This window comes from Miniopterus natalensis, chromosome 7, assembly GCF_054644295.1.
Source record: "Miniopterus natalensis isolate mMinNat1 chromosome 7, mMinNat1.hap1, whole genome shotgun sequence".
NCBI lineage: Eukaryota > Metazoa > Chordata > Mammalia > Chiroptera > Miniopteridae > Miniopterus > Miniopterus natalensis.
In genome coordinates, this window is record NC_142087.1 from 37,201,919 (window position 1) to 37,346,097 (window position 144,179).

General features: G+C 36.4%; 2 protein-coding genes across 5 annotated transcripts; both read right to left on the reverse strand.

The window, feature by feature from the left end:
• Positions 1–5,096: 5,096 nt before the first annotated feature.
• Positions 5,097–95,828, reverse strand: ANKRD12 (ankyrin repeat domain 12). Of its 3 annotated transcripts, XM_016208914.2 has the most exons (13): positions 95,632–95,828; positions 78,873–79,007; positions 68,491–68,638; positions 60,647–60,715; positions 56,137–56,283; positions 52,891–53,091; positions 49,905–50,047; positions 38,320–38,467; positions 14,611–19,298; positions 11,745–11,843; positions 8,755–8,898; positions 7,153–7,248; positions 5,097–6,350 (listed from the first exon to the last, which is right to left on the reverse strand). In XM_016208914.2, exons 2-13 carry the CDS (start codon positions 78,957–78,959, stop codon positions 6,165–6,167), a joined length of 6,156 nt encoding a protein of 2,051 aa, XP_016064400.2. In that variant the 5' UTR covers positions 78,960–79,007; positions 95,632–95,828; the 3' UTR covers positions 5,097–6,164. The 3 variants fall into 3 exon arrangements, with proteins under 3 accessions (XP_016064400.2, XP_016064401.2, XP_016064402.2); XM_016208915.2 differs by lacking the exon at positions 60,647–60,715; XM_016208916.2 differs by lacking the exons at positions 49,905–50,047; positions 52,891–53,091; positions 56,137–56,283; ... (2 more) ...; positions 78,873–79,007; positions 95,632–95,828 and adding an exon at positions 31,059–31,138 and having other exon boundaries at positions 38,320–38,405.
• A 2,409-nt stretch (positions 95,829–98,237) lies between these two features.
• NDUFV2 (NADH:ubiquinone oxidoreductase core subunit V2) lies at positions 98,238–120,671 on the reverse strand. 2 transcript variants are annotated; one of them, XM_087818945.1, is made up of 8 exons: positions 120,593–120,671; positions 112,295–112,360; positions 110,778–110,840; positions 110,573–110,689; positions 108,939–109,107; positions 107,604–107,713; positions 103,526–103,602; positions 98,238–100,458 (listed from the first exon to the last, which is right to left on the reverse strand). In XM_087818945.1, exons 1-8 carry the CDS (start codon positions 120,644–120,646, stop codon positions 100,365–100,367), a joined length of 750 nt encoding a protein of 249 aa, XP_087675071.1. In that variant the 5' UTR covers positions 120,647–120,671; the 3' UTR covers positions 98,238–100,364. The 2 variants fall into 2 exon arrangements, with proteins under 2 accessions (XP_087675071.1, XP_087675072.1); XM_087818946.1 differs by lacking the exon at positions 110,778–110,840 and having other exon boundaries at positions 120,593–120,669.
• Positions 120,672–144,179: the final 23,508 nt, after the last annotated feature.

Sequence of the window (144,179 nt, forward strand, 5' to 3'; positions counted from 1 at the left end):
TTTTTATTGTCGTTGCTTTTTCTTTAATTGATTTTAGAGAGAGGAAGGCAGGGAGAAACATCAATGTGAGAGAGAAACACCGATAGGTTGCCTCCCATACATGTCCGGACCAGGGATCGAATCCGCAACCTGGGTATGTGCCCTGACTGGGAACTGAACTCACCACCTTTCAGTGTACTCCAACCAACCAAGCCACACAGGCCAGGGCTCCAGGGAGGCTTTTGTCCAGGAACCAGACAGGCAAGTGCTGGGGTGTATGGCTACACTGTATATGTGCGGTGGCAAATCCAATTTCCCCTGGAAGTTCAGCTCATACTACCCTGGGGAGGGGAAGAAGTGCCTGCCTCCCTGCTTCAGCCTTGTGGGCACCACCCCTAATGGGTGACTGTTTGAATCAACCCTGCCAAGTCCCAGATACACCACCCCACTGGGCTCAGTTCTTTGAGGGGAAGGGTGAGTAGCCCAGAGTTGGGACATTCAAAGTGTGAGACCCTCAGAGGATATTGTGTAGGACCAGAAGGAAGTGCTTAGCTCTCTTCTGCAGGCTGGGCCAGCATCACCCCCAACAGGAGACTCTTTTACTCTATCCCCCCCTCGCTTGCTCTTTAGAAGGGATGGAGGGTTGCACTCAATATGAACCTGCAGTAAGCCCCTCTAGGGGGAACAAGAGTTGGAGACTCTGGCAGAGACTGAGTAGCTAGGCTTTGGAGCAGGGGCCACTTTCCCCTCATTGAGTGCTTGAGTGTGTGATCCCCAAGTAGCCCTGTCCTCCTGACCCTCGTTGCTTTGCCCTACTGAGCTCACAACCTGTGGAAGAGGCTGTGGATCATGGCTAGCCTGGGCTCGTCATGTAGTTTTTCTTCAGAAGGCTCTGGAGAAATATCAGGTAACCCGAAGGGTAGGTGGAGTAACTGACAGGTGGAGGTGAACCTCAGGGAACTTTTGCAGATCTGCCCCCAGCTCTAAGCTGGAGGAAGCTGACCCTTATACACAGACTTGCCTCTCCCATGCACACCCAGGTCCAGTAGATGCAGACACAGAGAAGAGTATGGTAGCTTCAGATAGGTAGCCCAAGGCCGGTTACACACAATGTCTGACATCAACCAGTACCTGAATCCCACCTGAGTGGACACAGAACCAACACAACCAGTGGTGGGCTTCAGACTACACCAGAGCTCGACCCAACTAACCGCACAAGCAGCACACCCAAAGGGGGATTCTGGCAGGCACTTATCCCTGCTGGGAGCAACTCTGCCTCGGGGGGCAGCCTCTGCACAGCGTCTCATACACGGTGATTGAGGTGTACCTTTATAGTCAGCCAGGCTGAAGGATTAACCACTCAAGAAAGGGCCAAAAGCATTCAAGACTCGACTACAAAAGGAGGGTGCACATAACTCACAAGAAACATTCCTGGAGCATGGAGCTCAGGTGATCTGGAAGATTGTGCCACTGAGCCAACAAGACACCTTCACCATAAAGCCATCATAACAAGTTTTGGAGTCAGCAGATCTACCTAACACAGAGAGGCAAAATAGGAAGGCAAAGAAATAGGCTCCAAATGAAAGAACAAGAGAAATCCCCAGAACAAGAATGAAAGGAAATGGTAGGAACCAAAATACAAGATAGAGAGATTAAAACAACGGTTATAAGTATGCTCAAGAACCTTAGAAGAAGAATGGATGATCTCAGTGAGAACTTAAACAAAGAGACACTAAACATTGAAAAGGACACAGAAGCCATAAAAAAGAACCAGTAAGAAATGAAGAATACAGTATCTGAAATGAAGGATACACTGGAAGGAATTAAAAGCAGGTTAGATGAAGCAGAGGATCAAATCAGTTGTTTAGAAGACAAGATTACAGTAAACACCCACACAGAAAAGAGAATTAAAAAATAGTAATAAGGAAAGTCTAAGGCACCTCTGGGACAACATCAAGCGTAAGGATATCCACATCAAGAGTCCCAGAAGGAGAAAAGAATGAGCAAGGGATAGAGAATCTGTTTGAAAAAATAATGGTTGAAAACTCCTCTAACCTGGTGAAGGAAAAAGTCACATAAGTTCAGGAAGCACGCAGTCCCTATCAAGATGAACACAAAGATACCCATACCAATACACATAATTAAAATGGCAAATATTAACGACAAAGAAATCTTTTTTTCTTTTTAAGTATGTCTTTATTGACTTCAGAGAGGAGAGGGAGAGAAAGAGAGGGAAACATCAATGATGTCTTTGATTGGCTGCCTCCTGCACGCCCCCTACTGGGGCATGTGTCCTGACTGGGAATTGAGCCTGGACCCCCTGGATCATGGGTTGATGCTCAACTGCTGAGCCACGCCAGCCAAGCTATCAACTATGTTTTTAAGCAATCTTTTCTCCCACTGTGTGGCTTACATTTTCATTTTAACAGTGTCTTTTGAGGAACAAGTTTTAAATTTTAATGAAGTCCTGTTTATCAAGTTTTTTCTTTTTTTTTATGGTTTGTACTTTCTCTATCCTAATTAAGGAATTGTTGCTTAACTGAATGTCACTGAGACATGAATATGTTCAAGAGGAATGTTAGTTTGTAGTTTTCTTGTAATGTTTTTTTCTTCTTTTTGATAACTACTTCTGTGAAGGTTTTGTATTTCCATTTTAGTTACAAGGAAAACTATGGTCCCAAGAAGCCACTAAGAAAATGAATTACAAGATATTTTAACCAACTTACCTTTACACAAGCTTTTCCAAAGATTAGCATCTGTTCTAACAATCTTTTTGCCTTGCATGTTCAAAAGGGATTTTTTTCCCTAATCCTCACCCAAGGATATTTTTTCCTTACCTTTCAGAGAGGAAGGGAGAAACATCGATGTGAGACACATCGATTGGTTGCTTCCTGCACTTTCCCCGACCAGGACTGGGGAGCGAGCCTGCAACTGAGGTACCTACGTGCCCTTGGCCAGAATTGAACCGGGACCCTTCAGCTCGCCGGCTGACCCTCTAACCACTGAGCAAAACCAGATAGGGCTCAAAGGATTTAAAAAAATATATGAAAATGCTTTCTTTAAAATACAAGATAAAACTATCTCATGAGTTTCAAATAGGCAATTTCCTCTATATAAAATTTTGGGATTTTATGTTTCAGGATATCAGAGAGAATAAAAAATACTGCTCACATGTTGGATAACTAAGAAAAATAGATATTTAGCACTGCATCCAATTTGTATTCTAGAATAACTGTATAATTCTTAAGTCCACTAAAATGAGCTTCATGGGGTCTTTGCATGAGATTTTTGCAGTTCCGAAGTTTGCAGCATGTCTAACATTTAAAATTCATTTTTGAGACCTCATTACTAAATAGACTTGAACTTGAAGGACTAATTCTTCAGACACTGTTTGTTTCCCCAAAGTGAGTATTTCTGCAATTTTGCTAGCTGCCCAAGTATTAGTGTTTGGCATAGAGTTGTATGGGAGTGGAAAATTAAAAAAAAAAAAAAAAAAAATTAGCACACATTTCACTCTTATTTTTTCTATAAAAATATAACTCTTTATTAAATAACATGCACAAATATCAACTAGTCATTTATTAAACAGATATGATTTAGAACAAGATTTAAAGAAATACAAATCCTTAGGTACAATTTAGTATCTTGTTCATGATATTTGAATAGATAAGAAAAAAATCACTGATTAAACTAACCATCCTTTATTTCTCTTTCAGAATCCTAAATCTTTTTAGGCATATACTCCATTCCAAGTTGTTTCTAGCATTTCAGAGCTTCAGAGTATCTTTAATATCAAAAGCCCTTAACTACTTACTTAAGTATAAGTTTCCACCGAAGAGGCATTCATTTTTCTTTTAAGCTATCCTGATTAGCTTTGAGTCATTTTACAAAGGAAATCTGCAGAAGCAGAATCATGGCAGAGAGGTTCTGGCAACTTGAGGTACCATTAAAGAGGGTGAGAACTGTGGTTAATACTAAAAAGCTGGGATGACTAAAATATGCCAGATTACTGCTTGCTGGCTTTTTCTCTTCTGCAGCTTGTTATGTTTGGCCAAACTGATCTCCCTCACCCCCCCTTCTCAGGTTGGACGATCAGCACAAAAAGCTGTATAAACTTACCCCTCTCATATTTTCTATGACTTCAATGCTCAAAAATCTTTTTTTTTTTAAATGTTTAGGCAAAAGTATAAACAAAATTTGCATTAAGTTTTTCATATTAAAAAGTATTGCTTTTATAAATTAGCTTTTAATGTTCCCAGCCTTAATAAACTTAACTTCAACAAAACCAGTGCTTCAAAATCTACCCTGCCTTTCTTGGCCCCATTTATCTAATAAAAAAGGCCAAAATCTCTCATCTAAATTTCTAAACACTACTACATCCAACCTTTATATTAAAGTCCTTGCACTGTGTATTTTTTACACGTGCTTCTTTATTGCGCATGCCAAGTACAATATGAATTTAAATATAAATTGATGTAAAAATTCAAAAATCCCTAAGCTTAATATGGACCTTTGCACTCAGTAACTTCAATTTTTCCATTCTCTCCTATCAGCTGGAATTTCCAATGTGCAAGCTGAATTTTAAATACTTTATTTCTTATATATTCTTTTTACTTTTCTCTATCAGAATAAAAATCATCCAGTATTATTTTATAATTCAAGAAATTATTATGGAAAGTTCTGTAAATTTTATCTCATATACTTATAATCAATTTTACATATAACCTAACTTTCCTTTCAAAAATGTTTAATAAGTTTAGCAGCAGGTTTCAGATCAGAAATATTCTTGAATATTTAATCTGTATCATGTTATAGGAGAAACTGGACTTTTTCTAAGTATATTGCTAATTATTTTGTTAAAAGCTGCATACCAAATCTTAATTATAAAATTCTGAAAATTATGTTTGGTATATCTTGATACAAGGAAAAAAAATACAGTATATTAATGAATTTTTCATAAACATTGTAGAGATCAATTGGAATATGCCTGTTTCTTTTACTTATTTGGACTACCAAATATCTTTTTTCATTGGAGTACTCAGTTTTTATTTTAAAAGTGCAAAGGTTATTAAGCTTAAAACATTATGCTTTAGCAATGTAAAAAAGTTTTACAATGATTTAACATGACCAATAAAATTTATTAAACATATTTTACATATATTCACAGATTCATCATACTTGAGTATTAAAATAGACATTTACAGTTTCAGAATTTTCATTCAAAGGCATTTAGGGGGTGAAAGGAGAAAATAGGCTCTACTATGAGATGAAAAAAAGAGCTGTTTCTTTGTATGACTAATTCTAAATAATACATCCAACATAGTAAGTCATAGGTACTATACCAGGAGAATAGCATGAAACACATTACACTATTTTAGGCATCACTGATGGAGAGAGTTAAATTATAGGAAGAAGCATGCAATACAACTAAGTCACAACCTTTATAGTTATGGTGATGAAAACAAGCTAACTCAAATACATGCATGCCTTATTTAAAAGTTTTGCTACCTGACTACACTACTGCTATACTCCATAGAAACTACAACTTTGGTCCAATAAAACATTAGACAAAACAGGTTTACAATTATTTCTTTGTACATGTTTTGACTACCAATCCCTTTGTATACATTTTGACCATTAATTACAAGATTTACATCTGCACAATATGTATAAAATAAGTTATTAAAAAGAAAGACAATATTAAACTTTTGAAAAGAAAACTGTACAATTAATTTACAGAGATAATAAACTGAAGAAATTTTGTGCCAAGTTTTTCTTCCACATTAGAAACTATTTGGTAGGAATTGAACCTTTTAGTTTACTGATATATTTTAATAAAACTTGAAAAAGATTTGCATACTAGTGGTTATCTTGTTACTTACAGTGCTAACAACTTCCAGCGCTATTAGCAGATTCTCAACTTTTTAAATATCTACCACAGCCTGCCAAATGTAATCACCTTTCGCCAATATAAATAATAGTTTTCAATTAGAAACTGTTTGGACCTAAGATCCAAAATATGTCTTTTCATTTTTTATAAAATGACAGTGTTTACTACATAACCAACTTTAGTTGAACTTTACCAACAATTGCAAAGACATAATATCAGTATTTTTGTCAAAAGGCAGTATTCCACAGTATAAGCCTCCATCGGTTTAAGATGACACACCAGGAAGTAACGGCTGCTATATAGGAGTCAATTCAAAGTCATCATTAACATCAACAAGGGGAACATAAAACTCCTGGATTTCATAAATGCTGATAGACTTATAGGTGGCAGGATCAAGTTCCTGGAGTTTGAGCTGCCATTCTAATCTCTGAACGGCATTTAAAGCTGCAGCTTCATGTTGTTGCCTCATTAAAAGACAGGTCTATTTAAAAGAAGAGAAAAGTTAATCAATTATTGTATTAAATTTGCTTTGTTTAAAAATTAATTTCATCCATAGTTTCTTTAGGGATATATTAGGGGTATAAAAAGTTTTTGAGTTACACATGCATGTTTTACCCTGTCTGTATCCAACTGCCAACTATTTCTGGATTTGCAACTTCACGCTCATCTTAATATTTAAAACTATTGTTTCAAATAATGAGACTTCAAATTAACAAAAGAATTGAGAAAATCTGAGAAGTGATTTGTATTGAAAATCTAAAACCAAATAATTTTCTTTACTTGCAAAATAAATTTCTTCTCTTATTGTTTTCCCTTTCTTTCATATGCTAGAATTATAACCAGACTTGTATATTGGACAATAAACATGAAGATCCCCATAAGAAACTTCTTTTTCTACATTGGCCCTGAAGAATAAGACTTGTGGTTTTTATTTTCCTTTTATCTTCCAATTGTGGCCTAGTGTGAGGATTTGTGACTGACTAATATTTCCTTTCCTAATCATTACTCTCTAACATAGCTGCAGTATCTCTTTGTGAAAGGGAAGCAGCCCTGGCCGGTACCTCAGCTGGTTAGGGGGTCGGCCAGACATGTCAACGTTGTGGGTTTGATCCCTGGTCAGGGCACATACAAGAATCAACCAATGAATGCACAAATAAGTGGAACAACAAAATGATATTTCTCTCTCTCTCTCTAAAATCAAATAAATAAAAATTTTTAAAAAATTTAAAATAAAAAAAAAAGGGGGAAGCATCCATTTGAATAGAACTTCTCAATATACATACCTTTAATTTGTCAAATTTATCATCCACATCTTGTAACCAAGACATGAACTGTCTTGCATTAAAGCGATCCCTCACAGAAGTTTTACTGTCATCAGACTGAAAGAGAATATTAAAAATAGTTGAATAAACAGGTGTGTTTACTCAAACATTCGGAGCTAGAGATCTTCAAGAGACTTTCCTTATAGCTTGATTTATATTGTTCTAAAATTGATTCATTACTCTATAATTGCATGAAACTTAAAAAGATATCAAGATATCACATGATCTAGTCCAGCCTTTAGCAAGAGGGTTAAATTGTTCATTTATTAAAAACCATTCATTCTTCCCTTTAAAATTTTTAAAGTTGGAAATTATGTAAAGTCCTTTCCAGTGTCTATTTCCTAAAAGTCAAATAGTTCTTTCCTAAGATCAATTCAATTATTCATTTTAATAACTGTTTCTGTTATCTCTGAATGCTCTCATTTGAATAAAACAGTTGGTGGCTTCGGAAAGTTTGAAATCTGCTCCAGGTTAATCTTCTTTTTAACACACGAGAAAAATAAAACCCAGAGAGAACTCAGTAACTTTCTCTGTAATATACTTTATAACCCTTGTGTTTCTAGTTTGTCTAATTTAAAAAAGCATTTCCTAGTCTTTTTTTTAAATAATCCTTTATTGTCCAAGTTTACACTTATTTTATCATTATATTCTCTTATGATCAATGAATTTCATTCTGATTTATGAAACAAAAAAATTCTGACTGACATGTCTAATTCGGAATTCATGTCATTATATGTGGTAGTAAACTTTGTTCAAGATACAACTACAGTGTTTCAATTACAGTAGGTCCTTGAGTAACATTTTGTTCTACGTTGTTTGTTTCATTATAACCCTGATGAGATGCCATATGAACTTAACTCTTGCTTCTATCAATGAGCCTATGGTAACACTAGTTTTGTTATATGTTGTTTTGCTTAAAATTGCAGAACCTATCCACTATGTTAAATGAGGACTTACTTTGTATTAATTTATTCCAACAACACCCAAGATTAAAACAAAAGCCTGGCCCTATTGTAGCACTGTCACAACCTAGAGGTTCAATCTACCTATACGGTTTTCCAGCTTACAGTAGCTTTCCAGGTGCTTGAAGGCCAGAACTGAATGTATAAATATGCACTTTAGAAAAAAATTACAAATTATCTATAGGAACACTATCTTAAGCACATACCTGTTTTGTAATTATCTACTTTTATGATATAAAGGTTTATATTTTTATATGGGATAGGCAAAAGTAGGTTTACAGTTGTGAGTACATGAAACAGTTTACTCTTCTATTATATATTTTTTCCATATGAACAACTATAAACTTACTTTTGTTCACCCCTAAATATATTATATAATATAAACCTTTATATTATAAACATTATTATTAGACATGGTATTGTATAAGAGGACTTCAGAAAACAGAGGACCAGATGACTTGGGAACACTTTGATCTGAAAGAGTTGTTTTTCTCATTTCAGCTTTAGTGACTGTTGAATTCAAGTTTCTTCAATGGAAATAGATGACAAAAAGCCCAAGTTGTATTAAGGACATTCTAACTGTATCAGGGAGGCACTGTACCTGAGCATCCAGTGGCACACTGTAGACTTCTGCGTCCAGTAAAACAGTGCATGCACTAAACGGCAGTGTTTGATTTGCCAGTGTTCTTGCAGCTCTGTAATGAACTCGTAGAACTTCCTGTTCATTGGATACAATGAGTTTTTCCTAGTTGAACAAAGAATTAAAAAAAAATTTAATTCAACTACTTGTTTTCAAATAAAATATAAAACAAAGTATGCTAAAAATCTTGAATCTCAGAGCAGTTTTTCTTCATAGTAAGCTTGAGAAATTTGAGGAACTCGTAGTGTTCTAAAAGTGTTAAGTAAATTTTCTCTTTCCAAAACTGCCAGTCTCTTTTAAAAAATTAACTTTTACAGTGTATAATGGTGACTTTTAGTATATTCACCAAGATGTTCAATCACCACCACTATACTATTCCAGACCATTTTCATCACTCCAAAAAGAAGCCAAATATTCATCAGTAGAGCCATTCCCCATTTACCCTTTTCCCCTAGCAACTACACTCTATTTTTTTGTTTCTATGAATTTTACCTATTCTGAACATTTCTAAATGGAATCACATAATACGTGGTCTTTTGTGACTAGCTTCTTTCATGTCACGTTTTCAAGGTTCACCTGTGTTGTAGCATGTATTAGTATATTATTCCTTTTTATGGCTGAATAACATCCCATTGTTATGAGTATACCACATTTTATTTATCCATTCATCAGTTGTCGGTCTTTTGAGTAGTTTCCAACTTTGAACTATCATGAATAATGCTGCTATGAACATTCGATGCTCAAGTTTTTGTTTCAACGTGTGCTTTTATTTCTCTTGGGTAAATAACTAGAACTGCTAGGTCACATGTTAAGTCTATGTTTAACTTATTGAGGAACCACCAAATTGTCTTAAATAGCAGTTTTATCATTTTATATTCCTACCAGCAATGTATGAGGGTTCCAATTTTTTTCACATCCTTGCCAACACTTATTATCTCTTTTTAAATTATAGCCATTCTGGCCCTGGCTGGTGTGGTTCAGTGGTGTCAGGCCACACACCAAAGGGTAGTGGGTTCAATTCCTGGTGAAGGGCACGTATCTGGGTTCCAGATTCGATCTCTAGAGTTAGGGCATGTGCCAGAGGCAACCAATCGATGTCTCTCTTACATCAGTGTTTCTCTCTCTCTCTCCCTCACCCTCCGCCTCACGCGCCCCCTTCCACTCTCTCTAAAAATCAATGGAAAAAATATCCTCAGGTGAGGATTAACAAAAAAAACTCGAAACAACAAAACAAAACAAAATCACAAATATTTTCAATTCATATTATAGTTGTTAAAGATATCGCCCCCATATTTTTTATACTAATTTCTTATTTAAAATTCTAATAGTTATTAGACCTGCTCCTTCATGAAACGTAACAATAGTTTTCTGTGTAAATTATGCAACATAGCTGGCCAACTATCAAGCCAATTCTGCAGTTAGTAGTTTATTCAACCAACAAATGATAAATTTGTTTTCACATTGGTCAGACATTTAAATTGCTTTGTAATATTCTGCCATTTTAAATTGTTGATCAATATGAAGGAGGATTAGTCATTTTTGCTATTTATTAAAGTTCTGCAAATTGCGCAGTTCAAATGACAATTCTTAACTGTCTATAAGACAGCATGGCTTCTGTACATGCTTGATGGTTAAAACAGCTATTGATATGTTGTATGACCTAACTTACTGCTCAGTGACATGGGCCATAAGTTCTGTATTAGTGCTTCTTTTTTTCTTCTATATGTTGTTCTTGTTGTAATGCTATTAATTTATTTTATTCATTTAAAAACATTATTCTGAAACCCCCTCCCCCCAAAAAAACCACAACATTATTCTAAGGAAAGGTTTTATATTTACCAGATTATTACAGGGGTTCCATGGCACAAAAAAGATTAAGAAGCTCTCCCTAAGGAATCAATCATGTATGAATCAAAGAAATTGAAGCATGGTTTTGTTTGTATATGAATATGTTATATCACATTTTCAGAAGTCCATGACCCTCCCAAAAGATTAAGAAGGTGTTATATTTTTGTCAATCCAAGTGAAATAATTTTTATGATTTTAATTTTCTTTTAGTTTTTGTGTTTTTTTTTAAATTGATTTTAGAGAGGGAGACTGGAAGAGAGTGAAAGAGAGAAATATCGATGTGAGAGAGACATCAATTGGCTGCTTCTCCCTCCCCCCCAACACTGACCCCCCAACTGGGAATCGAACCTATGACCTTCTAGTGCATGGGATGATGCTCCAACCAACTGAACTACACTGACCAGCACCTTTTATGATTTTTATAAATAATCAAGTTTTTTTCTCCTGTCATTTCATGCCAAGACTAACCACTGGAAACTGAAATACTAAGGTAAGGACCAGTAAGCAAGCACAGCCTTTTAAAGTATTTTGTACTAAAATAGCCGGTACCAACCAACAATTCTAAAATGTGGAAATACGAATGTCCAATTAGGAATTTACTGTTATAGTTCTGCAAATTCAACAAATGATAAGAAATTATTAGAGTTTTATAAATCAAAAATATACTGAATGTAAGTTGTAATATGAGAGCAACTATGCTAAAACAGGCTTAAAAATTCTCCATCTAATCACATAAGCACTAGGTAACAAACCATATCCCAAAATGGTTTTAAGTAAAAAAATTCACTAATAAAAACTGTAGGCCACTGTAATCTATTGTTAAAAATTACTTTTTTTGCCCGGTCGGGTGTGGCTCAGCGGCTGAGCATTGACCTAGGATCCAGGCGATCGGGGTTTGATTCCCTGTCAGGGCACATGCCCGGGATGTGGGCTCAATCAATGACTCTCTCATCATTGATGTTTCTACCTCTCTCTCCCTCTCCTTTCCTCTCTCTGAGATCAATAAAGATATATTAAAAGAAAAAAAATATATAATAAAAAAAATATATAAATAAATAAGTTACTTTTTTGGGGGCATAAATGTAAATGTAAACATTTCTTACCCTTTCAATGCTGTGTTGCAAACGTAGCTTCATCCTTACAACTTCCTGTTGCCGAAACAGCTCTTTGAGTGGATCAGACAGTGAAGGTGGTGGCGTAATCTAATTTAAAAAATATATATAGTTAAAAGCATTAGATTTTATTTATAACTGGGCTACACTTATAAAATGAAATCCTTTTAGTAGATAACTTAAAATGAAGATATATAAATTCGGATGTTCTCTGAATTAAATAATACAGTAACACTTATACAATTGTTACTTTTTATTCAATTTCAACTGTTTGAAACCCTGAATATTCTCCCTGTAGCCCTTGGAGTACTTATATTTCCCCCCCCTCTCATTCTACCTTATAATTATTACCAGCATTATTAGGATAAAGTAAGATAGCTCAGTATGTCTGGCACAGTATAATAACTTAGTTGACTCTTTTGACTCTTCTGAAGGTAGGAGAAACAATGTGCTTCATGATGTTGTGCAACGGGAATTATACAACACCATATATGAAAAGCTCTTGCCAAAGAATAAAACCTGGATCTAATCAAGGCTATATTTATAATGAGTAAACAGTTTATAGGAATTATGGAAGATTAAAAAACATGTTAAATAACACCATAAGGATTCAAATAGTTGAATCAATGTAGAAAGTACAAGACAAATTAACTTATTGGAGCTGATCAGTTTTCAATGAGCTGGCCTCTAATTGCAATGATACATTTGTCTGATTTCTGTGTCCTATAAACTTCTTTAAATTTAACAAGAGGAGAAAGTGTGGAGTTTGGTGGTGCTACTGCTGTACAGTTTGTAAGTCAACAAGAGGAGAAAGTGTGGAGTTTGGTGCTACTGCTGTACAGTTTGTAAGTCATAAAGGCCTCCTTCAAGCAGCACAGAGGAAGAGTATATATTCTTTGAGGCGGGGGTGTCAGAGAAAGCTTCTTCCAGAGGGTAATGCCTGAGCCTTAACGTAAAGGAAGAGTTAAGAGAAATGAGTTGTGGGGAAAAAGGAAAGGGAAAGAAAGGAGGGAGATAATTCCCAAAAAAGAGGATGGTATTACCAAATGCATGAAAAAGACTGTATGGTGCCTGGAGGCAATTACAAGCATTTGAGGGAAAGAATGATGGAGTATAAAAATGGAGAGATCAGCAGGGGCAAAGTGAAAAAGGATGTAGTCTGTTCTGAAAACCAGCTTTTCTTATTAGCATGTTCCACTGAACAATGGGTCCCATAAAGACAATTTACAGGAAATAGTTCCAAGAACAAGTAAGTTTGAGAAACACTGCATATATGTAGTACTCATTTAGGTGTCTCTCAATTGAGAAATCTTAATAATTCTGAGAAGTCATGCAGTGAAGAAACCCATTTATTTTTAGATTAATGATGTTTCCCAAACCTATTTGACCATGAAAGCCCAGACCCGCCTGTCCCCAAAGGTATTTAATTAATATGCAGTAGGAGATATTATGCATAACACATAGGGTAAATTTTGTATGCAATGGAGAACCAACTACCCACTCTTGGAATCCCTCTATAGGGATCCTGTGTGTTGGTGCCAGAGATCACAGTAGATACCAGGTAGTGGCAAGTCTTTTTTTTCCTTTTTTTTAATATCCTCTTATTCATTTGATTTTTGGGAACCTGACCTGCAGTTTATCTCCCCCCACCCCTTATTTCTTCTGGAAAATGGCATCATTCTGGTTAAATTATAGGAAAATATTTGATAGAAGAATAAACAAACCGACTTAGGAGACATTTCACCACATTTCTAATGGGTTCTATAACCAGATCACACAAATGTGAATAGATTAGTTTGATAAAATGGTAATCAGCTGCCTGTGAAGCAACTATATTTGATTCTGGAGATCAACAAGATGATATATAGCTAGATAAGAATTTTTTGGGACACATGAAAATCATAGCAATAGACAAGGCCACACTGACAAAAAGCTAACAAAATAGTTCATTCCTGGAGAACTCTGTTTAAAAGGAATTGGAAAACAGTGCCATCATGAAAGACCAGGGTAGGAGTGGGGAAAGAGAGAATTTTATGAAGACCAAGATGGTCACAATGTTAAATGTAACTGAGATCAAATGGAGAGAAAGAAGCCAATGAATCTGGCCATTACAAGCTCATTGGTGACCACTGTGAAAGTGTAACAGTCAAGGGATGAATAGGAAGTGATACAGAGGAAACATGAGGCACAGGCTAATCTCCAAGAGTGCGGCAGTGAAGGCAAGAGAGCAGGCTTGATGAACTGGCATAGTCAAGGGGTAACTTTTTTTCCCCAGGATGAAGAAGACCCAAATATGTTTGAAGTGGGGGGAAAAAGGCCAATGGAGAGAGAAAACTGAAAAATATACTAGCTAGAAGTATTTTAATATAGAAAGGTTCCAGAGAAGAATGGACTGACTGGGATCAAAAGCATATATAAAGGAATTACTCTTAAAAAAAATAAAAACATACCTCCTTTAGTACAAAAGGAAAAGCAGGTAAGGAAAACCAAAATACTGTAGATCAGTGTTGTTCAATAAGGCAGCCACTAACCACATATGCCTGCTCAGCACTTACTCAAATGTAGCTAGTTTAAATAGAGATGTACTGTAAGCACACAGCACATCAGATTTCAAATACTTAATTAAAAAAAAAAAAAGAATATAAATGGTCTCAATAATAATTTTTCTATACGGATAGTTTGAAATAGTATTATCGATATATTCAGTTAAATAAAACATTAAAATTAATTTATTAATTTAACTGTTTCTTTTACTTTTTAAAATGAGGCTACTAGAAAATTTAAAACTCCGTATGTGACTTGCATTACTATTTCTATTGAACAGCATTGCAGATGTATATCAAGTGATATTACTTACTGTGGGAATACAAATCTTGCTTAAGGGGTTTCCATCCAAGAGATAAGATCCATTAAATGTCACGTATTCATCATAATACTGAGGTGCTTGAGGAATAACACTACATAACAATTTGCGCTTTTCTTCAATTTTTTTTCTTATGTGCAAGTATTCAAAATATGGATTTGCTCTCTCTGAACTATATGGCTGAATCTCATCTAGTTTCAGAGAATCTACAATGGCTGCCAGAGACTGCTGAGTTTTCTCTTTTGCTTGCAGTAAAGAGGGATTCACTTGCACAGGCTGAGGTACACGTGACACTTTCCTTTTCCGTGGGTGGTGAATTTGTGGGTCATCTTCTTCAGTCAGTCTTATTCTGCCTCTAGGAGATGAAGATTCACTGTCTTTTTCTTGTAATAGTGTGCAACTAGCAAGCATTTGTTTGTTTTGATTTGCCACTGTATTTGCTTTGTTTCTAGTCATCCTCTGAGGGATTTGGTTTTCAGTTTTATCATCTTCAGCATTTTCTTCTAACTCTACTTTAACTAATTGACCATATTTATGCATTTCTGGTTGAGCTGGTTGTTGCGAATGGTTTTCCAGACATGACAAAGTGCTTTGTTGTGATTCTTCATCTTCGATGGAAAGCAAACACTTTTCACTTTCAGGACAAAGTTTTGGATTATCTTGTTCATTTAGGTTTCCTTTTGTCATTCCTGCATTCATTTCACATAAATCAGAATCACACTTATCATTCAAATGAGTTAAAACCAAACTCTCCAGTTTGCTTTCTTTTTCTGGTGAAACCACCTGAATATCAGAAGCGCTATTTTCAACCTCATGGCTATTGGAAGACTTATATATTAGTTTGCAAAATGCATAATGCATGTTAAGCTGGGAAGAGGAATCACTTCCATTAAAGTCCTTTTCTAATGGTAATACAGGCAAAGCATTAGCCTTCTCAAAATTTGGTGATGCTTCTTGAACGGTGTTTTCAGAGTATACTGGAACAAAGGTGTCTGTCTTTTGAACATCTGTTAGGGCAAAAGTATTCCCCATATCTTTTGTAGATTCATTATCAGTATCTAAAACAGAACTGGTAATTTTAACTGCATTTTTCTGTTGTAAAATACCTGGTTCCTGATTGGCAACATATGACAAAGACGTATGTTTAGAAATAGATTCAGTATCTGAAAGTGATTGGCTGTGGAAAGAGCTAGGTTGCTGTGAAGGTAGAAGGGATGCAGCATCTTGAGCACTGGAGTTTACTGGCAGTTCAGTCTGGTGCAGGGATAAAAAATCAGTATTCTGTTCTTTCAATAGTTTGTTTTCGGAATTACAAAACACCTGAACAGAAGAATCTTGATCAGGTGTATTAGACTTTGGGCCGATCAAGTCACCGGTGCTTAGTGATTCCAGTCTATCAACAGGTATTTCCCATGATTTATTTTGGATCACACCAACCTGATTAGATGACTCTAAATGAAGAGGACTGTTCATTAAAGTGCCCACTGGAGCAGAACTCTTGATAACATTTGTATCAGCAGAAATATATTTGCTGTTTACACATCTAGTTGGAGAGGCTGCAAAACTGGAATGTATGTTAGACACATTTGGAAGTTCTCTTTCAGGCACATTTGAGGATACCTCAGCTTTGAGAGGACAAGTATCTCTTGGCACAGGTAAGCCACCTTGATTGCTTTCTTCTGATGTTTGGAATTTTGTATGTTCACAGATCACAGATGGCATGCTATATCTTCGAACTTCTACAGTTGGTCTCCCCTCATTTATAACAAGTTTAACATCTTCTACAGAAGATGATCGGATATGGGATGCTGGAAGTCTGCTTGTATATGGTGGTTTAATCCGCTCTGGCAGTTCAGCCAGGCTATCAATGTCCTTTTCATGACGTGCAGGAGATTTGGCAACTGGCAAAAAAGGTGACTGGGAAAAGGACATTTGGGAATCTGAACCTTCTAACAAAAAGTCAGAGTCATACTCAACTGGAGGTCTTGGGGTAGTCACTGTAGTATGACAGGAATCTTCTGAGCTAGCAACAGAAATCATGGATACAGATCTGGAGCTGAGACCTGGCTTTTCACTTTCTGACCTAGGAGATCTGTTTAAGCTATTATCTGAGACAAAAGATGACTTCCCTAAATTCATTATATTTTTGGTGTCAACAGATTGTGACCTGTTACTTACAGCATCTTTAGAGTGTTTCTCCTTGGTATAAGCATCAGTCAACTCTGAACTCTTTGACCTAGTAAGTGCTTTATTTTTGGACTCAGCTACTGCATGTTTTGTTTTTTCTTTATCTTTTACTTTAAGTTCTAAACAATTACGGTTTCTCAACCGTTCCTTTTCTTTTTGCTTTATTTTTTCCTTATGTTTTTTGTGCCACTGCTCTATTTCTAGGTCTTTAAGGCTTAGCATTCGTTCAAAACTTGTCTGCATTAAATCATCATTCACTAACCTCTTTTCTTTAGGTCGAGTGTCTTTTGATGCTGGTGATAACTTCGGTTTTGGCTTATCTGCTTCAGATTTTAGTCTGAATAAACTATTTAGTTGCATTTTATCCTTATATTTGTCTCGTTCTTTGTATCTGTCTATGTCTTTATCCTTTTTATCTTTTTCTTTTCCATCAGGAGTTTTTAAAGGTTCATCTTTTGTTTTTTCTTTAAAGGATAAAGTTTTTTCATGTTGTGCTTTACTACTATCTGCTATACTTGGCTTCTTCTCCTCCTGGAAGTGCTTGGAGTTAGTTATATTTACACTTTCTTTATCTCTGGATTTTTCCTTTTTATCTACCTCCCTATCTTTATTTTTGCCTTTTTCTGATTTAGTGTAGTCACTATTATCTGACTGTTTTTTTTTCTCCATCAAGTACTTTTCTTTGCTTTCTGCTAGATGCCTCTCTCTTTCAGGTTTGTCTTTGTCATGTTTTCTGTCCATCTTTTCTCTACTTTTCTCTCTGTCATCAGTTTTTTTAATAGAAATATTTTTTATTCTCTCACCTTCTTTATGACATTTCTCTGTATGATGTGAATATAGCTTGTCTCTTTCTTTTATTCTGTCAACACATTCACTAAGATCTAATTTGTCTTTCTCTGACTTATGTTCATGTTTTATCTTTTTGTCTTTTTCAGAATTTTTTCTTTCAACTTTCTCAACATCCTTTTCTTTACCTTGAAATCGTTTCTCAGATTTTTCCTTACTTTCTTTTATATGCTTTTCTTGTTTTTCAATTTCTGTTTCCTTTTCCATTGAATGTAACCCTATAGATTCCTCACTGGCACTTATACCTAAAGAACTAAATTCTGTTTCTTTATCTATAGGTACATTCTCTCTTTCTTCTTTTAAATCTTTTTTTTCCTCCCTAAAGGATTTCTCACTTTCCTTTTTAATCTTTTCTCCTTCTTTAAAGTTCCTCTCTTTTGAGACATACTTTTCCTTGGTTGATTTATCATCTTTTATGTTTTTTTCCAACTTTGATTTTTTTTCTGTTAGGGAGTCATGTTCCACATTACAAAATGTATCTTCGGTTTCATCGCTTTTAAAAAAATTTTCTTTCCAAAATTCTCTATCAAACTCTACACTCCGCTGCAGCTCTTTAGCACCATCCCTGTTTTTGTATTTTTCCTTTTCACCTTCAATTTCCTTTTTATGCTTTTCTTTTTCCCTTTCTTTATGTTTCAATTTATGCTTTTTTAATGTTTTACCTTCTTTATCCATTTTCTTCAGTGAGCAATCTGAATTTTCAAACGAACTATGATCTTCATCTTTTATTTTAGCATTTGACTTTTCACCAAACTCTAAGTGGAAATCTTTCTGATGTTTGATTTTTTCCTTATGCTTACAAGATTTTACACTTGAACTTTCTGGCAAGAATTCTGATTCTGTATTATCATATCGAACAAGATCAGGCTGTAATGACATTTCAGAACTTCCTGGTGATAAACATGTTTTGGTGTGTTCTTGTTTTAGTGGTGTTGACTGCTTTTCACTTAGTCCACAAGAATGTTTGGGAGATTTACCACTGGAAATATGAAATAAATGTAATGAAGCATCATCTTTAGGGCTAAAAGATTTCCTAAAATTCCCCTCCTCTCTGGTCTTTTCTGAACAATCTGCTGTAGTATTAACTGTCAAGTTTGTTACTCTGGTATTTTCTTTCCCCTCTTTTTCTTGCTTTAGCTCTTGGTTCTCTTTATTTTTGTTCTGGTTCTTTAATTTTCTTTTAACTTTGCCTTTCTGTTTGTGTTCATTTGAAACTCCATATTCCTTTTTGGTTTGTGTATCAGAATTTGATGTTTCCGGTACAGAGCATGGAGTAGAAACCTTTTTGTTCTGAAGAATTTCTTCATCTGAACTTTCAGAACTTGAATACAAAACCCTAGATGGCTTTTGTTTTTTACTTTTAAATGATTTAGGATAGAAAGCTTTATCTTGTTTTGCAAATAAACTATTCTTTTCTACTTCAGGTTCATTCTCTTTCCGTAGCTCTTTCCTAAGAATATGCCTATCATCAATCATTTTATTTATTTCTTCATCATCATCATCTTTGAATTCATACTCATCAAGGGCAGACGGAAGAGGTGCTTTGGGAATTACTTGTTTACTTTCACAGATGATAGAATCTTTCTCTGTCTCGGAGTCAATATTTTCATCAACACTGGAAGGATTTACAGATCGAGCCTCTTCAGAATCTAGAATAAGAGAAAAAAAAAAATCAAAAAAGTCTATGGTTGGTTGAAAGACAATTGTCAAAAAAATAAGACTGAAAAAAACACACAACTAAAAACAGGGCTTATACAGTACCTATTTCAAACAATTCTGAAAAAAAGTTCCAGAATTATATGTGACTAATGCAATAGAAATATGTAAGAACTCTGCAACAGTATCATGGAAAAACTTTATAGAGAATCTGCTTCAGGATGGGATGCCTTGATCCTTTAAAAGCATACAATATACTGAATTTACAACACATATATCAGAAATACATAAAGCAGAAGTTCATAACCCAGGGGAGTGGATTTCAGGAGAAATACTGGCTACTAATGTTATATAAAATTTTACATATATGTACTTTTTCCCTGGAGAGGATATTTAAGATTCTTTGATGCAAAAAAGATTAAGAACCATGAATTTAAAAGGATTAGTTGTGTAAATATCACAGATTGTTTTATGTTTCAGAATTTTTATTAATAAAACCATAAGGGCCCGGCCGGGTGTGGCTCAGCGGTTGAGCGTCGACCTAGGATCCAGGAGATCGAGGTTCGATTCCCAGTCAGGGCACATGCCCAGGCTGTGGGCTCGATCCCCAGTCGGGGGCTTGCAGGAGGCAGCCGATCAATGACTCTCATCATTGATGTTTCTCTCTCTCTCTCTCTCGATCCCCAGTCGGGGGCTTGCAGGAGGCAGCTGATCAATGACTCTCATCATTGATGTTTCTCTCTCTCTCTCCTTTCCTCTCTTTGAAATCAATAAAGATATATTTAAATAAATAAATAAAACCATAAGGGATCAAGCAATTCCCATAGAAGACAGTAACTTAAGTAAAAGTGAATGGTTTGTACAAGAAATGACTACCTAGCCCTAGCTGGTTTGGCTCAGTGGTTAGAGTGTTGGCCCTCCGAATAAAGGGTCCCAGGTCCAACTCCTGCCATGGACACACCTACCTCGGTTTCAGGCTTGATCCCAGGCCCTCTGCAGGAGGAGACCAATCTATGTCTCTCTCTCACATCAATGTTTCTCTCTCTCTCTTCCACCTTCTCTAATAAGCAATGGAAAAAAATATCCTCAGGAGAGGATTAAAAAAAGAAAAAAAAGAAAAAAGACTATATAGGTAAAAAAAAAAAAAAAAATCAGAAAAATCCAAATAACTATACCCCCCTAATTATAATCAAGATTATAACAGACGAATAGATACGCAATCTGAAAAAAGATACTCTATTCTTAATTTTCTTATCTATAGTAGTGTAGACTTGATACTAATATATATTTAAGTACAATAAAGGAAATAGTAGGCTCAACACCTATATGTTCTTAAGTACATAAAAATCTATATTAAGTACATGAAAATTTAATTGCATCCAAACTTTTGCATAAATATAGCCAAAGCACTGCAAGGTTCTATTTCATATCTTTTTTTTGTTGCTGTTAATCTTCATCTGAGGATATTTTTTCCATTGATTTTTAGAGAGTGGAAGACAGGGAGGAGGGGGGAGGGAAGGAGACACTGATGTGAGAGAGACACGTCGACTGACTGCCTCTTGCACACTCCCTGACTGGAGCCGGGGATCGAATCTGCAACCTAGGTAGGTACCCTTGACTGGGAACTGAACCTGAGACCCTTTGGTGTGTGGGCTGATGTTCTATAACTACTGAGCCAAACTGGCTAGGGCAATACTATATTTAGTTTTAAATATAATTTGCTTAATTTTCTAAACAAAATCAGGTAAAATATAAACACATTTTCAGGATTACATTATATATGAACATATATCCTTTCATCAAAGATTTTAAATTAATTGTAGGCTCTACAGCAAAAAACAGAACAAAAAAAACCCCCAGCTACTTTCATTTTTAGAGCCGTTTTGCCCACAGAAGGTGCTATGCTCAAGTATAATGAAGACAGTAGTCTCAGCACACATCATAACAGATATCATTAAGTCAAATAAACATACTCTAAATTAATATTGCAGTTATATGCTGACACTAGGATAATCTGACTCTGGACATCTACAAGTCCTGCCATTAACCCTAGGTTCAACTCTTTGCTCTGCCACTTAATAGGTGACTAATCTGTTATGAGGGATTAACTCATGGGGCTGTTGTGAGGAGTAAATGAACTAATAATGTAATGTGCCTAGCACATCCTGACACACAACATGAATATGATATTAACTGCCTAGAAAAATAGAAAAATGTTATTAAATTTAAATAAATGTATGTTTAACATCAAATACAGCCATATTCAATAAAGCACACATTAATTTAAAAAGGCCAAAGCTGAATTCCAGAAATGTTCATATTTGCTTATCTTTGTACCAGAAGATTAAAGTCAAAAAGATTCAAGCTAACTCCAGGCACTTCACTTATTACAGGGTTACAATGGAGGTAGGTGGTCCTTTAGAATGAGGGCACTGAAAAACGTGTCTTTCAAGTAAAAAAAGAACATATGCATATATGGACTTTTCATGGAGGAGAGGGGGAGGGCACTGACGGGAGAGAAAAAACAGAATGACTCAAGAAACAATTTTCTTATATTAGTGTCTGGTGGAATTTATATTTTTATAAATAAAAGCACTAATCATAATTGACAACCACTTGCATAAAATATTTTTTAGTATTCCTCAAAGAAGGGAGACGAAAAATGCCAGTAGGTAGAGTGAAGGGGGGACACAATTACAAAAATTCTATTTCATTTGCTAACTTTGATTTAATGCCATTATGTAATGATTTAAAAAAGAGTTTCTATAACTTATGTGGAAGAAAATTATCCATGGCAAAAGCTTAAAACGAATACAACATTTATGCAAGTCTGTAAGTTGTCTTATTCATCTTTGTATCTACCTTATACGTCCAGAATATGACTATGTAATAATGTTAATACCAAAAATTCGTCTGTGATGAAACAATTAGTAAGTGGCAGAGTGAGGTCTTCAAATTCAAGTTTTTGTGACTCTAAAACTGGTACTCACAATCATCATGCTATATTACTTCTGAGTACATAAAAGGTACCAAGTATAGTCAAGATGAACTACACAAACACCCAGTAAAATAAAGCCATAATTTGTGATCACTCGGTAAGCATTCAATACCTTCCACTTCTATTTATGTCATGATTGAGTATATTGAGAAAACAACTGTGCCATAAAAATCTAGGATCTAAAATAGAGTATGATATTAAATGAGGTTTACTGTTAATTTACATATCAAAATGCTTTGAATAAAAAAGAAAAAACAGTAACATAATGCTTTAAACATACCCACCTGAGGTTACAGTTGCATTTCAAATATAAACTTGCTATTTGTCTATTCTTTTTTTTTTTTTTTTTTTTAATATACCTTTCTTGATTTCAGAGAGAAAGGTAGAGGGAGAGAGAGAGATAGAAACAGCAATGATGAGCGAGTCCTCATTGATCGGCTGCCTCCTGCATGCCCCCGACTAGGCATCGAGCCCGCAACCTGATCCTAGGTTGATGCTCAACCACTGAGCCATGCTGGGTGTCTATTCTTTGCTTGATCTTGAAATAGTCACATCTTAGATATACAACACCTTGATTCATATCTTTCATAAGTACACGAAATAAGATAGAGTAAAAACACCTCATTAATAACTATTAAGCAATGCAATTTATAAAAAATAAAAAAAGTCAGGAAGGGTAAAATAAGTAAAGGTGGTCAAAGGGTACAAATTTCCAGTGATAAGATGAAAAATTTCTGAGGATGTAATGTACAGCATGGTGACTGTAATTAACAATACTATATTGTATATTTGAAAGTTGCTAACAGAAGATTTTAACTGTTTTTTTAAATCCTCACCCAAGGATATGTTTATTGATTTTTAAAGAGAGAGGAGGAGGAGAGAGAAACATTTATGTGAGAAACATCAATCAGCTGCCTCCTGTATGTGCCCAGATGGAGCATGGAACCCTCAACCTAGGTATGTTGCCTGACTGGGAATTGAACTAGCAAACTTTCTAGTGAATGAGACGATGGTCCAACCAACTGAGCCATCTGGGGCACTAAGAGATTTTAAAAGTGATTACCTCACACACACAAAACTGTCACTGTGTGAGGTGACAGATGTGTCAACTAACCTTACTGTGGTAATCATTTTGCAATACACATATAAACTAAATCATTATATTGTACACTTTAAACTTACACATAATTGTATGTCAATTATGTCTGAAGGCTAGAAAAAAGGGGGAAAAAAAAAGTAATGCTTTGACTACTTAAGTGACTATAAACCACTGAACTCGATTAGATTTTGCAACTTGATAATGGTAAATATGACTTTCTTTTTAAAAACATGTCTTCACTGATTTTAGAGAGAGGAAGGGAAAGGGAGAGAGAGATAGAAACATCAGTGATGAGAGAGTCATTGATCGGCTGCCTCCTGCACGCCCCCCCACTGGGGATTGAGCCCACAACCCGGGCATGTGCCCTGACTGGGAATGGAACCTCGATTGATGCTCAACTGCTGAGCCATACCAGCCCGGCCAAATGACATTTTTTAAATTTAAAGATCATTAGGCTACAGTGTCACATAAAGTATGGCTCTGAATATTTTATCTTAAATAATTAGACATGTCTAATGTGAAAACCTTATTTCAGATTTTCACTAGTTTTTGAAAAATATGCTTTTTTACTGAGAGAGAAAAAGGGAGAGGGAAAGAGAGAAAAACATCTATATGAGAGAGGAACATCGATTGGTTACCCAGGTATGTGCGCTAACTGGAAATTGAACCTGAGACCTTTTGGTGCACAGAATGACACTCAACCAACTGAGCCATACCAGCCAGGGCAGATTTTCATTATTTTAAAATCTAATATTTACCAAGTGCTTATTCTATGCCAGCCAATATTCTACGTGCATTCATGTATCAACTCATTTATCTTTTAATTAATACACCTCCGTGAGGTTATGTACTGTAATCCCTGTTTTAAAGATGTGGAACCTGAGCACATAATAAGGTTAACTAATTTACGCATGATTAGAAATCCAGGGGCCAATCCTAGATAGTATAGGAGTACTAAAATATGAGCTCTTATGATTAAGATAGCCATTCCAAAGACAGGAGTGGAAAAAATGATTTACGATTTGACTTCCATTGTCAAATATCTACAATGTTGAAATCCTTTTTACGTGTGTGTGTGTGTAATGTACTTGAAGTTTAAGTATTCTTTTGACACTAGGAATACTACTTATAAAAAACTTTACATTTGGAATATTTACCTGTCATTGTTATTCAGAGACAGGCTAGTGTATAAAAAAGTTCTAAACTAAGCTATACTTCCTTAGTGATCTTTATTAATATTTGCTTAGTTTTATTTGTTTTCAAATAGCATTTATTGTTTTTTTTTAAATTATAGAACAGTTCATGTTAGAAAAACAGAAAATATAGAGATGGGTAAAGAAAAAAAGCCACTCATAAAATAATTTTGCTACCTAAGTGAATCATTATTCATAACTTTTTTAAAGTATTACTTTTGATTTTATTTAAATTTAACTAATTTAGAGATAACAAAGTGAACAGAATTATTGAACCACAGGTCTACTCTCTTGGCTCTTCCAGGGGAGTCTTACTATGGTCATTTCAGAAAGTATGCTTATACTCCATGAGCAGCCCCAAATCATGTCGTATTTTAGCTTGCTTTATACAGGGTGGGGCAAAAGTTGGTTTACAGTTGTGAATACGCAAAACACAGAGTTTATTTTTGCATTATTATCTATCATTTACTGTTGTTATTTTCCATACAAACTATAAACCTACTTTTGCCCCACCACGTATATATGGTGCCCCAAGAAAATGTATACACATTTTGAATGATTATAAAGTGAGTGTTTATTAACAGTTTATTTTCAAAATTTAAAAGAATCTACAGAAATGAATTTTTTTGTTGGTGTTAATGCCTGTTCAAACTGATGACTGTTTCGGTCCAGGCACTGCTGATAAAGTGAAGCAATGGAATCGCAACCATCAAGAATCATTTTGTTTGGTACCTGTGAGCCCACAATTAGTCAACTGTTGCTGGTTTTGTACTGTAAGCTTTTATCTTTTATGTATCCCCATTAAAAAGTCTAGTGGATAAATTTTCTTTGTTTAAAGCCTAGTCTGGCTTTACCCATTATTTCAAATCAGTTAAACCTGAAAAGAAGTGAAAATTAAGTGAGTTATCAGCTGTTAAAGTGTGTATACATTTATTGGGGACACAGAGCCCCCAACTTTGAGTAATTATAAAGGCAACTTTGAGTAATTATAATGGTAATTATAAAGGCAGTATCAACTGCGTTTTCAAACTTCCAGTAGCATTTTAAGATTAATTTTCTTTGTTCAAAGCTTAGTCTCCTGAAAAGAAACATTAGCTGTGAAAATGTGTATATATGTTTTTGGGACACCTTGTATTTAGCCCATATATTTGTTCATATAGTTTATTTTCACTGGAGTTTTTGCCTTTCTTCCTCTTCTTTTTTAAAAAATTATGTCTTTATTGATTTCAGAGAGAGGAAGGGAGAGGAAGAGAGAGAGATAGAAACATCAATGATGAGAGAGTCCTCATTGATTAGCTGCCTCCTGCACGCCCCCGACTGGGGATCGAGCCCACAACCCGGGCATGTGCCCTGACCTAGAATCAAACTGTGATCTTGGGGATCATAGGTCGAGGTTCAACCGCTGAGCCACGCCCGACTGCATTTTGCTTTCTTCTTATTCACCAGATTAGACAATATGCCTTCATATAATCAATACCATGACACAGTGAACTCTCAAAATCTAATTCATATATGTCTATTGTCATCTACTTTTTTCTTGATAACATTTTTTACAAAACTCCCTGATATTTTGTTCTAAAATATGCCATGTGCTCATTGCTGTTACTCTGAAATTTTTCATCAAAATCCTGAGTTAATCCTCGTATCTTCCTTGTAGACATTTTGTGTCACGAAAAATTGAATAATTTTTTCAAAAAGAGAATAGAAAGAATGTCCAAGATGTCCAAGGATGTTTTTGTTTAGCCCTTACACTTGCGTAATGGTTGGAAATGGAATTCCAGGTTCAAAATAATTTTTCATAAAATGTTGTAACTATAGCTCCACCTGTCTTCTAACAACATATTTAATAATGAGAAATCTGATGTCAATCTCTTCCCTCTGTAGGTAACATGTTTACTTCTGGTTCTGGGAGCTTGTAGGATTTAAAAAAAATTTTATCCTTAAAGTTGTGATTTACCTAAATGTGAGGTCCGCCCACCCTTTCCTTTTTTTTTAAACATTCCCCTTTGACCTATAAACACAAGTCTTTCTTCAATTAAAGGGCACTTTCTTCAATTAAAAAATATTTTCTCCCCAACATTTACTAATTTTTGTAAGATGAATACTATATATCCTGGGTATGGTTTTATGTTTTTTAAAAAAATAATTTCCAATGTGTTTTTAAAAATGTTTTATATTTTGCCCTTCTCTTAGACCTCTCAGATCTTCGGCAATGCCCAGTCTATTCTTTAGTCCTGTATAGAATATTTACTTTCAGTAGTGATAAATACTATTAATTCCAAGGACTTTCCTGGTCTAATTTTTCACAGTATCCTTTTGTTGTTACGGTTAGTGGATCGATTGCCTGCTAAGAGTCTCCAAGAATACTGAGAATATTTTACCCTTCTGCTTCCTATATTATTTACATTCTCCAGAATCAATGGTTCTGTTTGTTCATCTTGGCCCTTCTTGTCTTTCATTCAGTTGGTTTTCCTCAAATCTCTGGATTTCTTTTCATATTGATAAAGGGAAAAACTAGTTTCTTTAGCATTTTGTGGAGAATCTTTACAACAGGATTCACCCTTGAGTTAGAGGCCTGTTCATAGTGATCTGTGGTTCTCTATAATCTCAGACTTTTGCTAAGACTGTTCCCTGAATAAGGTGACTCTTACTTTCAGAGTCTCTGGGGTTTCATTGGGATGAATGTTTCACAACTATTGCAGGTCTCTCTTATGTCTATCTTGGGTTGTTCCTTTGCTCTGCAATAACTCATTAACCACAACTCTAATATATTTAAGAATTATATAAAAATAACTTATTTATGTTACCTAGCCAAAGAAGCAACATTAGAAAAAGACACTTGCATTTTAGGAAGCAAATCTTTACAGCTTTCATATTCCTAAATTGATTGAGAAATGTAACTTACAGATAGGGAAATATAATATTAGGTAAGTTTACAGTCCTATCTAAATCTCCATTTCTATACCTCAATTTTCCTAAGTAAAGGTTAGGTATTTTAATTCTACTTTGTAAGAGAAGAGTAGTTATACATCTGTTTGGAAATAAGTTTGCCATATGAGAACATATTTTCATTGTATTTCTATAGTACTAAATACAGGTAAGAGAATTATAGTTAATTTAGGGGTGAGCTGGGGAGGGAAGAGAATATAATGAGTTGAAAATACTAAATCTAAAAGCAAAATTTTCATGAGAATTAAAATCAAGTACTACAGCACTCCATATACTCCTTCAATTAGTTATTACATTGCCTTTCTACTAAAATGTCAGTAACATAGACAATGATTCTATGAAGTATAAATTAATCAAGGTATTTCCCCCCTCTGAAAATTTTGGTATCACTACAAAAATTTTGATGTCACTAAAGGAAACTGACAAAAATCACCCAGTCTTAGCTATTCCATCATAAACATATATATTACATGGAGGTCCTTTTAACCATGACTAAAAATTTTTCTGCAGGCAGGATGATATAGCTAAGGCCGAACTCATTTAAATGTATGCATATATAATTAATATTTTAAATTCAGAGGTCTTTATTTAAGGGTTCTGCCCAAATGTACCCTTTATAGAATTTTAGTTTTAAATATTCAGCAATATCTCAACTACTATAATTATGTGACAGACTCACTTTAAGTTGTTAGGCACCAGTAGAAATTCAGTTTTTAAGGAAAACCATCAAGCTAACATATTTAAACAAACAACCTAATAGTTTTGGTATTTGCAATAAACAATTTTACATATTTTGGGCAAATACACTTGAAACTTATTGACTACTATTTTTACATGACTTTCAAAGAGAGATATTTAGCAGACTACTATTTTATGTAACATAAAATGTAAAGACTTATATATTAATTTGCAGACATCCAAAGAACATCTAGCTGCAACCACAATTTCCCATTTATATTTCTGATATATAAGCAAGTAAAAAATATAGAACTATGTAATTTTTTATAGATACTGCTAAAGGGTGAATATATATGGTAATTTATAGGGTAATACAATATATGGTAATTTAGGTATTCATAACTTCTTGCCCTTTTTGTTCACTTAGCAAAATTTGACATAGATGTTTTTCTTTAAAAAAACACTCCACCTAGAATTAAAAATTCTTAAGCTTTGGAATTAGGTTGATATAATTAACATGATAAAATCTGATTTTAAAGTACTGACTTTCAAATAAGTTAACTGTAGAGGTTTTGTTTGTTTAAGATTCAGGTTAAAGTAGCTGGTGATATTCAGAAAAAAGTTTGAAAATATAAAATTTAGAACTGTGTGTGTAAAGTACACCATATGTCACAAAGCAGAGGAGAAAAAGCAGAGCATGCAAAACACTATAATGGAATTTCTTTTAACTGATCATTAAGTAAAAGAATATCTCATTGCCTATCCATGCTGTATCCTCAGCTCTCCATATATAACGGATACCTAAGTACCTTTTCATTTCTTCTAAGTACTAATACCACAGGGATATGTGAAAAATAAAAGTGCTAAACACCAAACATGGTGCTTGCTGCTACTCAACAAGTTCAGAAATAGATGTACTCAAATAGGTTGCTAATAGCCCTGGTTAAATAAAATAAGGTTCCTGGGTTATAAATGGATTACAATTTTTTATACTAGGTCTAATCTGTTACCTAACATATATACTGGAATTGATTTAAAAATGCCATTTGGAAAGCAAGAAGATAAAACGTTCTTTACATGTTAAATAGAGTTATCTCTAATTTTCGGTATACATTAATATGCAAACTCCTTTCCCTATAAAACGCTCTATCAAGTCTAAATTTCTAATGATCAAATATGATATAGATTTTAACACTCTAAAACACCCTACGTAACTTCTTCCTGTAGTTTTTATACTTCTAAGGTTAAATGATTTGCTCTAAAGCTTTTAAAGGTGATGATGCTTCTTCTTCCTTATGGTTAAATTGTTAACATCACAATCCACTTAATAAAAATTTCTGGTATGTTTTGGTTTAAATAATTGTTTTTTGGAACTCTTGCATTATTAACTGTTATAATTCCACATATGCATGCATTAACAGTTGTATTTCATAACTCCTGAAATATAAAACTGAGGAAATGAATTTCACAAATTATAACAATATATGTAGAATAGTTACAATTTACTGTTTTAACATTAAGAAAATAAGCTTCAAAATACTGGTCATTTTGTGTACTTTATGACACAGAAATACACTCAGTAAACACCAGTTTCCTAATCTTTTTTATGGTAGACTCTAAAAGTAGCTTGTCTATTTATTATGATGGAGCATATGAGCATTTCCTAAGTTAAGTTTAAGTATGCAAGTAAGGAAAGTTTATAGCAGCTGCTTAATAAGCAAGGTCAGATTATCAGCAGTCAAAGTAAGATAAGAAAAAGGTTAAAAATTCTAACAATGACTGGCATTTTCAACTTTGTCCAATGGGAACTCTAAGTAATAAAATCAGTGTCCGTAAACTTGTAACAGAATCTCTACTCTGGCAATTAATGAGTGTTCGAAAGTATGGGGGGGGGGCCACTATGTGACATAAAGTTACCCTCATCTCTATTACCATAATTATGCTTTATGAGCATGATCTCTGAATAGCTAAGTTCTCAGCAGAATAGCAAGAAGCAATTATTTCTAGCAAACACTATTATTAGCTGGAATTCCTGTATAGGAAGGTAATGTGAAATAAAACCATGGGAAAAGGTGCAGACGTTAAGGGGGAAAAAGACTAAAGAATTATGCAAATTTAAAAGTGTCACACTCTTATATACATACATATAAGCTGTATTAACCAGGACATGTATTCCTGCAACAATACTGTAAATGTCTGATATGCATGACATAAAGCTGCTACGCAGTGTGTTTCATGAACTGAAGCCAGTCTGCAAATTGTTTATTACTAATCTGTGATGAAATAAGGAGCTTGTACCAGAAATGGGAATCAATCATGTCACTAGCACACTGAGTTCAGCTGACATTTTTTTCATAGCATTTTTACCTTTTTGATAACAGTACATTTACATTCTGGCACAAGCTCTTTATTTTGAGAACCAGCAATAATTTGTGGAACAGCTACTCTGAGTAGCACTGTCATAAAGCACAGCACAGTGACTAATGGAATAAACTACACTTAACTACTACATATATAAGTGTCTTTTATTTACTCCAAATTTATTAAGTTCTGAAACTCATAGTCTTGATTATATTCTCTAACTTTGCAACACTTAAAGTGTATCTGTCACATGGATGACATGAAATACCAGATGGATAACAATGCTATCAGGCTTTATACATAAAAATATCTGTGGGCAGTTAATTCTCTATTAAATATTTACATGTTCTGAATTTAGATTGGATGGTGTTTGATAAAGTTAAGTCTAACAAGGACCTCATGTAAATTAAGCAATAAATTTGGGTATTTTCATCAGTCTTTTTCAGCAACTCCAAAATCTTTGTATGATACTTACTGATGATTTTTGCATCATCCCTTGAAGGACTTTGATCAAGCAATAATTCGGGCACTTTCACCATGTGGAAAATAAATATTCTGAAAAATCAATACATAGCTAATGAACACATGAAACAATAAAAAATCAATGAAAATCAAAAAAGGTTCTAAAAGATTGTGTTCCACTCTAATTAAACATGAAAGTTCAAATAAGACACCTTTTTTCTTCCATGGGAAAAATCTGTTGCAGCACTTCTTTTTAAAAAAAAGTTTTATAACAAAGCTGCTTTTCCATAGTTACTGTTTTCTAAAGAGACCAGAATGACAATAAATGTGAAAATTAACATACCATATAAAATTTGTTTTTCAAATCTTATTTTCTTGCTTTCTTATGGAAGCTAATGTAATTTCAGCTATTATAATCCTCATTTCACACAGCACAAAGATGTTCAAATGACTTTTAGTATGTAACTGGTAGATGGATTTGTAAGTACTTTGAAAGTAGAAATGACAGGGATTAGTAGGTGTGTTAGTATCTACATTTTCTTAATAGGCTGTATCCCCGGTGCATAAACAATGCCCAACACATAATGGGTACTCAAAAATAGCTACTAAATAATTGAGCTGAAGGAAAAGAGTTGTTTAGGATGATTACCAAGTATATGACATACTTACAGCTGATTTATGTTACCGTTAAATGAGAGGGGAAAAAAACAGGAGTGTAAATGGAGAACAAAGTTCCATTCAGGCACATTGATTTCTGTTGAAATTCTAAGTGGTGACAGCCAGAGGGCAGCTAAATAGATAGGTTTGAAGCTTAAGAGAAATGAATGAAATAAAGAGATTGGGAAGGCTTCACCGTATGGATGGTAGAACTGTAAATGTGGGTGGACTTGACTTGGGAGAATATGTGGTATGAGAAGAGGGTCCAGAAAGTAAAATCTTTGGAAAAACCAACACAGGGGAGTATAGGAAGGGAATGAGCAGAAAATGAAGATGAGAGTCTAGAAGGAAACTGAGAAGAAACAGTCTGGAAAGCTTAATGAAAGCCAGGGAATTACATCCCAGAAACCAAGACAGAAAAATTTGAGGAAAAACGTGCTCAACACTGTCAAATTCTACAGAGACTGAGAAGACAGTTAAGGGATCTGGCAGTTAGATGTTAGTAAACATAGACTCAATAGAGTGCACTTCAAGTGCACTACAATGCACTTTAAGAAGGTTAGTTGTGAAGGGAAGGGCATAAGGGGTTAAACAAACAGGGATGCAGGGAAAGGGAAGATTCTGCTGAGTCTGGTATATTTCTGTGTATAAAAATATTATCAAATAATTGTTCCCAGCTCCCTTCCCTCCACCCAAATCATCCCCTTCTCTGCCACTCTCTCACCCCCGCACATGCCTTATTAGCAGCCTGGTATACATGCTTCTGGATTTTCTCCATGCTTATAAAAATTTGCACAAATATATGTACATAAATGAAGATACACATTAGCTTTCAAAACGTTCATTTTACAAAAGTGAGATATTATGATTATTCTTCTAACTCAACAATATCTTATGAAAGTCCTTCCAAGTAACTGGTACAGCATTAAGATACATTTTTTTCATAGTTGTACAATAGCCGATGGCGTGGCAATATACATCAATTTATGCAACCAATGCCGTGTATGACTATATATTTATGATTTTACCACTCAAAACAATGCTATAATAGACACTGAATATTCCCAGAAGTGATTGCTAGTTCAAGGCACATAAGTATCTTTAAAAACGTTTTTATAATAAACTTGTAACTTATATTCTAGACAGAATGTTATACTGAACCCCCATGTACCCATTACTCAGCTCCATTAGCCATCAATCTCTGGCCAATCCATATCCCTCTATTCATCCTACTGCTGTATCACTTTGAAGCACATTTCATTCAAATAATTTTATCTAGAAATATTTCAGTATATATCTCCAAAAGAAAAGAGCTCTTGTATTTCACCAGCTGTTGTCAAACTGGTTTTCAAAAAGACTAACAATTCACACACCTCCCTTTATACTTTTCTCTTATTAGATAACCATGTTTATAAGTTGTTGGTTTTATTTTTCCATTCTTTTTTTTAAATTTTATTTTTTAATTACAGTTTACATTCAATATTATTTTGTATTATTTTCAGGTGTAAAGCATAATGGTCAGACAATTATACACTTTACAAAGTGTTCCCCTCAATATTTCCAGTATCCACCTGGTACCACATATAGTTATTAAAATATTATTGACTATATTCCCTATTAGAAATAAAGGAACTATCACCATTGCTGGACCCTTCTCAAAACTATTAAAAAACCTATCAGACCCCGGCCTGGTGGCTCAGTTGGTTGGAGTGTTGTCCTGTACACCAAAAAGGTTTCAGGTTCAATCCCTGGTTGGCACCCATACAGGAGGCAACAGATCAATGTTTCTCTCTCTCCATTCCTCTAAAATCAATAAACATATTCTTGAGTCAGGATTAAAAAAAACAACGTATCAAGTTTTCCTTTTAACATAAGAATTTCTTAGTGTTAAAAAAAATATTCTTGCATGTGTCATTTATCTTTTTTCTTGGATAATCCTCACCCAAGGATATTTTTTCCATTGATTTTTAGAGTGGAAAGGAGGGGGAGAGAAACATCGATGTGAGAGAGACACATCAATTGGTTGCCTCCCACACACACTCCAACTAGGGTCCAGGATTGAAACCTCAACCCAGGCATGTGCCCTTGACCAGAAATCAAACCTGTGACCCTTCGGTGCTTGGGCCAACGCTCTAACCACTGAACCACACAGGCCAGGGCTGTGCCATTTATCTTAACCAAATTTTGTACAAACTTCCCCCAGAGAAGCATACACCACCTATTAAATACATAATTTTTTTAGTCTTGCCTATTTTTTCAACCTTGATGTGCCTTTTAAGACATTTATATTTTTTTCTACAGGTTCTTCTTTTTCATTTACACACAACTTATCTTTTGGAAACCAAAGCAATTTGGGTTTCTCACAGTCTAGATTTTGCTTGGTGCAGTTCAGCATGTTCCTCTGACTTTGGTATTTCCTGAAAATGGAAGCTGGATCCTGAGGACTGAAGAATGGTAGTGTAGTATATTCTTTCATCAGAGAGCATGCAATGCTTTTTTTGGTCTCTTAAAAAAATTTAATGTTAGCAACTGTTCATGCTCAGTGCTTACATATATTAACTAACTGGAGGTGCAAAATGGTCCATTTTTTAAAAAAATTATATCTTTATTGATTTCAGAGAGAGGAAGGGAGAGGGAGAGAGAGAAATAGAAACATCAGTGATGAGAGAATCATTGATGGAGCCCACAACCCGGGCATGTGCCCTGACCGAGAATTGAACTGTGATCTGGATCCTAGGTTGATGCTCAAACACTGAGCCACGCCCGGCAGGGCCATTTTTTTTTTAAACCCACATTAATCTCATTAATAAACACTTCTTACCTATAATGAGGTTAATCAGTGATAGAGTTCACGTAAGAAAAATATTATTTTGCCTAATTTTTAAGATAAAGTGGTTTACTGATGAATTAATTAAAATAATTATGACTATGGATTTAAACATATTTAATAGGTTTCAAATCTTTGTTATTAACAGCCTTATTGAAGCTCAAACTATCCAATCTTTGGCCAGTGGGAAACTGGCCTAAGTTGTCTCCTAAGGCCTCTTGATAAGACCTTATAGTAGTCTTTGATAGCTTCCTTAAAATTGGCAATGACAAGATGTTTGAAGCTCATCTTATATATTTCCTGTCCCAGACTTAGAATCATCCATTTTTTTTGTAAGAAGAAGCCTTGTTGTTGTTTTTTTAGTAGAAAACATTTCAAGATTATAATTTGGGCAGTAGAAATGATTATTGCTACTGTCTTAGTAATTGCCTTTAAATTTTTTCGATGGACAAAGCAAGGCAATTTTATGTATTTGTATTTATTTGACATTTTATTTGGAAAAAATTTCAAACTCACAAAAATAAAAAAATAAAAAGTACTAAAAATTATATATCCTTTTTCCAGATTTGCCTAATGTTAATGTTTTAGTCTCTTGCTTTATACTTTGCTTTCACTATATATATACATGTGTATATATATTTTTTCCTGAGCTATATGAGGGTAAATTGCATACATCATGGCTCTTTACCCCTATATACTTCAGTGAGTAACTCCTAAGAAATAAGTATTTCCTAAGACATTAAGGATATTCTCTTGTCACCACAGTAGTTAACTTCAAAATTTACAATGATACAACACTAATCTACTGTCCATATTCTTTGTTAAATGATCTAATAATGTTATTTATAATCATTTCCCCCCTCCAGTACAGGATCCAGTATGGAAACAGGTATTGCCTTCAATTTACTATCTCTTTAGATAGTCTGGAACATTTCTATTGCCTTTATTGGTTTTTCATGACATTGCCATTTCTTAATCTTTCACCATTTTTAAAAAGAAAAACAAAAAACAAAACAAACCCAGAACATTCCTCATGATTATGCATTCTCAGCCAGAATGCTATGAAAGTGATGCTGTATCTTTTTTCACAATATCTTATCTAGAGATGTGTGATGTGTATTTTTCTATTCTTTGATGATGTTAATTTTTTGTTTGTCAATCTTCACCCAAGGATATTTTTCTCATTGTTTTGTTTTTTTTTTTTTTTTTTCTAGAGAGTGGAAGAGGGGAAGGGAGAGGGGAAGGGGAAAGGGGAAGGGAGGGAGAGAGAGAGATACATCGATGTGGTAGAGAGACATCGATTGGCTGCCTCCCCCATGCACCCCAACCAGGGCCAAAATCGAACGTGCAACCCAGGTATGTGCACTTGACCAGGAATCAAACCCACAACGCTTGGGTCCACATGCCAATGCTCTAACTACTGAGAAAACCACCCAGCGCTGATGATGTTAATTTTGATCACAGTTCAGGTGCTGCTGAATTTCTCTACTATATAACCAGTAGTGTTTATCCTTTCCTCTCTTGTATGTAAGTATCCTGTTCTTTGTCAAAAAACCCCCCTTAGACTTATCTGCTATTAGTGAGTCCTGCCTAATAATCTTTATTTACTATAAAGGGTGTACATGATCAGGTAGGGGCAGGGACTGACTAAAAGGGGGAGCATAAGAAACTTTCTGGAGTGATATAGTCTGTATCTTGATAAGGTTGAATTATATAGGTCTATGAATTTCTCAAAACTCAAAGAATGTTTTATTAAACAATTACTAATTTCACACATATAAATATTACCTTAAAAGGTCATACACAGAAATCGAATCTAGTTAATGAATGAAAATGCATGCTTCAGTATTTAGAAAGGTCTGTAACTTTCTCTGAACTTTGCAGTATGTTTGACCATTTTCATAATAAAACATAGGGATTTTACCTTCTGCATAACAAAGGACATCATCAACAATTAAAAGGCAATCGACTGAATGGGAGAAAATATTTGCAAATCATATATATGATAAGGGGCTAATATCCAAAATATATAAAGAACTCATTCAACTCAACAGCAAGCAAACAATTCAACTGAAAAATGGGGAGAGGATTTCAACGACTGAGAAATGGGCAGAAGATCTCAACAAACATTTTTCAAAAGAAGACATACATATGGCCAACAGGTACATGAAAAGATGTTCTACATCATTAATCATCAGGGAAATGCAAATCAAATCTACAATCAGGTATCTCATACCTGTGAGAATGGCTATTATAAAAAATACAAAAAATAACAAGTGGTAGTAAGAATGTGGAAAAAAAGAAAACTTGTGCACTGTTGGTCGAAATTTAAACTGGTACAGCCATTATGGAAAACAGCAATTCTAATTTTGGTTATTTATCCGAAAACAAAAGCTAATTAAAAAAGATATATGCACCCCCATGTTCAGTAACAGCATTATTAACAATAGCCAAGACATGGAAACAACCTAAGTATCCATAGATGAATGAATGGATAAGAAGATGTGGTATATATACACAATGGAAAGTTGCCATTTGCAACAGCATGAATGATCTAGAGGGTATACACTATGTGCAATAAATCAGACAAAGACAAATACTACACAATCTCACTTATATGTGAAACCTAAAAACAAAAACCAAGCTCACAGGTACAGAGAACAGACTGGTGGTTGCTAGAGTCGAGAGTGGTGGGAGTGAGCAAAACAGGTTAAAGGCATCAAAGGTATAAACTTAAATATAAAATAAATAATTTATGGAGAAGTAATCTACCGTATGGTGACTAGTTAATACAGTACTATATTGTATATTTGAAGGTTGCTAAGAGAATAGATCTTAAAGTCTTCATCACAAGGAAAAAGAAAAACACTGTAACTATGTATAATGATGGGTGTCAACTAGACTGATTGTGATGATCATTTCACAAGGTATACAAATACAGAATCATTATGTTGTATACCAGAAACTTATATAATGTTCAATTGTACCTCAATTAAGAAAAGAAAGTATAGATGTTCTATACTATAGACCTTTTTAGCTTCAAAAGTATAGATGTTGTTCTATTGCCTTCGGGCAGTGACTGAGATTAAATGAGCATGGTTTGATTTTTATTCCCTTACATATAACAATATTATGGTACTATTACTTGTTTCTAGGAATTCTTTAAGATTTTTTGGCCATATGTGGTCAGTTATGAAACTTATTACATTCTTTTTCATGGATTTTTACCTGAAATATGGTGAACCCTTCTAGTCTATACATAAAAGCTTTTCCTCAACACAGGAAGTTTTTTTCTGTTTTATGTTTTTTAAAAAAATTCTTAGTGTACCAAAAGTTTTCTGAAATGTTCTTTTGGCTCTTTCCTTTTTAAAAATTGTTTGTAAAATTGTGCCCCTACCTTAAAATAATGACCAGAGTTCAACCACCTAAATGGCAAAAATAAAAATGCAAAGATGATTAATTAATGCCAGGGGAAACCAGAAAGGGTTTGGTTAGCTCTCTAATTTATAAAAGAATGAAAAGAAATCAGAATAGCAGTGGTGGTAGCTATTAATGGGGAAAGGTTCTAATGGGCTTGAATGTAATACCAGCAATTTATGAAAATAGGGCAATGGCATCATAACTCCATTTACAGAAGAGGTGTAGCAAATAACTAGGCTCCTGAATTCACCATGCTTACCAGCTGGCTAGCATTATTCTAAAGTATGTAACATTTTATTTATTATAAAGTAGTAGAATGTTCTCCTAGATATCATATCAAACAGTTGAATACAGATTATCTGAAACAAACCTGTGTAACTTTCATCATCATCAGATAAAGGCACCTCTCTTTTTAGCAGCAATTCCAACTCCTCTGTTTCTGCAACATCCACTGGACGCTCTCCATGTTTATTAGCTTGAAATGGATTTCCACCATGACGAAGTAACAGTTTCACTATCTGCAACATTAAACAGTAGGAAGATTTAGTCCCTTCATAGACTATATCATTTCAACCATTCTCTTGATAATACTCATAACATCCTTCTGCCTCATCTACTCTGCCTCCATTCCCTACAGTATGTCTTCTTTTAAAAACATGTTTTTATGGGTTTCAGGGAGAGGGAGAGGGAGAGGGAGAGGGAGAGAGAAACATCAATGGTAAGAGAGAGTCGTTGATCGGCTGCCTCCTGCATGACCCCTACTGGGAAATCAAGCCGGAAACCCAGAGATGTGCCCTGACCGAGAATCGAATCTAACTGTGACCTCCAGGTTCCTAAGTTGCTGTTCAACCGCTGAACCATGCCAGCCAGGCTACAGTGTCCCCTTTGAATCATGATTACTCTCTTCAAGTTCTATATTCACTGCCTTCTGCCATCTGATGATCTTACCTACTACAAAGAAATTTCCTCCTTAAAATTTAAGCTGGGCTATTTTAGCACTACATCTCAGTTTCTTCCCTTTTCATGACACATTCAACAAATTACTTAATGAGAACCTATTAACAAGCACTGCTCCAAGTTCTGAAGATAAATCAAAAAACAAGAATGTGGTACTTACATCCTCCCACAACCTTATCAAAATTACTACTAAACTACTCAATAGGCAAAAACTCCAAGTGTTCCCCTTAAGATCAGGAACAAGACAGGGATGTCTACTTTCACCACTCTTATTCAACTTAGTATTGGAAGTTCTAGCCACAGCCATCAGATAAGAAGAAATACAGGCATCCAAATTGGAAAGGAGGAAGTAAAACTGTCATTATTTGCAGATAACATGATATTGTATATAGAGAACCCTAAACCAAAAAACTAAACTGATAAATGAACTCAGTAAAGTAGCAGGATACAAAATAAATATCCAGAAATCAGTTGCATTTTTATACACTAGTAATGAACTATCAGAAAGAGAACCTAAGATAACAATCCTCTTCAAAACTGCTTCAAGAAGAATAAAATACCTATGAATAAATTGAACCAAGGGTGTAAAAGACCTGTATTCAAAAAATTATTAAGACACTGAAGAAGCAAACGGAAGAAGATACAAATAAGTGGAAGCAGATAACATGTTCATGGACAGGAAGAATTAACATCATTAAAATGTCCACACTACCCAACATAATCCATAGATTTAACACAACTCCTATCAATTCCTTTCTGTTTAAGGTTAATAGCACTATCAATGCTCTTAATCTTCCTCTTTCCCCCATCTCCTAGGAATTTAAACTATCATAAAACTGACATGGATATTTAAAACTAATGAAACTTAAACTTCAGGGCTCCTCACTTTTATGGTCACCTTACAAGGCCCTATATCTAACTTTGTATTCATTACTCTGAAATTGTTCTTAAAGGTGTTCTCTCCCCTCCCACCCAATTACGTAAGCTTTGGGCTCCATAAAACCAGGATCTGCCTGGTTGGTCATCATTTCTTCTCTTTTGTTTGCTACTTGTTATCTTCTTCTTTTCTGTATTTTTAACCTCTTTTTGATTGGTCCCTTCTAGAAGCCGATTTACCAGTTCATGTTTTTTTCGCCTTAAAAAAAAATAATGGCAATAAAAAAATGAAACACTGATAAAACGAGAAACTGTTCAAACCTATATTCCCCTCTTTATTTCCTTTACAGTCAAACTCTTTGATAACCTCATTGTCTGTTAGAATGTGATGACAATTACACAATCCACTCATTTTCATGCTCTTGCCTGCTCTCTCAATCCTTTCTTGAGCTTCAAACCCAAATACCCAAATGTTCATTAGATATATTCCACTAAATATATTTGTATTTCAATACAATAGCTGAAACCGATAGATGCTAGAGTTCATTAAACTTGCACCCTTATCTTATATCTCTTTCCATTCTCAGTGACTGACATGAATAAATGAAGCCAGAAAGCTGAGAGTCATCATTGCCTCTTAGTTTTCACTCATACTCTACATCATACAGGCAGTGAAGTATTATCATTTCTGCTTCCTTACCAACGCTTCTTGTTTTGTGCTTCTATTGCCTTTGACATTAGTGTGTTCTATCATATGTAAGTTTATACTATAATTTATTAACATACTTATCACCTTATTCTAGGCCATAAACTTCATGTAGGATCAAGTCTTTGTATTCCCAACACATAACTGTGTACTTAGAAAATACAGGTATACCTTGTTTTATTGCATGTTGCTTTATTGTGCTTTGCAGACACTGTGATTTTTACAAATTGAAGGACTGTGGAAACCCTGACTTGAGCAAGTCTATCAGTGCTATTTTTCCAATAGTATTTGCTCACTTTGTGTCTCTGTGTCACATTTTGGTAATTCTCACAGTATTTCAAACTTTTTCATTATTACTATATTTGTTACAGTGATCTGTGACCAGTGCTTTTTTTAAAACTAATTTTGATTTTTTTTTTTTTTTAGAGAGAGAGGAAGGGAGAGAGAAAGAAACATTGATGTGAGAGCAAAACATCGATTGGCTGCCTCCTGCACGCCTCCAACTGGGGACTGAGCCCGCAACCCGGCATGTGCCCTGAGTGGGAATCGAACTGGCAACCTTTAGGTGTGAAGGATGACGCCCAACCAACTAAGCCACATTGGCCAGGGCTGTGACCAGTGATTTTTGATGTTACTATTGTAATTGTTTGGGGCACCGTGAACCATGCGCCATAGATAGTAAACTTAATTGATAAATGTTGCTGTGTTCTAACTGCTCCACTGACTAGCAGTTCCCTGTCTCTCTCCCTCTCCTCAGACCTCCTACTTCCTTGAGACACAACAATATTGAAATTAGGCTATTTAACAATCCTTCAATGGTCTCTAAGTAAAAGGAAGAGTTGCACATCTTTCACTTTAAATAAATGATTAAAGCTTAGTGAGAAAGACATGTTGAAAGCCCAGAAAGACTGAAAGCTAGGCCTCTTGGGCCAAAACAGTTAGCCAAGTTGTTAATGCAAAGAAAAAGTTCTTGAAGGAAATTAAAAATGATACTCTGGTGAGCACACAAATGATAAAAAAGTGCCAAAAGCCTTACTTCTAATATGGGTAAAATTTTAATGGTCTGAATAGAGGATCAAATTAGTCACTACATTCCCTTAAGTCAAAGCCTAATCCAGAGTAAGGCCCTAATTCTATTCAATTCTATGAAGGCTGAGAGGTGAGGAAGTTGCAGAAGAAAAGTTTGAAGCTAAAAGAGGTTGATTCCTGAGGTTTAAGAAAAGAAGCTGTCTCCATAACATAAAAGTGCAAGGCAAAGCAGTAAGTGCAGCAGCTGCAGCAAGTTACCCAGCTAAGATAATTAATGAAAGTAGCTAAATAACAGATTTTTCAATGTAGACATAATAGCCTTATATTGGAAGATGCCATCTACGACTTTCATAGAATAGACTTTCAGAGAAGTCAATGCCTGGTTTCCAAACTTCAAGGACAGGCTGACTCTCTTCTTAGGGGCTAATGCAGCTGGTGACATTACGTTGAAGCCAATGCTCATTTACCATGCTAAAAATCTTAGAGCCTTAAGAATTATGCTAAACCTACTCTGCCTATGCTCTCTAAATGAAACCACAAAGCCTGAATGACAGTATATTTGTTTATAACATGGTTTACTGAGTATTTTGAAGCCACTGTTGAGGTCTACTTTTCAGAAAAAAGGTTTCTTTCAAAATATTACTGCTCACTGATAATGTACCTGGTCACCCAGGAGCTCTGAAGGACATGTACAATGAGATTAACATTTTCATGCCTGCTAACACAACAGGCATCCTGCAGCCCAAGATCAAGGAGTAATTTTGACTTATAAGTCTTATTATTTAAAAAATACATTTCAAAAGGCTATTTATTGCTGCCATAGATAGTGATTCCTCTGATAGATCTGAGTAAAGTAAGTTAAAAACCTTTAGGAAAGCATTCACCAGTCTAGATGCCATTAAGAACATTTATGAGTCGGGAAGAGGTCAAAATATCAACATTAACAGGAGTTTGGAAGAAGCTGATTCCAACTCTCATGAAGAACTCTGAGGGGTTTGAGACTTCAGTGGAGGAAATGCAGATGTGGCTGAACCGCTGCAATCTTATAATGAAACTTTAATGTATAAGGAGTTGCTTCTTATGAGCAAAGAAAATGGTTTCTTGAGATGGAATTTACTGATGAAGATGCTGTGAAGATTGTTGAAATGACAAAGAATTTATGATATTTTATAATCCTAGTTCATAAAGCAGCAGCAATGTTTGAGAGGATTAACTCCAATTTTTCAAGAAGTTCTACTGTGGGTAAAATGTTACCAAACCACATTGCATGCTAAAGGGAAAATGCTCATGAAAGGAAGAGTCAATGGATGGGGCAAACTTCATTGTCTTACTTTAAGAAATTGCCACAGCTACCCCAACCTTCAGCAACCACCACCCTAATCAGTCAGTGGCCATCAACATCGAGGCAAGACCTTCCACCAGCAAAAAGATTATGACACTGAAGGTTCAGATGATGGTAGCACCTTTTTTAAACAATAAAGTATTTTTAATTAAGGTATGTACATTTTTTTAAGATATAATGAATGTTATCGCACAATTAATAGATTACACTATAGAGTAGATATAACTTTTATATGCATTGGAAAACCAAAAAAGTTTGTGTGACTTGCTTCATTACATTATTCACTTTATTGCAGTAGTCTGGAAGTGAACTCGCAGTATCTCTGAGATATGCCTGTATCATGTCTTTTGAAAGAAATAAGATGCTGTATATTAGGAATTTCTAACTAAATGAGATATTTAAGAATAATGAAGATTCACAGTGAATTTAATAAATTTTTCTCTAGACTATAAGAGAATAAATTATTAATGCAGCAAATGTGAAATGTAAGAATGTATGCCAGAAAACGTACTCATAATCCCAACTGGTTAATGTTAATTAATATTTGATAAAGGAGGCAAGAACATACAATGGAGTAAAGACAGTCTTTTCAATAAATGGTGTTGGGAAAATTGGACAGATACATGCAAAAAAATGAAACTAGACCACCAACTTATACCATACACAAAAGTAAATTCAAAATGGGTAAAAGGCTTAAATGTCAGATATGAAACCATAAAAATACTAGAGGAAAACATAGAAAGCAAAATCTCAGACATCTCTTGTAGCAATATGTTTGCTGATACATCTCCTAGGGCAAGAGAAACTAAGGAGAAAATAAACAAATGAGACTGCATCAAAATAAAAAGCTTCTGCATAGCAAAAGAAGCCATCAACAAAACGAAAAGGGAGCCCACTGTATGGGAGAACATATTTGTCAACAACATATTGGATAAAGGGCGAATATCCAAAATATATAAGGAACTCATACAACTTAACAAAACAAAGACCAACAATCCAATTAAAAAATGGGCAAAGGACCTAAATAGACACTTCTCCAAAGAGGACATACAAATGGCTAAGGGACATATGAAAAAATGCTCAGTGTCACTAATCATCAGAGAAATGCAAATTAAAACCACAATGAAGTATCACTTCACACCTGTCAGAATGGCTACCATCAACAAATCAACAAACTACAAGTGTTGGCGAGGATGTGGAGAAAAGGGCACTCTAGTAGTACACTGCTGATGGGAATGCAGACTGGTGCAGCCACTATGGAAAGCAGTATGGAGTTTCCTCAAAAGATTAAAAATTGACCTGCCATTTGACTCAGTGATCCTGCTTCTAGGAATATATCCTAAGGAACCCGAAACACCAATCACAAAGAACTTATGCACCCCTATGTTCATAGCAGCGCAGTTTATAATAGCTAAGATCTGGAAACAGCCCAAGTAGCCATCAGTAGATGAGTGGGAAAAAAAGCTGTGGCATATTTACATCATGGAATACTATGCAGCTGTAAAAATGAAGGATTTTTTATTCTTTGGCACAGCATGGAGGGAACTAGAAAGTATTATGCTAAGTGAAATAAGCCAGTCAGACAAAGACAAATACCACATGATCTCATTTATATGTGGAATATAATAAACAAAATAAACTGATGAACAAAGTGGATCCAGAGACATAGAAGCATAGAACAGAATGAGGGATCTCAGAGGGAAGGCGGGGAGGGGGGTGTGGGTGGGAAGAGATTAATCAAAGAACTTATATGTTTATAAGCATAACCCACGGACAGACACATTGGTATGGGGAAAGCCTGGGGGTGGGATGGATGTGGGGTGGAGGGGATCAGTGGGGATAAAAAGGGGAAAAAGGAAAAAATAAATTGAGGGGGGAAAAAAAGCATAATGAAGACTCACAGTGAATAAAATAGTTTTTTCCCTAGACTATGAAAGAATAAACTATTAATGCAGAAAAATTTAAATATAAGAATGTATGCCAGAAAGCATACTCATAATCCCAACTGTTAATGTTTTAGTCTCCTTTTTGTTTACTAATTTTATTAAATTACACATGCTTATGACTTGGAAAGATCAACCAGCTTTTCAAGGCTGCTGGATGAAGAACAATTATCCCTGATACTTAACTCCTACTGAAAGGTTTGCACGTATGGGTAGAACTTGCTGAAAGCTCGGTTTCATGTCAGTGTGCTACGACTGGTCCATTTCATCAGATTCCTACCTGCTCCCTCTTGTCTAGTTCAATTTCCTGTGGAGAAATCTTTCAACTCATGCCTAAAACAATAAGCTTTACTGTCAGCATTCTGGTTGCTGAAAGAAGGCTGGGTCTTAACCTAAAATTAATTTATACTTAATCCTTACTCTCAACTGTTGTGGCACGTCAGTTCAGAATATATGGTTTATACTTGCCAGGAAATCATCTGCCAGGGTGGGAGAGGTGCAATCATCTCACTGTGTAGGGTTAGGAAGAGGATTAAGAGGGTCAAGAAGACTTTGATCCTTTTGTTTTCAGTCCTATCTTAACAAACACTTCCAGAAGTACACAGTGATATCAATTCCAGAGCTTTAGTTTTTCTGCGATTTTGTGTTGGGGTAGCTTTGGTTTCAATTTTCTTGGGTTTTCTAAATCAGGAGTTGGCAAATTTATTTATAGGCCAAATCTGGCCTGTCAACTAAAAGTAGTTTTTATATTCTTTTAAAATACTTTAAAAAGGATTGATAAAGGAGAAGTACAGAAGAGGAGAGAGGAAGAGGAAAGAGAAGCTGGAGGAGGAGGGAGTGAAGGTGGCATGTGGCCTGCAAAGCCTAAATTATTTACTATCTGGCCCTTTACAGAAAAGGCTTGCTAAGCCCAGTTCTAGGTCAGTAACCACTCATTTCTCTCATTTCCACCTCCCAAAATATTGGTTTCCTTGTTTCTTCTGCTCTTTGTCCTTGTGGGTCTATGTCCTTTAAAATCTCCTGTCATTTTATGCCCGGCTGGGCATGGCTCAGCAGTTGAGCGTCAACCTAGGATCCAGGTGATCAGGGTTCGATTCCCGGTCAGGGCACATGCCCAGGTGGCGGGCTGCAGCCGATCAATGACTCTCATCATTGACATTTCTGTCTGTCTCCCTCTCCTTTCCTCTCTCTGAAATCAATAAAGATATATTTAAAAAAAATAAAATCTCCTGTCATTTTAGGGATTTGAGAAGGCAACCGAAGTAAAATAAAAATTAGTTATTATAAATAATACTGTAGTATACATCTTCATATGCTGCAAAAGTTTCCATTTAGGCTATTTCCTTAGGCTAGAGCTCTAGAATGAGAAAAAAGAATAAAGGATCTTAATACTGTTGAAAGCCTTCTATACTCATCAGGAAATGATCAATAAATATTTATTACATGCCTATGATCAGTCAGGGACAGTTGGTTCATTCCAATAGGTTATAAAAACCCTAACCTAAATAATCAATACTTTATAGATCATTCTATGCAAATAATTACTTATTCTAAAGATAATTTAAAATAACAGAGTTGCTCAAAACATAGCAGGCAACAAACTTAGAAGTAGATAAAAATGATGAGACAAGAAAAAAATAAAGACAGCAATCTAAAATAGAACTAGGAATAAAGCTATTATAAAAATGTTTATCATGAAGCACTCTGCACTTGCAAAAGCTGGGCCAAAGATTAGGTTCTTAGTAAGATATGTTAATTCTTTCTTACTCTAAATAATTTATAAAAGGATACAGAATTGCTATCTTTCTGCTTCTACCACCTTAGAAATACTTTATGGATGGTTGAAGTTTTCATGAGTATTCTAAGTGAAAGAAATCCAATTCCTTTGGTAAAGACACATAATTTACGGTATAGATAAATACAAATGAGAGTTTTGGTGGCTCTCATTTTTCTCCTCCTTAGGCACAAGGACTCCTACTCTTCTAGGCATGTTGGTAGGAGGAAAAGCAAAGGTCTCTTGAAAACAGCATGCCAGTTTCCCTCTGAAAAGAGACTGGAAATAGTGTTTGAGTCCCTGTAAGTATATGGCCCCACTGGGCATGGCTCAGTGGTTGAGCATCGACCTAGGATCCAGGAGATCTCAGTTCGATTCCCAGTCAGGGCACATGCTCAGGTTGCAGGCTTGATGTCCAGTCAGGGGCGTACAGGAGGCAGCCAATCACTGACAACTCTCTCAACATCAATGTTTCTCTCTCTCTCCCTTCCCCTTCCTCTCTCTGAAATCAATAAAGATATATGAGCTCAAAGGTCAGCTTCTGGAAATATTCTGCATATTTGAAAACTTATATTCATAGAAACATATCCTACTTACAAGGCAGAATTCTTATTTATTTATTTTTAAAAACATATCTTTATTGATTTCAGAGAGAGGAAAGGAAGGGGAGAGAGAGAGAGATAGAAACATCAATGATGAGAGAGTCATTGATCGGCTGCCTAGCCCGCAACCCGGGCATGTGTCCTGACCGGGAATCGAACCCCGATCTCCTGGATCCTAGGTCTATGCTCAACCACTGAGCCACGCCTGGCCGAGCACAAGGCAGAATTCTTTAACATCACATTTAGAAATCAGGAAATCTTTATATATCACATATAAAAGAAAACTATTCATCTTTATGATAAACTATCAATAATGATGTAAAAAAACAGGGAAGATGTACCATATTTAAAATATCACAGCCAGAAAATATATCAGCTTTTGATAAATTCAGTGGAAAGGGAAATGTGTCCTTCATATTGTTAGGCCTTGTGGATTAAGTCTTTGATATTCTGTCTATTCTCAGTCAGTTATTCATCCATCCATCCATGTACCTACACACACATTCATGTAGAATTTACTAAGTGCTTCTTATGTGATAAGCGGATCCAGGGGTCACTAACACAGAACAATACAAAAAGCCTGTATGCGTGGTACTCACAGTGTAGTGCAGGAAACAGACAGGTACCTCAGTAAAAAATAATGTAGTAAGTGCTATCATACAGATATGTACAAAGTGCCAAGGGAGCAGAAAAGAGTGGTCCAATAGTAAGCAAGAACCAGTTTAGGAAAATAACTTTTATAGGCTACATTTTTCTTCAAAATTAGAATTTTGAGATTCATGAAAAATAACACAGAAAAATATAAATAATAAAATAGCATTTTTAGTTTCCAAATTTTAGTTTCTAAAATATTTAAGTATATTTGAAAAATAGCAACCTAAAGGTAGCCTTATAATCTTTTACCTCTGACAATTCTACTAAGATTTTAGATTTCTAGGAGTTTACATGCACAGTATCTTTTTTCCCATCTTCAAAATATCCCCTTTAGATAGGTCTGATTTATTACATGAATTAAAAAGGAAATAAAAGTTCAAAGGAGAAAATATTTTGTTCAAGACCACACAGCTAGTAAACTGGCCAGGCCAGAATTGAATTCCTATCTATCTTCACTCTAGATTCCATTTTTCCCCCCAATAAGGCAGAGAATGTTTGCTGCTAAAGACAGCAGAAAAAGGGGATTGTCCAGACACACTACAGAGAAGCCCACCAGTCAAAATGGTCAACGGATCTTGTCAATCGGGTTTTTACAGCTTCATTCAAATATGAATACACAAAATTTAGCAGAATATGTCTAATTTGAAAAAACCCCCAAAATAGAACAGTAATATGAAGGATCTTGAAGAAATACATCGCCATGCAGGAAGTAGGACAAATCATTTAATTAATATCTGGGAGAGTCAAGATGGGTACCAGGAAACTGGTAATCTCATGGAGAGACTGAGAATTCCACAGGAGACTAATGGTAAAGAGATATCCCAGGACAGCATCTATCCTACAGATCTAGAGAGCAACTAGCCCCTATTAGAGCAGGATACAAGATTCTTGTATACAAGGATATAAGCAATCTTAAAGGTATTTCTCAAAAATAGTAAACTGATCAATGTGTTTTATTTTATTGAGAGATATTTTAGAGTTACGTCAGAGAAGATAGTAAGGAAGAACAAAAATAGATGCATAGGAAACTTAAAAAAAAAAAAAAAAAAAAAGGTAATAAAGATCCCCCAAAAGAAATACACTTATGGTATACTCTATGTCTCCAAGCAGCACTATTTAATAAAATCCCCTGCAGGTGGTCAATAAATTATGACTAAAAATTAAAAAGCAAAATAGCCTGCATGCTGTTAGAAATACACAGATAACTACTAGAAGAAACACTCATTAGTTGCTTTTGGCTAAAGGTACTGGGAAGTGGGAAGGCATGGAAGGGAGCCTTGCAGTTAACCTTTATAAGCTGGGTAGTACTTTTCTACTTTCTAAACTATGTGCAAGTATTCTTCACTAAAAGTAAAAATTTAGTACAAGAGAAAACTTACTTATTCGAAAAACAAAATCTTGATTTCAATCATTGCTAATAGTGTTCCAGGTTGATTTGCTCTGGCTGTAAGCAGGTTACAGCAGTGAAATTAAGCATTAAACACACTTAAAACATGAGCTTCATTGTAACTAAGAATGGTTTAGCTTTGATATCAACATGCCTGAGATTAAAAATGTAAATGGAATTAAAAACCCAGCATGGTTCATAATATTACAGCAAAACTAATAAACATGTTTAGAGATACCATTAATTTGTAACCATATATAATCATGTTTGATTATAATAAGTTTTTATTATTACACAAATAAACCATCTGAATATATTAAGTAAGTAATGTCAGCTAAAATTCAGGAATAAATGTTAGGTATACAGGAATCATTAAATATTAAGAAGTCTAAAAAAGATATAGGCAGCATGACACTATATCTAGCTATGTGACAGAGTGGCCTACAAATAAAAATTTAACTATCAAATTAAATAAATTTTATGTAAACATAACACTAAATGTGACTACGATAGGAATTAGTAGTTCAAAGGCAGGTAAGAGGAAAAATAAAATACAGATGAGCCGATCAGGCAATGAGTAAAATAAATATGACAGGCGTTCGTGTGACTAAGAAGTGAACTAAACTATTCTGGGTTGAATTTATACTTTGAAAATGAGTATAATTGATTTTTCTATCATACTTACATCTCTATGTCCACTACTAGCAGAATCATGGAGTGGAGTGTCATCATCTAATCCTTGTGTGTTAACATCTGCTCCAGCTGCTATAAGTATCTTAGCAACATCATAATATCCAACATTGCAAGCTTCATGCAGTGGTGTCCAACCTGAAGTTAGAATACTAATTTAACCATATGGTTCACTAAAATGCAGGAATAAATGTTATGTTTAGAGGGATCATTAAATATTAATAAGTCTAGAAAAAGATAGGCAACATGATGCTGTACAATTTTTATTGTAAGTAAAGTCTACTTTAACTACTACCTCTAGTTATTTGACAGAATGGCCTGGAAAGAAAATATATTTATATTTTAGTTACTTTTGTAATGAAAATAATTCAAAACATATATATGCTTTTCCTATACATAACCTCACGTGACATATTGATTCTAAATGCACATTATATAGAAAGAAAAAGGAGTGACGAACAAGAAATAAATACCTAGAAACACCATTAATCTTACAGAAGGTTCACTCACAATATTATTATTTCCATTGAAGCTAAATTATTTGACAAAGTATTAAACACTTAAGCTTATCCAATAAATATAAACTTGCTAAAATTTATAATCACCTGAACTCTGGAAAAAATAGAAAAAGGAGGTAAAATATTAATAAGCTTGTAAGGGTCTTTCAAAATTCAGTCAACAAAAACCCCTTTGTTTTAAGAGCTTTCGTCTGTTAAGTCAATATAATCTTTTCTGAACTTAATATTTATTTTAACTGGAATAAATTTATCATTTTAGTTATACTTTCATAATAAAAGCAAGTTATATATGTTCATGAAAGAAAAATCAGAAAACAAAAAATACAAAGCACAAAATAAGCATTACCCATAATTCTAACACCCAGATAATAATAATTTAAATAATTTTACAAAAATCCTACTAGATTCACTCCCTCTCATATCTATAATTTTAAAACAAAACTGGGAAAGTTGTTTAAGTTGCTTCTTTTACTTACTACAATGAAAACAATCACTAACTGAATATATACCATAATTATTTAAACAAACTCCTATTGCTGGACATTTATTTCTAATTTTTAAATATTAGAAACAGTGCTGCAACAAATATCCATACAACTAAATCTTTATGCACATTCATGACTAAACATTTAAGATAAATGCTTAGAAATGAATTGTTAGACGAAAGGAAAAGTAAAAATTTTTGATTTCTGATAGATAATATCAAGTTTAAGTTCATTCTTTAATGTCGATCCCATATATCACCTGTCACCTAATTCATACCCAATAGATAAATAAATTTCAGGTGTATTCTGTAGGTATATGTGTAAAAGCAAACCAAAAATAAAATTTGGAAAAAAGAAAGTATAGGGGCATGGTTTTATGATATAGGGGCAAAAAAGGCAGCCTTAAATAAAATACCAAAGAACCCATACATAAAAACATCTGATATGATTACATTAAAAACTTTAGTACAATAACATTGTGATAAAAATTCAAAAATGGCCACAGAAAGTAAAAATGTTTACATATTTGATAATTAAAATCTACACTAAAATGAAGAGCTCTTACATATTAATAATACTACCAAGCCTTAAGAAAAATGGGCAAAGAACTGGATATCCCAGTTCACAGAATACATATAAATTTATAATATGTACAAGAAATATTCACTGTCACTACTGATTAAGAAAATCCAAATTAAAGATCTTTTTCTCGATTGTCAGCTTACTAATAGTTAAAATGGTAATATCCAGTTTTAGTGAAGATTTGAGAAAAAGAGCTCTTTCATATAGTACTCTTAATGGTAGGGTATATTGATAAAATATTTTTCTGGAGGGTCATTTGCCTGTATTTCAAAACTTTTAAAATATGCATTCCCTTTGCTTTAGCAGTTTGTCTTCTAACTGAAATACTGACATACTTCCATAACTATACACAAAGATATTTCTACTTCTACAAGTGTTCACTATTGTCCATAGAATCTATACTATACAATCTATACAGCTGTTGAAATGAATAAAGTAAAACTATCTGTATGTACCGACAGAAATATCTGTAAGACATTAAGTAAAAAAAGGCAGGTTGTAGAACTAAAGGCTGATATAGGTGGAGTGATTTGATATTTTTTTTAAAAAAAATCTATGTATAAATAAATGCTCATTTTATACATAAATATGTGATAATGAAAATGCATGAAAAGAATAACCTCTAAATTATTAACAATAAGTCTGTAGAAAGAAACTGAGGGGAGGGAATGCAGAGTATACTAGTATGTGAAACAAAAGGGAATTTCTATATTGTTCTCTGCATACTTTTACTGTTTGAATTACTTACTAAGAATGTAATGGTATGATATTTGAGTAATTAAAATAAAACACTACCACGCTGGCCAGTGAGGCTAAGTTTGTTGGAGCATCATCCTGAACACCTAAAGGTCGGGGTTTGATTTCCGGTCAGGGCACATACCCAGGTTCTGGGTGTGATCCCCAGTTGGGGTACATACAGGAGGCAACTAACAGATGTTTCTCTCTTTCTCTCTCTCTTTCTAAAATCAATAAAAACCTATCTTGAGTGAGGAATAAAAAATAAAAATAAAATAAAACAAAACACTACCACCACCCCTTTATAGTCCTTCATGTTCAAGTTAATAAATGTTCTTGAAAGACTTATGAATGAATTAACTACTTGGAAAACATTATATAACTCTAATTCACATAGAATAAAACCTAAATGAGATAAAAAAATTATAATCTGTCAACTAAAATATAAATTTAACACTTAAAAATCTAATTTTTGACATGGAATTGTAGCAGAGATCAGTGTTTCATGTACGCAATCCAAAATAGTTTTGTAATAAAGTATAATTTTAGAACTCCTTTGTTTCAACAAGCATAAAAAGTGTAATTAAATTGTAATGAAAATCTGTTCAGATAAATTTTACATTTTAGTTCCTGAGTATTAGTATTTAATTACTAGTCTTACCTGCAAAATCTTTCACATTCACATTTGCCCCTAAACTTATTAATTCTTTGACCTGTTTCACATCCCCTCGAATAGCTGCCGTGTGTAAAGGAGTTTCACCACGTTCATTTCGTTTATTAACTTTATCTTTTTGTCGAGATGAGGAACTAGGAGTTTTCTTTTGGGCTGGTGTTGTTTGTGATGGATGATTTGGTGTGGAATCTATAAGAAAGAAGAAAGTTAACAAAAGTTCTAAGCTAAATATTTTGTATATTCATTTAAAGGCTTTTATAGGTAATGTGCTATTTCTTGGAATCGGAGAAATATCTTCTTACCCTCCAATCCAAAACTTGACTTGGATAATACATTAATTTGACCCAAATACATGGAGTAGATCTTCCTTTAGGGTTATCAAATATTGCATGAGCCAATTTAGAAAAAAATGTTTTATTCTGTCTATTCATAAAATTGGCTTAAAATGAATAATGAGTATCAGATATGCATACTAAAAGTGTTTGCTCAATAATTTGATAAACTATTATTCTAAAACCTTGATGAAATGACACTGAAGACTACAGCCACACCTCTGACTCAGACAAAATATTGGAGTTGTACTCTGATATTAAGTGCAAATTAAGGTTGTGAATGATTTTAGTGTGAAAATGAAATTTAAGAACTTTAAGAAATAAGGAGAGTCTGGGAGAAGGCGTTTAAAAAGTGGGTGATAGCCCCAGTCCATTTGGCTCAGTAGTTAGAGTGCTGGCCCATGGACTGAAGGGTCCTTGGGTTCGATTGTGACCAAGGGGATGTACCTCAGTTGCCGGCTTGATCCTGGCCCTGGTCGGGGCTCATGCAGGAGGCAACCAATCGATGTGTCTCTCTCACATCGATGTTTCTCTCTCTCTGAAAAGCAGTGGAAAAAATATCCTCGGGTGAGGATTAAAAATAATAAACAAATAAATAAATAAATGAAAGTGGGTGATAAGAGAAAGTACGTGCTTTGCTATATTCCCATCTTTTGATTTTTGTTTCAGTTTCTGTATCAAAAACAAGAATGGTAAACTAGATGATGTCCAACATCCTCTCCTCCCCATTTCGTAACTACTGGGGGAAAACAAAACAAAAACTGGTTTCTTAATCAGTTAAGGATTTAAGACATATGTACAGTGCTAATAATTAATTCTGAAATTTATAACTATTTAAAAGAACTGCTCTAAGAGAAAAGTCCATGGAAAATAATTTTCTAGTGTAATTAGAGCACTAAGAAGTAATATTATCCTTTCCTCAATAAGAAAAAAGGTTAAGGTTTACCTTTTGAATTTTAAAGTATATTCTGTAATTATCAGTTTCCTGTGTGTATCTATAATGTACACTCCATAAGAGCAAGGACCTTGTCTATCTTATTCAGTATTATATCTTGACGCCTAAGATGACCCCTTGGTACCTAGTGGTACTCAAGCAATATTTGTTGAATGAGTAAATGAATTTTAGTATAGTTTTTATAGTCAAATTAATTGTTAAGAAATTGCTGAACTTCTTAAAAACAAAACAACATACTTTTTAATTCATACAACCTGCAAGTAATTCATACAAAATATTGTCAGTCATACCAAAATAGTATTGACACACACAAGCAGTACTATCCATAATGGCAAGCAGGTTAAACATAATAAAAACAAGGAAAATTAATTATGAAACTGATAAAACAATGAACCCTAAACTCCAAGTATATCGATATGCTGGCAAACAGGTTTGATATTTCAAAAGCTTTCCACTCTAATCCTATATATATTAATAAAGTTGACTAAGATGTACCCTTGAATAAAAAGAACCAACTGTAGAACAGTATTATAGTGTAATCTTATTTATATTTAAAAACAAACTGTAATAAAAGATGAATATATTTACTTGTTTTTGGTTAGTAAATTTCTAGAAGAAACTTAGTAGTTGTTACCTCTCAAGGTGGGAGGTTATTAAGATAAGGGAGGACTTTAACTTTTTGCCTTATTGTAGTATCTCTTTAATTTATTTTAAGGATAGAGGTTCATGGTATAAAAAAAAAAAAGTTTTAAAAATTAAGTCTTGCCATCTATTATATCTGATTCAAAGTAAATATTTTACAGAAACATTTGAAGTTTTAACACTGTAAAGTATCTTTAACTTGTCTACATTCTTTAGAAAGGTGAGGGTGGAAAGGTGGGAAAATAACTAAAACAACATGTTCTACTTAAAAAAGCAGAAAGTCCTAACATTTTTTTAATTAGTGAAAGATATCAGAGACACTTATGCTTTAGTGGAAACTATGATATGTACAAACTCTAGAAATTTTACCATGCTGTCCCAGTTTTTAAAAAAGAGTCAACACTGGAAAAGTTCACTGGAAAAACTGTGCCGTTTTCAATGCACTGCAACAAGGCCTGTTATGTGACCTAAAGTCTTATGCAAAGATGCTTTGAATTTAGAGCTAAAATAATTTTTTTCTATAGATGAGAGTGATGTACTTTCTTGTATCACTCAATGAGAATTATACAACTCAAAATTTTCCTTCTGTGTTGTTAGTTGCCAGAATGCACAGCAAAATTCAATGCTCAATAGTAATAACTATGTCAGCCCAGCTGTCTGGGCTCCTTTTCCTAAATTAGCAGGTTGGTTGGTTTGTTCCCTTTTTGTTCCCTGCCAGCAAGCCATCCTCAATTATTTTTGGAGGGCAGAGTACATGAACAAACACACACACACTTCCTTAATTGGAAGTGTGAGATGAAATATGAGGTAAATTTACATAACATATTGCAGATATTTTTCCTTTTCTAATAATCTAGATCTTAAACAAAAAAACAATAAAATAACAAAACATTAAACTCTTGCTTTTAAAAGTAATAATAACATAAGATTATCAGCTTATCAGCAGGGTGCTAGTGAACTCAAAAGTAAACTATAAATTTAAAAGCCACTTTATAAAAACTGGGTTCGGCAACAGATTTCTGAAGTTGACTGACCAATTTCTAAATTGCTCATTTTAATTGACAAGTATTTACTGAATGTCCACTCAACGATCCCTGCTCTCTTGTAGTTTCTCATCTAGTGGAGGATACAGACAATAAACAATTGTCACACAAATAAATGTAAAGTTATAAATGTATGTTAGAAGAAATTCTGACTAAATCTAGGAAAAACAAAAATTTAAAGTAATTAAAAATAGCTGTTAAGACAAGGCTGGAGTCTGAAGAAAACTAAGAGTAAACATGAACTCAGTGTGGTAAATATCACCTGGACTGTTGTCTCTTGCTGTCATCTGCATAAGAAGTGCCATCTGCTTTCGTTCTGAGAGTGGATAACCAAAAAGAATGCTAACTGGTGTGGACTTCTTATTTCCAGCTTCCTTTTTTGTCTTCTTCTTTTCTGGACCTTCTTTCTCTGGAATTATTAATAAATATGTTAAGAATTTGAAACAATGGAAGCACTCAAAAGCAAAACATAAGAGATGACTTTAAAAAAAATAGATGTTATACATGTATATGAGAAACAGGTGTATGAACCAGCAATAGGCAGACAAAAGAGGACTACACTTTTATTTATATTATACAATTAATTTTCTCCCTGAATGCTTTTAAAAATATATTATTAATGCTATTGTTTTGAGAGAACCAATGACATTTGGAAATTTACTCCCAGTAAAATTTTTTATTTTAATCATTTGTTCTATTAAAATTTAACTTCTTCAATAACATTTCAAACATTCCTTAGTGTTATCTTTGAAACTTCTCCTTCATTCATTATAATTTTATTTTTTAATTAATGCTAAGCCTATACAGCAATGTTCCTTCAAATTACTTCCTAATGATTTATGCAATCTTCTAAGAAGATAAGTATATAAGGCAAGTCTCAACACACAGAGCAATTATTGACAAAAACGCACCGCATCACTTTATTAGTCATAGAAAAGTTGAACAAGAAATATTAAAGCTAAAAATGAACAAATTAAAGATTCTGAATGTGTACGTGTGTGTGTGTGTATATATGTGTGTTTAACAGAGATCTTGCAAAAACTCAAAAATGTCTAAAGATTTTTCAAAAGATGTGATCTACCGTAAGTCAGCTCTCAGACTTAGCTATCTGGGAAATCCTTTGGCAATGGAAGTCAGCATTCCCCATAAGTGGGAGAAAATTAAGATGGAACTGGATTCCACAGGTCAAAGAGATAGAGATGTCTGTTCTTTTTTTAGGACTTCTCTGGGAGTTAATTCAGGTGGCGCTATTAGAGCTAATGCAGAAGGTCAGACTATTAACTATCTAGGCATCTCTTTCTTGGGAAACTCTATACAAATATCTGAGATTTACTGATCCAGATTTGAGGGTCCTGCAAAGAGGGGCTACAAAAACAAACAAACAAACAAACAAACAAGTAAAATTTAAAAACAAATGTAAAACAGCAAAAATGAATGGAGGAAGAAAAGGCTTGTGGTGTTTTCAGGCAAATGTGGCCAGCACCTAGCCTACTCTAAGAGACAAGCGTTTACTAATCTAACAAGTTTCAAGAAACCAATAAGTTTGATATTATTTAAACATTATTAAGTATTATCATTTGCAGCATAGAAGTTAAAGTAATAATTCTTGCAGTGTACCACTTAATTAGAATATAATGGCATCCTAATGGTCTAGAAAAATTAGAGTTCCTAATATTTAAACTCTCCTGCTGACAAATCACTCAAAATTCAATAGCTCCTAAATTGCTTCCTTTGTTGATATTTGATTTTATATAACAAAAAATTTCAAGATTTAAGTCAGTCTTTATTAAGAGTTCTAATGTATTACTATTTTCATTTTCCTCGTTTCATTATCATTAATGATCCAATTTAGTACAAATCCAGTTTCAGTATGGTTTCACCTTACCAAATTTCTTGTAAAGCCCTAAAGAGGTCTTTTAGAGAACCTATATTTTTCTGAAACATATACTTTCTCCTAATGTTCTGTTCACTTTGGTTCTCTTGTATTTAATGAGGAACCAAAACTGGTGTTGCTTTAATGATTTTCCATCTGATTAACAAATCTTTAAATATAATGAATGTACTTTTCACCTAAAAATAAAATATTTAACTGTGAAATTTTATAGAAAGTAGAAAAGTTGTATTAAGGAAAATAAGTAAAATCTAGTAATTAGAGGAAACAAATTAAATAATTTCTAAAATTTTGGGGGAAAATCTGTCTTTTATTTTCTCATTTGCAAGACAATTGATTTTTTTTTGTTTTTTATTGCATTTTAATAGAATGTTTTAAAAAGAATATGCTTTCAAGGGATATATATACTCAGTTTACAGAAAATGTGAGACACTTATAATGAATTTATTAGAATTCCACACTGCCAAGTGATCAAAGATATAATCATTACATTTGAAAAAGAATAAACAAATTGGATATACCCCAAATTTGAGTTAGCTACTAGCATTCAATCCAAATTCTATTTTTTGTTTGAGTGACTTTAGTCATTTGTCCGAGTTCATGTTTTACATGAGCTAGGAAAAGAAGGTAAGTAAATAGTAGTGGGTGTAAGATAGTTAGGTTAGAGGTAACTATATACCATTCTTCAAAATTGTGTTAGATTAACATGTCCCAAAGTGTGCTTTTTCAAGTTGAACGAAGTTTTGGCTATTTCAGATCTATCCTGTGAAGAACTTGTTTCCTGTGACCTGTCTTCTCAGGTTTTAGTAACTAAAATATGTATTTATATGTCCAAATAACCAGTCAGCATTTTAAAATTTAAACACAGAAATACTGACACATGTACTTATTTAAAGCACAGCCTATTACAGACTTGAAATTGCACTCAGCCACCCTATAGATTTAAAAAAATAATAATTCAAATAATTCACTTATGACTAAAGAAATTGACTTTTAAATAATCCAACGTTCTTTATTTCAAGGTTCAGAGGATCTTTAGAAATATAGAGAAGTCTCAGTCTTATAATTTCAAAACTGATGCTTTTTTTTTTCAGGTCTTGTCAGAATAAACAGAAAGCTCAACACTGTCACATCCCAATTAAGTATAGAGTATATTAAGGAGAAGAAACAAAACTGTTTTTCTTGGACCCTGGCCAGGTGGCTCAGTTAGATGGAGCGTGGTCCTGTACACCAAAAAGGCTATGGGGTTTGATTTCCGGTGGGGGTGCATATGAGGCAACTGAATGATGTTTCTCTCTCTCCCCACCTTCCTCTTTCTCTAAAATCAACAAAACATATCCTCGGGTGTTTTACTTGGGAAATTGGTTGATAAATTTATTATTGTCTCAAAAAATAAAGAATATGACATTTTCCCACAAAGCAGTCATTGTGTAATGCAACAACTCAAATACAGCTGAACATAATTAAATGAACAGGTCTGGAATCTGAAAATTTTCTAAAATATTTGTTTTTAAAAAAATACTGCATAATTGAAGGGTCACATGACGTTGTCTATCAAAATCCACTTGGTATATATACCTTGGTGAAGGGTATACAGCAAGAGAGACTATACACCCTGGGTATCTTCCCATAGGGGTTGTTAAAACGGGTTGACTTTTCACACTATTTTCTAGAAAATAATGTTGAGAAAAAAATGTTGCCATTACTCTGGTTCTAAATATTGACACAAATCTCTAACAGTGTAACAGTTAGGTGCCTGTATCTTTTGATTTCCAGCAAAGGTACTCAGATCATGAATGGTTTCATCACATATAGTTCTTTCAGGTGGACCCTGGCACTCAGGAGTCCCATTTTAGAAAAGTACACCTAACTCCACAGTAAGTGTAGGTCTTTTAAATTTAATGCTGATTATAAACATGACCCTACCCCCAAGTTTTGATAACCAAGTACAACTGACTTATCAGCTCAATGAACAGTTTTTGGGATAATTTTAAGAATAATTAGTTAGTTCTACACCACTTCTACAAATTTATTAAATAAAGTATATCAGAAACAGAAGGTTTACTTCAGATTTTATAGCTAAATATCATATGTTGAAAAGTGGACACTTAGATACCTAGGGACTAAATAATATTTTACATTAAGAAACATTAAAGATAAGAATGCAAGTCCATTAAAAAAAGACAACACACGTAACTAATTAGTTGTCACAGTCTAGAAAATATTTATTTTTTATTTTAAAATAACACTGTTTACATATTCTCTTGTATTCTTCTATCTGGAGCAATTATGAAGCATGATACCTAGTGCCATCCGAACAGAGAAGTTACAACACAGTTAATGGTAATGGCATTTCTCCAGGAGATATGCTGTTCTAACCCACTTTTAATTTCAACATAGGCAGCAAAGTCAATAGAGTTCAACTTAAAAATTTTCTAAAATATTTGTTTTTAAAAAATATTTCATAATTGAAGGGTCACATGACATTGTCTATCAAAATCCACTTGGTATATATACCTTGGTAAAGGGTATACAGCAAGAGAGACTATATACCCTGGGTATCTTCCCACAGGGGTTGTTAAAACGGGTTGACTTTTCACACTATTTTCTATGGGAACAGTGCCCCATGTTGCACTGTACAACACCTGAGTGGCGGTTATACAGTAGTCCTGCTTATAATATGTTCATACATAGCATGTGTTGATGTGATGCACTGATATCTCAAACAAAAGCTGGAAAATCTGGTGTCATGATGTAGTTCACTTATTCAACCAAAGATATTTATATGTTGGTTTGAAAAGAAGTTATTTATAGTACAATAATTAATTGTAAATGTGACAGAGACCACTGGCTAAACAAGAGTCCCTGATAATCTAATTACCTGAGTATGTCCTGTAAGAAGATATAAGTCTCTCCCCCCAATTTTCACTTGTATGTCCTGGATCTGAATCTACAGAATGAGAAGAGACAGGAGAAAAGAAAAAAGCACACGAAGGGAAATGCAGAATTCAACAAGCCAACATTTTTCAAAAGATCACTAGTTAGTTAAGTCAGTGATAATGTAATGTTTTTCCAAAAGGTTACTTTTAGGGTAAAGCCAAAAATACATATAAGTAAAACTCAGGTTTGGCCCACACCTAAGATTTCAGTTTCTTCAACTAGAATATTAAAGTTAAGAAAGTCAACTATGCAGTTTTCAATAGATATTACTGATGCTGTTTATTACAACATATGGCCTTTGAAGTTACATATATATTTTCAATTTGTGAATAATTATAAAAGATGCAGTACTCTATCACTGTTTTTCTGTTTCGAATCTGTCTTTAGAAAACTTGAACGGACTTTAATCACCTTTTTTAAGAGGGTCAAAACTACTCAGAAGACAAAAGAACACTTAGTATCATTCTAGACCACAGAACTTTCTATAAATTATACACATTTCCAATGGTATGAAATACACTGACCACTACTAAAGTCTTCTTAGAAAGAGTAGCCTCAATCAAAATAAGGTTATTAGCTAAGATAAGAATATGGAATTCTGCCTAACAATTCATGACAGACAAATACAATATGAAGGATTGACTTTTTTGGTAGAGCAGATATTTCTACTTATAAATAAACAATATGTCATTTTAACTCACAATGACATAATTCTGAGATTCATATTCTCAACCTACTGAGACATACTTTTCTTTCCAGTATCATTATTATGGACATTATATAAGAGTTCAGTTAAGTATAAGAAAACAAAAGTTTTAAAAAACATTTAGAGATCAAGTAACCCCAAAACATAGCATTTGAAAAAAATTTTTATATTTTTTTATTGATTTCAAACAGAAAAGGAGAGGGAGATAGAAACATGAATGATGAGAGAGAATCATCGATCGGCTGCCTCCTGCACACCCCCCACTGGGGATCAAGCCCGCAACCCAGGCATGTGTCCTGACCCAGAATCGAACCGTGACGTCCAGGTTCACTGGTCAGTGCTTAACCACTGAGACACACCAGCCAGGTGCATTTGAAAATTGTAAGGATAATCCTAAAAGTTTAGTGATGAGAAGGCTCACTCAATTGAAAGTGAAGTCATTAATAAAATAACATTTAGACCAATTCTAAAGCAAGTGGGTAAATGACAAGCCTTTCAATGGACACTTATATTTCAAAAGTGAGCACATTAAATTAGCAACTAGAAGAATTCCATGAAGAATATTTAAAATTTCACTTAAGGACAAGGAAAAATTCAAAACGGCCACTGTAGATTATATAGGAAAGAAAAAGTGACAAGGAATAAGTTGTGCCAACAAACAGAATTAAAGGGATTATTGAAAATAGATCATATTATTTTGACAGATTAAAGCATAGTGGATAAACTGAACTTTCAACTACATTCATTAGATAACAGAGTAGTATAACAGTTTATCCAAATCTTCCTTTGGAAGAAATCAAACCATCCTCACTCCACATACCCCTTGGATTTTACTCAAAAAAGTATGTTCATATTTGGGGCATCTGAATGTGTATTCTATGAAAACTTAATTGAGAAATGGAAAATTTTAAGCTTCTATATCCTTTACTCAAGCCATTTCTTCCTTCTATGCTATACTGCGTCTAGACTGTAATGAGACTATTGCTACCTACTGAGGTTTCTATAAAACTCAAGTGCTAAGCAGAGCAATTATCTCTCTCTGATATTTTCTTCATAGCAAGATAAGACAAGCAATACTTGTATTTTAAAAAGCCATCTTTAAAGTTAATATGCTGTTCTGGGTTGCAAGAGAATAAGAAAAAAATACCAAGAATGACTTAAAAGGTTTGCACTGTATGTTTGAAAATTTTATAATAAAAAGGGCGGGAGTAAATCTGTAATAAATAATCTCCACGAAAATCACCAAAAGGTGATTGAGAAGCACTGATTTTACTTGCTACTTTAACACAGTTACCAGAAAAATTATACTGGTTGTCTTATTTAAAATTTTTTTCATTGATTTTTTTTTTTAATAAGAGAAAAAAGGGAGATAGGAAGGGAAGCGGGGAGAGATATATCAATTTATTGTTTCACTTATTTATGCATTCTGTGCCCTGACTGGGAATTGAATCCACAACCTTGGCATATTGGGACGACGTTCCTACTAGCTGAGATACTGTATCTGGCTAGGCTCTGCCCTGTCTTCTTTTTTTTTAATCCTCACCTGAGGGTATTTTTCCAATGATTTTTAGAGAGAGTGGAAGGGAGAGAGGGAGGAGATGGAGGGAGGGAGGGAAGGAGGGGGAGGGAGGAGATATCAATGTGAGAAAGACACATCAACTAGTTGCGCCTTGTACACGCCCTGAAGCCCGGGCTGGGGATCAAACCTGCAACCCAGGTACGTGCCCATGACTGAGAATTGAACCTGAGACCCTTCAGTACACAGGCTGATGCTCTAACCACTGAGAACACCAGCCAGGGTAGGTCTTGTTTTCTTATTTTAAAAAGTTCCTGTCTCCAAATCTGCTTAAGTCATATTAAATAGAGTAAATCCTTCAACGGCATCTATAGCTTAAGGAAAATAAAATTTCTGAGGCTAGCTGGCAGAGATGATTTAGTTCAAAACATTTGAACATGCTTTACAACTGTCACCTTGAACTTTGGGCACAAATACTGTGCGCCTCTTTGGATTTTCTTATACCACATTATCTACATATGCCAAAAGAAAAAAATGAGTAAGCAAATAATGCCTTCTAAGAGAAAACAAGTATTTTAAAAGTGAAGGATGTTGTATCTTTCACTTCTTTAAACATACAAACTAAAATGATGAAGTACTACTTCTTTACCTTTATAGAACATAGATCTATCAAAACCTAAAGAAAAACATGTATCCCAATGTTTTTTGAGATTAAAGAATATTCATATTCTGCTGGAGGCTTAGTAACTAAGTATAATTATTTTGGAGAAATATCATAGAAATGTTTAATCCTTTAACCCTGAAACCCTTCTCCTAGGAATAAAAAGGAATAGCCCTGGTTGGGTGGATCAGTTGTTAGGAGCGTCGACCCGTGAACCAAAAAGGTCGTGGGTTTGATTTCCGGTGAGGGCATATAACTAGGTTGCGGGTTTGATCCCCAATGTGGGGTGCATATGGGAGGCAGCCGACTGATGTTCCTCTCTCTTTCTCAAATAGATAAAAAACATATCCTCAGGTGAGGATTAAAAAAAGGGGGAGAGAAATAATTCAGTGTATAATAAAAATACAATGTGCAAAAATGCTTTTTATGGCATTACTCGAAATAAAATAATTGCAGATTTAGTTTGGAGGTCAAAAAGAGATTCTCTCATGTGTACTCTCAAGACAGCTGTTCAGTACTTTCATGTGAAGGGATTGTGGCTTTCCCTTGGATGCCATTAGACTAAGAAAGAAAAAAGAAGTATGATTTTTATGACTGATTGTACAGGAATAAAGTTTGCTTAGGGAGAAATATCAGTTATTAATTACTGTGCTAAAAACTTTATACTATACAGTGGCCACATTGTAAGGCGTCTACCCAGTATTCACTTTCTCCTTCTTACCAGAAATACTCCAATTCTGATTAGGGTGACAATCTGCCCAGGTAAAAGTATCCGACTTTTCAAACTCCCCAGCAACTAGGGTAGTATAACCAAATGAGATGCAGGCAGAAATTCCTAGGAAAGTTGTTTCTTTAGTAAAAAAGGCAAAGTCTCACTGGGAGAAAAATACCTTTGCCCTTGGGCCTTCCTCCTATTTTCTGCCCAGGAGGAAGCACATGATTTCTTGTGATTATAAGGCAAAATGCTAAGGAAAAAGCCCATGTATGAGCTACGGGTGGCAGAGCAGAAAGTTAAAAAGAGCCCGGTCCCTGATGGCATTACTGAACTGCATAGGCATAGCAGTTCACTACTAGAGTATCTCAAAATGAAGACTAAGAATGACATCCTGCTGATGGCATTATTGCTGATTTTGGGACCACTGAGCCTTCCTTGGACAATATGAATATCTTTTTAAAAAACAGTTAATGACTGTGTCTCTTTAAAGTATGTTCATTATTTTAAAAATTCAAGCCACACAAAAACATACAAAGAAAGAGAGAAATCACCCCAAATCCTGGAAATAAAATGTTAACATCTGGTGAGCATTATTCCAAGTACCCCTTTAAATATAGGTAAAGTCAAAGGAGGTAGGAGAGAGACAAAGAAAGAGAGAGAGAAAGAAATTTATGTAAGAACTGGAAAATATCATATACATGCACTATTTTAAACATAAAAAGAAAAAAAACCCAAAGAAATTACTTCTCTATATACTAAAATATAACACACACACAAATTTCTGAATAAAGAAAGATTAAAAGTTTTAAGCAATTGTTTAAAAAAACTATGTATTTCAGTTTTAGACAGTATCAGTGAATCCTGTGGTATAAGACCAACAATACACTAAGTTTAGGCTTAGTTCTACCATGAAAGTCTTTTAAACAATCTTCTTTCCATACGTGTTAGTATCTGTTCTGAATGAACATACACATAAATATACAGAACGTGATCTTTAATACAACCAGACAGTACGTATTATTTCATAACCTATTTTTCAGTTTATATACTATGAACAACTTTCCATACTGCACATTCTTCTACAATATTATTTTTAAGGATAAAATCATATTTCTTTATTGGCTTTACTACAATTTAACAAATCCTATATTGACAGTATTTTCCTGGTTTTTGTTTTTGCTATTATAAACAATGCTGACACAAACACACTTAGAGATAATTTTTACTCTCATCAATATTTACAGACTAAATGGCAAAGAATAAACCAAATGTTAACAAATGTTTAGTTTTAGATATATGTTGTCATATATACTCCAATAATGTACTTCTATAATTTAAATAAGTTCCTATTTCCAACCAGGGACCACTTGGTATGATTTAATTCAACAATAATTTTGTCAATCATTATAAATTGCACTTCCCTGATTCCTACTGATTTTTTTTACATATTTCTTTGCCAACTGTAATTTTGTTGTTCTAAACTACTTGCTTGTACCTTTTGTCCATTTTCCCATTTTTGTGTTTTTTTCTTCACATTTAAGAGTTTTTAAAATACTAATATATTAAGACAAGGGTTGTTATATATATGAAAAATCTCACCCTGGCCGATGTGGCTCAGTGGGTTGGGCACCAAAAAGTCGCTTGTTTGATTTCGTCAGGGCTCATGCCTGGGTTGCAGGCTCAATCCCTGGTAGGGGGCGTGCAGAAGGTAGCCAATTGATGTTTTGCTCTTACATTAATGTTTCTCTCTCTCTCTTTCTACCACTTCCTCTCTAAAAAAATCAATTAAAAAAATCTTAAAATAAAAATATTTTCTGTATTTCTTTATAATTTCAGCTAATAATTTACAATATAGTACACTGTATGAAAAAGATCAATGTCAAATGTGAGATTTGATGTTATAATTATCTTTTATATGAAAATTATCACTTAATGATATTTTGCATTCTATTTTTAAAAAATATTTTTATTGATTTTGAGAGAGAGAGGAAGGGAGAGGGACAAAGAGAAACATTTATGTGAGAGTGCAATATTGATCGGCTACCTCCTGCATGCTAACTGGGGATGGAGCCCACAACCTGGGCATGTATCCTGACTGGGAATAGAACCAGCAACCTTTTGGTGCATAGGATGATACTAAACCAACTGAGCCACACCAGCCAGGGCTATTTTATTTTTTTAAATAATAAAAATAAGACAGCTGATTTGTAAATAAGACATTTTGCTTTGGGCCAGGAGAAATTCTTCTTAATGTTGTGTGTGTGTGCGCACTCATGTGGGTGGGCAAAACTAAAGCTTTCATCTATTATTTTCTAAAATTTATAAATTCAGCCTATTAAAAATATAAATATATATGTTTAAATACATTAAAATCTTGTTTAGCATTAGTATGTAACCTTTTCAAAGAAAAATAAGAGTTTGTTATGAAATAGTCTTAAAAAAAGAAAGCTACAACATCCCACTAAAATTCAGTAAGTAGAAAAACTGTAGCAGGGGTAAAGTATATAAACCAATTAATAAAGTATGAATTAGGTTATGTTTATTCTATGCCTAAAGTTGATGTTTTCCTAAATAACATACTCTTATTTTGTTGTAAATAAAAGACAAATAATCCACCTGATCTAATAATAAAGGTTCTCATGGGAAGTTTATTATTTTGAAACCTTGCTTATTTCTAAAAATATGTTAAACTGAATGCATCTAAATTCCTTCTTCAAACTACTAGTAGAAATATTACTGTCACTAGAAAACAAAACCTGGTTAACATAAGTAAGTACTTTAAAAATGACTAGCAAAAGGACCTCCAGGGAGAAAATATGAGATAATTTAAATCTTATAAATCTAAAAGTACATAAACACCTTCTTCTGGGCTAAGTGACTTAGTAATAGGTTGAGAACACTGCTTAAGGATAAGGAGAATCACGTCTCAAAAAAAAAAAAGATTTTGAATCTCTAGAAAAAAGCCGGGGTAACTTTCAATGAACAAAGCACACAAGTTCTTAATTACTGCAAAAAAGGGTAGTTTTCAAGATTTAAAAATATCATGAGTGTTTAAGAACAATTTCTAGCTCAAGTTAAGAGACCTATCTACTACTTACCTACTTCTTAAAGTGTACACAAAAATCAAATATTTTCTGAAGCTATGTTAGCATAGGGCATTTCAAAAGTCATTAGGGTATTTTCGCTGATTTCAGAATCAAAATCATTTCCATATTGATGATTAAGATGTCTACAAAGCTATAAATAGGATATAATTTCTGTACATAAACTCAGAATGGAACACTAACTTTCTGTGAATGAAGCTAAAACAGTCTTAAGAATAGTTCATTAATATTTAATGCAAGAAATAGAACAATTATGATAAATACATAAACATTCATGATTTTATCAGTTTCAAGAAATGATTAGTTCAGGGCTAAAACACAATCTAGTAATTTATTTATTTTAAAATATATCTTTATTGATTTCAGAGAGAGGAAAGGAGAGGGAGAGAGAGAGAGAGACAGAAACATCAATGATGAGAGAGTCATTGATCGGCTGCAGCCCGCAACCCGGGCATGTGCCCTGACCGGGAATCGAACCCTGATCTCCTGGATCCTAGGTCGATGCTTAACCGCTGAGCCACGCCCGGCCGGCCCAATCTAGTAATTTATTAGTGGTAGTAAGGTTCTAATCTATTACGAATAACTGAGATTTGATTGATGTCAAGAATCATCTCAAAGAGTTTTGAGAAAAAGAGTACTATGAATTAGGCAGTTAGCCTCAATAATTTTTCCCTCCTTTTTTGGGTGGGGGGTATGTATTTCTGAATCTAAAATGCCTAAACTTTTTTATTTGGTGGGTTCAATAATGTCCATAAAAACTCAACATCTTTTTCTCAAATGTATGTTATCCTATGCTCCCTTATTAAGAAATTTCACCATTAAATGCTTCCCTAAAAATTAAGTCTGAAAGTGGTAAGAGATTTGTAATAAACACTGAGAATAAGGAAAAAAGAAAATTGTTTTTTTTTAAATCTCTGATTAGAAACCATGTTTGGTGAGAACTATATAAATTTCTGCCCACAAAAGATAAATTTGAAATACTAAAATCCAAAAATTTCTCTATTGGGGTGAAAGAGGAATGATATGAGGAAAACCATAGTAAAAGATGATTAACCTTTTACAGAAAACAACAAATTATTCTACCTGTGTCTGAATCTCGTTCTTCATTTCTTGATGGGCTAATGGTAAAAGGAAGTTTACGTTTCATGGACGATTTCTCTTTCATCTCCTTGCCCACATCACTTCGATCAATTTTTGGAGTTCTGCTATAGGATGCAATCTTGTCTTTACTCTATTAAAAAAAATCAAATATGAATAAACTATAACAACATTAACTAAGCGATACAGTATTAAAAAACACTATGAAGGAACTTTTCAAACACACAAAAAAGTAGAGGGTATTATAAACCATCATTGTCCTCAATGCACTCAAGACCAGTTTCCACAATTACAACTTTTTCTAATTTGTTTCATATTCCCCTACTTTTACTTAATAATAGAATTTTAAAATAACAATAAAACAAAATACCTTGACTATAACAGAACTCTGTGTAAGTGTAATAGAGACATTGCCAATGAATAAATATAAATCTGAAAAAGTGAATTAAACAGTGTGTTTATTAATATCATGTGCCCACTCATTCAGGTGAAGTATACTATCCTCATGATCTACAGTTATTATCAAGGTCACTCTCATGATCCAACATCCGAATTGGTACAGCACAACTAAACTGGGCTACGATGATGACTCTTTTGTGAAAAATATGCTAGTTACTGAGAACTAAGTGGCATCACCTTAGGAGGAAGAGTTTAAAACAACAGTCTTCAAACAATAATAAATAGGCATCATAAATTGTAGAGATTCTCAGAAGCAAATTAGAAGTAGACTCAGGCTGCAGAAGACACTAGCTTTCAACTCAAGACAGAAATAAACTAAAGGAAGAACGAGGTGGGGGAAGGGCATAAAAAATAAAAATACTGGATTTTTTTAAAAAGCAGAATTTATCAATAAAACCAAAAGGTGATTCTAAGAGCAATAGAACAAAACTTTTAGTAAGTCTAATCATAAAAACGAGAGAGAAGAAAAACAAACATGAGATTAAGACCTAAATACAACTCCAGAGGAGATGTTATAAAGATACAGAAAAATACTGTATTCATTTTTCTATCACTAAAAATTTAAGACCTGAAAAACTGGATTTTCTTAGAAAACATGCATTTCTAAAAATTAGTTTATGAAAGAAAAATCCAAGGAACATATTTTCCATTTCATATAAATAATGCTATAGCATAAAAGATGAGAAGCTACCCAATTCATTTTTAAGTCTAAAATAAAACTGATACCTAAGAAGAGCCCAAAATAGAAATTATAGACTAAATCGCTTATGAAATAAATGCAAACATAAACTGCCCTAAATAAACTATGAAATCAAATTTAGTGTCTTAGAAAGATAACAGAGTGAAATCTTGATATAATGAACTAATTTGGGCCAGGGTGGTGTCTGTAAATCCAGAAGTCCGTTATATAATAAAAGTAGGTTTTCTGAATGTGTATGTTAAAAAATTGACATATTAGTTTACCTATTTTTATTTACATAGACACATTTGTGTAATTAAAATTAAGTATGAAAAGTTTAATTTCACAGAAATTTTCTTTATGTATTACAGTAATTTTAACCTTATACTGAACAGTCTAATAAATGCAGGCATTCAAGAGTCATCATAAGTAAACAAATGTACACAGTTGGGGGCATGGTTTAGCACATGGGTTAAAACTGCTGCAAAAGTCATGCCACGTGATAACAGAACCAATTATTGTGTGCACTATGTGGTGTGATCATGTGCTAATCATCTGCGGAACACTGTTTATGAACGGTGACTCTTGGATTTAAATATGCAGACTATAGTTGTAGATAAGTAATATTTATGTAGGCAAAATTACTACAGTGTTTTTTTCCAACATATGGCCTATTCACTAAAATTTGTTAACAATAACAGTGAATTAATAACAAAAAAATAACCTGTTAATTTAATTATAAGCAAATCTTGGTTAAAAAGCATTTTAAAATTAGCAGGGTGTTAATTTTCACATATGACACACAAACCAAAAATTTTGTCAGTTAACTCCAAAGTCCGTTAAATTGAGGTCTGCAAAATTGAGGATTTACTGTATATCATAGTCAAGCAGGATTCATAGAATGTAAGAATAATTCACTATTAGGAAACCTTACAAAAATTCACTGTACCAAAGTATTAAAGAAAGCCCTGGCTGGTGTAGCTCAGTTAGTTAGGCATTCTCCCATGCACCAAAAGGTTGCTGATTCAATTCCAGGTCAGGGCACATGCCTGGGTTTCAGGCTCGATCCCCGGTAGGGGACATGCAGGAGGTGGCCCACTGATGTTTTGCATTCACATGGACGTTTCTCTCTCTCTCCCCGGAGTTTCCTCTGTCTCTAAAAATCAATAAAAAAATCTTTTTAAAAATGTTAAAGAAAAACCAGGGACAGGTGACAATATTATCTGAATAGACTACATTAATTCTTGATAAGTCTTAGCAAATTAGGAAGAGAATGTGACTCCCTTATATCTTAAGTGGTAAAGACTGTTGAAGAATAAAAGCCTCATTTACTCCCCAGTTTTAAGTAAAATTCTCTTAACCTGCTTTTTTCACTTCTGCCAATGAAATGGAGCTTCACAGGCATGCATTTTGTTCATAAGGTTTCTTTAAAATGTAGGTTTAATTATTCTTCAGGTATGATGAGGCCAGATCAGGAGACTACTGCCACTGAAAGGCAGTTTGCTCCTCATAGTTCCCGGGGGGGGGGGGGGGGGGGGGGGGGCATGCTATATCACGCAGCGACACATGGGGGAGCACCAATGTGGGTCAGAAAGCAAAGGAAGAGGAGGGAAATGTGGGCAAAAATGTTTATTTTGGTTTCAGCAGGCTATGAAGGTATAGGTATTGTTTCTCTAGTTATCTGGTACCCGGTTCTAGGGTGATTATGGCAGGGGGATAGTGGCCCAGAGTGTGAGAGCCAAATAAAGTTAGTGGTTGGGGATGGACTCTGGATTGGTTGGGTTTCCAACTTCTCTCCATCCGCACAGCTACTACCCATACTGCGTTTTGCTTATATATTTTTAATAACGCTCTAACTGGTCTCTACTATGGCCCTTCCCTCTGGCTCACTGGCTACAGAATTCCAAGATCCTTAGCAAGGCACACAAGGCCATAATGAACTGGCCCCTGTCTAATGCTCACCTCCTATCCTCTATCCTTTATAGGCTTACATTCTATCTTTGTATGCACTACTGTACAGATTCATCCGTTTTTGCATCGTCTCCTTGGGATACCCTTTGTTCCCACTTTCCTGATGGTCATATACTTATTCACCCTTCAGAATCTAGATTAAATATCTTTTCTACTGTAAGACCATCCCAGAATCCCCTAGAATTGATTGCTTCTCTCCTTTTTGTCCCATCATTGTACCCTCAATACTTTCATTAGTGTGGTTCTCAAAGTATGGTCCCTGAGACCACTTGAGGGGATCTGCAAGGTCAGAAACATGCTCATAATAATCCTAAGATGTTATGCCTTTCTCTCAAGCATGTATAGTTGAGGTTTCTAGAGACCACATGACAAGTGATATCTGAATACACTGAATACAAAACCAGAAAAGAACTAGGCTATCTGCTGTGAAGCTAGACATTAAAATTATTTTAAAAACCAATGACACTCTTCTCACTAATACTTTTTGTCTTGGAATAAAGGCATAAATCATTTTATTGCACTTTGCTTTACTGCACTTTCACATACTGTGTTTGCATCAACCTAGGAGCAAGGTCTTCCACTAGCAAAAAGATTATGACTCACTGAAAGCTCAGATGATGGACAGCATTTTTTAGCAATAAAGTAGATTTTAATTAAGGTATGTACATTGTTGTTTTTTGATGTAATGCTATTGCACACTTAATAGATTAAGTATAGTCTAAACATAACTTTTATATACACTGAGAAACCAAAAAATTGTGTAACTTGCTTTATTGTGAAATTCGCTTTAGTGCAATGGTCTGGAACTGAACCTGCAGTAGCTCCGAGGTATGTCTGTATATAGCTGTTTCTCAGAAAAATATATTATGTGTGTTAACATAATAGTTTTACTATTTTTAAAACCAATTAATAAACATTTAAATTCTTTTCTCAGTTTTAATTTCTGATATTATAAATAGCAACAGATATACCCACATATAAAAAAGCTCTTTGGGATCCTCAATTATGTTGAAGAGAATCAAGGGGCACTGATCACAAAACATTTCAGACACACAGGTAGAGTAATTAGGAGTCTTTATAAAGTTTAGACCAGGCCCTAATTACTCACTGTTTTATTCTAAGAGGAGAGGCACATAACACAACAGGAATCCCATATAAAGTTTGCTGGATAAATTAATGAAATCACTCTCCTAAAGATTTGTCACATTAAAATATATTAGGGAAAAATTTTATGGCGAAATGAAGATACTGGCAACTTATCTCCCCAAGAAATAATTATAAATCTGGACAAAAGTGTCAAAAACAGCCATTTCATGTCTCTAGAAATTGAACAAAAGTAAAGAATAGAGAAGAATTTTCTTCAATAAAAACTACTGAACTATGGATAAGAATAGTGAGTATCTTTGGCATTCTTGCACGGGGTGGCTCTCATTCCCTGGCCAATGCTCAGTTTACATGAAGTGCAACCAGGGTGGGGCTGGTGATAAAAACCAGCATCTTTGCTTCCAGAATGCCAACTTGAACTGATGTAGAGTGCCAGAAACTCACACCCAACCATATTGTTGATAAAAATAGCAAAGACGGTAGAAAACAATTGGGGGTGGTGGTGTAAAAACATAGTTCTAGTACCCTAATATTGTGGTCCCACTGGGCGCGGGGGGGGGCAACAGCTTGTGGATAAGCCAGAAATTTAACAGGGAGATAGCAGAAATGAGAGATGTAGGGGGCCCTAATAAGATTGCCACATATGCCCAGCTGACAGAGAAGCTATGTAAATGTGCAGGGAAGACCTAAGAAGGGCTAAGCTCTCCATATATAGCTCACTGACTGGGAGACTGTATGCATGTGCAGGGGAGATCTACACATCCTTGGTTGACTAGGAGGCTGTACACAAGCAAAGGCAAGATCTGGGTGATCCCAGAACAAAGAAAATGGCAGGGCAGATGTGAAAAATGCCTGAACACTGAATGTACTCCCCAATATACACACAAATCTGTCAGCAGAAGGTGAAAGAAAGTTGTCTGGTAAAGACGGTGGTATAGGTAAATGCAGTACTCATATCCTCCCACAACCATATCAAAACTACAACTAAATTACAGAACCACCATCATTCAGAACCACCTGAAATCTAGCTTAACGGAAGTCCTACAACTAAGAATTTAAAGAAGCCACACTGAGACGGGTAGGAGGGGTGGAGACGCAAAACGGGATGGTCCTGCGTGGTGAGTAAAAATAGGAAGGGATATCTCAGCTACAGAGGTCACCCCTGAGGAGTGAGAGGTCCCAGCCTCACACCAGGCTTCCCAGCCCAGGGTTTCAGAGCTAGGAAGAAAAGTCCCCATAACTTCTGGATGTAAAAACGAGTGGGGATTTTGGCTGAATGAGATAGATGGAGGGCTCCTGGAGTCTAAGGAAATTCCTCTAAAAGGGACCACACACAGACTTACTCAGACTCACTCCCTGAGTTCCAGTGCTGGGGCGGCAGCTCAAAAGGCACCAGGGACATAGGGTGAGAGACTGAATTGTCTGGCATCAGGGCGAGAGCAGGAGGGACAGCTTTCTCCCAGAGAGAAGTGTTGGCAGGTCATTATTCCATTTCTGAAACTACCCCCCTCCTCCGAGTGGACAAGTGGGTGCATATCAGTGTCTCCATCAACATGGCTCACAGTGTTTGCCCTGACATGGTGATTCCTTGAGACCCTACCCTACCCCACCCCACCCAACATGCGGGCCCACCCAAACTGTTTCCAGAGGCTTTTTCATACAAATGGTCTGTCATGGCTCATGCTATAGGCTTTCCTAAAATCTCTCAAACAAGCAGCATCTGGCTTCAGCTACCCCTGTATCTCTTGCTAAGTGACCCCAGGCCCATCAATAGTGAAAGCCATCCTTGGTTTGCAGCTTGGCCCCTCCTGGGGACCTCCAAGCCCAGCACAAGTAGCAGCCAAGTGCAGATCGTTTTGTAGCTCATGCTGAGTGGCCTGGGGGCAGAACATAGGTGGCGGCTGACCTTGACCTGTACCTGCACGGAGGTACCAGAGCCAGCACACCAGGTGGACAGCTTCAGATCTCATAGAAGCACCACCCAACCACCTCCACAAGACACACATTCAAGGGGTGGACTCAGGTGGCATGAGAGTCCTACTGAAGTAAGTCCTGCTCTGTGGGGTGGGCCCCTGCACAGCTGATCCTCCTTGGTGGTCCCAGCCAGTCCTTGTAGACTACAGGTCTTGGGGAAAATCCCTCCCATTGAAGTGCCAACAGCAATCAAGGCTCAACTACAATAGGAAGGTATACGCAGCTCACAAAGGGGTAAGGTGCACCTGGAATGCCCAGGTGAATGAGGAGGCTGTGCTACTGGACCCTACAGGACACCACTACATTAGGCCACTCTACCAAGCATGGGAGATATAGCAGCTCTACCAAATACATAGGAACAAACACAGGGAGGCTGCCAAAACAAGGAGACAAAAAAACATGTCCCAAATGAAAGACCAGAACAAAACTCCAGAAAAAGAACTAAACACAATGAAGACAGCAATCTACTAGGTGCAGAGTTCAACATACTGGTTATAAGGATGCTCAATGAACCTGAGAACTTCAACAGTATTAAAAAAATGACATGGAAACCATAAAAAAGAGCCAGTCAGAAATGAAGGACACACTAACTGAAATGAAGAATAATTTACAGGATATCAACAGTTGAGTAGCTGAAACTGAGAATCAAATCAATGGTTTGGAATATAAGGAAGCAAAAAATATCCAATCAGAACAAAAAGAAAAAAGAATCCAAAAAAAATGAGGATAGTAGAAGGAATCTCTGGGACAACTTCAAGGATACTCACATTCACATCATGGGGGTGCCAGAAGGGGAAGAGAGAAAGCAAGAAATTGAAAACCTATTTGGAAAAATAATGACAGAAAACCACTCTAACCTGGTGAGGGAAATAGACACACAGTCCAGGAAGTGCAAACAGTCCCAAACAAGATGAACCCAAAGGGGCCCACACCAAGACACATCATAATTAAAATGCCAAAGGTTAAAGACAAAGAGAGAATCTTAAAAGCAGCAGACAAAAACAGTTAGTTACCTTTAAAAGGGAGCTCCCATAAGACTGTCAGCTGACTTCTCAACAGAAACTTTGCAGGCCAGAAGGGACTGGCAAGGAATATTCAAAGTGAGACAAAGCAAGGACCAGTAACAAAGATTACTCTATCTAGCTAAGCTATCACTTAGAATCAAAGAGCAGATAAAGAGCTTCCCAGACAAGAAAAATTTAAAGTAATTCATCACCACCAAACCGGTATCACATGAAATGTTACAGGGTCTTCTTTAAGGAGAAGAAGAAGGGAAAAAAGATAAAAATATGAATAAAACAGCAATAAATATGTATTGATCAACAAGTCAATCTATAAAACAAAATAAACAAACAAGCAGAGCAGAAACAGAATCATAGATTCCATGAACATTTAGATGGTTGCCAGAGGGGTGGGAGGTTGGGTGAAAACGGTGAAGGAATTAAGAAGTACAAATTGTTTGTCACAGAATCTTCATGGGGATGTAAAGTACATCACATGGAATATAGTAATATTCTAATAACTATGTATGGTGCTAGGTGGGTATGAGATTTATCAAGATGGTCACTTAGCAAGTTATATAATGTCTAATCATTGGCATGTACACCAGAAACTAATATCGTTTTGTATGTCAATAGTAATTAAGAAAAAATGATTTAAATTAAAAAAAACCAGGAAGGTGAAAGCAAGTCTTCTGGTTCATGATGTTTGAGTACAACCTCTGACCAATCAATGGTTGATGACTTATCTATGCAGACACAGGGGCAACCCCTAGGAAGCAAGACTAAAACAGAGAAAGAAAAAAATGGACCCCAGTATCATGACAAATACCACAGGTAAGCTCCTGACATTTTACTAAAAACAAATCAAAACAATAACAATAACAATGAAAACCTTCAGGTGGAAAATAATGAGAATCTAGAGGTGCTACAATATACGGCCTAAACTGTCTAGTTTTCAATAAAAATTAAGACATTCAAAAAGGTAAGGAATACATATTCAATGGAAACTTCTGTGATTGAGCCCAGATATCAGACGTGGCAAGACTAGAAAGAAATAAAAAATTTTAATGAATTAAAATATGACAACAATGACATCAAATAGAGAATATAAATTTTAAAAATTACAGAAAGAGGCAAATGGAAATACTGAATTTAAAAATAGTAACTGAAAATGTATTAGATATGTTCCACAGGTGATGTGTGATGACCAAAAAAAAGAAAAAAAAGAAAAAGGTAAATTAAACATCCAAAATTTCATGAAAAAAACATTAATCTATACATCCAGGAAACTCAACAAACCCCACATAAAATAAGGGATCCTAAACACATTACAGTCAAACCGTTTAAAGACAAGAGAGTAGCAATAAAAAAAAAAAATTTATTAGAACAGCACAATGTAATTAACAGTTGACTTCTCATCAGAAACAGTTAAAAGAAGAAAGAAGTGGGATGACATACATATTCAATCTAATAAAATAAGTCAACTAAGAATTCTAATACCCAACAAAACTATGCTTTGAAAATAAAGGCAAATAATCATGAAAGACCACTGACTGCATAACTTCACTTATATGAAATACACAGAATAGGCAAGTCTATCTATATAGAAAGAAAGCCAACTGGTGGATGCTTAGGGCTGTGAAAGTTGGGGACAGAAAGGCGAATGACTGATAACGGGTATAGAGTGTTTTTCAGGTGAAAATGTTCTAAAACTGACAGTGGTAATGATTGCACAACTCTGTAAATACACTAAAACTCCTGCATTATACACTTTGAATGAGTAAATTGTATGGTATGTGAATTATAGCTCAATAAAGCTTTTTTTTCTTTTAAATGGCAAAATGAAGCTATTCCTAGATTAATGAATACGAAGAAAAATCAAAGATGAAGATCTTACAGTAAATACTAAGGAAAATTTTCAGAGACTGTAAGGAAATGATACCAGAAAATAACTTGAATCCATAGGAAGAAAGTAAGAGTGCTAAAATTGGTAAATTTGTAGGTATAAACAAAGAACTGTATATAAACATGTTTTTCTTTTCTTCTCTTATTTTTTTAAAAGAGAATATTGTATAAAATAATTATAACATTCCGTTGTTGCATTAGTTAACAAATGTAGATGTAATCTATATTACATAGATAGCACAAAGGGAAGGAAATAAAGCTATAATGGAGCAAAGTTACTATTTTTACTGGAATTAAGTCAATATTAACGTGTAGGAATTAGGATGCAGATTATAAACCCTAGATCAACATTTTAAAATTATAATTCAAGTAACATTCTTTAAAAAAAGTCACAGAAATTTAAATAGTATATAGGAAAAATTTTTTAAAAAAGGAAGCATAGATAAGAAACAAAGGCATGAAATGTATAACAGAGCAGAATAGCATCTATAAATCCAACCTTATCAACAATTACATTAAATGTGAGTAAACACTACTAAAGGCAGAGATTGTCAGTACAATCAGCAAAAGGAAATAAAAGTATCCATACTGAAAAAGTAAAATTATCTTTAAATGCAGATGACAATATCTCATTTGTAGAAAATCTTAAGGAATCCACAAAGTTTTAGAACCAAAAAATGAATTCAGTAAAGTCACTGGAGGCAAGGTCACTATATAAAAATCAATTATATTTCTATATACTAGCTATGAAAAATTCAAAATGAAATGATCTACAAGAGCATCCAAAAGAATAAAATGGGAACAATTCAACAACTGAAGCACACAATTTGCACACTGAAAACTACAAACCATCACTCAGAGAAGCTTAAGATATAAATAGAGAGATATTCTGTGGGGATGGATAGAAACACATATTGTTAATACGGTAATACTATTCAAGTGATCTACAGATTCAATAATATCCCACTTAAATTCCCAGCAGGCTTTTTTTTTTTAAAAAAAGAAACTGACAAGCTAATTCTAAAATTTATATGAAAATGCAAAGGATCTTGAATAGCCAAAACAATTTTTGAAAAGAAAGTTGAAAACTTTCAATTTCTGATATTAAAAACAGATTTAGGGGTATTTGAGGGTTGGGGTGGGAATGGATTGATTGTAAATGGGCATGAGGATCTTTTCCCAATGATGGGAATGGTCTAAACTGGACTGTTACAATGGTTGCACAACTTTTTCCCAGTTCCAAGAACCAACAAATCTTTAATATAATCATATACCTTTCTTCCATATGGTTTTTCTACCATATTGCTGTCACTGTCAGAATTTTCACTCTGAACTGGTTTTGTGAACCCAGATTTGGGCATCTTACAGCTCTTCAGCTAGCTTCTTTTATCAGTCTTCTCATCCTGGATCTGTAAAGAATGGACAGATAAGGGTTATTTGTATACCTCTGTAATAAAACCTACCGAAGGGTTATGCAATTTAGTGCAATTTGCTTCAGTGCTTTTCTCTAGGTCTCCATAAGATCATTTATTTTCTCAGAGGCCATCTTAACCTAAAATAAGTTTTCATAGAACAATTTGAGCTTCTTAAGTCCACTCAGCATGTCACTAAAGGGAAAAAAAGAGAACTTTTATAATTCTTCCTACCCTCTCCAGATTAATATTCAATCTCCAGTTTTCTGGGTAACAGAAGCAGCAGAGTGGAAGCAGTGGCAAAGGTTTTGTCATTCCAGCATGGCTCCAGAGGTAGAAACTCCTAATAGATTCACTGGTAGTTCTGTATTGGTCTGGCAGTTATTGCCTGTGCCCTGCCTCACCTGGGTACCTCCAAGCCCAGTACAAGTAGCAGCCCTTCGCAGATAGCTCTGTAGCTCATTCCAAATGGCCCCATGGCAGGGCAGAGGCAATAGCTGATCTTGCACCTGCCCGGAAACCCCAGAGCCAGTGCACCAAGTGGACAGCTTCAGAGCACACTGGATTATAACCCAACTACCTCCAACAGCAACACACTCAAAGGGCAGACTCAGTGGGTACCTGAGCCCGGCTGAATCAAGTCTTTCTCTGTGGGATAGGCCCTTGCACAGCAGCACCTCTGCTATAGTCTCAGCCTATTTGCCTGGGGGTCAATCCCTCCCAGTGATGTGCCAACAGCAATCAACTACAATAGGACAGTGCACTCAGCCCACACAGGGACGCATCTGAAGCCGGCCCCAGCTCAGTGACCAGGGAGGTCGTGGCACTGGGAGCTACAAGTCACCAACTCCACAAGGCCACTATACCAAGTCCGGAAGACGTAGCATCTCTATCTAATACACAGAAACAAGCACAAAGAAGCAGCCAAAATGAGGAGACAAAGAAACAAGTCCCAAATGAAAGAAAGGGAGAAATATCCAGAAAAAGAACTAAATGATATGGAGGCAAACAATCTATCAGATACAGAGTTCAAAACAATAGTAATAAGAACACTCAAGGATCTTAGTGAGAACTTTGACAGCAGAAAAAAAGAACATGAAAACCATAACAAAGAACCAGAGAGACATGAAGGACATACTAACTGAAATGAAAAATAAATTACAGAGAATCAAGAGTAGAGCAGATGAAGCAGAAAATCAAATCAGTGATTTGGAAGATAAGAAAGCAGAAAACACCCAATCAGCAAGAATTTGAAAAAAATTATGAAAAACTTCCTTAACCTGGTGAAGAAAATAGACATACAAATCCAGGAAGTGCAGAGAGTCCCAAACAAGATGAACCCAAAGAGTCCCACACCAAGACATGTACATCATAATTAAAATGCCAAAGGTTAAAGACAGAGAGAATCTCAAAAGCAGCAAGAGAAAAGCAGTTAGTGACCTTTATAAGGGAGCTCCCATAAGACTGTCAGCTGATCTCTCAACTGAAACTTTTCAGACCAAAAGGGATTGGAAAGAAAAATTCAAAGTGATGCAAAGCAAGGACCTATGACCAAGATTACTCTACCCAGCTATCATTTAGAATCGAAGAACAAATAAAGAGCTGCCCAGACAAAAAGTTAAAAGAGTTCATCACCACCAAACCAGTATTACAAGAGATGTTAAAGGGACTTCTTCAAGAAGAAGATAAAAATACGAATAAAATGGCAATAACTACATATTACCTATCGATAATTATTTTAATGCAATGGATTAAATACTTCAATCAAAAGATATACAGTGACTGAATGGATAACAAACAAGGCCCTTACATATGCTGCCTACAAGAGACTTCAGACTGAAAGACAGACACAGAATGAAAGTAAAAGGATGGAAAAAAAGATTTCATGAAAATAGAAATAAAAACATAAAAAGGTTGGGGTAGCAATACTTAAATCGGACAGAACAGATTTCAAAACAAAGACTATAACAAGAAACAAAAAAGGATCCAGCAATTCAACTTCTGGATACAGAGCCAAAGAACCCAAAACACTAAATCAAGAAGACATATATATCCACGTTTACTGCAGCATTATTTACAATAGCCAAGATATGGAAGCAACCTAAGTGCCTCACTAGATGAATGAATAAAGAAAAAGTAATGCATATATACAACGGAATATGACTCAGCCATAAAAAAAGAATGAAATGTTGCCATTTGCAATAACATGGATGGACCTACAGGGTATTGTGCTGAGTGAAATAAGTCAGAGAAGGACAAATGCCAAATGATTTCACTTATATGTGGAATCTGATAAACAAAGAAATAAACAGAACAGAAACAGACTCATAGATACAGAGAGTATTTTGACGGTTGCCAGATGGGAGAGGGTTTTGGGGTTGGCTGAAAAAGGTAAAGGGATTTAGAAGTACAAATTGATAGTTAAAGAATAGTCATGGGGATGTAAAGCACACCATAGGTAACATAGTCAATAATATTGTAACAATTATATATAGTGTCAGATGGGTACTAGATTTATCAGGGTAATCAGTAAGTTATATAAATGTCTAATCATGATGTTGTAAACCTGAAATTAATATAATATTGCATGTCAACTGTAATTTAAAAATAAAAATAATAACAAAAAGAGTTGAAATAAATTTATGAAGACTACGTGATATATGGGAGTGAATGAATAACCTAATAAAGTATATTTCATATAAAAAGTAACAAAAAGAATAGATGCTTGAAAAACACCCCTAACAATCCAGAACTAAAATTCGACAGAATACTAACATGCCTGCAGGGAAACTAGGGGGTAGGGAATGGGGTGGAGGAGACTAGAGATAAGTGAGAAAGTGATTAAAGTACTTGTCTTCTTTGGAGAAATACACACATATATACACAACACATACAGGGCATCCCAAAAAATGTATACACACTTTGAAAAATTATAAAGGCAGTGTTTCTTGAAATACATTTCATTTTCAAAATGTAATAAATCTATAGACACTGTGTGTATACATATTTTTGGGAAACTCTGTAAATATGTATACATACATATATTTAAGACTAAAAAACTTACTCTGGAAAATAAATAGAAGTATAGTAAATAAAATGTAAATAATTTCCAATATATGTGTTATTATAATAAATGAGAATGGATTAAGGTCTTTAATCAAAATATAAGTTTCTAAGGCTGCAAATGAGATTCAGCAATATACTTTGTAAAAGAGACCACAAAAGGATACTAAAAGGTTAAAAATAAAAGGATTGGAAGAAGTTATATCAGGAAACATAAACCCAGGTGGGTAGATGAACTTTTTTCAAAGGCCCCATTCATGAATAATTCAGATTCTTCCTGATGTGGGCTCAGTTCCCTGTCATTCCAGGGCCTGTGGATTCCAGTACTGCATTCAAGTTCACTCACTAAGGAGTACAGTACCTGTCTACTTTCCTTTTAGGACAGGGTTTCAATTTCTGTTTTCTAATATGACTTTGAGCTCCTCTTTCCTATTCAGGCACCTACAGATTCATCTTTCTTGTTCTGAAGCTCAACTATGTATTTTTTAAATGTTTTCTTTTTATCTAGCATTTCCTTATATTTGAAAAAAGGAGCTCACCCAGTCTGTCTTCTTGTCCTGAAGTCCCCAGAACATGCACTTTAGATTAAATACAACTGAAAACAAAGTCCAAGTTACTTAATTTCTTCATCTGTTATGAAATGATAAAGTTCAACTGTTAAGGCTATGAGAACTAAAATGATGGCTTAGCACAGTCCTTGGTGCATATTAAAAAAATATTCAAATGCTGCCCTATAAATTTGTCAATTTTACAACCTACTTAAAGAAAGTAAAGGCAGAACTATAAGGATGGAATGGGAATTCCCAACATTTTTCCTATTCCAGCTTTCACTGGGCTATAGCTGCTGTGGGGATAAAAATGCTTCCTCCAAAACTGTTGAAAATAAAGGCAACTACTAAAGGATCAAATCACAGCAATAGAATTCAATAATCCTTAAGAATCATTCAGTTAGAAAAGTGACTGTTACTTTCTCTGATATCTACTACTGACTTTTTGGTTGACTTTCATCACTTCTCAATATTCCTGTTTCTTCTTAAAAGTAAAGTTAGGCTAGATGACATTAAGGATCTCCTATCCTTCCAAAATTCTGATTCCAAAATAAGAGATTTAGAAAAATTTCACTCCAAATTCTATTTTTTTAGGAATGCAAAAATGATAGTTTAACTTATTAAAAAATTCTGAGTGACATCCTTATTACTATTTTCCCCAGACAAAAAATAAATCATTATTATAAAGAATAAAACCAAAATAAAGACTAAGTATTTCCTAGTTAAGCAAAGACCAAACACCTTAATTCCCTCATCATACTTTAAAAAGTGGTTTTAAAAAAATAATGGAAAAGGCCTGAAAATAAGTGGCCTTGCTTCTGGGATATTAACTGGATTCCCCTGCCCCGCACCCTTCACCCCTCCTTAACTACTTAAACCATGCAAGGGAGAATTCAGATCATGAAAAGGGATGGTGTTTTCTTTAGAATACCTTCCCAAGTAAGCAATGGTTGATTTTCACCACGATGTTTTTTGGCAGCTATTCCATAACATTTTCCAATAAGAATATGATGGTTGTAATTCCATACCAAGAAATTAGTATAATAAAATCACAAATTTAACCAAAAGCATGCCAAAAATCAAGACAAATATCCACATCCTTTAAAATAAACTGTCCTCAACGATGCCCTTAAGGAATATTTATAGTTTATTTTATACAGTTCTATATTAACTTTTATAATGAACATGTACTGTATATTCTTCAAATAAAAATTAAAAAAATAATGTAATAGGTCAACTTACACTTGATTTGCTCTGGAGGACTACAATTCTCTGGGTAGAACCCAAGGGGAAAGAGTAATAATAAGATGGCAGGTGAGAGGCTGCTTCAGACAAAGGTAGAGCAAAAAAGGTAAAAAGGTGTTTTATGTTTTTTAATCCAGCTACCAGAATAGAAAAGGAAGCACATATTCAGGACAGAAGCTCAATCCAGTAAAGATAAGCTGCACTTTGGGTTGGTACTGCTAAGTATTTTATCTTTTAGGAATCTGAGCATGGCAGATAATTCAAAAGTCTATACAAAGTAAATACATTATAAATGGTCAACTTGGTTTGGCTATAGGAATGTATCACCTTCAAAATTCCACAAAGGTAAACCTATAATATAAAAGAGTAATATTTAGATAGCCCAACTGCTTAAAATATAAACAACCAATACCTAATAATCCTAGCAAATCTTAAGGCAAAATATATTAGGAGGAATTGAGCAAAGTAAAAAAAATGTACTAGAATATCTGGGTTCTTGTTGTAACTTTTTTTAGTAAACTCTTTAGGTTTCAGTTTCCTCATTTTAAAATGAAGTTCATTCCAGCTCTAAAATTCTACAATTCTTTATCTCCTCTCTTTCCTCAATGTAAACATATTATGAAATAAGCATTGGTCTAAAAGAACTGATTCTTCCTCATTAACTTCAAAAAAAATTGTTAAGTTATTCAATTATGGGTATTTCCTTTAGCATCATACCCCAGTTTGCTCATGTAATTATTCAATCATTTAACATTTACTAAGCATCTATATGCCAAGCAATAGAAGATGAACAAGACACAATCTAACCTAAAAGGAATTTACAGTTTTTAAGGAGCAAGGGACAAGTTAATTACCATATGGAATAATAAATGCTACAGAAATGATAGTACTAGCACAAAGGGATCATCAACCTGGGTGCTATACATAGGAGTATAGGTGGGGAATTTCAAGAAGAGGTTAATACTGAAATAGAGTCTTAAGGATGACTATGAGGCAGGTAGATATAGATGAAGCAGACACAGATGGGGCTGCAGAGGAAAAAGCATGAGCACAGTTGTGACCCGCCCCCTCTCCCCCCAAGAAAGCAGGCCACATTGAAGGAATAGCAAAGTTGAAAAACTGCAGTAGGAAATGGGGCTAAAAAAAGCAGCAAAGGGTCACATCATGAAGCACCTTGTCATTGTGCTGTTTCATCTTTATGACAAAAAGCAATTTAAGCCTTTTTAAAAAGCAGGGACAATCTGAGTAGGCAGATGCTCTTGCTGAAACTCTGAAAGGCAGATTAAAGAGGAATTAGATGAGAGAGAAGGAGGCCACTTAAAGAACAATGACAAGATTGTGAGGTAAGGAGAAATAGTAAATGAGCAAGGAGGCTAGAATGACACCCAAGTTTCTGGCCCCAGCAACAAGAAGTAGAAATGCTTTGAAAATAATTTAAAAGAAGCAAATGGCACTTATTTGTTTTATTTATCTTCTAATAGTAATAATTTAAAAATACCTCAAATTTTTTAAAAAGTAAAATTCTCGCCCTGGCTGGGTGGCTTGGTGGTTGAAGCGTGGTTTCGATTCCTGGTCAGGGCACATACCTAGGTTGCAGGTTTGATCCCTGGTCAAGGTGCTTAAGGGAGGCAACTGATTGATGTTACTCTTACATGGTTGTTTGTTTCTTCTTTCTCCCTCTCCTTTTTTTTTTCTTTCTTTCTCTCCCTCTTTCTTTCTTTCTTTCTCTCTCTCTCTTCCCCCCTTCCCTACCTCCCTCCTAAAAAAATCAATAAAAACATATCCTCGGGTAAGGATTAAAAAATAAACAAACAGCCCGGCTGGTGTGGCTAAGTGGTTAAAGCATCAGCCTGCGTACCGAAGAGTTGTGGGTTTGATTTCCCGGCAAGGGCACATACCTGGGTTGCAGGTTCATTCCCCCACCCTGGTAGGGGCGCATGTGGGAGGCAACCAATAAATGTGTCTCTCTCACATTGATGTTTCTCTCTCTCTCTCCCTCCCTCCTTCCCTTCCACTCTCTCTAAAAAAAAAAAAAAATCAATGGGAAAATACCCTCAGGTGAGGATTAAAAATAATAATAATAAAGAAGATTCTCATTACTTCCTTAGATAATGTTAACCAAAGAGATTAGTGGCAAAAAGATTTTTTTTTACATTGTCAGACAATAGACCATAAAGGACCACATTCTAACAATACATTACAAGTTTTAAAAGAAAGTAATACAGGCAGTTGTGTTTACAGTGATCTATTTGCTCTGGGTACCTAATAGATATCTATATTTCCAGAATTAAAGTGAATATATAAAATACTCATCTGCAATTGGGACAGTTGGCATAAATGTCTTCTAAGGTTCTAAAAATGAGTTGCTGAGTTTACTGACCTCCTCCTAGCTCTACTGGGTTTTACACTGCACAACTTCCACAGACCAGTAGAGGGCTGCAACAGCTCAGAGAAAATGGTGAGGCAGCTTTACTTGTATCTCTGGCATTGGGAGCTGAAAAATTACCAATGTTGAAAGTAGAAATCTAAGAACCACTACATATGCACTTCCCTGTCAACAGATTCTAAAAGGGGACAGGAGTAATCTCTCAAATTCTGAAAACTAGAAATACCTATAATTCAGCGTTCTGCCACCAGGTTCTTCTCTTCTTTCAAAATGGTAAAGTGTTTGGAGACCAAATACAATCTCATTAACATAGGGTAATTAGAAGAAAAAGTCAATGAAAATGAATTAGCAATTCTCCACTTCCTTTCAGACCCACTGCTCCACACACTGCTGCTACCAGACTAATACCATTCCTAAAATAATTATTAGATTACTTTCACATCTACTTTATCAGTTCTGTTCTGCACTATGCAGAGTTGAAGTCTAACTTTCCTTTGCTTAGATTTTATTATTATTTTTTTAATCCTCACCTGAGGATTTTTTTCCCATTGCTTTTCAGAGTGCGTGGAAGGGGGAGAGAGAGAAACATCAATGTGAGAGAGACACATTGACTGGTTTCCTCCCGCATGCGCCTGACCAGGGCTAGGGATCGAGCCTGCAATGGAGGTACGTGCCCTTGGCCAAAATCGAACGCAGGACCCTTCAGTCTGTGGGCCAACACTAACCACTGATCCAAACTGGCTAGGGTGTCCTTTGCTTAGATTTTAAGGTAGATTTCTACCTCATGTACACAATCTTATTTTCAGTTCCCCTAGTCAGACTGCTCTTAGTGTTATATACAACATACAACAGAATTAAAATGAAAAAGTCACTGTGGTGAACTTTGAAGAAAGAAACAACTGGGAAAGGGAAAGAGAAAGGGAAAAGTCACTGTTGGAAAAAAGTTTATGCAGAAAGGAGGAGATAGGAATTCCCCTGGGGGGATTAGGAAATGGATCAAGGAAAGCTATATATATAGGGGGCTTCAACTGACTTTGTAATGTTTAATTCTTAACTGATGATACACACCCAGGTGCTCATTTTGTTATTTTCGGTACCTTTTAAATTATCTGAAATATTTCTAAATAAAAAGTTTTTGATATTGTAACTTTGCCCCCTCTCCTGCCCTCAAAAGGCAAGCAGCTGATCTTTGCAACACATACCTCAGGTGCCATTCTAAGTACCACTCAACATGTAATCCCAAATAATGCCCTAACTCACTTTTGCCGACATGGCTCAGTGGTTAAGCATTGACCTATGAATCTGGAGGTGATGGTTCCATTCCTGGTCAAGGCACATGCCCTGGTTTGGGGCTTGATCCCCGATAAAGGGTGTGCAGAAGGTAGCCGATCGATGATTCTCATCATTGATGTTTCTATCTCTCTCTCCCTTCCTCTCTCTGAAATCAATAAAAACATATTTTTTTAAAAAATGATCGGCACATACTGTAGCCTTAAATGAAAGAAAAGGACTTTTAGGTGCTTACATAATTGGGTGTAGTTTTAATAGTAGCACATGAAAATATAAGAGATTTGGGATAAAGGTTACAACATAAAAAACCAGAATAGTTGATCATGATCACTGCTTTTGAAATATAAGTCTGTGATCCTGAAAATCACCTTTATCTATGCCCAAACTCTTTATGCAATTATAGGTAGTTGAAATCAGTCCCCTCTGAGAGAACAACGCTAATATAAATATTAAGTTATTTATATCTGTATACCATATAATTCCCACCTGGACTCAACAACAGTATAGGTTTTAATACTGCTCAATTATAGCCAAAATTGAAGCTTCCATGACTTCACACCAGGGTTGAATTGTTTGGGCCTTATTTAAGTCCTGATCTGCTACTTCACTTTTTCTGTTTCCTGCTCACTTTCCAGTATAAACCTACTTACTATAGTACACACAAGAATTCAGGATAACTGCGTATTTCAAGGGCATTTAAAAGAAAACATGCTCTAAACTGGCTAAGGGTAGCAGTATGTATTACTGGTAGCTCTTTTGGCCAGAGCAATTTAGAATTATAAACTGTTTCCCTGCCAAAGTATGCTGAGAAGAATAAAGAGCAAGATGGTAATGAGGGACCCACCCAGAGTAAATTCACTGTATTCTAACAGCTGTAAGAAAGTACAAGAAAAGGGTACTACTGTGAAAACTCCAACTCCAATGGGAAAGAATATGTGAGTTATCTGGTTTTACTTTTAAAATAAAACACGTCCTAATATACAATCACACGAATGTTATGAATGGGGGGGATCCCAATGATGGTACCAATATTAAACAGCTTTATCTATTAAAGGAAATATACTATAAAAATAATGCCAAAAAACATACATTTAGGACTATTTAAGAATGGAACAGTTCTGTATCAAAAATTGAACTTAAATTCCAAGTTAGTGATAATCTTAAGTCTTTTTTGGACAGATCTGTTTCAGAGCCTGAAAGCCATAGGTCCTTTCTCCTGAACACATATTTAGTAAAGAATTTGCAATGTAATTTTACAATGTTGACAGAACTCTCCCTAATTATGATTCCTTGTTTTAAGTAATTATCTCTGTTAAATTTTAAGTTCCATGCAAGCAGAGAATGTCTTCTCCAGACATGTGCTTAGCACTGGGACCTAATGCTTTAAAACCCAAGAACCTTTTCAATGATCTCCTTGCCTCCTAATTCCATACAACTTCTAGAATTATTTTCTTTTTTTAAAAAAACAGTATTACATCATTCCCCATTTTGGAAATTCATTTTTATTAAGCCAAGCCCCTTATCCTAGTAATCACGGCCTTTCTCATCTGCTACCCATCTTTTCTCCCTTACTCCTAGTTCATCCTCTTATGCCAGTCATACCTTCTCCTGTCACTAACATTCTCAATCACTAAATATACACTGACCTTTTCCGGTGTGATGGAATTGAGGGTGCAACAGTCAATAAGACAGATACAAATCCATGTCTTTGCAAGGCTTACCATGTTCCTTTCTAAATCAACTAGAAATTTGAATAATTAAAAAATAATATTATTGTCCTATTTCACGTCTATGTTTGTTCATTGAGACAAAAGCTATAATATTGTCTTTGCTTATATTTTCCCAAACACCTGGTTGAAAAATGCTAAATGGAGTGTTCATAGAAACATTTATTTAAAATTTGTTAACTAATCATGATGCAATGTTTAAGACCTTCTTTATTATACCCATACTTGTTCACTATGGTAGAACTTAAAAATTCAGAAGTAAAAAAATAAAAATTCCATTGCTTTCAAATTCAGTATCCAGCGATAATATGTAACACACAGTCAGACTGGATCATTCAAGAGCTTTCACTCCTTGTAAAAATCCAACATACAAAATAATTATTTTTCCTCGAAAGGCTCAAAATTAATCTATCATTTTATCCTGTCTTTTTCTCTTAATGATATCACCAACTTCTATGAAGCTGTAGTTCTATAAGTAAGCAATACAGTCACTGATTTAGATTAAATTGTTAACCAACAACAGATAGGTTTAGATTTATTTTCACTGGTTGTTTGCAAAGCAAGAAAGCACTAGGGCCGAAAAAGGAAGAGCCACAGAGGGGTAAAAAGAACAAAGGAAAGGAAGAATGAGTAAGCCAGTTTGCTGTCAAGCATTCTTGTTTACCTTCAATAACATGAGGATAAACAGAAACTTGATAAAGAACTATTCTTTGTTCTGTTCAGCTGCCGCTTAAAGAGAACACTCATCTTCATTTTTGGTATGTTTTTATGAATCCTGGCAGACAGAGATGATTTCTGAAGGTTGAATAACCACTACTGGGTGATCACCTCAACTATAAATCTATGAACTGGGTTGATCTTAAGAAAAAACTTCTCTCAAAATAACAGACTTACATTTAGATAACACTTGAGAATTGCAAGTTCTTGTGTAATCCTATCTATAGTTGGAGACATACCAGTGACAACTTTTTGAAGTATTTTCATAACTAGATGTGTAAAATATCTCTCATATTAAAATAACATAAATAAAAATATCTAATAGTACCTAGAGTACAAAAGCTCAATAAAAGTCCTTTTCCTTAATCACCAAGTAACTTCCAAATTGTCAAAATTAAATTCTGGTAATGAATTTAAATTAAATTCATTAACTCATAGGTTGCAAGACTTTAGAAGTCCAAAATACAAACTAAGGCTTTATCCCTAGTTGTAGTATTTTTGTGCAGATTATGATAGGAAACATTCTGTAAAATTTTAATTTCCTCAACTGTCGATGATCATTAACCATCAACACTAATTAGTAATGTGGTATAAACAATGTTTTTAGTGTTTCCTTCTACCCTGCTTAAGTTTAAGAAGCAGAATAGAATAAAAAGAAAGATGGGCCCTGGCTGATGCAGCTCAGTTGGTTGGAGCGTCATCCCACACACCAAGAGGTGGTAGGTTTGATCCCTAGTCAGGGCACATACCCTGGTTTCGGGTTAGATTTTCAGGTGGGGCTCATGCAAGAAGCACCCAATGGATGTTTCTCTCTCTCTCCTCCCACCCTCCTTCCTCTCTCTGAGATCAATTAAAAAAGGAAAAGAAAGCTGGGTATAATGTGACTTTAGTGGAAGAGAGAGAAAAAAAGTACATGTGTTTCTTTCCTCTTCCTTTAGGTTTGCTAATGCTTCTTTCTTGAAGAATTTCAAAGGAGTCTAGCATTACTCCAGAGAATTTTAACCTGTATCCTATCCATGATTCAATAGCATCAATTTTCAGAATAGTTGAGAATTCAAAAGAAATCGGATGTAAAAAGTACTTCATGAACTACAAAGCACCATAATTTCTAACATACAATTATCTTATCCTGAGTCAATATAGCTATTTCTAGGGAGAGAGTCACACATGCAGAGTTTTTGTTTTCTATTAGAAGTCAGAATGTCAACAAAACTAGGAGGAAGAACAATCTGAAATCTGAGAAGTTACAGAGCTCTCACAACTCTCAGGCAATAAGGTAGTTTAAAAATAAGGTATTTATCACTAATATTTGTGATATTCCCCCAATTATGCCCAAATACAAACTGATAACCAGAAAAGTAACTACATATTTTGAAACAATTTTAGTGTAATAAACAAATGTTAAAGAGATTGGTTAAAGATGACACGATTTTTAAATGCCAAAGAAAAATAAATAATTTCTACCCTATAACTTGTGGCTTCATAATTTACCTCTTCTACTTAACCTCAATTGGAAGCATTTCTGTATTTATACTTAATTTTCTAAAAACTTAAGTTTGAATTTGTATTTCTTAAAATTTTGGAAGGTCTCACTAATCAGATTATGTAGCCTTAGATGGTATTTTCTAATCTAGACAAACTAAAATTTATTATTGCTCGATCTATTCCTTTATAAAAGTCCTAAATGAATTTGGTGAGTTATCTTTTTCTCTAGTCATGCTGATTAAAGTATGTTTCTTCAGAATAATAATACCAGTATCAAGGTAAAGTTTCTTAGAATAGCCTCTTGAAATGTTAAATAGTCCTTTAGTAGCTTCTGAGAATAATTTGCTTCTGACAACTCACATAAAAACCCCCACAAACCACCAAAAACAAAAACAAAAACAAAAAAAAACACAAACCACCAACAACTATATCAGGATCTCATAGGCTTGCTGGCCTATCGTCCACGATTCTAATAGTATTTATTTTTATTTTATTTTTATTTTTTAACCAACAAAGTAGAAGGTAGAACAGCTGATCACCAAACATTTTTCATGAAGTCTGAAATTTAAGAAACACTGCCTTTAACTTTTCAAAATCAGCTAAGACTCATAATTAGAGTCAGAACACAGAGAAGTGATTAAGAAAGGGGACAACAGAATCTGTCACTTTCTTAGGTCTGTGAATATCTACAAGTCACATAAATGTTCAAAGCCTCATTCTCCTCAGCCATACGTTAGAATAATAATAGTATCTGTTTTACAAGGTTATAAAAAAATTGTCTGAAACGTCTCACTTAAAACTTTGAACACAGATATGTTATTACACAGGTATTCTAAATGCTTAACAACTGTTCATCATAAACTTTAGCTTCAAGTTTACAAATAATCTATGTAATACTAAAATATGACATATTGGTTTCTAGCATTATCAATTTAAAGTACTAGAAGAAAAGAAACTTAACAGCATATGTCAATAAACAAAAGCTCTGCCTTAACATTTCTATGTATTTTAGATCTGCAAGATAACCTTAATATGAACTATTCAAAACTGAGTTTATAAAGGAAAATTATCTCCTGTTATTGCCTATCTGGAAACTAGTAACAGACAACATTGTAACTAAGATACTTTCACTATTACTTTAAAAAAAAACCCACTGTTAAACAGATTATGCATGTATGGGAGTATAGGAGAATGTTTTCAAATGCTATATGAAGAAACTCTATATTCTCTCCAGAGGAAGTCAGGCTCTAACAACTACATTTAAAAAATGTTCCGTAAAAGGCTTTACTAAGATTAGAACTAAGTGGGGATCAGAGAATGTATCTACAGGGAGTTATAATCTGTAAAACAGCAGGTGCTGAAAACAAAGCTAAGGCTAAGCAAAAACCAAGGGATCTTGACACCTTGTTATACAGTAAGAACTATTATTTATTTTAAAAATAATATCACAATTTCTTACATGTATAAAAAGTTTACTATATACAATGAGCTGTCCATATGTAATCACATTTGTTCCTTCCAACAAACCTGTTAAGTTATGTAGGAAAATTATTTTTTGTAGGTTAAGAAAGCAAGGTTCTGAAAGGTAATGTGATTTGTCAAAAACCACAGTTAGGAAGTGACAAAGCAAGAATTTAGACCCAGGCCTGCTCACTTATATTTCAATGTTCTTTCCACTACTCCATAAAGCTAGCTCTTAAAGAAAGAGACAAGTTAGCATCTTCACAAAAAGAAACCTCTAGCCCCAAACCACAGACTGTTTTAACTAGTTGTGCTGATATTGTTGTCATTTCACCTTACTAGGCCTTTACTTTCTCATCTGTAAAATGAGGAGAACAGATCAGAAAATTTAAGATCTCTTCCAGTTCTAAGGATAAATCTGCAAGACTACTCTTTACACAGGAAGGTATTTTACAAATACATGTTGATGTTAGTTTTAGCAACAAGTTCCAAGTCAGAAAGTAGTGTCAATAGCTCTTAAGCAACCTACTATAATTATTGGACAAATTCTTCATGCCTATCTGATAAATGTTGCTTCAGTATCATCAAGTTTATATAAAGAAAGCAGTCTAAACCTCTTATGAACTATGACAGAAATAACTAATGTCACTAACCATTCTCTTTTTAGACTGAAATGATGTTCTTAAAACGTAAGAACAATGTAAAGAAAATTTAACTGCTAGTCAACTAATACCAAGAAATTTAATATTTATTAGTTATTTAGAATAAAAGTCTCTTTTCCAATGAAGAGTTTTCCAAATATCCCTACTACCATTTTTCCAATCTCCCTCAGAAGAATGTCACATTTTCAAACAATTCTATAGAAAAAAAGGGTCTTGATAAAAATGTCTTCCTTTTTATTTTTAATTCATTCCACTGGTTGGGCACTTGTCTCAAAAAAATAAAGTAAAAGCTTTCCCCCCCCTTCCTGATATTTAAGAACTAAAAGCAGAGGTCGCACAACATATATCCACCTAAATTCTTTCCTTATCTGAATAATTTTGTTCTCTCTACTCTTCCTCAAATATTCCTCATGGAATACACACCCAGTGATTTCCACTTTCCCAGCTCTACTTGTTCATAAATCATTCTAGCAACAACTATAGAAACTACAGAAATTAAGACATTAAGGGAATCCTGTTTTGTTTTTTTACTTTTCCTTCCACGAACCACTTAACTTAGGTTTTCATTTTAACACATTGCCTTTTCCTAAAATAGAACACATACCCTGAATAGTTAAGTTTAACCTTAGTAAAATCATAGGCAGATCTTTAGAAATTTAGTTAGTGCTTGTGTCAACAATAAAAGATCTTTAAGCAGTAAAGCATTCCTCCTCTTGCTTATAATCTCCTGGGGAAACATTTCAAATCTTTAAATATTTTTGCGTTTAGCCCAAATTAAAGATTTTCCCAGCATGATTCGTTAATACAGCGACTTGATCTTATACAGTCGACACTATCTCATTTTGTTTTTAAGCCACTTGGCACCAATAGAACATATGTTCTGCCAGTTCTGAGCTAATCTCCAGGAAAGCCTTTGTATAATGAAGAAACTGAAACAGATCAGTGCCCAAGGTTTTTAACAGCCTACTTTAGCATGTTTTTAATACTCAATTTACTTAAAAATTGCTACTTTATTAGTCTTCCTTTATAATTTACATAAGTCGTTTTTAAAATAAAAAAGGAATACATGATTGAAAACACTGGTTCATTTCAACTTCAGGATTAGCGTAATTCCAAAGCGTTACAGATCTCTGGATCTGCAACCCATTTCACCCGCGTTCGTATTTTGGCTGCGGGTGTCTAGTGGAAATGACAACCTCGATGACTACACTGCTTAAAATGTTTCCTATGGTTTCAACTGGTGCAATAGTATTAACTTCCTACCCTAATCTGTTTCTTACTGTTATTATTAAAACAGCTGTCAGCTGGGTTTCGGTAACCTCTTTGTACAACCGTTTATTCAACGCTTTGAGATCCTCCAGGATACGTCACATCATACTACACCTCAAAATAAGATCTAAGAACCTGACGTGCTCTAAAGGTCTAAGAGCATCATTCGAACGGACACTCACAAAACGAGGAAGAGAACCGATTGCCCAATGCGGCAAGGATTACACTGGCATTTAAAACAGGGCTGCAGCGTGACCGCTCTCCTTTCCCCTGAGACTATTAAAGTGGCAATTTTCCTTCTCTCTTTCATCCGCCTCTCCTCCCACCGCCGGTACCTCCGAAGCTCCCTCCCGGAGGGGCCGGGGCTGTCTCCCGCGGGCGGACCGCAGGGCGCGCCCCCACCCCCGCCCCGCCCCGCCAGGTCCGGCAGCGGCAAGCCCGCGGCGCCCTCTCGGGTCGCGCGCACTCGCACGCACACGCTTCTCCCGGCCCCGCCATGTTCCGAGTGGCGGCAGCGGCAGCCCAGCCCCGGGAACCCAGAGTGGTAGCAGGGCGCGCCCCGCTGAGGCCCCCGCCCCGTGTGGCGCCCCCAGCCCCGCCGGCAGCTGCCAGCTGCGCCGCGGCTTCTAGGCACTGCTGGAGGGGCGGCGGCGGGTGGGGCAGACCCGCGCCTGGGCCACTAACGGCCTGTCACCGTCAGCCCAGCGGCTCCACGGGCCAGGCCCGGCGGCGCCGAGAGGTACGAGGTGGGCAGGGCAGGTCCCTTACCTTGCTCTGGGGAGGGGGGACGGGAGCAGCGCAGAACTGAGGGGTCTCCTCCCGGCGCCAGGGACGGGCTCGAAACCGCGCCCCTCCTTCCTCCTTGCCTGTCGCCACGCCCCCCTCACACTCACGGACCGAGGCACGGTCGACACAGGCTTTAGCCTCTGAACAAGTGCCTAGGTGTTGCCGTCGCTGTCGTTGTCTTCGTCGCCGATGCAACCGCCACTAACGCCGCCGAGGCCGGGCTTAAAAACATCTCCGGTCTCGGTCTGTCTCTCACCACAGCCTCTTCGCTCTCAGGGCAGCGCCACCCGGCGATTGGCTGCAGCGCGGGCACGTGACTCCGCGGACACGGGACAAGCGGCGTGACCGCCCCGCCTTTTCCGCCGGCCCCTCCCCGCTGCCCCGCCTCTCCAGCTCTGCCGGCTGTGGGGCGAGGAAGTCGGAACGTACCAAGTGGGAGGCGGAGGTGGGGGAGGTGCAGCCCGGAACTCCTCCCTACGAGCTCGTCTGTCTCCCCACCCCACCCGGTTGTCCCGGTTGTCCCTGCTTCCCCTACGCCGTCACCGGCCCTAGAAATGAGGAGGAATCAAAGAGGGAGCGCGAAAGAAGCGCAGGAGCTCCTGACGCTGGCGCTGCTGGGCCAGTGGGATCTGCAGTAGCTTTTCGTGGCGATCAAGGCAATGGATAGGACTACAAACTTCAGGAAATGGCGGCGGCGGCGATGAAGAAGAGACTCTACATACGGTATTCACGTTATTTTTTGCAGGGGCTAGTGGACGAGTTAGTGAGCTCGACCCGGGAAAATGATGCTGCGATCACGGCTAGAAGCCAGGGAGGGGTATCTACCGCTATACTGCTGGCCGCGGACGGCTGGCTCCGGTACGTTGGAACAGGCGGCCCGCGGCGCTTAGCCGCGGACAGCCCTTGCCCAGCCGCAGTGCGCCTGCGCGGCAACACCTGTACTGCGCGGAGGAGCCGCTGCTTGGGCACTTTTACCAGCGCCAGGTGCGTCCGCAATGCCACCCGAAAGGACGTGAACGTGCACCTGCGCGGGGACAGCACAGACTCCATGATACACTTTCCCATTCGCACCCTCCAGTGACCTTTTTAAAAAGAAATTTAAATGCATTTTTCCACATCCGTCCGAGTTGGTATTTTCAGAGGGAACTTAGCAGGTACTGGGGAAGAGTGCGTGAGGGAAATGTATCGTCTCCCAGAAGCCGATACCGATGTCCTTCTGGACGCTTTTTACTTACATTGAGTTTAATCTGCAACAACTTGTACATTCTCTTGTTTAACCACCAAAGGGGTTACATAATCGGAAGGAAACCATTTTATTCTTCCTTCCTTCTGGGCGCTTTATTTACGAGGTTAATCCTCGAAAATTTGCGCATGCGTTAACCACCAAAGGGGTAATTGGAGTGAAACCACCTCCCTCATAATAGTGGCCTCTAAGCTACAGCACCCACTTGTGACTTGAGTGCAGTTACAAATTTGTCAGTCATAGGTGATGTTACATTTCAGACATGACAGAGAAAGCTGTTATAACAAATTACTACATAAAGCATAAACCTGCATTAAAGCTCAGTATTTTTTCCTTTCCTAGGTTCCTGATTTCCCAACTCTAAAATATAGGTTCAGTATTAAGAGAGCACCTTGCGGTTAGAGGTGGACCACTATTAAATTTGCATATTTATGGCATGAAATACAAAGAAAAAAAGGAATCCACTAAAAATTTATGACATCTCTTAAGTCATTGAGTTGGTTTTCATTTAAGTCACTGTCATAGAGGTCAACTAGTATTGATGGCAAAGGAAATAGCTATGTCTATAGCACTATACCTCACTTCAAAACTGAAAGGTAACAAATCTTGAATTTGCTGAAGTACATTAACCATAATTTATGGCAATAGCCACATGTACCTTATTAAAATCAGTGAATACAGGAAGACTCGTAAGGCAGTCATGATCCAAGGTACTGTATTGACTATGTTCAATAGGACATTACCTGTAAGTTATTTGTAGAAGTCAAATTGCAAAAAAAAAAAAAAGTCTTTTATTGATTTCAGACGTGGGAAGAGAGAAACATCAATGATGAGAGAGGCATTGATCTGCTGCCCTCTGTATGTCCCCTACTGGGGATTGAGCCTGCAACCTGGGCATGTGCCCTGACTGGGAATCGAACTATCTCCTGGATCATAGGTCATCGCTCAACTGCTGAGCCACACCAGCTAGGCACAAAAATATTTTTAAATGAAGCTCATGTTGATTATATTTGATAAATTATAAATCAGCAATAATTTGTTATTTGAGAGGTCCAAGTGAAACTCATGAAGGCAAGAGGACCTTATTTTCCTTTTCAATGTGAAACTAGAAATATAAATCAAGAAATTATAGGTATTATGGATAGGTCTCAAAAGAAGGCTGAAAAAAACTAGTTTATATCCACAAGCAAGGTGGCTAGTAAGCTGCTAAGGCTTTTAATTGTATAGCTTGGTCTTTTGTTGGCTCAAGTCCTAGAATACATCTTCAGCAAGTGGGTAAAATATGCTTCCCTTCAGTACCAGGATGTGAAGGACCTCAAGCATTAAACATCACTCTTAGCCAAAGTTAAATTTTATCACATTTATTTGGGTTAGTTATTAGCAGACACTCAAAATGTGTATATTTGATATCTGAGAACCCATTCTGCAAAATTTACTTTCCAACTTAGTTCTTCACACCTTTAGCATCAATGACCCTTACATTTTAACAATAAGTCCAGTTAGATCATTCCAAAAAAAAGACACAACACCTGCCAGCTCTGGCCAGTTGGTTGGGTGTCTTCCCATGCCTTGAAAGGCTGCCATTTGATTTCCAGTCAGGGCACATGCCCAGGGTTGTGGGCTCAATGCTGAGTAGAGGGTATGCAGGAGGCCGATGTTTTTTCCCCCCTCTCCCTCTATCTAGAAATCAATAAAAAAATCTTTAAAATTTTTTTTAAAAAACTGCCATATATCAGGGAGGTGAATAAATGAAAAATATCAGATAGCTTATCATATAACTTAAGTCTATACAGATGTAATATAAGGCCTTTGCAATGAATACTTAAAAAAAATTTTTTAGTTGATTTGAGAGAGAGGAAGGGAGACTGAAACATGCATGCATCAGTTGCCTCCTGCACACGCCCTAACTAAGGGACTACCCGCAACCTGGGTATGTGCCCTGACCGGGAATCAAACCTTCCACCTTTTGGTGTACTGAACACTGACCATCCAAGCCACACTGGCCAGGGCTGCGATGAATACTCATAACTATTATCATGCACTGTAGAATCTTCTGGAGCAAAGGCCCCTTCCAGTTACAGCAAGTAATTCTGAGCATCAGTAGCTTTTCCCTTAGTCACTTTTAGTAGTGGCGCAAAAAAACAAAACAAAGCCAAGCAGGTAGATTCTTTGCCAGTAGGGAGGACGAAAAGTTGAATTGTTGGTTTATTTTTGCCATTAAACAGCAGTACATAAATTTCCTCCCCAAATGTACCTTTTTAAAAAACAGCAGTTAAGCCCAGCCGGGCGTGGCTCAGCGGTTGAGCCTAGACCTAGGATCCAGGCGACCAGGGTTTGATTCCCGGTCAGGGCACATGCCCAGGTTGTGGGCTGCAGCCCATCAATGATTCTCTCATCATTGATGTTTCTATCTCTCTCTCTCCCCCTCCTTTCCTCTCTCTGAAATCAATAAAGATATATTTTTAAAAAACAAAAACAGTTAAGAACTGAGAAGACGAAATGAGGGAGCAAGTGGTGGTAAACACAGGCTAGGATATAGTTATCTCCAGCTCCCAGAAATTGGGCAAGGAAATTTTAATCACTGTGTTCATATACATTTTGGAACCATCTTGGATTATTATAATGAAATTTTACCTACCAGGTTTAAAAAAAACTATTTTAACAATCATTAAAAGCATTGCTTTTGTGTTGAATATGACAGAATTTTCAACAAAAATGGGCAAAAAAAAATGAAGCAAGACTCAACTCAAATGACCTAGAGACAACCACCTTCTCCTCCTCACAATTACAGTCTGCTTAGAGTCACCACCAGTTGGAAGTAACATAACAATAGTGTGCTATAAAGGTAAAATGTTACAAGGGTGCACTGACATAAATAAGGTTTATACAAAGACCATGTTAACTTAAGACTTGGCTATGGCTAAACATGGAAAAGCAAAATGTATTTGAAATTTGAATTTTTACTTCACAATAACCTGCAATCTTGATAAAAATGACCTGGCAGTTGAAAACAAGGGGACTTGAAGTTGCTGATAGATTATAGAATGTCTTCATAGTTAGCCATAGATAGCAGATGACTTTAAAATGGAGCTCTGAAGCCCTGGCCAGTGTAGCTCAGTCGGTTGGAGTGTTGTCCCACACACCAAAAGATGGTGGGTTCCAATCCCGCCGGTCAGGGCACATACCCAAGTTGCAGGTTCGATCCTGAGTCAGGTGTGTACAGAGGCAACTGATCAATGTCTCCCCCGACGTTTCTCTCCCTTCCTCTCTCAAATCAATGGAAATTTATCCTTGGGTGAGGATTTTTAAAAAAAAGTGGAGCTCTGAAGTTTTGACATGGTACTTACAGAGCTGCAAGTTGCTAGGTTACCACCAAGGTGTACACAGGTTGAAATAAATAATATTAAAAATTTATGTAGATAGGAAATTCATATTTTATTTTTCCAGTGACATATTTACAATTGAATATAAATTAAAGGCCTGCTTGCACACCAAAGCCAGGCCCTTTAGGTGGTTCAGTCAAAGAGGTGAGACCTCCAGCTGGCTCACAAGAGAAGCGTCCACTCCTGAAAAACAAGTAACATTAAAATGACTATTAATGATTACCATTTATAAATTTTCACTTAAAAAAATTATAATTGTTATCTCACAACAGCCTAGTTAAGTAGCTAATTCCCCCAAAGAACTAACATAGATTATTTAATCCAAACAACTGCTACAAGATTTTCTCAAAGTTAAACATGAAAAGTGACATATCAAATAAAACTCACTACATATAAATTTGAAAAATATAAAAATAATACTAATACTAGTTCCCATTTATTGACCAGAGTTTATACATTATTAGCTCATTTATTCTCAACAATGGCATGAGACAAGTGATTACTGGCCTTATTTTATACAGAAACAAGACTTGGGGGGGGATTCAGCAACCACCCCAGTATCAGAGCTTAACTACAGGAAAATAACCTAAACCAGAGGACATTTTAAAAAATCATGTTTTAATAAACCAGACACTACATTTATTCTTTATATATCTGAATTTTATTTAGATTGAGAAGGGAATACACACTATATTTTAAACAAACGATTCCTTGAGGAATTTGAAGATTTGGGAGGATGTCCTTTAGAAGCAGTAAAAACAAAATCTATTTGTATTTATGTTTTTAAAGGCTGTATTAGTATTAATTTTTCAAGAAACATGACCCAGACCAGGGTTGCTAACACAGCCACAAAGAAAACAAGAGCAGGTACTTATGTAGGAATCTATGAAGAGAAGCAACACACAGGCAGAACCTGTCTGTTTTTTGTTTCACCCCCACACATACTTTCCCAGGTAATCACTCAACCTCTGCCCTGTCTAACCTCTGTCGCTAGAGCCCAACTCAGCACATCTTTTTACTCCCTCTGGCTTTGCTCTTCACATTCTGTCATCTATCTTATAAGTCTGTTTTTAGTCCTAGAAAGTCATTTTTTGTTGAGGGGACAGAAAAGTGGTATCACATAATCATTTATAAGATCTTTCTAGCTATTGCATTACATAATGCAAGTAACTAAGAGTACTGTAATGAAGAATGGCTACAAAGTCAGAAATTAGTTAATATACTTGCATTATAGGTCACTATGAAAACCAGATAAAAAAAGCAGACACTGTACTGTCAGAGCCTGAAACTGTTGTAGGGTAAATGGCAAAATGACATTTAACTTGAATAAAAAGTGATATTTGGCTTTGTAATTTTTTTATGTTAACTAGTAACACAGGTACACCTGTTGCTCTCTGACTGCCAATGAAATAATGAAATTAACTTATTTTAGAGAACCTATCTTCTCTTTTACGAGGTTCCATCTTGGGGTTTAAGCTCAGCTACCCTCTTTACCTAACACAAAGGACCAATTTAAGGAGATTATGAAAACCAAAGTTTCTGGAACAATAAATGGGAGAATTAACTATGTATACTGCCTGAATTCTTCACAGGATTATAGAATTTTATAGAAGAAAGTTATTTTAAAAATAACCTGATCCAGATTCCTGAAGTTTGTTCCATGAAATGACAGTCCCATGACACACTTGAGGGGAAAAATGGAGTCCCAGGGGTTCATTATGTCAGCCTACAAACTTTCCCCTTCCCCTACCATTCACAAAATACATATTAAAATGTTATAAAGGCTGTAAAATCTTCCAGTAAAGCCTACAAACTTGGTTTAATCTACTAGTCATGTGACTTTCCCCCTCATTTTATCTGTAAACATGCCTCAGAACACAAATATTGAGAGGCAGTGATCTAAGCCCTATCCATTCACCTGACAGCTACAATTTACACTAGGGTTTTCTTCACAACTGAAATGCCTTACCCTCAAAAATAGAAGTGTAGCCCAAGAAAGTGAGGAACTAGAAGAAAATTCTAAACTAATTTAAGCAAATTCAATTTAAGTGTTAAAAGAAGTATATGTTTCTCAGAATAGAAGGTAACAGTCAGTAGCAGCCAGCTTGCCTTTACTAAATTGAAGTTATCCTGAACTGAGCTCTTTTTCTTACTAGGTAGGGTGCCTGAATAATGAGTACTTCTAGAGTACAGACTACAGAGCCACTCATACATTCTGATTTAGTAATCCAACTTCAGGGTTGTTATGTATTACAAAAAGTTGGAAAATACATTTTAAAACAGAGTAATAAAGAGCACATCATAGTTCTTACAATACATTAGAATACTATATGGCCATTAAAACCTACAAATCTGATATAAGCAGAAAGAAATATTTACAAAAGGATTACAACAGTATAAAACCATGCAAACATTTGCTAGTATTAAGAGTGATGTGAACACTTAGATATGGAATAAGGGTTTGTTTAGCAGCAAAAGTTCAGGTTCATAATTGAAAGAAAAGTAATTAATATAACACAACTGCAGGATGTGAGCAAACTGGATAAACAGTATTTAAGTTGTAAAAGATCTATGCATTCTGACTATACGTGCAATTAATGATGTAATGTATCTGAAGTGAGAGTTGATGTAATTAGGCTGCATTATTACAAGCATGGTGTCTGGAATTAAGGAGACAGTCCCACAATGCTCTGCACATTACTCAGCACATCTCTCAAATATTGTGATTAGTTTACCACATTAAGAAAGTCACTAGCCATTCATAAAATCTACAGAGGAGGGAGACCAAACTCTCATATAAGGAAAAACAATAAAAACAACTGTGGATATTAAATCTGAGAAAAAGATATGAGGAAGACAGCTAATTTAAGTAACTGAAGAGCTGTCATGTGGAAGAGGTATAAAAATTACCTTATATTGGTTCGAAGGACAGAAGAGGACCTTTAATCAGAAATTAGAGGGAGACAGGCTTTGGATCAATCTTCTGGAAGTACAAACTTTTAAAAAACTGATTTCTTTGTAGTAAATTTCCCTTCTCTATAAACATTCAAGTAGATACCAGATGATTATCTGATAGAGTTTTAGAGGGGGGCTAAAATTATTGCTTTAGGTGACAAGTTGGTTTAGATACTGTATAAGGATCCTGACAACTTCTGTGAACTTAGGGTATAAAGTTTCAAAAATTAAGTTTACATGAAAGACTAATTTAGGTTAAATCATTAAATTTTATTATATAAAAATAAAAGCATACCTTGGCCCAGGTTTTGGAATTTTGCCAGCCTTGAGCTCATCAATAATTTCTTCAATATCCTTAGGTGTCAGATCCTCCTAAAAAAATATTAAAATTACTTTTTATATTGAAATTTCTGTAAATCCCTAATATCACTTATTGTCTCTCTCAACTTACAAGTTAGTTACCAAGGTGGCAGCAACTGAATAACTTCTATATTTAGTATATACTGCTAAAGGCAATATGTAATAAGAGCTGCAGCTAAAGAGGCAATACAGAATAGCGCTTTGAACTGAAACAGTTCTGTGTTTAAGTCTTCGCCCTATCACTTACTAGCTAGTAATCTTAGACAAGTTACTTATCCTCCTTAAGTCTGTTTCTTCATTTGTAAACCTACTTGAGAATAAAATGAGAAAAATATATAAAACAGAACAGTGCTGTGGCACATGCTCAATAAATGCTAAGTCCTTGAAGAAATACTACCTAAAAGTAGATGACTAATACATATCCCTAAGCTAAAGATCTAATATCCCAGCGATATCTCCCCCCCGCCAGGTGAAAGTCACCATTTCAAAATTCATTTAATTTTCAAAGGGGAAGGTAAAAAAACCCCTTATTTTTGACATATTTATTTTAATGATCCTGACACTCCAAACCACATTTCGACTAGAACAGCTCTATCCCATTTTATACATACATTAGCGTAAAATTTTTAACTCAAGAAAGGGTTCCGTTATTTAAAATAACATATAATTAAAACACAGAAACACATGCACTTGTATGCCTAGCTGCTGCAACCTAGGTTTAATCAAAAGACAGTGAAAACAAGCCCAGCCCGGCGTGGCTTAGTGGTTAAGTGTCGACGATCTAGGATCCAGACGATCAGGGTTCGATTCCCGGTCAGGGCACATACCCAGGTTGCAGGCTGCAGCCAATCAATGACTCTCTCATCATTAATGTTTGTATCTCTCCCTCTCCCTCTCCTTTCCTCTCTCTGAACGCAATAAAGATATATTTAAAAAAGAAAAGACAGTTAAAACAAGATGGCAAGATGAAGAGAAAACTGCCTCAACTACATTATATCCCTTCTCCCCCAACAAAACGGTTCTGTATTTAACAAAATGTTTTGTAGTACACCCTAGTGCTATGCTAAAGAAATCATGATTCAATACTGTATTTCCAATGCCTAGTCACAAAAAAATGCCTTTAATATTTGTTGAATAAACATTTATAAAAATAAAAAAGCTGCTTTGAAAATGCTTAGGGTTTAACAGATGTTCAGAAATTTATAGCTAAAATAATCTTTAAACTCATCTAACAGTTTTATTCCTTCCCCAAATCTTTGCTATGAGAATTTGAAAACTATACATAACTACCCATATTCCTACCACCTAGACTGAACAATTTTTAATCTGACGTATTTGCATTATCTACACATATGCTTTTGGGCTGTACCATTTGAAAGCAAGTTGCAGACATCATAACACTTCACCCCTAATACTTCAGCAGGCCATCTCCTAAGAATAAGAAAATTTTCTTAAATAACATAATGCCATTACCACACCTAATTAACTAATTCTTTAATAAAATCCCATGTCAAATCCATATTCAAATCTACCTAGCCATCCTCAAAATGTGGTAACTGTTTTTCCCCTAAGTAGAATCCAATCAAAATTTATGTGACTATTTCATTTTATCCACTCATCAACTGAGATATATAAAAGTTAACTGCCTTGCCAAAGACCACACCTTTACAACTAAAAGAATATTTAGCTCTTGGATAAGCCATGGGCTACCATATTTAGACTTATTATGTTTCATAGAAAGCTGTGACACACTATTCCCGCTTAAATTGAGATCCTCATTATGAATAAATTGCAGAGTATGGGAAAAGGGAAAGTTGTTGCCATATTTTTAAAGGACCTTTTTTAAAGTATGGGAACTAGAGAAGAAATTTAAATCACTTATCATTAAAATGAAGAAAATCACTATAGGGAATGAAAACACCCTAGAAATCTAAAAGGCCAAAGAAATCAAATTTCACCTTCATTAAAAAAGGTTACAGATGTCCATTTCAGGCATTATGGCAGAATAGCTATCCTGATAGAACTTCCTATTGTAACACCTACAGGTGCTTTTAAATTTCATCAATACCCTCACAAAGAAATACCCAGAAACCACAAACTCCAAAACCCAAGTAGAGAAGTGGAACACCAAACAAACTTGGCTTTAGGATTTCATAGTCTAGAGCAGTGATTTCCAACTGTGCCACAAGAATTTTTAAAACATGCAATAACTGACTACAGGGGCACTGACCTCTTTTCCCTTAGGTGGTCAAATACAATGACAACAGCCAACACAACAACAGCCATCCAGTGTGAATGAATCAAAATTACACCTTTTTTTTTTTTTTGTCAGCTCGGCAAAAAAATATATTTTTGGGTGTGCTGCAGCATTTTAGTAATTAGTTTATGTGTGCCTTGAGATGAAAAAGGTTGAAAATCACTGGTCTAGAGGGGGAAGGAACAAAGCCCCAGGTCACAAGAGACATCCAAACCACATGAAGTTAAGACCCTAAAAAGCTATATCCTCAATATAAGGGTAAATAGAAATTAAAATGTCCCTCAAAAAACTGCTAACCTAGAATCTTACACATTGATGAGGGCTGAGGGAAGGGTGTAAGGAAAGGGGCTCTGTTTTAGTACAGTAGCATTTCTAGGAGCAAGAGAGTAGCAAAGCAAATCTTCTGGAAGAATCCACCTTTAATACAGACCTCAAAGAATTTCCATAAGCAATTTCTAAGAAGTATGAGCTAACAAGATATTATGAATGAAAACCATGATATAATTAGGGAAGCAGGCAATTAAAAAAAGATAACTAGACTCCACACACTTAGATATTAAGAACATGTCTAAGATAAAAATACAAATTTAAAAATATTTAGAACTAAAGGATGAAAATATTACTTATCAAAACTTGTGAGGCCTGGCTAAAACAGTACTAAGAGAGAGAGATATCATCATCTCTATAAAATTGTTAGAAAAACAATATAGTATTACATACTAGTATGACTGGATACATATATAAATATGTTCAGGAAGAACACACACTAGATTTATTAAAGTGGTTACCTCTGGGAATGAATGGGAAAGAATAGGATTTCTGGTGGGAATGAGAATGGTTTACTTGCATCTGTAGCTTATTCCTTACAAATAATGATAAAAATAATTTATTGAAGTGTGGGAAATGTTATTATTTGTTGGGTTTTGGTGTTATTTTCTGTATTTGTATGTAAATTATTAAATTTTTCAAAAATATATTACCTCCTAAAGTTAAATGCAAAAATATTTAAAGATAATTTTTTAAAAACCATTTGGTGGAAAATAATGTAAAAGCTAAAATTTATGTATTTTTATGAAAGGTTTTCTATTCTTTTTTAAAAATATGTCTTTATTGATTTGAGAGAGAGGAAAGAAGAGGGAGAGAGAGAGAAACATTAGTGATGAGAGAGTGACTGATTGGCTGCCTCCTACATAGCCCCCACGTTAAGCCTGAAACCTAGGCATGTGCCCTGACTGGGAATCGAACCTTGACTGCCTGAATCATAGGTCAATGCTCAACCACTGAGCCATGCCGGCCGACTGATTTTCTATTCTTTGATTTTTATTTTTAAAAAATATATCTTTATTGATTTCAGAGAGAGGAAAGAAGAGGGGGAGAGAGAGAGATAGAAACATCACTGATGAGAGAGTCATTGATCGGCTGCCTCCTGCACGCCCGACTGGGCATTGAGCCCACAACCCGGGCATGTGCCCTGACCAGGAATCAAACCGTGATCTCCTGGATCCTAGGTCAATGCTCAACCACTGAGCCACACCTGGCCGGGCTATTCTTTGATTTTTAATAAACCAACATTTATTAATAACAAAGAATAGGAAACCAAGAAACAAAAAAAGAAAAAGAAAAAAAAGCCCTGGATATTTATGCCAACAATTTCTTCTAAATGCATAATTAAAAAACCAGCATTTACAGGATGGGAAAACAAGTATTTTAAATATGAAATAATACAATTTTAATTCATATTAAGTTAAATACTCACATAGTAGTTGTCATTTATTTGAACCATTGGTGCATTTACGCAGGCCCCTAAACATTCCACCTCTATAAGAGTGAAAAGTTTGTCCGGTGTAGTTTCTCCAACCTTTATTCCTAAAAATATAAATGATCACTGTAAGGACCAGGTTATATTTTAATAGCAATATAATTTAAGGAAAGAAAAAAGGAAAAGAAAACCAACATGTTATGGAGGTATACAAAAAGTATTTAAGAGTACTAAATTTCTTAAAACAAGTCTGCATAATTATACTAGAACATTCAAAGTTTTCTTAAGTAAACTTGTTTCAGAGGACTCATCTCCAGTGTTTATCATCAAACAGCAGTGCATCAGACTGTACGATTTTCATTTTGACTGTGATAATTAACCTAAAATCAGTCACACTATCAGATTGGCAAAGACTCAGAAAACTGCTAATATCAAACGTCATTAAGAATGTGAGGAAAACAATCACTCTCATATCTTTAGAGAAGGCATTTTGACAAAATATAGTAAAATCTGACACAGCAATTCTACTTCTGTAAACAATCTCAGTATACAGTAGGATAAGTATGCAAAGATGAGTATACATAAAAGTAGCTACAGAATAACTTGTTATAGAAATATTAGGCAGACATACATATTACGCTGTAGTAAAAAAAGGTACAAAGAGCAAACACATTACATTTATATATTTAATAATGAAAATATAAAATCTAAAACCAATATATTCAACTATTATCAGAATTTGTATCTTGAAGGTGGGAGGTGGCATTATGCAGACTTCACATTTGTTTTATATACTTCAGTACTGCCCAAATATATTTACAACATGCAAGTACTTTATATTCAGTAACGAAAATTAAAAAACAACAAAAACCTCCTTTTACTTTATTTGGTATGTATAGTTATGCAGCAATGAGTTTTGTGTGGAAAAATGACCTTTCCATTTTATAAATGCTAGTATATATAATAAAACCCCATTTCAAATTTCCCTTCCTGAAGAATTCTTACTGTGTGAAAGAACACAAGGATAATAATAGTCACTTTATACATACTACATGGTATCACACAATGAAACTTAATTTTCTAAACAATGAAAACTTTGTAATTCCTAGCTTTTCCAACATACTTAATGATTAGAAAAGATGAAAAGTCAGCTTTCAGGCTGAGAACTAAGTACAAAATAAGAAATAAAGGTAGACAAATGGAAAGACAAAACTTCACTCATGAAGTAGAGATCCAATAAGATGACAAAAGTTGGAAAAGTTAGGTAGAAATAGGTCAACTCTAGAAAGACAATTCTAATTTTCATCAAAGTTATATAACATGTCACATTACCAAGCTTTTTCTGAATGGCCTCCAGTATGCTGTCAGAGTTTCGAAGCATGCAAGGTGTAGTAGTGCAGATCTGAATGTGATACTTTCCAACTGGCTTTCGATTATACATTGTATAAAAAGTTGCTACTTCATATACTCTCATTGGAGGTACTTGTAAAACTTCTGCAACCTAAAAATATTAGGAAATTTTTAAAAAACATAATTATAAGGTTTAATAATTGAGCTTGGTTAAAAGCGTATTTCAGTATTGCTTCAATTTGGTAAAAAACAGGAAAGTTCTTCAAAAGCAGAAAATATACCTGTATCTGGTATTTGCAAGGTATAAATCCTTTAATTTTTGCAGATGCCTTACACTTAAATTACACAGAGCCCAGAGGCTAACGGTGACCTCAGTCCTCATCTCTGCAAAAGGATCTTTTTCTCTAAATCTTTAAGTCTTTCATTATTAAGAATTTCTACTTTGATCATTTCAACTCTAATATTTTGTAATTTAAAATTTCTACATGGCAAAAATTTGGTGGACAAACCCTAATACATTGTATTTTTCAGACTTTCACCAATTTTTCAAAAAAGCCTCGATGTTACACGTGGTGAAGAGTGTGTGCAAATGGTACGGCGAAAGAAAAAGTTGAGAATCAAAGCTTACCTACTAGCCCATATTGGTTTACATATCTACATACTTATACACACACCCCTCCAGAACAATCCAAACATTACTATTTACAATGGATCTTATAGACTAGTACTTCCCAACCTTTCACATCAAGATATTTACAGAAAACACTTATTTTAACATACTGGGCAGGCATACTGAGAAGCTCTCTCAAAATACACATGCTGGAGCCTGAAAATATACACACTGGAGCCCTACCACTGGGAGGAAGGCCCTGATGTCTAATTTGAGAAGGCATCCCTGGGGTCGCTGCTGTGTAGCATAGTGATGGTTAAGGAACTAAAGTGTGAGTTTCTGGATTTTGTTTTTGCTATAAGGTTGGGCTTTTCTTTGGGGTCAGAGAGAAACAGTAATATTAAAAATCTCAAATGTAGCCCTAGCAAAAACTGATTTTAGAGAGAGAGGAAGAGAGAAGGAAAGAGAGAGAGAAACATTGATGAGAGAGAGAAATATCAGCTGGTTGCCTCCTGTATGTGCCCCGACCAGGGATAAAACCCGACACCTGGGTATGTGCCCTGACCGGGGCTTGAACCAGCAACACTTCAGTGCACTGGACAACACTTCAACCAAATGAGCCACACCTGCCAGGGCAAGCAGATCCTTTTTCCTGTAATTCTAGTGTTTAAATAAATACATTAATTTTCAGAATATCTTGACAGCAAATTATACACATTTGAGATATTTTATCTTTATTATGACCATCTTTCTCCCAAAAAGGAGGGAGGGGGAGAGAAAACCTCACTATAATGCCTTTACTATTTCTTGCAAGGATAAAAAACTCTACCTTTTCAGTTCTCTGCATAGCTAAAACATACATGTAATTTGAGGAAACATATAAATGATTACAGGGCTTCAAACTCTTAATTTTGACATTAATGACTGTCAAAGGAATTTCTACACAAGAAAGTTACCATACACAATCTCTCCTCTTTTTGAACTAAAGCAAAAATGAATTAAGTACCTTGTTCATAGCAGAGATGGGCAGCCATCCATTCTGTCTTTGGGCTAAATCCAGGACTGGAAGCACAGCTGCTGCTTTATGCCCTTCTGGATAGTTTTTTACAATTGCCTCTATCCTCTGTATCAAAGAAAAAGCACCTGTTTTTATACATCTGGAAGATACTAAATATTTTGTACCATTAATTATAATGTTAATTTCATCATACCTTATAGTTTTCTGGTGTGAAATCAAATGGAGTATCTGGGTTATTCTCAGGAGTATCTCTGTGCTATATATACAAAAGGAAAAAAAGTGTTTTCCAAAATGATCAAAATTCCTCAAAAGTGTGAATAATTTTGTACATTGCTGGTACTGATCATTTAATCTCTTCACTTTATTTTCAACACAATACAATCAATCTATCCTTGCATCAAAAAGAATGGCTAAATTATTAAGTACATGTGATGAGTATGATTACCAAAGTAATGTTAGCAAAAAAATTTTAGACAATTTTAGAAATTACCATTTAATGGTTAAGATAAGTAGCTTTAGAACCAAAAAACAAAGTTATACAACTTGATTAGAGGATAGGATCTTCTAAGGTAATTACCCAAACATTGCTAACTATTAGAAGCCTCAAAACGACACAATCTTGAGTGTGAATATATGTGCATTTTCTGAGAGAAAATATATCAAATCGTCAAAGGGACTTGCTACTTCAGGAAAGGTACAAAGCACCGTCTCTTCCCCAGGTAATAGAACCTAGCCAACGGCTAGTTTTCTGTAACAGAAACCAGCCAACAACAAGAAGCTTTATTTTTCCTCCATAAAAGCGCAAGCCCTCTTTAAAAACTGACAAGAAATAGCATGTCAACAGGAAATCAAATGAGTCACACTGAAATTAACACTTATACTGATTGTTTTATACATAAGGTGAACACAGAACTGAATCTCTTAATATATTGACTCTCAGTTCTTTTTCAAGGATATAAAAGAGGAAAGAAAATGAAAACTTTGGGCAATGATCTCAAACACATGGCATATTTGATATGTTTTTAGACAAAGATGATAAAATATAAAGCAAGAATCTAATTATCAATAGTATGCCAACTAAGATTAATCTTGGAAATAACTCAGTTTACAAGACTATACCACTAACTCTGAATCATACTAGTCCAGTAAATTGCCTTTAAACAATACCAGATTAATTCCTGAAACACTGTACCTTTGTCAGAGAAGGGGGATAAATTATCTTATGCTTTCTGAATTATGCAACTAAGCTGGGGAGAGTTCACTGACCTTTACCTGTAGTTAAACCCTGGAAACCAAAAATACAAAGGACAACTGCCAATGTATTCACTCTATTACTAAAATCCAAGTTTCAAACTAGTGCCATTTTGGGATTCCCTAAGTTGCAGCCTCAGAATCTTCAGTGAACCAACATGAGTGAGTTTTAAGAATCCAAAATGTAAATTCAGGTTACGGCTCACTCATAGTAATTTCACCAAATAATCATCTAAATTCTTATTCTCAGATCTGCCCTGGTACTAATTTAAACTTGAGAGGTTCAGCTGGAACCACACATCTTTTGAAAACTAGTGAATTCAATTATCTATATTTAAATTCTCACAGTGGCCAGGATATACCAAAGACATGGCTATTTAAGGTATTTTGGATTATTACCACAAATTTACCCAAATTTTCAAGTCTTTTCATTCTGAAGAAATCTAAGTAATTACTTACCACAAATAATGCTCCTCCAGCTCCATTTTGCACAGCTGTCTTATGCAAATTCCTTATATGTTGTCCCTAAAATTTTAAGAAAATTTAGTAAATCGCAAGCCTTAAGAAGTTTTTCATATAGAAATACTTTAAGATCCATAACTAAAAACAATTGAATCAACTTACAGGAAGTAAAAGATCTTAAGCGATATGGTCTACTACCCTACCCTGCCCATTCTATTTTAGGAGAGGTATACAAAAGCAGAGATCCAGAGGTAAGGTTATTACCTTCCTAAGGTCACACCTAAGAGTTAGTGGAAGAACCAGGATCAAACCCAGATTTTCTGAGTCATGTACCCTTTCTTCAACACTCTGTTGGCATGCATATTAAGAGTTAATATACCATTAACTTACTGCCTTTCACTTTTGTCTGAATCAAGCTGGATGCCAGCTTTCACTTAGCATGGACATTCAAAAACATGTTTTCATTCTGTACAAATGAGTCATAGACTCTTACAAATGAGTCAACTGTATCCTCCTTTTCAATTCTTTACTAAATTAGTTTAGAAACTCCAGCCATAAAAGTAGTTTCAGAAAGCTGCCTGTGAAGGATGCTATGCGGACTGACCATACTCAATTGTTTTGGAAGAAATCCACCTGATTCCCCTCTCCCTTGCATTTCATTTCTCTTTGCTCTGTTGCTCTCCCCATCATTTCTACCTTCTCCACCTCTCCCCACCCACCACCCAATCCCCTCAAAAGCAATTCAACTACTGTTCAGAAATCCTCCGATTTCTGAGTTCTACTAACCACAGATGGTAGAAAACGTGATTACGAAGCATGGAACTGGAGAAGAGTTGAACAATTCAAAGGCAAACATATTAGAGAAGGAGGTAAAGGCAGTAATATAACACAATCATATAACTGTTCCCTGGGTCCAAATGATATTTCAGTTAAAGAAATAAGTTTACATAGAGCATTGGCTTTAATTAACAAGACTCGGGTATAGAATGTGAGATAGAGGTATAAAATATGGGAGTAATAAATATCAGTTTTAGGATAATGAGGGAGGGGATAATTCAGTCTCTTAGTGGTACACAAGGGGGCTTCAAATGTGTAGGTTTTGTTTCTCTTAGGCAGCAAGTGGATGTTTATAATATTCTTTTTCCTTTTTGTGTCTGAAATACATGACAATTTAAAAACCATGCAATGCAGCCCTGGTCGGGTGGCTCAGTTGGTTAGAGCATCATCCATACACCAAAAGGTTGCAGGTTCGGTTCCAGTCAGGGCACATACCTGGGTTGCAGGTGTGATCCCCAGTTGGGGCATATATGGGAGGCAGCAGATTGATCTTTCTTTCTCTAAAAACGTACCCTCAGGTAAAGATTAAAAAAACAAAACAGAAAAAAACCATGCAGCACATATAAGGAGACTGTTTATGTTCTTATACTTTTATTCAGTTGCTTCAGGGTTAATCTGTGAACTAAATATAAGGTTATGGCTATATCCCTGATTTGCCTGTCCAGAACCTGGATTGAGATAAACAAAACTAAGGCCATAATTCCAAATAATATTATAAGAACACTATCAGCATAAAACTCTGACAAATTAACTGAAACTAACATTTAGAAGATAGTACCTACAACCACTTTACTGGAGAGGATATACATATACATATTTTATTTATTTTTTAAATATATCTTTATTGATTTCAGAGAGAGGAAAGGAGAGGGAGAGAGAGAGATAGAAACATCAATGATGAGAGAGTCATTGATGAGGCCCACAACCTGGGCATGTGCCCTGACCAGGAATCAAACCCCGATCGCCTGGATCCCAGGCTGACGCTCAACCGCTGAGCCATGCCTGGCCACGCTACATATATACATTTTAAATCAAAGAACAATATTTACTGAGTAATAGTGAGTTACTTAAATAAATTCCGAGAAAACAAAGGATTTCATAATAAAGTAAGGAAGGATTAATTTAAGAGTAGGGAAAGTATTGAATCCTCTTTTTTTTAAATGTTTTTACTGCTTTTAGAAAGAGAAAGAGAGAGAGAAACATCAACTGGCTTCCTCCTGCACAGCCCCTATGGGGATTGAGCCCACAACCCTGGGCATGTGCCCCTGACAACGAATCAAACGGGAGACCTCTCTGTGCAAGGGATGACGCTCAACCAACTGAGTCGTATCAGCCAGGGCTTTTCTTAACTTCTTAATAGTTCTACTTTTAGGAATTCATCCTAACAAATAGTAGAAAACGAGGATAATGATTTATATAAAAGTATTTTCTATAATGTTTGTTATAGCAAAATACAAGCAACTAAAAAGCCCAACATAGGGAGGTTTTAAATAAATATCAATAATTCCAACAAAAATTCTATTTCCTAAAAATAATGAATAGTATTTGTGCCACAGCCATAACTGGAAAATATCAGGATTAAACAAAAAAAAAGCACAAACTACCATCCCAATTATTTTCAATATAGATACTAATAGAAAGATTGGAAGGCCATAACAAAAGTGCTTATCTCTGTTATTTATGTTAACAAGATTATAAGCACCTCTTATTTTTATATTTTGTGATATTTTTCTTTATTTACCATGTTTCCTATTTAGCATGGACTAACTGACAAACTGAAAAAACCCCAAAACATTCATCAGGTACAAAACAAAACTTATCACCTCTACTGCTAATCCTATTTCTCCTTCTAATTTCCCTGTACTACATCAAATTAAACACCACCAATCTCAAAGTTAAAACAGCTTCAGTTTTGTTTTTTGTTTTTTAAATCACACAGGAGGATTTTTTTTTTCATTGCTTTTTCAGAGACAGTGGAAAGGGGGGAGGGAGAGAAGGAGAGAGGGGAGAGGGAGAGGGAGAGGAAGGGGGAGAGGGGGGGGGAGGGAGGGAGGGAGGGAGGGAGGGAGGGAGGGAGGGAGAGAAACATCAATGTGACATAGACATATAGATTGGTTGCCTCCCGCACGCGCCCCCACTGGGGCGGGGGATTGAGCCTGCAACCAAGGTATGTGCCCTTGAGTGGAATCAAACTGGAGACCCTTTGGTCTGTGGGGCCCACACTCTAACCACTGAGCCAAACCGACAAGGACTACACAGCCTCAGTTTTGATTCAATATTTGATCCTTTCCCTATTATTCCAGGATCTGCCGCATAACCTTTATTTAAAATAAAAGATATAATCTTTTGTTGTTGTTGTTAATCCTGAGGACATTTTTTCCGCTGCTTTTTTAGAGAGAGTGAAAGGGAGCGGAAGGGAGAGGAGAGAATGAGAGAGTGAGAGAGAGAGAAACATAGATGTGAGAGAGACACATGGATTGGTTGCCTCTTGCGTGCGCCCAGAGGTGGCCAGAATGGAACCTGCAACCCTAGTACATGCCCTTGACTGGAAATTGAACCGGTGACCCTTCAGTGTGAAGGCCAACGTTCTAATTGCTGAGCCACACAGGCCAGGGTGAGATTATCTTGAAAACTGGTCTTTAGGCCATGTAGCTACATATTGGAAAATTCACTGAGGCGCTCTCTGGCTAACGTGTAATTTTGGACATGCATACAGAGCTTACATACACACAGATACTTCTAACCAAAATAATGTTTTAAAGTCCAAATCACTGAAGACAAAATATTGATTGAGAACACTAGGGAAGAAGCATCTAAGTTTTAGAAAAAGCCACTGGAGTTTCAGATTAATTTTTTTTTAAAGATCTGTATATAGCCCATCACTATGACACTTACTAATGTGACCTTGCACAAGTCACATTTTTAAGCCTCAATTTCTGCACCTATAAAACAGGGCTATTTACTTATTAAAGTGTTTTGAGGTCCAAATAATAAAGTCTTTCTGAAAGTACTATATAATCTGTTAAAGCATTATCCCATCTGCTTAGCTGACATGGGGATAAAACATTTAAGAACTGAAAAATGGAAGATTTAAGCAACTGCATTTTAATAACCAAACAGATAATTTAAAATCATGCTTTTATAGTTGACTCTAACAAAGAATCACTCTCAACTGACACAAAAAGAACAGATTACTGAGTTTCTTGCAGTTGCACATAATTATTTTTTATTTATTATATCCACATAAGATTGCTAACTTTTCTGGTGAAAGTATATTTTATTTTATTTATTTTTAAAAAAATATATCTTTATTGAATTCAGATAGAGGAAAGGAGAGGGAGAGAGAGAGATAGAAACATCAATGATGAGAGTGTCACTGATCGGTTGCCTCCTGCACACCCCCGACTGGGGATCAAGCCCGGAACCTGGGCATGTGCCCTGACCGGGAATCAAACCCTGATCACCTGCATCCTAGGTCGATGCTCAATCGCTGGGCCACACCTGGCGGGCATATATTTTAAATAGTTGAAAAATACTACCTCCTTCCTATTGCAATTAACATATGTTTCCTTTTTAAAGTGGGGAAGGAGGAAGTAGTGCTGATAGATCATTTTCCATGGGTCTCGGGTTTCTACACATCTTCTGAGCAGAGGCACTAAGCACTAACTATTTTTGTTTCAGACTGTTCAGACTATCGTTTCAAGGATTTTTGTAGAGAATGTTTCCCTCTGAGGTGAAGGTTGGGCAGATTTTCTTGCAGCTGTGGTTGGGTTCCTTAGTTGTCATGCACAACATTCACCTGGGCTGCTTGATATCACTCTCATGAGATGAGATTTGAAGGTCAAGGGGAACCAACGTGAACATGAAGCTCATGCTGCCTGCTGTGCACTGAGTAACAAAGTCCTCTGTCTCTGAGCCATGTCTCAGCCAACATCCATGAAACTGAGGCAGGTTAACTTGTTAGCTTCTAAGTAGAGTAAAATCTCAGAGCCCTCACAGTTCTTGAAAAGGTCAAAATCTACAAATACCCTGGTCTCCATGCTGTACTGAATTTTCAAAATATAGAAAACAGAGGGAAGGGGAGACACAAGGGTTGGGGTGGGGGGATTAATCAAAGAATTTATATGCATATATGCCCAGCCATGGACACATGAGGCAGACTCCAAGCAGCTCTGCTAAAAGAAATAAACCAATATTTGAGTTGCTGCCCAAAAGGGAGTTGGATTACAGTTTGAGTTCAATTACATTAACTGTCTACAACTCCTCTTTGGAGGAATTAACAAAATCTAAAGCCTCTACAACACCATCTACAACGTCCAGGATAAAATCCAAAATAACTCAACATACAAAAACAGAACAAAGGAAAATAACCCATTTTCAAGCAAAAAGAAAACCAATGGAGATTACCAATTTCAAAGTTGCTGCAACCATGCTTAAGGACATAAAGAAAAACATCATCAATGACTGAAAAGACAGAAATAGAAAGTATAAAAATGAAACATGAAAATTCTAAAACTGAAAACAATCCTTGAAAATGCCACAACTCTCTCACCCCTACAAAACTAGCAGTGGCTTGGGAGTGCGGCAGTGATGAGCTGTATACAGTGGTGTCAATATTAAAAAAAGCCATAGGCAGTTATAAAAGGAAAGAAAGTCTATTTTGAGGATCTATTGATCCATAATTCACAATTTTTAGGCAATTCTTGACACTCACTCAATAAGGTATTACAGCACTTTACAGAAAAGGAGGATCAGAGAGAGTAAGAAATATGGCTCCAGGTCATACAACTAGTGTCTTCCATGCACTTCTAGATACAGTACTAATTCTTGATATTTTTTAAGCAATGATGAGCTGAAAAGCCTGTGGCTGAAGAAAACAACAACTAATAAAGCAGAAATTATAACAAAATAAGCAATTTCTTTGGAAATGTAAATGGTTTCTTTAAAGGTTTCTCTTTTAGGAAAGCAATTTTATTAGGAACCTCTTTATTCACACTTTTCCAGATTTGTCCTAAGTCATCTGATATCCCACTATTTGTAAAAGATTAGAAGACAGGCCTCATTATAAAAGTTATAGAACATACAATGGAATGCTATGCAACATTAAAAATGACAGTATAAAATGTCTACCGATAAGGAAGCTGATTAAAATGTATTATGGGGGGGGGGAACAGGCTACAAAGTAGTGTGAACAATATCATCTGATTTTTAAAAAGTTCTGTTAAGGTCTATTAATTGTAGCCATCAAAATGTTAAACATTTTGGTAATTTCCAACTTGATGAGACTATGCGTGTTTTTCATTTTTTGAGCTTAATCTATTTGCCATTAATATTATTATGTTTTTCCTGCGATGTATTACTTGTGTAACAAAAAAATTAAACTTGTAAATCACACCATCATGCTGTATACCTTAAACTTCTATAGTAATGTATGTCAATTATTTCTCAATAAAACTGGGAGGGAGGGAAATGAAAAAAAAAAATTAAACTTATTCATTAACTAAAATATTTATTGAGTACATACTACATACCAGGTAATGATTGTTAAATTAAAAAAAAGAGAGAGAAGAAGTTGCAGATGCTAACATAAAACAATAAAAAATTTTTTTTCCACTATCTGAAGTTATTGTTCTTTTTCACCGTTAACACTGCTTTTCAATTTACACCCTCTAAGCCCTTTCCTCAAAAACAGAAGAAACTAAAATCTATTTGTACTCTATTTCTATCCTTTCTACTAGTAGACAAGGTCTGATCCTCATCACCTCTAACCTGGGATTCTGCAAGAGCCTCTCATCTATTTAGTCTCCCTGCCTCTGGCTCCCATCAAACCTACTCCACCTTCAGTCCCATCCAGTGATCCATCCAATACAGAAACTTGACCATGTCCCTCTGCTCCTCTAAAACCTTTCCCTGACTCTCCACTTTCTCTAAGTTAAAGTCAAATTCTTTAGTATAATACCCAAGCAGCTCCAAGATCTGTGCCCTGCCCAACTGTCTCATTTCATCTCAGAACTCACCTTACCTCCAACAATGGAGTCCAGAGCAACACAGCTTGTGGTTTCTCATACCATCAGACTTTTTCTTGCCAACTATCAACAGTCTTATGTTGTCCTTTCCACCTAGAATACCCTCTCCCCAATCCATCTGACCCCATTCCATAATCTGTTAGTATCGCCTCCATGAAAAATCTACCACCACCTTCAAACCAAATGGATGACCTTAGTCATCTCTAACACTGTACTTTTACACTGTATGATACTGACCTTAATTCAAAGTTCCTCTTATACAAGACTATTAACTCCACCAGAACAGATTGTCTAAATCTGATTATGTAAAATGGGGAAATAATAGTACCAAGCTCATGATGTAGACTGTAAATATTTAACACAGTGCTTGGCACGTAGAAAGTAGTCACCAAATATTATCTATAACCACCTTGTTACCTAGAGTCTATCAGTACATGACCGACAGTAGAACCTCAAACGTTATATTAAGTGACTAAATTTTGCAAATTGCAATGTTCCCATTTTACAACTGAGAAAGCAGAAAAACAACAGCCAAAGTCACAAAGCTAGAAAAGGTGGTGAAGCCACCATCCAAACTCAGGTGTAACACTACCCCTGAACTCATTCTACACTACTGTGCACTATATATCCCTTTCTTCTGCTGAGAACTGACCCAATCCTTCGACTTCAAGCACGGACAAAAAGGCTCCTTTCTTTCCAATAAATGCCCCGTTATAATCGTCATTTCTGGAATCTGCATTTTTAAGTTAACTTGAGTGTTTCAACCTCTCTGAGATTCAACTTCCTTGCCTAAAATTAGATGTACTTGAATCTCAAAACAATCATTCAAGCTCTAAACTCCTGCTTGTGCAGTTTTTGTGGTGCTGTTCTTTTACAAAGCTAGAGACGATTATTCACCGAACTTTTCCGACATGTAAGGCACAAATGAATACACTGTGGTGACCCTTCTCTTGGCCTAAGGAAACGCTCAGACACCAAGCAAGCCAGACCTACAATTTCAGGGTTCTGTCCTGAACGCTGCAACCTGACGGCAACAAGGTCACTAGGCTTGATATGCAAGCTGCCTCCTTCGGGAGCAGGGGTAATGGAAACAGATCTGGCCGAACCAGGCGCTAGAGTGAAACAGGATAAAACAGAACACCGAGCGGCCCGTCCTTCGTCCTCTCCTTGGCAAAACTAGGCGAAAACTTCGCAGTCCTGCGGGGGAGACCACGCACCCGCCGCGGTTCAATCTGCCGACCCTCCCTTGGAGCTCCTCGCTCGCGGTGGAGCTGCAGCAACCTCTCCGGGGAGAGGGCGAAGGCCGCAGTGTCCTTGACGCCGTCTGCAGGCCTGTCCAGAGCCCAGGGCTCTCGCGTGCTCACCGCGAAAGAGGCAAGGAGAGAGGGAGAAGGGCGGCGCCAGTGCCCGGGCTCATTCGGAGCCTCCTTACCCACTGGGCGGTGAGGCCAGCCGCCCGGGCCCGGAGCGCCGCGGAGAGGAACATGGCGGCCCAAACTGTTAGTCTTTCCCCGCAGCGCCTGGCGAGGATCGCGAGCGAGCCCGGGACGCACGGCGTGCGCGCCCCCGAGCCAGGCCCGGCGCGTCCGGGCCGCGAGCCGCTCCCTGCGCCCCGGCGGCGAGGGCGCGCGGGGGCTGCTGGGCCCAGTGGGCGGAGACTTCCCGGGAGAGGGGCGGGGCGAGGGCCCGCCCGGGCCCTGGAAGGTCTGGTCGTGCTGGCCGCCCTGGGGTCCCAGCCCTGAAGGGGAAGCGACCCTGAGTGGCGCCTGGGGCTCTTGGGGAATGAAACGCGGACTTGGATTTATGGGGTGACATTCCTCCTGGAGAGCCTTAGTAGGGTTTAAGCACCTCCTTTTTTACCGTGGTTACTTAGAAAAATGCCTTTTCAACCCTCTACAAATCACGTTTTACAAATTGTGGAATTGAAGATGCGGAGGGCTGCTGCCGAGTGCGCTAGGCGGAGACCCCCAAATGCCTCGGTTCCCCTTCTTCTGCTTTAGAGATGTTCGCCGACTTATTTAAGGGCGTAAGAATATATCTGCAGTTTGCTTCAGAATAATGGAGAGTGGGAGATATAAAAGAAACAGGATTAGCCGTGAGCGAGTGACTGTTGAGGCTGCGTGGTAGTTCTCATTACTATTCTCGGGGCTTTTGTACATGTTAGAAATTTTCCATAATAAAGCTTAAAAAAAGAATCACTTCCTTCTTGATGTTTGGTCATCTCTGGAAATTCCAACAAGTATTTATTCAGTAATAGCTGTAACATGCACAGCGCTGTTTCCTGCTGCGGAGGGTTTGCCAGGCACTCACTGCCTCCTGGTTTTCCCTTCTCTGCCTTCTTTTCTTATGTGTCATGTCCTGTACACACCCCCTTTATTTTTCCCATTTTCTTTGCTATATTAAACTTGTGAATAATTTCTGGAACTTTCACAGCATTACAGGGATTTTTAGAATTTATTCCTCATAAATTTAAACACTAAGTTATTCCATTGCAACTCCTTAAGAATCATATTTTACAAACTCTGGAATTCAAGTCAGGGAGGGCTGCCAGCCAGTGAGCTAGAAATAGACACCAAATACCCTGGTTCCCTTTCCTTTGCTTTATCTTTTATATCAATAAAAAAAAAAAAAGTCTTCCTATCAAGTAACCAAAGTAATGAAACAACATGAGTGTAATTTTTGCCTAACAGATAGGCAACATTTTAAGATTTCTAATTGCTAACACTGGTAAAGTGGAGAGCAACAATTTCTCGTGTAACCATTCCGGTAATGTAAGTAAGATTAGCATCTCCAGAGGTTAATTTAGCACTATGGATTTAGTTTGTTAATATGAATACCATTTTATCCAGCAATTTTATTTCTGTGAATTTATCCTAAGGAAATAACTGGAAAAATACAAAGTTGTGTATATAAATATGTTCATTGCAGTGTTATTCATCCTGCAATCCTGGGAGCCCTGTAAATGATTGTGATCAGTGGAGAAATGATTAAATGAATTATATAGTACAGCCATATAATGGGATGTTGCTCTGCAGATTTAAAAATAATAATGAAGACCGGTATTTGTCGTACAAGAAAAATGCCCATGATATGTTCAATTTAATTTTTAAAATTACCTTTAATCCCATCACCCAGAGAGAACTCTTAATAACATCTTGATGTGTGTCTTCTCATATTTTTTTCTATGCACACACAAAAAGTGTTGTCATATTATACACGATGTTTTGTAACATTTATTTCAATTAACGTGTTATTTTTATTACAAGAAAAAATAAAGCTGCATTCATTTTGAGGAATAGTCTAATAAAGGAAAAATAAAAGTGAAAAGTTAATACATAATTCTCTTCTATACTCATTTTTAGTGGGTGAAAACCTCTCCAGAGTGTACTTCCTTTTACTACTATTAATTTTCATTTCAGGTTTTAATTTAGGGCATCAATGAGTATGGGCTGGGAGGAGGGAAGCGGGACAGTTCTTACGCATTTGGGGCAGTTTTAACCCTAGGCAGAAGAAACATCTCAGGACTCCCTCCCACAAGGCTGCTCCTTAAAATCTCTGTGCAATCTGAATTCATGTCCTCCTTGATCAGTTACAAAAAGATTCATATAAAATTTCTTTAAATAACCAATTCTTCTTGCTCACGTAAAATACTCCTTGACTAAGAAAAATTATATTGCATCTCAGTAGTTCATTTGCTTTATATACTTGCGTGATGTGGTATAAATAGCCTAAACTGTACAGTATAATGAAAGAGTGATCAGAGCAGTGTGAAAATGGTCAGGAAAGACTTTCATTTGTTCATGTACTATACAAATACATTTTCAACCCCTATTATGTGCTAGGCAATGGGGCACTTGGACATATAAAGGCGGAAGATCATTGTCCCCTAGTTAAGACAAGGGTCTCAAGGTCTGGGCAGTTCTAAATGTTATTACTAAATGTTATTCTTACTAAATGTTAAAATGTAGCTTACTATTTTGCAAGCTGGCTGTAAACAGGATGAACTTGACAGGAACTCAGTAGGATAAATGCAGCCAACTGCAAAGAAGAAATCAACATGTAGACCAAATAGTGTATATAAGCAATGACTAAGAATCCCTTCAGAGAGACAGAGCTTTGGATATGAATTGCCTGCCTCCTTTACTCACAAGTAAATAAAGCTACCTGCAACAACCATGACTTGTTCTTGAATAAAGCACCGAGGAGGTGAACCCCTTGAGTTCAGTAACACGTTCTTGGGAAGACTTTACACATTGCAGAGAAACAATTATAATACAGATGAAACTGGAACTTAGAGGAAGGAGCCAAAGTCTTACTGGGGGTGTTATGTTGGGCTGCCACTTGAAGGCTTCATAGGAATTTGCCTTAAATAGGGTTCCTTGGAGATACAGTTTCACCTGAAAGAAGTGAAACACAAGTATTGTTAGAGAGCAGCTAAAAGGTCAAGGTGGCAAATAACCTTCTACACTGACTGCTGATAAAAAAGGTTGGAAAAGACATTTCCCCAGCGCTCCACTCCTCGCTCCTCAGGCCCACCTCCTACCAGGTAATTTCAGTGCTTAATAACAAGGGCACTTGATGTTGTTTCTAGGACCTTTGTTGTCTTTTACAGAAGCAAGGTGCTTTTGACAGGGACTCACACACTACTGTGTGGTAACTGTTGTGTGTTAATGTCGAGATGGCATGTGATAGAATTTTTAAGCCAGGGAAGAAGCGGCTGTGGTATCAGGGAGGAAGAAGGACAGAAATCATTGTATGGATTCTGAGATAGTCCTACTTGATAAGTCCTGGTATTAACACTTTAGAGCAAAAAACTAGAAAAGATCTGTCCCAATTTACTCACTTAATAGATTTTTTAAAAAGTTACTGAGCCTGACCGTGGTGGCTCAGTGGTTTGAGTATCAGCCCATGCCCCAGGAGGTTGCCCATTTGATTTCTGGTCAGGGTACATGCCTGGGTTACAGGCTTAGTCCCCAATAGGGAGTGTGCAGGAGGCAGTGGATTGATGTTTCTCTTTCATCTCATCAATGTTTCTCTCTCTCTTTTCCTTTCCCTTCCTCTCTCTGAAAGAAAAATAAAAAATAAAAAATTTTAAAAAGTTACTGAGATTGCCAAGATCTTAACAACTGCCTTCTTTAATAATACATTGTTAAATCAAATGTTCTGTGTAATGGTGCTCTAGTATATCTCTCTGTAAAACTTAATGGAAAGATTCATTTTGTTCTGTATAGTAGAGAAGTAGCACTGTTTCCTAGCTCTATCTAGCTCATGTGTTTCTTGTGTTTATATAGTCAAAGGTCAAAAGCTGACTAAGAACAGATGAGTCCTTTCCATTTGCATCATTTTTCAACTTTTCAAAGAACTTAAAATAAACTATCATTTTCCATTATTTACTTAAGGGATCTGTTTTGCAGAATTTGTAGCTCTTGGGAACCCCCCTGTAGTTCTTATGAAGTACACAATCTGAGTCTTACTCATCTGTCAACAGCTAAGAAATGCTAGTATTAATATGCATGATTAAATCACCCAAACAGACAAGACAACTGAATTGGCCAGTAATATTGTGATTTTCACAAATATCTTATGTGTATGGAATCAGGAAATCACTCTTCCTCGAAATAGAGGAAATGATAGATACAGAGATGGAGATGGAGAATGAAATGGAGAGAGGAAGAGAGGGAGAGGATGTATATAAATTCTGAGACCAAGAATTAATTTCTCCAAATAAAAAACCCCTCTTTCCTAACCATCATTTCATCTGAGGTAACAATGACACATTCTTTTTTAAAAAATCAAATTTATTAGGGTGACATTGGTTAATAGGATCATATAGGTTTCGAGTGTACATCTCTAGATACCTAATCTGAATATTGCATTGTGTGTCCACCTCCCAAAGTCAAATCATCCTCCGTCACCAAATATTTGGTCCCCTTTGCCGCCCCACCCTCCCACCCCCACACATTCTTAAAACCTACTTCAATCCTAGACTGGTGAGAGCTTACAAAAATTTGTAGCTGACCTTATACAGAGAAGGATTTGCACGAATTTTCTCACTTCTCTGCTGAACTCCACTCGAAATCTCTCTGAGATGCCACTCACCAGAGTGTATGCAGCACCTAAATCCTCACTAGTCAACCTCTCTAGATAACCCTACATTCTAAATTCTACTTGCCAAAGCCTGTGCTGTACTACTCATTCTGACAGTAATGACAAGTGTAGATTTTACCTGATACAGCTTCTATTTGTTCATCTTATAGGTTTTCTAAGATTAGCATTTTGAAAGGTATTGAAAAATGAAGATACCATAGCCATTATGGGGAACACCTTATTGACTTTCCCAGTTGGGCCTTTGGGAGAGACTCAAGCCTTGGCCAAGATCTTGATTTCCACCTTGTAAAAAACTTAGAGAGAGAGGACCTAGTTAAGCTGTGCCCAGATTCCTGACTCAGAGAAATTATGAGATAATAAAATATTTTGTTTGAAGCTGTTAGGTTTCCAGGTAATTTGTTATGCAGCAACAGATAACTAATACGGAAATTATCCTTGTTCTTAAGGAGTTGACAGTATAGCTGGAGTCAGACAGAATACTAACTATGGCACAGTGTTAACAGTAGTGCCATCTCGCCCTGTTGGGTGGCTCAGTTGGCTGAGCATTGTCCCCTGCACCAAAAGGGTGCATGTTCAATTCCTGATCAGGACACATACCTAGGTTGCTGGTTCGATCCCCAGTCCCGGCGTGTTTGGGAGGCAACCGATCAGTGTTTCTTTTGCACATTGATGTTTCTCTCTTGCTTGCTCTCCCTTCCTCGCTCTAAAATCAATAAAATTATCCTCAGGTGAGGATTAAAATGATTTTTTTTTTTTTTAAGTGTGCCATCTTCAGTAACTTGGAAGAGGTTTGACTAAGGGACTCAAGTCTGTGGTTCTGGCATTTTAATTTTAGTCTCGGGCTAACTTGATTTCTGTTCTTACAGATTTTCCAGCTGGGAAGGTTCTTAAGCAACTCATCCCTTTAGTTCTTACCCTATATTCCTCCTGCAAAGAAGGATAACGATGCATAGTGTAATTGCCCAACTGGACTCCATGTTCCTTCAGAATAGGATGAGTATTTCATTAGTGCTCTTTAGAGCCCCTAGTTCATGCCCTTTCATATGAGGAGAGGACTCATGGAATGTGAATGATGATAGTTATATTCTCACAGTAAAAGCAGACAACACAGGAGAGACCTCTTGAGTTTCCTGAAATACCTGAGAATTCAGGTGCATGTCCTGGAGATGGGGTGGGTAGGGAGCTCCACAGCAGTCCTATCTGGGCCCTGATGTATAATTCATGAGCCAACTATAAGAAACATTGGAAGACTTCCTCAGGCAATATTCTGTGTGACACTGCATACCTCCTCCAGAAGCTTTCTGGAATCACTAAAACAACAGCTTTAAGTGTTTTTTTTACTGACTATATCAGATGCTATCTGTGCTCTGTCTATAACCCTTAGGTATTCACCATAACAGTACATGCCAGAGCAACCAACTGTAAACACCCACAACTCTCCACTTGAGGGCTTCAGCCCAAAGTGCAGGGTGCAGCCCTTAGCCAATGACCTTGAGAATGGGAGGAAAAATCCCCACGCTTCCTTGCCTTCCCCGGTGGGATGACTCAGAGGTATGTTTTATGCTGTCGTCCATAGTTCCTCAGTGACACTGAACCCCAGGTACTCACAGGGGAAACCCACTCAACATTTCCTTGGGTCACCCCCAAAATAAACTTGGACTCAGATCTTTGTCTCAAAGCTGGCACCTGGGGAAACCCAACTTATGACGCCAGTGAACAAATAAACAAAGATAAGAGACTTCAGTCAGTCTTGTTGAATTAGTTCTGCTGAAGCTGTCCTGCTCAGTGCCTCAGGAAAGAATCAGATGGAGCTTGTTGAAGTGAGACCAAATGGAGAAGGCTGGGGAGGGGGGCAGGACTGCAGGTGGACTTGCTCACTCGGGTGGGGCGAACACTGGGGCCTCAGATCCAGCTGCTGGTGCTGAGAGAAAATTAGGTTCCAGGGCAGTAGGCAAAGGGTGTGGAACAAGAGATTGTAGTTTCTGTCAGCAGTTGACTTCCGAGATCTGGCCTGCAGGAATCTAGCACGCTATCAGAGAGGGGAGCACAGTGACGGCAGGTTCAGGTTGTGTTTGGACAGCCAGGCAGCCAGGCAGTGAGATGGAACAGTGTCAACACAGAGCTAGATGCAGGTGCTCAGTCAGGGTCAGAGGGAGCCTCCCATTCATGGAGGATGAGCTGCAGGCAAAGCAGGGCCACAGTCCTAGAGACTTTGGTACTGACCATAAAACAACACATGAACCCCGGCAACAGGAACAAAAAAGAAGGGAGTCTAAGACTGGGCCATGGAGACAGTAATGAAGACCACGGGCTTTGGAATCTAAGAATTTTAGTTTGAATCTTAGCTTCCTAACTTTCCAGAAAGGTTGTTTAGCCTTTCTGAGCTCAGTTTCCTCATCAGTAGAATGGGGATAAAGGTTCTTCCCTCACAAAAGTTGTAGAAGGATTTTAATGGTAACATGGGAAGTGGGAGTACAAGGTAAATGTATCACTTCTATGACTGAGGAGGCAGGGACAGCCCTGAGAAACCACGCTTTCCGCTGGAACTAGAACTTGCTTTGGACACAGAAAGAAGGTAATAGTGTTCTAAGAAAACATGAGTGATCAAGGAACCCTACCGTATCAGCCAACCACTTTTGCTGAAAATGATGCACTTCAGGCAGAGGAAAGAGGAAGCAGCGTGACCAAGGTCGTGACTGGAGTTGTTAAAACAGGCTGGCGCATCCTGAGAACAACCGTGTGCGTGTGTGTGTGTGTGTGCGTGTGTGTGTGTGTGTGTGTGTGTGTGTGTGTGTGTAGAGGTCGGGGCAGAGGAGGGAAGGAGGGAAGACAAAAAGCTGTAGAGGTCTTCAGGGTGTCAGACCACGTATTCCCTACTCGGGACTCGGCACTAAATCCAGGGTAATGAGTTAGAGAAGTTTAGGTGCTTCCTGCCTAAGTTGTCATTGGTTCTAGAGACAAGTTGAGGTAAGGGTGGCGACAGGACCAGATTGTGCTCCAGCCATGGGGACAGGAAGGCTGGAAAAGCAATGGGCCAGAAAGGGCTCCATCAGATTTCAGTGCTGAGATACTATATCTGCCAAGACCCACACATCTGGGGCCATAATGATCTTCCCGGACAGAGTGCTAAGCACAGTGTTGAACTCACTGTAAGACTCAGGTGCTAACCAATTACAATGGGCACTGGCCAGTATGCCAGGTGGGCATGAGCACCTGCTGATTATTGGCCTTGTCTCCAGGGTCTGTCAAATAGCACTGTGAGTGCGCATGTATGAGTGCCCCAGGTAGTAATTAATACACAGAACTTATGGAATGTTCAAGTTCCAAGACACACTTATCAGGCTAAATTTGTATTCATTAGACCTGTTAAAATGGAGAGGAGGTTACAAAAAAAAAAAAAAAAAAGAGTCTTCTGAGAAATGTAACTACTTAAATCACAACACTTGTGATGCTTATATCAAACATCAAAGAGTTTATCCTTATACTGACCTAGAAATCTTGAGGGGAAAAATATCAAGCTGCACTTTTCTCACCCTGGCCTGTGTGGATTAGTGGTGAGAGTGTCGACCTTCACACAGAAGTGTCATGGGTTCGATTCTGGGTCAAGGGCATGTACCTGGGTTGCAGGTTCATCCAGACTCAGTAGGGGCAAATGTGAGAGGCGACCAATTGATGTGTCTCTCTCACATTGATGTGTCTCTCTCTCTCTCTTTGTCCCTTCCTCCCTCCCTCCTTTCCACTCTCTCTAAAAAGCAATGGAAAAAAATACCCTCAGGTGAGGATTAACAACAACAAAAAAGCTGTATTTTTCTTGAAAACTGCTTGCTTGTCCCTGCTGGTATGGCTCAGTTGGTTGGAGTGTCATCCCAGAAGGTGGCGGGTTCGATTCTCAGTCAGGGCACATACCCAGCTTGTGGGTTTGGTCCAAGTTGGGATGGGTGCAGGAGGCAACCGATCAATGTTTCTCTCTCACATCGACGTTTCTCTCTCTCTCTCTCCAAAAAAAAAGCCAGACTGAGACACAGCAAGGAGTAATGACAACGAAAGAAAGAAAGAAAGAAAGAAAGAAAGAAAGAAAGAAAGAAAGAAAGAAGAAAGAAAGAAAGAAAGAAAGAAAGAAAGAAAGAAAGAAAGAAAGAAAGAAAGAAAGAAAGAAAGAAAGAAAGAAAGAAAGAGGGAGGGAGGGAGGGAGGGAGGGAGGGAGGGAGGGAGGGAGGGAGGGAGGAAAGAAAGAAAGAAAAGAAAGAAAGAAAGAAAGAAAGAAAGAAAGAAAGAAAGAAAGAAAGAAAGAAAGAAAGAAAGAAAGATTGCTTGCCTTATCTTTGAGTTGAGAGAGAATTTTTTTAATGATGCAGATTTCCCAATAATTTTTTAGAATATTGACAAATAAAAATAGTCACTAACAGCTATAAATCAACACAGAGCTTGTCTTCCTTCAGCAAAGCTGGGGGAAGATTTGTCACCCCCCAAGTCCCACCTCTGCCCAAGCAATGTCCGGCGAGGTCCCAGGGGAGTGGCTGTGCTTTTGATTTGGTTTCTTGACCTTCTAAGTACTCCTAGATTTTGGATGGTAAAAGCCAAAAATATGATTGCTCTCATTGCTGCAACTGGGTCCGGCTATAATCACCCAAACCAGCCAGAAAGGTCCCCAAGTAGCACAGGGGAAGTACAAACATTTATTTTCAAATAAATTACCATTTTTTTCTGGTTTAATAGAAAAGCTTTGATAACGTTAATTTTTAAACCATATGCAAATATAGTCCTCCCCGAAGTATTTGGAAAAGGTTTTTTTTCTATTTCAAGTTTTTTAATGTAGCCACAGATTTGCTGACTAAAGCTGATTCTAAGAGCCTCCAAAAATTCAGCGCCAAAGACAGGTTAAGTCGAGCAACGTGTACTGATGAAGAGCCCGAAACAGACTGAGCAGGTGCCTCAAGGGTGCTGTCTCTCTTCGGAGTGTGCGGTCCTCGTGTTGAGAGAGCCTGTGTGCTTTGGCTGTGTATAGATGTTTAAAAGCAGGTGTTATTTTTTTTTGGGGGGGGGGGGTAATATTCTCAGATTGACTTAACCAATCCCATATTTAATCTGAGTTTTTCTTCAGAATTCTGTCAATTTCTTTTCTCAGTATAATCTTCAGACTGAGCTGTTTTTTCCCTCCAGTGCTATGGGTTTCTATTTCAGAACATCCTCTTAGTATCTTGTGGTGCCTGTGAGTGAGGTGGGTCACAGTGGGCACTCTTAGGGTGACATCACCTCGATTCTTTCAGGCATCCAGTAGTGTTTTGTCCACATCATGATTATAATTAGAAATTGAGGCTGGAGCACTGCTCCATCCTATTAGCTCTAAATTGCAGTCCCACCCAGGGGCCCTGCAGGTCTCCCTCCTGCAGACCGGGTACTCTGTGATTCTGGTGTGCTGGTTGGGTCTGCAGACAGTGGGCGCGAGAGTGTAAGTACATTACTTTTTTTATTTTGCAATATGATTTATAAGTGTTTTTAATTACAGTAATATAATATTCAGGTAAGATTGAGGTCCATTTTGTTCCTCTCCTTGATTGTCTTCTTATACTTTTCTCCCAGGAGACAGCTATGCATAGTATCGTCCAGTATGTGGTCCTCTTTATTATGTATATATGTATCCATCTTCAATATATAGTGTTTTTTAAATTTAAAATAATTTGTATCATACTGTTTAAATATTTCTGCAATCTGTTTTCCCCCTTCCCAGATGTTTTTGTGATCTATGTTAATAATGTTGATATACATAGAGACCTAGTTCATTTTTTAAAACTGCTATTTTAATGACCTTGGGAATATAATGTCCTTTATTTTTCATTCTCTCTGATGGATTTTAGATTGTTCCCAACTTTTTGTAACTGTCTCCTGTGCACATATTTGCAAACTTCTCTAGAGGAGGACTTCCAAGGTCATGAGGGACATAAATTTTTAGTTTTATTGTATTGTTAATTTGATATCAAAATAGTTGCATTTACTTTCACTCTATACAAGTTCCTATTTTTTGCATCCATTCTAACATTGCATATTGTCAGGTTAAGCATTTTGTAGATTATCAGAGGGGTATCTAATTTAATTTGTATTTCTCTAAGTACAGTGAGGAGTATATTTTGTGAATTTTGCTATTTTGTTTCCCTTTTCATATTTTTGCACATTTTAAAAAATTTGGGTTTTGTTTTATTGCTTATTAATATTCTTGTGTAGTTTAGATACTTAATACATATTACAAATATCTTCTCCTTGTCTGTGGCTTGTTTTTAAATCAATTTTTCAAGTTAAGCTTTAATTTTGGTGTCATTTAAAATTTGTAAGCAAATTTCTAAATCTTGCCATTTACATTTCATGCTCTTTCTACCCTGTTTTAAGAAATTCAGCTTAACTCAAAGTCATGAAGATAATCTGTATATTTCTTTCTAGTAGTAAAGTTTTCCTTCCTATATTTTGGTCTTTATCTTTTCTATAACTTGTCTGTGAATAGAGTATTAGGTAAGGATCTCATTTTATTTACTTATATATAGGAAAAAATTTTTTTCAAAAGTGTAATTTTTACAATGGAAATAACTTTCTGATTATATAAACAATTCATGATCATTGTTAAAACTCAAGCAATTATTTAAAATATGAAGAAATACATTAAAAGTCTCGAAATCCTCCTGCCCTGAGATAGTCACCACTGACATTTTTAACATCACTTGTTGATAGTCTATCCTTTCCCCACTTGTTCATGATATCACCTCTTTAGTACAAGGAGAGGACTTTTCTAGCATCCAGATACTTAGAGAATGAATACTAAATCTGGACATAATTTATAGAATTTGACGTATCAACTTAAAGGATTTTCAAGTTAGCCTACATCACATGATTGCCTGATTTCACATAGCTGTGTAAATAAGTAAAAGGAATAAAATGGAGCATTGTGGAGCATTATGCGAGAAGCAAGGATCTCCCAGGAATGGCAGTTCTATGGCTTGGGAAGCACGAGAACCAACTGTGACCTTATGAAACTGAGGCACAGTTCTCTTCGGGTCACATCCAGTATGCCACGTTCATCTTGCTAAGTGTTTTCAAATTAAGACAATAGTATTTCCTCTAACAAATAACTTATCTTTCATTTTGTCACAGAAGTATAAAAGGAAGGGCAGGACCAACTCCTAGAAAAGCATTGTCTGTAAGGAACCCTGATAGACTATGAATACAGTTGTCCCCCTCATCTGCAGTTTAGCTCCCCGTGGTTTGCTGCCCACAGTCAACTCTGGCTTGAAAATAAATGGAAAATTCCAGAAATAAACAATTCATAAGTTTTAAATTATGTGCCACTCTGAGCATGGTGATAAAATCGCGCGAGTCCCACTCGGGCAGGCCAGGATGTGACTCATGCCAGTGTCCTTCATCGCCCTGCTGTGCTCTCCCCTCGCTGCTAGTCACTGAGTAGCCCTCTTGGTTATCAGATGGGCTGTTGCTATATTGCAGAGCTTGTGTTCAAGTGACCCTTATTTTACTTAATAACGGCCCAAAGTGCAAGAGTAGTGATGCTGGCAATTCGGACATGCCAAAGAGAAGCCATAAAGTGCTTTTCTTCAGTGAAAAGGTGAGAACAGTACAATAAAATATTTTGAGAGACAGACAACAGTCACATAACCTTTATTACAGTATTGTTATGATTGTTCTATTTTATTATTAGTTATTGTTAATCTCTTACTGTGCCTAATTTATAAATTATACTTTATCATAGGTATGTATGTGTAGGAAAAAACAGTGTACACAAGGTTTGGTACTATCCGCAGTTTCAGGCATCCACAGGGGGTTTTGGAATTTACCCTCTGTGGATAAGGGGGGCTCTTGTACCCCCCTGCATAATTCTATTTTTGAGGTTCTATGGGAAAAAGTCATTTATTGTATTTTACTAGCACTGAGAAACGGGTGATCATATGTTTCCTCTGTATACACTGATATTATCTCTTAATTATCTTAATACTTGCTATTCTTCATGAAACATATATAAATTCCTCCATGGGTACATTAAGTATCCATTTGATTTGTGAATTAAAAATATCATTGATACCACATATAGACCATGTTTATCAACATATAGGATAGACAGACTTTCTGTTTTCTGCCCTTACCTGATCTCAAACGAACACTGATGCAGTTATTCAGCTTTTATGTAGACATTCTAATCATATATATGGCCTGGGTTTTCACAAATGCATTCAGTCATTACTCATTTCCAAAGTCATTTAAAATATTTTAAATGCTTAGAATATTCAGCATAGAGTTCAGTTATAAATTGCAGCACTATATGAAGAGATTTGGAAGAGCTATGTAAGGATTAAGTCCCCGATCCCAAATAGAACCACATTAGGGAGGTGAAAAAATAAGATACTTCTCCTATTATTTTGCCTTGTCTCAGTTCTCATCTTCCCCTTATGCCCACAATCTAAAACCAAATCAACAGAAAAGAAAATGACAACCCAAAGCACAGCCAGTGTGTTAGCAGGGCCATATTCCGAGTGCTCATGACTTAGGAGTTTGTGTAGACCCGGGTAAATCAGAACGACTTCTTTTCCAGGCATGTGCAGTTTAGCCAGACACTGACAAGCCCAGGTTCCTCCTGACCCTGTGCCACCTTAATACTCAGGGAGCATTTACTGCTCAATTCAAAATTAACCCGCCCGGCCGGGCGTGGCTCAGCGGTTGGGCGGTGACCTAGGATCCAGGCGATCGGGGTTCGATTCCCGGTCAGGGCACATGCCCGGGTTGCGGGCTCGATCAATGACTCTCTCGTCGTTGATGTTTCTATCTCTCTCTCCTTTTCCTTTCCTCTCTCTGAAATCAATAAAGATATATTAAAAAAAAAAAAAATTAACCCAAGCTGCTAAACTGTTCCAGTGGTCTAACACCGCGGATTTGGAAAGCCGTGTCCCGTGAGGGCACTCCTAAAGAGAAAAGAGGAAATTGCCTGCATGTGTGTTTCTGAGACAACTTCAAGGGGTTTTTAGCGGCCAAAAAATTTCCAGTATGTAGGTTTTTTGGGTCTCATCTGAAAGACACTGTGGTTTTCAACTAGCTTGGTGCAGTTACTACAGTCATTTTACCTGACCTCTTTTTAAAAACAGGCATAAGACAAGGCTGAGCTCATATTTTCATGAAAGCCACTCTGCCATCTAAGCAAAAGTAACACTGTTAGAAGAGCATGCAAATTGTAATTTAAAAAAAAATCCTTAAGCCAGCAGTTTCTTTTGACCACAGTGGTTTTTTCCTCCTGCTCGTTCTGCTGAAATGGCAGCACTGGTGTGTCCTGCAAGGCTTTAGCTTTCTGCTCTGATCTGCTGTTCTTCTCATGGGAATTGTGCATTTGAGGACGTTTTGTTTTGTGTGTTAAGTGTTGTACATCCAGCTGGATTTTAAGTTTCTAAAGCTCTGAACCCCTCCTTTCTTTACCCATCTTTTCTCTTCTGTGGGATTCAATACGGCATTCTGCTGTGGGTGCTTGATTACTGTATGCTGAGTGAATGTGTGGTTGAGTAAATGAATGACTGAACAAATATTTACAGTCCCATTTTCCAAACTAAACAGTGCAAACTGGACGGGATCCATTTCAGTCAGAGAGGAGGATCTGCAGCAATGCACAAACAAAAGGATGAGCATTAGGACCCAACAGAATGAGGCAGGAGCTGGAGGTCACGGCCCCACAGTGGCTTAGATTATGTAGGTGAATGTACGTAGTAGGGTATATACGTATGTATGTATGTGTGTATGTATATATAATATGTATTATATATTTAATTATGCACATATTTAAGCAATTATATTTCTATGTATTCTATAATATGCGTATGTATGATATGTGTGTGTATATGTGTTTTTGTGTTTCTATGTGTGTGTGTGTATATCTCTTTTTAAAGAATTAACACCAAAATTACTTTTTTTTTAATTCTAACCCAAGGACATGCTTAGAGAGAGGAAGAGAAAGAGAGAGAGAGAGAGAGGGAGGGAGGGAGGGAGGGAGGGAGGGAGGGAGGGAGAGATGAAATTCCACAAGGCTTTGCTTGGGAAAATTGTTTTGGGGGAAATCAAAGAAAAAAACAGAAAAAAGATGACAACAGTGGAAGTGGATCCCAAGAGAGAGATGAGTTCAGAAGAGCGGAATTTTGGAACTAGATGTGAGTACAAGCCTACAAAATCTTAACAATTAATAAACAAATTTGGGAAGATCATTAGACTCCTCACAGAGATTAGAGAAAAGGCTCAAGCAAATTTTAATTGAATCTTAAAGGTGCTGCTACCTCAACTTATGTCTCTGGGTTCCTTAAAACCAGGCTTAGGGTGAATGATTGAGAAACCCCCTCTTTGATTCAACAAATCACTCTCATGTATGATCTTCTTAAATCCCAGAATTATAAAACAAAACAAAAGCAAGAAAATAAATAACCGACCCATAGCCTCTTTCATAGGTTAACAATAGACATTTGAACTGGGGAGACCAAGTTAGGGACCAAGTCCTGATTCTGGTGCCAGGTCTGAGCAGCACTCCATACAGAAGGTCCTGGGTTCAGGCCTGTGCCCTCCAGACCTCGCTTTAGCAATGTGGGGAGATAGAACACCAATGGGGCAAACTGAAAATATGTCAGGTTAGGTAAAATGCTCACAATCTGGTATTAAAGTATTTTTATCTTTTTCCCCAGGGCTATATTAGTTAATATATTAAAATACCAAATAATTTTATACAGATGGTTATTGTTCCGGTTTTACAAACAGGAGGACTATGACATAAGCTTGCTCAGCACTAGCAGAGCAGGATTCTGCTTGAGGAATTATGATTTCCAGAGTAGGGGTTGGTTCACTGGACACCATTGTGCTTCTCTACAAAGAGTTTATTGTAAAATGTTTACAATAGCACTTTTAGGAAGAGTTCAATGTCTATTTCTATCTTGGTGAAAATGTGGGTGAATCTATTTGAGTGGTGGCAGAGTCCACTGGCAGAAGGAAGCAGGAAATTAACACTTGCTGTGTCCTTACCACGAGTCCAGCACCAGGATTCCTTACCTACATTATCTGCATGTGCTTAAAGATAAAGCAGAAGTGGGGTGATGTCATGTTCTATAACTTAATAGGGTGGGTACACAAGGGTCTGCATTTGTCAAAAGGCATCAACTGGCACACTGAAGATTTGGGCGCTTCATTCTTTTCAACTTTTACCTTAAAACAAAAAGAAGCATGAATAGGCATTGAACTCTAGTGAATGATATCGATGCTAGAGTGTTTAGCTGTAAAATGTTCTTATGTCTAACTTACTTTGAAATGCATCCAACAGACAAGATGGATTGGTGGATGGATAGAGAGAGGGATGGTTAGATGGACTGATAAGTGATAAAGCAGAAATAGCATGATGTTCATTGTAGAATCCAGGTACAGGTACACAAGTATTCATGATAGATTTTTTTGTATGTTTGAAAATTTTCATAATTAAATAAAGGGCGGTGGTGGAAGTGATGCAATTAGCTTCTACCAATCTGGCAGCTACAGAAAGCCCAGGTATGTGAGTGCTCGGAAATCAAATATTCCTGTCGGGCCAGTTTTATAGCTATGTGGGTAAAAGTTCCTCCTTGAAAGTAAAGAAGGAAGCCAATTACTTCTAGTTGAAGTTGCATTTCTAATATGCAGTGCTCTTTCCTTTGAACTACTGCCAGGTGCTTTTCTAAGACACAGGTTATGGCCCTGGTCTGTTGGCATCTCGGCAGCATTTGCACCCTTGGCCACTCCGTCCTCAGGACGCTCCTCTTCTCGGCCTAGTTAGACGCCACCTCTCCTGCTTTTCCTCCTACCGCTCTATGTTCCTTCTCAAACTCTTCTCCTGTTTCCGTCTCCTTTGCCTACTATTTATTTATTTATTTATTTAATCCTCCCCTGAGGATATTTTTTCCATTGCTTTTCAGAGAGAGTGGAGAGAGGGAGGGAGAGAGGGAGGGAGAGAGAGCGAGAAACATTGGTGTGACAGAGACACATGGATCGGTTGCCTCCCACATGCGCTCTGACCTGGCCTGGGGATCGAGCCTGCAACTGATGTATGTGCCCTTGGCTGGAATCGCACCCGGGACCCTTCAGTCCACAGGCCGACGCTCTAACCACTGAACCAAACCGGCTAGGGCAGGTATTTCTTAAATGTTACATGGAAGAGGCAAGAAATAAAAGCTTAATGGCATATGCTAAATTTTCAGATTATTAATAAATACAGGCAGGATGATGGCTTCGACTTTACACAGCAGCAGTTCATCTGTACTGTCACAAGGAAAGGAGCCGAGAATATTACTAATTTTAAATGCCAGCCTGTCAGTAAGAATAAAGCTGAAATCCTGGGATGGTCCAAGAAAAGGCAGAAACATGCCAGGAGCATTGAGTAAACTTTCAGGCTAGTTCATGTGAATTATTGGATAACCCTGGGTTTGTAAGTTCTGCAGCATGGATGAACCTGTCAGTAAATATGGCTAAGGAAAGGGCTCTTCCTGTTCTAAATCGCCATCTAGTGGGCAATGATATGCTCTTTGGTGCATTTGCTTCAGACAGACTTGCCCTAGTTAGCAAATGAGCTGGTGGATATTATTTGAGACACAGAGGATGAACTAATCTTTGAGTTTTAGTTTCCTTTGGACTTTAAAATGTTTATTTAGTGAAGCAAATCTGGTATTTCATCATCTTTAATCTGCCTGTAGGAAAAAATAAGCAACACTTATAAAAGCAGCATCTCTTCAAAAAGTAAAAATGCATAAGGATGTTAATATTTCCACTGAGTTGCCATCAATAATTAATTTTTAAAATCTCTCTCTCTTTTGCCCCCCCCTCTGGTCTCTCCTTACCTGCTTCACACGTCTTCAATGCCACCTTTACTGTACTGTACAATTTAAAGCAAAAAACAATTCAAAGTCCCTTGTAATGAATGTACTTCAAACACATATGTGGATCCTGACATCAATACAGCGAGTCCTGACTGTATTAAAAAAAGAAAGGATCTATTTTACATTTTTTGAGGAGTCTTTCTACTGTTTTCCACTGCAGAATCCCACTTATAGGAGACATCTAAAATAGTCAGACACACAGAAGCTCCTGCTGGTTGCCAGGGGCTGGGGGGAGGGAGAAATAGGGAGATAGATGTTCAATGGGTACAAAGTTTCAGTTATATAAGATGAATAAGTTCGAGAGATCTGCTGAACCACATTGTGTCTATAGTTAACGATATTGTATTGTAGCCTTAAAAATTTTTAAGAGGGTAGATCTCACGTTATGTATCCTTACCACAATAATAAAAATAAAGGATCACTAAGGAAGACTATGAACAACAAAAAAGACTAGACTAGAATCTAAGATGCCTGAGTGCTTCTTGAGTGTGTAGTGAGTATTTTCTGTGAAACTTCTGTTACACATGTGTGCATTTGTGTGTACGAGGGCGTGATGTAAAGGGCTTTTCATCTTGTGGGTCAGGTTCAAAGGAGTTAAAAAGCCTCTGCTCTATTGTTCTAAAAAAATCAAACTCAAGCGAAGAATCTGTTGTATTTCAAATGAATTAAGCTTCCTTGTATGTAAACATGTTTCTTTGTTTATTAAAAAAAAAAAGAAAAGCGATTTAAGATGCCCTGAGGCAGTAAACAGGATGGCCTTAGAGGTACATAAATGGGAACCTGATGTTTGCCAGCCCAGTCTGTTCTTTTCTCTTTGATGGAGGATAAGGTGGGACTGACCTGGAAGCTTTACGGGGTTAAGACACAGCCTTTGGGGCTGGACAAACCTGGTTTTGAATCTTGATACAGAAACTTCTAGCTGTATGTTAGCCTTTCTGAATCTCGGCATCCTAACCTGAAAATGAAGCTAAGAATTCTTGCTGCATGGAGTTGTTGTGAGAAACAAATGGGTAAGTAGGTGATGTGCCCATCTCATGGTAGGTGCACAATCTAAGTAGCTATTAGAAACTGCAAGAGCCACCAGTTCACTGACACCGTTTTAAATAGTTCTTGTCTTCCTGCATTGCCCTAGATTTCTCATTCTTGGAATTGCAAGTATCCCTAAAACAATTTAAAACCTATGAACTAGCTTGAACCCCAATAAGGATTTTGTCTTCTTCAGGGCAGTCTAGTGAGAGCCTTAACTGTGCACTCTCACATTCTGTTTAGGACTATTTCATTTATGGTAATCTCTGGAAGTGTTGTTTTTTTTTTGCTTCTGTAATGCCTTCTATAGTTTACAGAGGACCTGGGTCTCTTATGGTTTTTCCTTCTCAAGATGGGGTGCTGTCCTGGGGGACTTACTGCCTAAGCAAACAATAGTGTTTTATGTGAGCAGAGCAGGTCCCAGGAGAAGAGTGACATATAAATACAGCATTATATTAGTTTCAGGTATATAATATAATGATTTGGTATTTTTATACCTTGGACTTCTAGCCTCCAGAACTATAAGAATCAATATCTGTTGTCTAAGCCACCTAGTCAATGGTACTTATATCAGCCCAAACTGACTAAGACAATGACCAATAAATACCAATGGTTGTTATTACCAGATTTTATGTCTTCAAAGCACCAGAAAGGGAGTTCTTAAGTTAAAATTTCATATCCTAGCCCAGTGGGTGTGGCTCAGTGGTTAAGTGTCAACCTGTGAACCAGGAGGTCACGGTTCAATTCCCGGTCAGGGCACATGCCTGGGGTATGGGTCTATCCCCAGCAGGGAGCGTGCAGGAGGCAGCCAATCAATGACTCTCATCATTGATGATTCTCTCTCTCTCTCCCTTTCCCTTCTCTCTGAAATTTAAAAAAAATTATTAAAAAAATTTCATATCGTATAAAACCTGTGCATTGTGGAGGAAATGGGAGAAAGGCAAGAAATTTGGGGCAGAGGAGCCTTCTGGGCACTCTGAAATCATACAATGTAAGCAACTACCCTGGCTTGATACTGCTGTGTATTGCATTGGTAAATTTTCACATTTACTTGAAATTTGGCCACAGAGTGGCCAGTGTAATGAGTGGCTCCACGAATGGTTTATTATTCTGTCTTAGGTTAACAATCTTTTCAAACCACAGGGTCTGGTTATTGCTTTCTGACTGCCATGATGTTATCTGCTCAACAGTCAAAAATCACCTTTCTCCTTTAGTTAGTTCCTGCCTGTAGAAGTTTAGAGTCATAGGAGGCAGGGAGAGATGAGGCACAAAAGGCTCCTAGGTGGTGAGGACCTGGGGAGGAAGGACAGGGAGGGGGAGAGAACAGTGCTAGAAGAACCACTTTCCTCTTATGGCTTGTTTTTAAAGGGAATGTCCGTCAACGGGTACTATGTGTACCATTCAGAGTGTATGAGGTGATTTTAGTTGGTACACAGTTAAACATTTTGAAATGTCATAGTTGCTGACTGTCAGCTCCTAAAAGACCATCAGAAAAACCTGTTGAGCAAGTAAAGCTGTGTATTAGACTTACTGCCGAAAGAGATCACCGCTTTAACAGTTTTAGTTAGTTATGCCTCAGAAAGGAAATTCAAGGAAGAATATTTATAGGGTTTTGAGGTCTGCACTCAAAGGCTTGAAGGTAGATCTTTCAAGGCAGAGAATGGATTGGGATTGGGGTTGGGCACAGTTTACGATATAATGGTTCAGGCTTGGAGGGGACAGCAAGGCGAGGGTCTGGAGGAGTAAACTGCTGTCTAATAACAATTGGCTCAGGTAAGCAAACTGTTTACCTGAGTAAAGCCATTTGCGGAAATTTCCTGAACCAAACAGTAAAGTTATTTATTGGTGTATGGTCTTTTCTTCTTGGGCAAGAATTTTCTGGAATAAATAGTTGTATCATGTTGACGCAGATGGGCTCAATTCTCATAATTATGTGTTTAGTTAATGTGTATTTAAAAATATATAACAAGCACTTCAAACTACTAATCTTGAAAATGATATTTTTCAGGACAACACAAGTAAATTAAATTTAAAGTTAAAAGCTGACCTGGCCCAGCCAGTGTGGCTCAGCGGTTGAGCGTCGACCTAGGATCCAGGAGATGGGGGTTCGATTCCCGGTCAGGGCACATGCCTGGGTTTCAGGCTTGATCCCTGGGGGGGGGAGGGGTGCAGGAGGCAGCCGATCAATGACTCTCTCATCATTGATGTTTCTATCTCTTTCTCTCCCTCTCCCTCTGTCTCTCTGAAATCAATAAAGACATATTAAAAAAAAAAAAAAAAAGCTGACCTGATTCAAAGAGAAACAGCGAATGGTATATAGGTGGTACTCAACCATGGCAGAAACTGTGTTTACAGTGTATGAAAGACTGTAGTGTGAGACACACTGCTTAATACTGAGGGTGTCCTGGTAGAAACTAGGCTGGAGGATGGTCCCCCCAACGGGGAAGATGTGTAATCCACAGATGAATAAGCAGAGAGAGCCAAGGGAGTAGAGTGGGTTGGCAAGAACTAGTCACCTGGGCTGGGAGGGACATGGGAACCCCTGGGTTTGGTGTCATCTCTGTTGTGCAAATGAGCTAAGGACCAGAAAAGTCCCCCAGGGCTGGAAACTGACTTAGTGGTGGGTCTTCGTGGGGTTTGAGCTTTCAAACAGGAAGTAGCAGCTGCTGCTGGAAGGTCCCTGCGAGGCAGATGCGTTCCTCAAGAGTAGCACCTGCCATTGTGATCATCAGCTCCATGGCCCCAGATGCCAACTGAGCAGCATAGTAAAGAAGATCCAAGGCTCATTGAAGGGCAAACCGGCCAGAAAGGTTTGGTGATGAATATTTTGGACAAACTGAAAGGATAAGAGAAAGGGCAAGAGCAACTTTTGGTTTTCTAGGAGCCAGAGCCACAGCAACTTCCAGGCTGGGCTTGTTATGGGGGAAGGAGAACACACGCCAGTCAATTCAGACCAAAGTTAGCTTGAATTCAAGGAGAGGAACCTTCCGAGGAACCTTAAGATAGAGAGGGTCCTTTCTTAGGCAGAAAGCCAGAGATCGGGGCAGAATCCTGCAGGATCTGCTGTCCTCAGGAGACAAAGCCTGGGCCTGGGTCAAAGGGGTGGTGGGTAGGAAGGGAGCGGGCATGAGGAGGCAGGTCCTGCAAGTTGCCGAGAATCTCACTACTGTGCTCATCAGTGATGCCAACTGGAATGATCTGGGGCCTAAATCTGAGGGGATTTACCACCATTCTACTCAAACCGAATGAGATGGTCCTCACTCCAAAGCAAAACCAGGAGAACCAGGAATGGGGCCTTTCTAAAACGAACCCTATTACCTTTTCTCAAAGATGAGGACCAGCCATGGCCATGTTCTACACATCGACAGCTCCTAACAGTGTCTGTGACTGCTCCCATTTTGCTCACCACACTGTCACCCCTTGCCAGCTTCCGGGACCATTGTTGCATGGTTTAGTAACACCAGCGTCCCCAGTCACCGTTGTCATCAGCAGGTGGCTTACAGAATGAATGACCGTTCAAAACAACAACAACAGAGCAAAGCAAAAAGCAGACCGCAGCCTTACCAAAACCAAAGAAACATCCCAGCAGTAAAGTAGAAGAGTAACCAAGATGTGGGCTTAGAATGTTCACTGTTATTCTTTACAAAGCGAACAGTTACAAAGAGAAACTGTCAGCAGGTGTTCCCAGCGAGCAGAAATCCCGGAATGCCTGCACCGAAAACAGAGCAACCTCTCCAGTTTCAGCAGCCACTCGGTTTATATATTTTTTCCTGGTTTTTACTGTTTCGGTGATATGAATTGAAAGAAGAAATACCAATACCACATGGGGAAAACCCCAGCCAAGGAAATATAAAGTATATAGCACGTGCTTTCCCCCGCTCCATCTTTATTCATTTTGGACGCTGCTACTAAATTTCTAGGTGTTGTGATTTAAAAAGAAATGTTATGCCCTTCTTGTTTGTGTCTAGGATGAAAGGAAGATAACATTTGTTCTTTCCCTCGTGACTTGTTTTTAAATTTAAATGTGCAGTATGAAGTTCCTCAAAAATAAAACTTTTACCCTTAAAGGAAAAAAAATAAGTGTTCCACTGCAGAATGCTCAGGTCGCCTGAGACAAGGCGCTGACCCTCCCCGAGCGAGGTTTGCGTTTGTGCCGACCTCGTGGTGCTACGAGGATCAATAGCAGAGAATGCGCAGAATCTTGGCACGTTGACAGTACTTACCACGTATTAACTGTTAGCTGTTGATTTTTACAAACTTGGAGGGGATTTTTTTTTGGGGGGGGGGATTCCTGCTTCCCATGGCCTTGGGAGAAGAGAAAGGCAGCAGGCCAAAGAGAGGGTGGTGACAGTGGGGGAGGCACCAGGCAGAGCTTCTGGGTCTATGGGCAAAGGAATGATAATTGCCTATGCCACCCATATTCTCCTTTTAAGAAAAAGACACCCCCCCAAAAAAGAAACCTCACCAAAAACCAACAAAACACCAAAACTTCTAGGAATGTAAGACAAGATAAAAGGATAAAAACGCTGATCTTGTAACCCTGGGCCTATAGGGAAAGCTGCTGATCGATGGCTTGTTTGAGCCAGTTGACTAAAGAGAGAGAAGTCACCAAAAAGCTGAAACAGGGCGACTGAAAGGGTGTGAGAAAGCCACACAGACCATGTGAGGGAGAGGTGTGTGCAAATGAGGCGATATTCCATGAAAAGGTACAGATTTTAAAAAGGTACGTAGGCACATACAATTATAATTTTGTGAAACATATGCCCAGATTAATAATAATGAAAAATAATTTGACATAATTAGAATATATTGTTCAGTGAAGTTTTAGACACCTAAGTTCAATGTAAAAAGTATACACTACACACTAACTTAAAATTATTTAAAAATTGTTTTTGTTGCTTTAGTTGATTCCCAGGCTATCACTTTTTTTTTTTTAATGCTCACCTGAGGATATGTTTTTCATTGATTTTTAGATAG

Bases quoted from the DNA above. Each gene is read 5' to 3' on its own strand.
- NDUFV2 (XM_087818945.1), bottom strand. From the start codon at position 120,646: ATGTTCCTCTCCGCGGCGCTCCGGGCCCGGGCGGCTGGCCTCACCGCC. The intron at 110,690-110,777 runs GTATGATGAAAT...TCTTTGATACAG, and splicing joins TCACACCAGAAAACTATAAG to AGGATAGAGGCAATTGTAAA. The intron at 109,108-110,572 runs GTACTTAATTCA...TAATATTTTTAG, and splicing joins CCATCTCTGCTATGAACAAG to GTTGCAGAAGTTTTACAAGT.
- ANKRD12 (XM_016208914.2), bottom strand. From the start codon at position 78,959: ATGCCCAAATCTGGGTTCACAAAACCAGTTCAGAGTGAAAATTCTGAC. The intron at 19,299-38,319 runs GTTTGTTTCAGA...CTCTTATTCTAG, and splicing joins TGATGATGAAAGTTACACAG to ATTCTGAAGAGGCTCGATCT. The intron at 6,351-7,152 runs GTATGTATATTG...TCTTTTAAATAG, and splicing joins ATAAATTTGACAAATTAAAG to ACCTGTCTTTTAATGAGGCA.